The sequence below is a fragment of the Mixophyes fleayi genome, chromosome 6 (assembly GCF_038048845.1).
Source record: "Mixophyes fleayi isolate aMixFle1 chromosome 6, aMixFle1.hap1, whole genome shotgun sequence".
Lineage (NCBI taxonomy): Eukaryota > Metazoa > Chordata > Amphibia > Anura > Limnodynastidae > Mixophyes > Mixophyes fleayi.
Genome location: NC_134407.1, coordinates 116,431,460 through 116,575,638, shown reverse-complemented (window position 1 = coordinate 116,575,638; position 144,179 = coordinate 116,431,460).

Sequence of the window (144,179 nt, the reverse complement as noted above, 5' to 3'; positions counted from 1 at the left end):
TGCACAAAACCTTTGGACTTGTGTCAAATCTCTCCACTGCTATAAACATCATCTACCCCAGGAGATGCCCCCATATATATATATATATATATATATATATATATATATATAGGGGATTAGTGCTGAATAGCAGCGGTATGTGTAACAGGCTTTCTGACTTGTGTACATAAAACACCAGGGAAGTTGTTTAGATGTGTGGGAAAAGCTTCCCAAAATGTGTTCCCCAGTTGTAGCAAAGTATGGGAAGGGTAACTGGTTTTAATGATGAAGAGAGAGGGCAGGTTCTGTCCATTAGGCCTATAGATAGGGTCTTCCAGGTTACCTGTGAACCTGCTTTCAATCAGGAGTTGATTCTGAATGGTGTTGGCAAAAGGCTGCTGCTCAGCTCAGCCTCTCTCTCATTCTTGGGGAAGAGGTTGGATGCCTCCTGAGAGACTCTGCAAGTGGTGAGCAATTATCCCTATGTTTTGGTATGTGTGTGGGACACAAAACCCTTCAAAGGACAAAGGGTCTTCTTTTATGTTTAGTTAATGCTGGACAGGTAAGGCCTTTTATTTATGTTTTGTTTGTTTTGAATATGTGTAATAAAACTGTCTGAGGTCAGTTGTACCGAAAACCCTGGACTTGTGTGACTTCATTGCTGCTGTTCACTATTATCTACTCCAGGAGATGGCACCTATTCCTTTCAAGCAGTCACAATATATGCACATTTTCTTTAATGTGAAAATAAATTAAAGCATAGAAAAGAACAAGGTACTTGCAACCAGCTTGGGAGAACAAAACACTTTAGCCTGAAAAATTATGCTGTGAACAAATAATGGACTATTTTCAGGTAAAAGTGGCTATGCGCTCAATTTATGACAATTGATGACGATGATGATGAAAACCTAATAAGTATATTCAGAAGAGAAATGAGGGGGATCTTGCTATGTAGAAATAATGATATGTAGGAATGATAAAAAAGGATAGAGGCTTTAAACTCACAAAGAAACATAAAATACATTAAAAGAAAGTACATAAAAACATTATATATGAAAGTGTATAAATGCAAAACAGAAAGTATCTTCTAAAACAATGTGAACCATAAAAAATATTGTAGCTAAACACACTCTATAATGATCTAATGCCTAAAACTATATTGATAATAACAAGAATAAGAAAATATATGAGACACAGATCACTAAAATACACAATCAGAAAGATGCAAAAATGATTAACTAACCAAAAGAACACACTCCAAATTCAAGGTACAGGTAGAGATTGTATCCTAATAACAAATATAGTGTTTATAGCAGAACGGTTCTGGTCTGTGATGTAAATGCGCTATGTGAATCCAGTCGCTTAGGGTTTTAATTAGAAATACTCAATGACCCCCATGTTTTGGTTTTGGTTTTGGATCTGGATTACCTTTGGTTTTTGGTTTTGGTTTTGGTTTAGCTTTGCTATTTTTTACAAAATTACATTTTTGGGCTAAAATCACATAATTTAGGTATTATTTTATACCTACATTATTATTAACCTCATTAACACTAAATTCCATTAATTTCCATTCAATTTTGACCACCTCACAGGTCACAATATTATTTTCATACACTTTCAAACAAAGATTGCAGCATTTCTTGTAAGTGATAAGAAAAAGGCTATTGTCATGCCTGGGCATAAGACCAAAAATTCACCTCTTATGTGTGGAATTATTTTTACACAAATCCTGACAACAGTTTTCTAGCCATTTGTAGCATTTTTTTAAGCCACACTCAGTAGAGGTAGGGACCTTAACCATCTAGGCTCCTCATCCATGTTACGGCATTTGATGCGAGTTCATGGAAAGCTGTTGGGAAAATCAGAAACTTATGTAGAAAAAATAACAAAAAGCAATCCAGCCTCATCTACCTCCCTTCTCTCATCTAGATCCCAGCACCTACAATCTACACCCCCAACACATTCATCATCAATATCCCCAGAAGTGATGGGAGTTAGTCCTGCATCCAAGTTCCTAACTCTAGATGACTCCTCCACTAACCATGATTCCTCTGAAGAATTATTGAGCATTAGTCCACTGCTGCTGCTGCTGGGGGTGGATCTTCAACCCAGAAGAAGACTACTAGTAGTTTACAACAATTGACTGTTAAACAATCTTTTGGTAGAAGAAGAAACTAAGAAAGCTGTCACCCAGTCGCAATGCGGATCACAGACACCATGGTGGCTATGCTAGTATTAGATCTGCTATCCAATATCCACTATTAATGCAGCTGGTTTTAGACAGTTACTTGAGGTCTTTTGTCCCTATTACCAAATTCCATCACAACACCATTTTGATAGAAAAGCTATTTATCACCTCTACCAGAAGGTTAATAAAAATGTAATTATTGGGCTACAAAATGCATTTCTACCCACTGTACACTTAACCACAGATATGGGGACAAGTGGAACTGGGCAATCTAAATATTATATAACTGTGACAGCCCGCTGATTCGCCTTCACCAGCAGGAACAGCAGCAGCATGTACGTCACATTTTTCAGAAGTGGGCTACTCTGTATATCAGCAGGTTCAGTAAGAGACATACAGCTGACAATCTTACAAAAAGTAAGGGATGCGATTGCAACATGGCTAATCCTGCTTGGACTCTCCTGAGGATATGTGGTTTCTGATAACGACACCAATATTGTTAGAGCATTACAGCGGGGGGGGGGGGGGGGGGGGAATTCCATCACATTTCCTATTTTGCTCACACAATCAACTTTTAAAAAATGACAATGACATGCAGGAGATGCTGTTTGTGTCCCGAAAAATTTAGGGCCATTTTCGGGATTCTGCAACAGCATGTAGGAGACTGCAGCAGCTGCAAGAAGACTAGCATTTGAGGGGAATGTACTTTAGTCCAGCAAAGTAGTCACCTGTGCAGGGCAGGTGCTAGGGTTCTAGGCGCCCTAGGCAAAATTTCAACGCCCCCACCTCCCTGCCCCGCCCCCCCCCCCCGACGAAAACACTTGATAAATAAACAATTAGATTTTATTTACCTCGCTCTTTTTTCTCCTAAAGCCTCATCAGTAGATGCAGGGGGACTCTTCAAACCTCTTTTCTTTTCTTTTCTTTTCTTCTCTTTTCTTCACTTCTCTTCTTTTCTCTTTTCTTTTCTTTCTTTCCTATGGCTGCTCCTAGCCTTCTTCACACAGGAGGCGGAGCTATGCATGCTGGGAGGGGAGGGGGAAAGAACTTTATTCACACTGTCTCTCACTGACAGACAGTGTGATAATGCAGCACAGCACAGGCGCCGCCAGGTAAAGACCTGTCACCTGATTACTGACGTCAGTGATCAGGTGTGCGATGCGCCGGGCAGCCCGGGCGCATCGGAATTATTTGACAGTGGCGGCGGACGCTGAAAAAAGAGCGGCGGCACCCCGCCACCGCTGCACCTCTCTCCCACTTCTCTCCGCTGACTAGATTTTCAAATCTAGTCAGCAGCAGCGGCGCCCTGCAGGTCCCAGCACCCTAGGCAACTGCCTAAGGTTGCCTAATGGGAGCGCCGGGCCTGCACCTGTGAAGAGAGTGCAGACATGGTTAGCTTAAGTTAAGTGATTGCCTTAATTTTACTTTTTGAGAAGCAGCTAGAAAAAATTTACGGATTAAATAAAACTAAGCAAATCTGCTAACTATATTCTAATTGTACATCTAGGATTTAATTTGCATCGCCAGGATCCAAGAGCTATCAACATCTTGTAATGATGTCTACTCCTTCAGTTTATCTGGCAACTGCTTCTCGGAAAAAACTTAGCTTTCCCAAGACACCCAGTGATGATGCAGATGAGTCAACACAACATTTTGACATTTGCGCTGCTGTAAAAGAATTGCCCAAAAATTGTGACAGCTCTGCCATAAAATGATCTACAAATTCCATGAAGAAGGCCATTATCGGCAATTAGATTAAAGTACACAGACTTCTATGATGGTGGATTCCAGTGGTGTTGAATTAGTATTGTTTGAGCTTGATGTACACAATGAGGAGGATCAATATGATGGCAGTGTAGATTGCAGCAGGTGCTGAAATCTAGCTAAGAGTTGGGAGCTACCTGATGCTGGTATGCCTGGTAATATTTTGGGTAGAATGGTATTTTGGCAATTTTATGTTTTTCTACAGTAAACTTTCACTTGTTTTAGAGAGGGTTTTTTTCTTTAAAAAGATACAAGCTTTTTATTTACATTTTTATTTCCCTGACTTAAAAACACTATGCACTTGAACATAGGCTTTAGCACATGAGGTAGAGGGATTAGTATCATCGTGACTGAGACTGGAGAGTGACAACAACAATGTCACCCCTCCTGTTTCTGTATAAGCTACGGCACAGTACAATGTCACTGGAGACTTTCAAGAACACTGACAGTCCTATTATTACAATTTATGTTTCAGCACTGAACCCTGCCACCTCTCCTGTTTCTGAGTGAGCTATGGTACAATAAAATGTAACTGCAGATTTAGACCAAGCCAGGCAGGCTTATAATTTCTATTTCAGCAATTACAATTAGCAATGGAGCACTCTTCTTTGGGTGTTATCTATATAACGCAGTAGAATTTACCTGCAAATTCTACAGACAAGCCTGCTTGTCTTCCTCTTCATCAATGACTCTTAGCAATGGAGCACTCATCTTTGGGTGTATATTAGACCCTACACTTATTAGTGCAAATTCAGAAAAAAAGCTTGCAAGGACTTGTAGATTACTATTTCAGCAATGACCAAATGACCAAAGCAACTCTTCAATTTGGGTGTATATTAGACCTTACACTTATTAGTATAAATTCAGAAAAAAAAGTGCAATGACTGGTATATTAGGATTTCAGCAATGACCAAAGGACCAATGCAGCTCTTCTATAAGGGTGTATATCAGACCCTACACCTTGTAGTGCAAATTCCAAAAAAAAGCCTGCAAGGACTTATATATTTATAATTTGTATTTCAGCAATGACAAATTCAGCAATGGAGCTTTCTCTAACACTGCTACCACCCTCCTCTTTCTCTTCTATCACTTTGTCTGGCAAACTGCTCTATACTCTGTCCTACCCCTTCTCCGTCTCTCTTTCAAATGGCACTAGATCACGGTGGAGGGCGGTATTTATAGATTCCAAAACTCGCAAGATCCGACATCCGACGACGTCACAATGATGTTTTGCCTCGTTTTGGAATCTGAATAGGCACGAGTCGGCTCGGTACTCGGAACACCAAAGTTCGGGTGGGTTTGGTTTTCACGAAACCGAGCCCGCCCATCTCTAGTTTAATCCAGTCACTTAGGGTTTTAATCAGACCCGTTGAAGATGATAAAGGAAACTATAAATCCCGTGATGAAGGATATATGGTATCTGTGACAGGATGGACCACCTATGCCACCCTGTCTGTTGTTGCTGGGAACCGACTGGGTTTACTTTGCCACCGTCCCCTTTTGTTATTCCCAATACGACCCTCCTGCCACAGTAGGAGGAACCTGCTGCCACCACTGGACTCCTTTATGGCATGCAGAACCACGTTCCTTCTGGGTAACTGTCGCTGCTAGTGTACTCCTGTGCTGGTACACTTGGACTGGTACCCCTGACCACTTACTATGGATCAGGGTGCTGAGATGGATCCCCCCTGGCCTATCACACTGGCCAGAGCTGCTGGATAGTGGGCAGAGCGGTGGTACTGGAGAGCTGGGTCCAAAACTCAGACAGTCGGAAACGGATTAGATTTTGGGTCTAATCTGTAGGTCACTGGATTACAGCAATATTGAAGACATTGTCAAGCAGGACCTTGAACCAGAGAGTGATGTTTATTTCATTCAAGTTTACTGACAAGGTAAGTTCCACTGATTAAAGGTATCAGTGGTCAGGTCAGATGGATCATCAGAGTGATACATTTCAGTTTGCAAGGGCTCTCTTTTTATATAGTTTTATACACAGCCTCTCAGGCTAGTTTTAGAATCAGGATCCAGTTTGTTTACCCAAACATGGATTTACATATAATGCAAAGCTAACAATATTTACGCTTATGTGTGATATCCTAAAACCTTGCTGTGCTTTCCTGCATCTTAATTTGGGCACAGTGGACATCTGATAGCAAGTCTAATTAACCCTTCCTTTCCCTTAAGGGGTATTGGACACTCACATCAAAAGGTCTGATCAACATGAGATTAGCATAGGTGCTTTCTTCCAACAGGTGCAGAATACACATTTCCTCCAAAGAAAAGAATTGCCCAAGAAAAGTTGCAAAAAACAAACAAGGCATTTCCTTACACCAATATATACAAAAGACTTTCTAAACAAAGGCTTATTATTGTATCAGATATATACACAGTAACCCCTAGCGTATGTAAATAATTAATTTCTGGACACAGTTGATATTTTGTCACCATGTGTCCTGAAAGCTGTAACTTAATTCATCTTCGTATTTTATTGGTTTTTTTTTAAGTTTCCTTATTCTTCCCTTTCTCTCCTTTCACCTCGTCACCCCAGAACCAACAACACCCATCCTTGGGAGGACTGTCCCTCGTTAATAGGTCCCAACTAGTAATCTTTGAGTGGAAACTGGCGCTTCCTACTGAAATAGGACAACTTTCGTTTATTCTTTTAATGTTAAAGGGTTGAATATCCTTACGGGCAGATAGGGTTGATATAACGTTACACACTTTAAACAAGGTCCCCACTCTCCTTCACTGAAGATACGCCATTACCCTAGTGTGTTTTATAGTAATAATTTTAAGTTGAAATTTGAGTCGAAAGGAGTATTTGCTTGACATTTCCCATTATCTGTCATGTTTACACATCAGTTTTCAATTGTTAACTTCTATGCCCTGAATCAAGGTCAACCTGCTTTCTACATTCAGAATCTCTACTCAATGGCATCACAATAGTAGGAGGTGATCTAAGTTGAACCCTTCAACTTTTCCATGAATCCTTATCTAGAGCACATAGATATTGCAACACACATTTTCAAGAACACTGGTTAGCTGACACCTGGACACACCTGTACCCCTCTGACTGTGATTACACTTTTTTCTCCCATCCACATGGAGTTTATTCTAGAATAGAATATATCTTGCTTGGTCATAGGCATCAACAGCGCTTAGAAGAGGCAGAGATAGGCTTTGTAACTTGGTGTGATCACTTCCCACTTTTGTTACAATTCAATTACCTCAATTACCCGATTAAGGGTAAATATATTCATCTGGGGGCCTTCATGAAAAAGCACAAGGATGCATAGACTGACATACTCCTGCACTAAATCAAATGGTTGGAAAGAAACCACAAGTCTTCTCTATCTAGAGATCAATACACGGAACTGGTACTAAGCGAGAATGACATTGAATACTTTATTGAATGATAAAATAAAACTCACTTATTGGAAATGCCACAATCGCTTCTTTCAGTGGGGTAATAAACTAGGTAGACCTATCAAGGATGATAAAGGCCACATGTATTTTCAAATTAGGGAAATATCCTCCACCTTTCAATCTTACTACTCTAATCTTTACAACACTGCTGGCTTCACACCATGATCTGGGGTGCGGGGTGGTGGGAGGAGATGACCAGTTATTTGTGGTTTTTCCGCAACTCTCTGTTGAGGATAGAGACTGTTTAGAACAACCTTTCATGTCTCAGGAACTGGAACAGGCTATATTTTCTTCTCCCTATTGGAAAAGTCCTGGGCCAGATGGCATTTCGAGACTTTTATGGATAAGCGTTTAAGTTTAATGAGGTTTCTGCTAAGGCAAAATTCTCTAGACACTGCTTAGAAGCCCACATTGCAATTATCCCAAAGGGGATGAAGAACCCCTCCCAGTGTGCCAGTTATAAGTCCATTTCGCTTTCAAATATAAAAGTTAGGCTCTATGTGAATTTAATTGATAATCGTTTAAAAATCCTTCTTCCCAAAATAATACATGATAGGGTCAGTTTTGTCATTTGCCTCAAGCTTGTGATAACATGACCAAGGTGATTAAATTGATCCATTTTATCCTACAGAGAGAAATCGTATCTATCATATTGTCTACTGACACCGAGAAAGTATTTGATAGGATTGTTTGGAATTTTAAGTCGGGCCTCCTGAGAAAAATGGGTATGCGTCCCAAATCCCATGCCAGAATTTTGACTCTCTATGACTCTCCCTCGGTTAGGATAAAGATCAATGGATCCTTGTCTGGGCCATTCAATATTTGTTTTATGCATGGAAGCCCTCTCGCAGGGTATTAGAGCTAACCCTAATATTGTTTTGATCAGGGTGGGGGAACAGGAATGCAAGTTGTCCCTCTTTGCCGATGATCCCTTATCCTGTGACCTTGCTTACCAGCTTGGTGGCTGAGTCCGAATGACTTGGGGACCTCTCAAATTCCAAAATGAACTATTCAAATTCCCTGGCAATTACTAGGTAGTTGAGAGTTTAAACAGATTTCCCTTTGAGTGGCCATCCTAGTTAAGAATAAGTGTCAAATTCCAGGAATGTTTCTCAACAACATTTGCTGAGTACTTATTTATTTTTAATTTTCCCCCCAGGGCCAATGTTGATACTGTGGATAAGAAGAATTTAGAAATTTCTCTGCCTCGTCAGGCTCAAGCTACCCATGCACAGTTTTCAAGGACAACTCTGGGTCCATGGGAATTAAACAAGCCTGTCTTGTTGCCAGGGATGGCCCAAAATACTCTACAGTGGCTATTAATCTTTCTTTCTAGTCCTAGAACTTCCAGAGGGTTTCACACATTTATCTTCTTTATCTATATTGTCATGATAATCCTCCTCTGTTTAGTGGCTGTTCCGCATTTAGATAAAAATTAAAAATTACTTTTATGTTCCAATATTAAGATTTTTTTTAAATAAAATTTAAATTCTGTCTAAATATGTCTGCTGTAAACCTGATGTATATGTTATTAATGACAATTTACATCTGTATGCAGATGCTCTTGGTGTAAATGTGGCTCACATGCACTTCATATGAAGCTGACCACATTTCAAGATGAGCTCAGCTCTGAATATGCCACTTTTGTATATGCTTTTTTGAAATGGAAATTATTATTATTATTATTATTACCATTTATTTATATAGCGCCACTAATTCCGCAGCGCTGAACAGAGAACTCACTCATATCAGTCCCTGCCCCATTGGGGCTTACAGTCTAAATTCCCTAACACACACACACACACACACACAAAGACTGACAGACACAGACAGAGACACGCACACAAACTAGGGTCAATTTGTTAGCAGCCAATTAACCTACCAGTATGTTTTTGGAGTGTGGGAGGAAACCGAAGCCCCCGGAGGAAACCCAAGCAAACACGAGGAGAACATACAAACTCCTCACAGATAAGGCCATGGTCGGGAATTGAACTCATGACCCCAGTGCTGTAAGGCAGAAGTGCTAACCACTTAGCCACCATTTAATTTTGTTCATATTCTGCATCAGTCCCATTGTGTATGGCCGACAATATGTAACAGGATTATGGCAAATACATCTCCACATCAATTCCCTATCAGGGCCAACTCCCATCTTCTCCTTCCCCCCGATACCCACAGAACCTTCACTGCTCTGGGAACTATCACAGCATACTGCAGACTCAGTAAGCAGGGGCTGACAATTTTTGGCCTGGGGGCAAATACAAGCAGTTGGTCCAAGCTCTTCTACCAATGTGCTGCAACAACAACAAAAAGGTGTGATTTGTTATTTGTCTTAAGCCGGTTTGGTTTTATATAACCAATAAAATGTATAAAACATTGTTATGTCAAAGAGTTAAAAACAATTACAACACAGCTTCATCTGACTAGCATTCAATGCCAAGACTATTTAGGTGACCGCCATAAAATACAAAGAGTATCTGTATTGCCTCATCACTCATGTTCAAATCTATTGAAGTACATGCTATCTGGATTTTTAATCCATTCTCTATGCATGGGTGCAGTATCTATTAACGTACTGACTACCCCGACACAGAACAGAACGACATGAGGATTCCGAATGAAGACTACACCGACCTGTGAAAAAAGTAAGTACTCTTTTAGGGGCTCGGGGTGTTGAGGATATTAGGGTAGGCGTTAGGGTTAACCCTAATCCTAACCCTAACCCTAACCTTAACCCCTAAAATAGTACTTACATTACATATATGACAGACGGGTCCGTCCATCGCCGCTTTAAGCCCAGTCGCGTTTGCTCATGACGTAATTTTCTCCAGGCGGCAAGAGAGGGAGTCGTGATGTGAAGTCATCTGCATTCCAGTAAGTAGGCTTTTTCACAGGTCGGTGTAGTCTTCATTCAGAATCCTTGTGTCTTTTTCTTCTGTTTCACGATACTGACTACCACCGCTATGCATATTGCTGTGATCTATCACTCCTCTGGACCACACCAACAATTTATTGAACATTCTCTCTGCGTGGCTCCCTCATTTTTTATCTTCTGACATCAACACCATCATCATGAGTGATTTTAATATCCTCATTGCTAATCTATGTTCCAATTCTGCTTCCAAACTACTTTCTCTAATCTCCTCCCTCCCTGCCTAGGTGTCACCATTGACTCAGGAATAGCCATTGTTCACCACATTGACTCTATATTTAAATCATGTTACATACATCTAAAATCATTTCCAGAATACACAAATATCTCACACAAGACACAGCAAAAACTATAATTCATGCACTCATCAACTCCCGCAAATCATTCTTCCTCTGCTGAGCCACTCTGTCAGTCTCTACATTAGTTGCCTGTTTTTCCAATAAAAAATACTTCTACTAACATAAAAGGCCATCAACAAAACTGCAGAAACATACATCTCACTTGTCTCAAAGTATCTACCGACTGGACACCACCATTCTGTACAAGATCTGTGTCACTCAGTCACCTTATTACATGCCCCATTCCCACTTTGTGGAGTCCCCCCACCCGGGCACGATTAGACTTTCATCTGGTCTTCGAAACTTTCAAGCATTTTGTGAAAACCCACCTCTTCATGCAAGCATATAATGTTCCTCAACCACCCTCTTAACCTCTATTACCACCCTTTACACAGTTCTTACAAGACAACAACTCTCTGACCCCTGATCAACATTGCTGTGTGACTGTATCATATCGCCCATTAACCACTTTTTACCTTTGCATTCCTTCTAAACCAATATGCAATATGTAGCACTTAACTTCATGTATCAAACTTCCAGTGTCCCATACAGGGCCTGAGTAAGGGTCACAGCCGCCCTAGGCTACTGCACTGGTTACCGCCCCCCCCCCCCCGCACCAATGTGTGGGTAAATTAAAAAAAAATATATCTATATAGATATATGTAAACAAAATTGTAAAACATTAATTAATACATAAAACACACTTCATTATGCACTTCCTCTCTTACCTGATCTTGCAGCGTAGACTACCAGGTGTTCTCTTTTGCTTGTTCTTGAAACGTTGTCCGTTGCCTGGCTTCTGAAAGCTTGGGAGTCCTGTATTTAAAATGTGCAAAAACTGTATTATAGTGCCAAATTTTAACAAACCCTGAATGATACAAAACAATCCCCTAGTACAGACATAGACAATAAAATATATGAAATTTATTTACACTCATATAGTAACATTTACCAGCCCTGTCTATCTAGTATTTAGTATTCTAGTGACCGCTGAAACCACAGTCAGCATCCACATCACCGCCACACAATACAGAGATCCTTCCCCCACAAGCTAATTCATCCCCTCCGCCACCAGCTAATTCATCCCCCCTATCGACCCGCAATAGACAGTGTATGACCCCCCTATCCAATTCATTAACCCCCCCTTGTAGCCAGTTCATTACCTCCCTATTGCCATTTCTTTAATCCCCCCCTATCCAATTCATTAACCCCCTCTAGCCAGTTCATTACCTCCCCATTTTCACTTCATTAATCCCCTCCCCTAGCCATTTCATTAACCCGCTCCATCCAATTCATAAGCACCCCCTATCCAATTCATAAGCACCCCCTCTAGCCAGTTCATTAATCCCCATTTGCACTTCATTAATCCCCCCTAGCCATTCCATTAATCCCCCCATCCAATTCATAAGCCCCCCTCTAACCAGTTCATTACCTCCCCATTTTCACTTCATTAATCCCCCCTATCCAATCCATACTAGCCAGTTCATTAATCCCTCCCATATCCAATATATAATACCCCCCTCGTTAGCCACATTAGCCAGTTCATTAGTCCCCCCAGTCATCTCCCCCCCTCCACATCCGATGTGTCCCCCCCCCTGATATTTACCTTGCTGTCTTCTGTTCCTCCTCTCACTAGCCGGCGCTTCTGTCATCTTCACATGCAGCTAACAGCATCCGACGCTGTTAGCTGCACTGTCACTGCGGGCGCGCTCTCTGTGATTAGTGTGGTCACGTGAGATGTGAGATCTCACGTGACCACACTAAGCAATACACTGACTAACAGCAGCAGCTAACAGCATCAGATGCTGTTAGCTGCGTGATTGGGTATAGGAACATGCGGGACCGCCCCCTTGTGGACAGGGACGGCCCCATCAGAGGAGAAAGAAGCCGATCGCCGGCATTTAAATAAAAAAACATGAAATAAAAAAAAAACAGCTTGCTAGTGTGCCGCGCTGCGCCCCCCAGGACTCAGCGCCCCAGGCTGCAGCCTGGTCAGCCTGGTGGTTGATCAGGCCCTGGTCCCATAGATTGTAAGCTATCACCCAGCATTGTTTAATTACTGTGTTCGTTCCCAATTGTAACATAGTAACATAGTAACATAGTAACATAGTTGATGAGGTTGAAAAAAGACACCAGTCCATCAAGTTCAACCTATTTTGGATCTCCTGCGATCCTGCACTTATATATAAAAATTAATCCAGAGTAGGCAACCGCCCATCTGTTTCAATTTTTAAAATCCCCCCAGACTCAATATTGCAATCCAATTTTTACCCTATATCCACTACTATCCTTTATTTTAAATTAACGGTCGTATCCCTGGATACACTTTTCCGCTAAAAATTTGTCTAACCCTTTCTTAAACATATCTATTGAATCTGCCATCACAACCTTCCCTGGCAATGAATTCCATATCTTGACTGCCCTTACTGTAAAAAACCCCTTCCTTTGCTGGTTGTGAAATTTCCTCTCCTCTAACCTTAGGGGATGACCACGTGTCCTGTGTATGGTCCTTGGGGTAAAAAGTTCCCATGAAAGCTCTCTGTATTGACCCCTAATGTATTTGTACATAGTAATCATATCTCCCCTTAGACGCCTCTTTTCTAAAGTAAACATGCCTAAACTGGCTTACCTTTCCTCATAACTTAATGACTCCATACCCTTTATCAATTTTGTCGCCCTTCTCTGAACCCTTTCTAGTTCCAAGTTATCTTTTTTATAGAGTGGTGCCCAGAACTGTACTGCATATTCAAGATGAGGTCTTACCAATGATTTATACAGTGGAAAAATTACACTGTCTTCCCTTGCATCTATGCCCCTTTTTATGCATGACAATACTTTGTTTGCCCTTGCAGCTGCTGCTTGACATTGAGCACTATTGCTAAGTCTACTGTCTACGAGCACTCCCAAATCCTTTTCCATTATAGATTCTCCCAAATTAATTCCATTTAATTTATAGATCGCGTTCTTGTTTTTGATCCCTGAATGCATAACCTTACATTTATCTGTGTTAAACCTCATATTCCATTTAGCCACCCAATCCTCCAGTTTATTTAAGTCCCTCTGTAGAGAAGCTACATCTTGCTCTGATTTTATTACCTTACAGAGTTTAGTGTCATCTGCAAAAATAGAAACTTTACTCTCTAAACCATCACCAAGGTCATTAATAAATATACTAAAAAGGAGTGGTCCCAGCACGGAACCTTGAGGAACTCCACTTAAGACCTTTGACCAATTAGAAAATGTTCCATTTATCACAACTCTCTGTTCCCTATTCTCTAACCAGTTTTCGATCCAAGTACAAATTTTGATTTCTAGACCCAGTTCCCTTATTTTGTAAACCAAACTCTTGTGTGGCACTGTATCAAAGGCCTTTGCAAGATCTAAGTAGACCACATCTACTGTCCTGCCCTGGTCTAAGTTCCCACTAACTTCCTCGTAGAAACTAATTAGATTAGTTTGACATGACCTCTCCCTCACAAATCCATGTTGATTCCCACTAATAATTTTATTGCGTACCAAGTAATCCTGAATACTGTCCCTTAAAATACCTTCCAGTAGTTTCCCCACTATTGATGTCAGGCTTACAGGTCTATAATTCTCTGGTTGTGATCTTGTCCCCTTTTTAAACAACGGCACCACATCTGCTATTCGCCAATCCCTTGGTACTGAGCCTGATGAGATTGAATCTCTGAAAATTAAGAATAGCGGTCTAGCTATTTACGAGTTTAATTCCATAAGGACCCTTGGGTGTATGCCATCTGGACCTGGAGCTTTATTTATCTTAATATTCTTCAGTCGCCTTTGGACTTCTTCCTCTGACAACCAAGTATTAATTAATGGCATGGTTTCATTTCCATTTTTATGTATTACTCCTGCCATTTGTTCCTCTCTGGTAAATACTGAAGAAAAGAACGTGTTTAATATCTCTGCTTTTTCCTTAGTATCATTTATCAATTCACCCATCTCACTTCTTAGGGGTCCTATATTATCTTTTTTAATCCTTTTGCCATTTATATACTTAAAAAACTTTTTGGGGTTTGTCTTACTTTCCTTTCGTGCCTTTCATTTTCTAATTTAGCCAATCTAATTTCCTTTTTGCATGTTTTATTACATTCCTTGTACCTATGGAAGGACTCCTCTGACCCTTCAGACTTAAACAATTTAAATGCACGCTTCTTCCTTTGCATTTCTTCCCTTACCTTTTTATTTAGCCACATTGGTTTAGACTTAATTCTTTTACATTTATTTCCCATAGGAATGAACTTATACGTGTATGTTTCCAACAACATTTTAAAGACAGCCCACATTTCTTCCGTATTTTTTCCTTCAAAGGCTTTGTCCCAGTCTATGCTCTTTATAGACTCCTTTAGCATATTAAAATTTGCCTTTTTAAAGTTTAAAGTCCTAGTTGATCCCTTATACTGTTGTTTCTGGAAACTAATTTCAAATGAGACCATATTATGATCACTGTTTCCCAAGTGCTCCTTTACTTGAATATTTGATATTATGTCTACATTGTTTGTTATTACTAGGTCCAGTATAGTCCGGTTCCTAGTTGGTTCCTCAACTAATTGGGACATGTAATGGTCTTTTAGCGTGCTCAGAAACCTATTTCCCCTAGCTGCACCGCAGGTCTCAGTACTCCAATCAATGTCCGGATAATTAAAATCCCCCATAATTAAAATTTGACCTAGTTGTGTAGCCTTTTCAATTTGCTGTAGAAGTTGGGCTTCCTCAATCGTACTAATATCTGGCGGTTTATAGCATATCCCTAACAGAAACTTCTCTGAACTTTTTCCTCCGCTGGATATTTCCACCCACAATGCCTCTATATTATCACCAATATTCTCGTATATAACTTCCTGAATACTTGGTTTTAATTCTGGCTTAATATAAAGACATACTCCTCCTCCCCTTTTATTTACCCTATCCCTCCTGAAGAGAGAATAGCCTTCCAAGTTGACTGCCCAGTCATGTGTATCATCCCACCAGGTCTCAGTAATACCTATAATATCATACTGCTCATTCATTGCTACTAGTTCTAACTCCCCCATTTTACCTGTCAGGCTTCTTGCATTTGCAAGCATACACTTAAGTCTATTGCCTCCCTTAGGTATTTCTTTTTGCTTTAAAAAGGGCCGCTCCTTATCGGCTATGCTTCCCTTTCCCCCCTCTTCACCCCCTTTACTCTTGTTAAATTCCTCCTTACTACTCTCAATGTCTATCCCATAAATACTTGCTTGCCCCTCCCCCCCGGAGCCTAGTTTAAAATCTCCTCCAATCTTCTAATCATCCTCTCCACCTAGCACTGCAGCCCCCTCCTCATTCAGGTGCAATCCATCATGACAATAAAGATGGCAACTGACCGAGAAATCAGCCCAGTGCTCTAAGAATCCAAAACCCTCCTTCCTACACCAATCTTTTAGCCACGCATTAACCTCCCTGATCTTCCGCTGCCTCCCTGGACTAGCGCGTGGCACAGGTATTTCCGAAAATACTACCTTGGATGTCCTTGCCTTAAGTTTGCGACCTATAACTCTGAAATCATTCTTTAGGACACCCCTTCTTCCTCTAACTCGGTCATTGGTGCCAACATGCACCAAAACCGCTGGGTCATTCCCAGCCCCTCCCAACAATCTGTCCACCCGATCCGCAATATGCCGAGCCCGAGCACCCGGGAGACAACACACTGTTCGGCATGCACGGTCCCGGTAACAGATTACCCTATCTACCTTCCTAATAATTGAATCCCCTACCACCACAATCTGCCTGGGTCCCTGAGTAACTTTGGTCCCCTCTGTGCTGGAGAGACCATTCCCCTGGTTGCTAGAGGAAGCAGTGTCATCCAACTCTACCAGTTCTGAACTGCATTCCACAGTATCTTCATCCAATCTGGCAAATCTGCTGGGATTGCCTAGATCAGAACTGGCCTGCCTCTTCCTCCCTCTGCTACCCCTAGTAACTGTTACCCAGCTGCCTACCTGTGCATCCTCCTCTGTCTCTGCTCCACCCTGCTCAGATAACGCATCAACGGTGAGCTGTAAACTCTGCTCCAGGTTGGCAATGTCTCTCAATGTTGCAATGGTCTGCTTTAGATCAGTTACCTGGGCTTCCAAAGAGACCAATTGCTCACATTTCTCACAGAGGTATAAACCTTGGAACACTTGCTCCAAGTGTGCATACATATGACAAGATATGCATTGAGTGAGATCATCAAGCCTGCTACTACTCATCTTATTATGGCTAACCTAACTTCTTATAGCCTACAGTGAACTTTAGTACTAGCCTTTTCTAGCCACTTACCAGATTAAACCCCTTCCTGGATTCAACTCCTTACTGGAACCAACTCCACACTTTAAACAAAAACAGCACTTGAAATAAAAAAAGCAGTGAAATCACAAGCTCAATGAAATCGCTTGCTACCTCCTGTTAAATAGAGCTTGCACTAACCAGCTGTATCAACTATGCAATTAAACCACACCCACTAGCTCTAACAGAGACTGAATTTTATGGCGCTATAGAAATAAATGTTAATGATGATGATGATGTCAGTGAGCTCCATAAAATACAGTGAGAGGCTTAGTGATCTATGTACAATACAGAGAGCATTCTAGTGATCTCAATACAATACGGAGAACATTCCTAGTGACTGATATTCCTATAACCGGGAATGCAAGGATGTGATGAGACTGGAAGATCTTCAACAGAACGGAGGTGTCTAGCTGGGAGATATTTTGAGACAACTGAGGAGAATATTATATCATATATCACAAAATAGCATAAATTTTCATTTGAATTTATTAAAAGGAGTTTAAGCATGTGTAGCAACTGCCGCTGAGTGAAGATTAAAAATAAATATAAAAGCCGACACTGACTGGGACTAAATATTCCAGGCGGCTGGAAAGATATTATGCAAGAACAGATATGGGAGTGTGTCAGTTAAAGTGGACAGGGGCGGAATAACGGTTTTATTGGATACCAAGGTGAGGGAGAGAGGAGACAGACCTATGTAAGGAGGAGAAAACTAATTGAGACAGATCTGTGAGAAGTAAGATATATATTAATGAGATTGATCTGTTAAGATACGTATATGTAAGAGGCTGTATTTGGGAAGATCAACATTAATGAGAAAATGCATTTGATGATAGAAATATAAATAAAGAAAATTATCTATGAAGCCAATGTGTCTGTAAGGAGAAACTTCATTTTGAAAAAAACAATTCTCTGGGAATATAAACAGTGAGAAAAGTGGTATTGGTATAATGAATCCCTGGTTCTTGTGAGTAAACGTGCAAAACTATCATATGCTGATATTACATAATTATGAACTGAAAGGAAAATATAGATTTAATACATGCATCCATATAAATATTTATTTCAGAAACTGTGATATAGATCCATTCAACATTACATCTGCATAAGTTTAAATTTTTATTTCAGAGAATGTGAAAGAGGTCTATTCAAAATATTAGTCGTTAGAAATACTTAATCTGAAGACAGAAATATATATGATTTTATTATATCATCTGCATTGTTAGTAATATGGAATTCAAATACATATCTTGAGAAAATAAAATGTACATATAACTATGATGAGTGAGGCATATAAAGCCAAACAACCTTAAACTCATATGCATGTTCATGAGTCAGGCACTTACCTACTAAGGGTTAAGTTGTTAATCACTCTAGTCAATAGTGTACCTGGGGGAAGTACTGGATCCTGTTCCATATATTCCTCCACCAGAGGCTGCTGGGTCTCTTTTGCTGCACAAATCCCCTCCCTCCTGCCTTATGTTTATATTTACTATTAGAGATGAGCGCACTCGGATTTCTGAAATCCGAGCCCACCCGAACGTTGCCGATCCGAGCCGGATCCGAGACAGATCCGGGTATTCCCGCCAATTGCAAAACTGAAACCGAGGCTCTGAGTCATAATCCCGCTGTCGGATCTCGCGATACTCGGATCCTATAAATTCCCCGCTAGTCGCCGCCATCTTCACTCGGGCATTGATCAGGGTAGAGGCAGGGTGTGTTAGGTGGTCCTCTGTCCTGCTATATCTCGTGCTGTTCAGTTCTGTGCTGTGCTGTGCTGTGCTCTGTGTTCTGCTCAGTCCAGTGGTGCTGTGTCCTGTGCTCTGTCCTTCTGAGTTCAGTGGTGCTGCTGGGTCCTGTGCTGTGTCTTGTTCATTCCAGTGGTGCTGTGTCCTGTGCTCTGTCCTTCTGAGTTCAGTGGTGCTGCTGGGTCCTGTGCTGTGTCCTGTTCAGTCCAGTGGTGCTGTGTCCTGTGCTCTGTCCTTCTAAGGGCATTGTTATTTCCCCATTATTCCCAAATTATAAAAAATTTCAAAAAAAGTTATAAAAAATTTTACCAAAAAAGTAATTATAAAAAAAAATAAAAAAAAAATATATATCCCAAAACAATCCGGCAGTATAAGTCCATTGGTACTGCTATATTACAAAGTTCACTGATTCAGCAGTATAAGTCTAGTGGTACTGCTATATTACAAAGTTCACTGATTTTGCAGTATAAGTCCATTGGTACTGCAACATTACAAAGTTCACTCATTCTGCAGTATAAGTCCAGTGGTACTGCAATATTACAAAGTTCACTCATTCTGCAGTATAAGTCCATTTTTACTGCAATATTACAAAGTTAACTCATTCTGCAGTATTAGTCCATTGGTACTGCAATATTACAAAGTTCACTCATTCTGCAGTATAAGTCCAGTGGTACTGCAATATTACAAAGCTCACTCATTCTGCAGTATAAGTGTCACGCTGTAGGCCTATGAAGGCTGAAGATAATTAGACACTAACCGGTATTGGTGCAACTGGTCAAACAGGCGCGGAGTCTAACGTACCCCTGGTGTTCACCAGGGACCCCCGCAAGGAGGTTTGGACTTCGCAGCAGAGAGCACGCAGGTCGCGGTCCTATTAGCCAATTACCAGTGTAGCATAGAGAGGTCAGACGGTTCCGGGTCACAGCAATCAGGAATATCAGGTACAAAAGGGTAATCCAAAGGAATAGTCGCCAAGCCGAAGTCACAGTACAGAATGGGTCACACAGAAGAGTAGAATGCTCGCCAAGCCGGGGTCACAACAGGTAATTAGGAATCAGAATACTCAGGAGTATGGAGAATAAGGAAGCCAGGAACACTGGTGGTGAACCTTTTACTCTGGCACCCTAATGGGGAATCAGTGGTTTCAGCAATGAAATATGAAATGTGTTATGGATTCTAAGAGACGGAGGTAATGCAAGTTTGAAGGAAACAGGATTAATGATTTGTGCTATGGAAAAGGGACCAATGAACTTAGGAGCCAATTTCATGGATGGGACCTGAAGTCGAAGGTTGCGCGTAGACAACCAAACACAGTCTCCTACCCTCAGGATTGGAGCAACTCTTCTATGAAGATCAGCCGCTCTCTTCTGTCTCTGTACTGAAGTAGACAGTGCTTCTTTGGTTTGAGACCAGATTTGAGAGAAGTCATGGATGAGAGTACCAACAGCTGGTACTAGAGAAGAAGGAGCTTCGGATAAGAGAGGAGGAGTGGGATGTCTGCCGTAGATAATGAAAAATGGAGAACGCCCAGAGGAGGAATGTAGAAGATTGTTGTGGGCGAATTCGGCCCAATATAGAAGATCATTCCATGTTGTTTGATGATCAGAAGCAAAACACCGTAGGAAACACTCCAAGTCTTGATTCACTTGTTCTGTTTGTCCGTTACTCTGGGGTGATATCCGGAAGAAAATTTGAGACTGACTCCAATCTTATTACAAAAAGCTCTCCAGAACTTAGCGACAAATTGTACTCCTCTGTCAGAGATGATCTCTCGAGGACATCCATGAAGACGGAAGATGTTCTTTAGAAACAAATCTGCGAGCTTAGGGGCTGAAGGAAGACCTTTACAAGGAGTGAAGTGTGACATTTTTGAAAAGCGGTCTACCACGACCCAGATGGTATTGTAGCCATTGCTCAAAGGGAGGTTGGGGATGAAGTCCATAGTAATGCTGGTCCAGGGAGAATCCGGAATACGCAGAGGAAGGAGAAGACCAGGAGGGCTCTGTCTTGGCACCTTGTGGCGAGCACAAACCGAACATGCAGATACGAATTTTTGAACATCTAAAGCCAGTTTAGGCCACCAATAATATCTGGAGAGGAATTCTTTGTTTCTCTTGTAACCGGCATGGCCGGCAATTTGGACTCGTGAGCCCAAGATAGTAGTTTAGAGTGGAGATGAGGTTCCACAAATGAACGCCCTGGAGGGGGAGAGGTCACTTAAGAATTGGTAATGGCCACTGTTTGTATTGGGTTTAGAATCATTTTGTTGTCTAAACAAGTGAGAATACCATCATTATCAAAGGACCTGGAGAGAGCATTGGCCTTGGAGTTTTTGGAACCGGGACGAAAGGTGAGAATAAGTTGGAACCTGGCAAAGAAAAGAGACCAGCGAGCTTGACGGGGGTTAAGACATTGTGCCTCCTGGAGATAAGTAAGATTTTTATTATCTGTCATGACCGTGACGGGATGTAAGGCACCCTCTAGTAAGTGACGCCACTCCTCAAGGGCAATCTTGATGGCTAATAATTCCTTGTCACCGATTCCATAATTTAGTTCAGTGCTAGAGAATTTCTTAGACAGGAATCCACAAGTCTCTAATGTTCCTGAAGCAGATTTCTGGGAAAGTATTGCTCCAATCCCGACTGAAGAAGCGTCCACTTCAATAAAAAACGGTCTCCCCTGGTCTGGCTGTTTGAGTATAGGGGCCGAAAGAAATGCTTCTTTAAGAGTTTTGAAAGCCAATATGGCTTCGACAGGCCATGGTTTGCTGCAGGCGCCTTTTCGAGTTAAAGCTGTAATAGGACAGATAATGAATGAAAAGCCTTTAATGAACTGCCAGTAATAATTGGCAAAGCCGATAAAGTGTTGGGTAGCTTTGAGACCAATAGGTAATGGCCAGTTGTCAATGGCCTACACTTTCTGCGGATCCATCAGCAGGCCGGTGCCTGAAACTATGTATCCTAGAAATGCAACTTGTAAACGCTCAAAAAGGCATTTCTCCAGTTTGCAATATAAGGAATGTTTCCGGAGACGAGAAAGAACAGTCTTGACATGGAGACGATGAACATGCAAGTCAGATGAAAATATCAAAATATCGTCCAGGTAGACAATCACAAATTGATACAGAAGATCCCTGAAGATCTCGTTGACAAAATTTTGAAACACTGCTGGGGCATTGCAAAGTCCAAACGGCATGACTAAGTACTCATAGTGCCCATCACGGGTGTTAAATGCCGTTTTCCACTCATCGCCCTTTCGAATGTGGATTAAGTTGTAGGCCCCTCTGAGATCTAATTTAGAGAAGATTTTGGCTCCTCTAATCCGGTCAAACAGTTCTGTGATCAATGGGAGCGGATAGCGGTTCTTGATGGTAATATCATTAAGACGGTGGTAGTCTATGCACGGTCTTAATGAGCCGTCTTTTTTTTTTTACAAAAAAGAATCCAGCTCCTGCTGGCGAGGTAGACTTTCTGATAAATCCTCTTTGAAGGTTGTCTGATATATATAAAGACATCGCCTTTGTCTCAGGGAGAGCCAGAGGATAGACTCTACCTTTGGGAATAGTTTTGCCGGGAATTAGCTCAATGGGACAATCCCATGCTCGATGTGGAGAGAGAGTCTCTGCAGCGGTCTTGCTAAACACATCAATGAAGCCTAAATATGGCTCTGGTAGTTTGAGGTGGGAGTCCAGAGAGAGACAAGGAAGTTGATTAGGAGGAAGTATTTTCGAGAGACATTGATTGAAGCATGAGGAGCCCCAGGAGGTAACTTGAGCGTGAGCTCAATCGAATTGTGGTGAATGTTTTCTGAGCCATGGTAGCCCTAAAATGATGGAGTTAACGGACTGTGGGATAACCAGGAACTGAATCCACTCTTGATGGAGAACCCCTACCTGCAACTGAACTGGAGCAGTAGTGTCAGTGATGGAACTGTTGCTGACACGGTTACCGTCAACTGCAGTAAGAACCAGAGGTTGCGGCAATGGAGTGCAGGGTATGTGAAGCTTCGACACCAGAGTGGCAGAGATGAAGTTTCCTGCAGATCCGGAATCCACAAAAGCAGAACAATTTAGGGAAGAGTCTGAAAATGTGAGGGTGACAGGCATCAGAAAACTGTTATCTTTGGAAGGAGAGGGAGAATGGAGACATGAACCTATAACAACCTCCCTGGTGTTGCCTAGGCGGTGAAGTTTTCCGGCCTCTTGGGACAGGAAGATAGCAGATGGCCGGATTCTCCACAGTACAAACACAGACGATTCTTGATCCTGCGTTCTCTCTCATCCCGTGACAGGCGAGAGCATCCAATTTGCATCGGCTCTTCCGCTGGGAGAGCTGGGGATTGAAAATGAGGAGCCAAACGCACAGTGCGACGACCTTGGACCCTCTCCTGAGAGCGCTCTTGAAGGCGAATGTCTACCTTGACACACAGAGAGACCAAGTCGTCAAGCTTGGATGGAAGCTCTTGCGAAGGCAGTGCGTCCTTGATAGGATCTGACAGGCCTTGCCAATAAGTGGCGGAGAGAGCTTCATCATTCCAGCCTAATTCTGAGGCTAAGGTACGAAACTGAACAGCGTATTGACCTGCAGTTAAGGAACTGGTGAAGAGCTAACAAACTGGATGCAGCCGAAGACCAGGTTCATCAAATACCCTCCGGAAGATCTCAATGAAAGTATCAGAATGAAGGAGGGATCCATCTCTTCGTTCCCACAGTGGCGAGGCCCAAGCTAGGGCTTGTCCCGTCAGGAGGGAAATAATATAGGCTACCTTAGCTCTCTCAGATGCGAAGTTTTCCGGTGAATGTTCAAACTGGATGGAACACTGATTTAGGAATCCACGGCATCCTTTGGGATTACCGTCGTATTTCTCTGGGGTTGGAATCCGTAGTGTTCTAGAGGTAGCAAGTACTGCGCTTGGTGGTGCAGCGGCCGGAGCAGGATCAGGAACTGGGGCTGCTGCCTGAGAAGTGCTCAGGGCATCCAAGCGGGAAATCACTCCTTGTAAACACTGCAAGAGTTGTGCTTGGTTGGCCTCCTTGCGTTCTACCCATACTCCTAAATGGATGAGGAGGTCTCGGGATGAGGGTTCTCCGGTACCGTCAGTCATGGCCAGAGTAAACTGTCACGCTGTAGGCCTATGAAGGCTGAAGATAATTAGACACGAACCGGTATTGGTGCAACTGGTTAAACAGGCGCGGAGTCTAACGTACCCCTGGTGTTCACCAGGGACCCCCGCAAGGAGGTTTGGACTTCGCAGCAGAGAGCACGCAGTCCTATTAGCCAGTTACCAGTGTAGCGTAGAGAGGTCAGACGGTTCCGGGTCACAGCAATCAGGAATATCAGGTACAAAAGGGTAATCCAAAGGAATAGTCGCCAAGCCGAAGTCACAGTACAGAATGGGTCACACAGAAGAGTAATACTCAGGAGTATGGAGAATAAGGAAGCCAGGAACACTGGTGGTGAACCTGTTACTCTGGCACCCTAATGGCGCCAGAGACAGGTTTAAATAGAGGGCTGACTGTAGTGATTGGCGGAGAGGAGGAAGCGGAACTGGTAGGAGAAGCGGCGTCCCGTTGCCTAGCAACGGGACTGAGAACAGGGCGCATACGCCCGAGTACCCGGAAGCGGAGTCCCGCTGCAGCTGACAGGGAAGTCAGACGTCCGTTCCCCGTCTGACAGGCTATCAGCGGGGACGACATCTGACAATAAGTCCATTGTTGTCACTGCCATATTACAAATTTCACTGATTCTGCAGTATAAGTCCAGTGGTACTGCTGTATAACTCCAGTCCAGTGGTACTCTCCTGTGCCGCATATAATTTTTAAAGGCTTTGCCGAGTGTGTGTGGCTTCGGGGTACACTCTCTTGTGCTACATATAATGCAGAACAAAAATTTGGAGGATAAAGTAGGGAAAGATCAAGACCCACTTCCTCCTAATGCTGAAGCTGCTGCCACTAGCCATGACATAGACGATGAAATGCCATCAACGTCGTCTGGCTACCTCGGTGAAACGTTTTGGACTAAAAACAATATTGTGAGGTATGAGGGTGTTCAGAATAGACTGGAAATTAGTGGAAATGATTGTTATTGAATGTTATTGAGGTTAATAATAGCGTAGGAGTGAAAATAAGCCCAAAAACTTGATTTTGGAACTTTTTATGCTTTTTTCAAAATAAATCCGAATCCAAAACCTTAAATCCGAACCAAAACCTTTCGACAGGTGTTTTGCAAAACAAATCCGAACCCAAAACATCAAGCAAATCCGAACCCAAAACACAAAACACGAGACACCAAAAGTGGCCGGTGCACATCCCTATTTACTATGCTAACAATTTTTCTTTTTCACGGTTCCAGAGGAGGCACAATTTGGCAGGATAGCTCTTGGAGTCAGCGACTAATTTATAAGGTGTTATCACTGATTAGCCGCAGGTCACTGCTCCTTTCGAATCACCTTGGCTCTTCGTCCCTTTGTGTGGGGAACCCCTTGACCTGTGTGGGCACGTCCTTGTGAGCCCAGTTGGGAAGTAGTCAAACTAGGAAGCTATCCATGTCTTTATTTCACTAAAGATATTAGATTTAAGAATATACATTATGAGAGTATTTTTTCAGGGAAGAAGTATGTATGCAGTTTAAGTGAGAAGTAGCTACCAACCGTATTATAAGTGATAAACACACAACGATTTTACATATACAACCCTTAGCAGGAGTAAAGGGGTGTTACATATACTTTATGTAAGAGAGCAAAACAGTTGTCTGTTGAATAAATTTGTGATACAGAATCCTTTTCAAACTCCTCACCACCACTTACAAGGTTCTCTCCCACTCTACTGCCCCTTATATCTCTAACCTCCTCTCCATTCACACTCCCACTCACTCCCTGCGCTCGGCCAATGACCGCCGCATCTCCTCCACTCTGATCACCTCTTCCCATTCCAGAATCCAGGACTTTTCCCGTGCAGCCCCCCTTCACTGGAATGACCTCACTCGCTCTATCCGCCTCTCTCCTACTCTGTGCTCCTTCAAACGTGCACTCAAAACTCACCTCTTTCTCAAAGCCTACCAACCATCCACTTAACCCCCATCTCCTCCACTCATTCTCCCCTCTCTCCCATTCCCTCAACTGGCTCCTCTTGTGCCTGGTCTGTTTAACCCTCCCTTAGGATGTAAGCTCGCTTGAGCAGGGCCCTCTTCCCTCCTGTCTCCTTACCCGTTCTTCTGCTACGTATTTATTGCATCAGCCTGCCTGGAGTTTCTGAAGTATTGGTACTTTTGTTTATTGTTCTGTACTGTTATACCCTGTATAGTCTACTGTTTGTACTATGTGCGGCGCTGCGGAAACCTTGTGGTGCCTAACAAATAAATGATAATAATAATAATAATAATAAACTCTAAAGAAAATTTATGAGCTGCAAAAACTACGAACCCACAATGATTATTAATTTGCACAAATGTGACTTCTTGTTTGCATTGCAGATTTCAAGGTAGGATACATCTGAAAATCCCCATGTGAAAAGCATAAAATATTACGTTAAACTGCTACCTGCTGTACTACCACTCTAACACTACCCTCTTATTCGTTTCAACCATTTTCTTTTGTTCCCCTATGTGATGTTAAATACTTTTGTGTCAAAAAAGACAAAAGTATTATAGGAGTGGTACCTTTATTGGCTAACTTTTTTTTTTGTTAGCCAATAAAGGTATCACTCCTATAATACTTTTGTCTTTTTTAACACAAAAGTATTTAACATCACATAGATTTTCTGGCTAACACGGTGCAGCAATAATAATAATAATAAAAACATTTTTTCTGCTACACTTTTTTCCCCTAAAATACTGTTCAGTTTGCTCTGATTAATTATGAGAGTGAGGAGACATTGAGACTATATCATCATCATCCTCACCATTTATTTATATTTATTACATTTATTCCTTTTGTGTATTTGAAGCTTTTTATTGCATTGCTGCCTGTTGAATCACAACCCTGCAGTCTGTAGAAGTACAACTGAAAGGGGCTAAATGATCCTTATTAAAAGTGTAGCATAAGATCAGATATCTACCACTTCAGAGGTGCTAGAAAGATCAAATCCTTTCCATGCTGTCTGTAGATCCATGTGAATTATATCTGCAATCTTGCAAGGATAATAGGAACTGAAGTAAATAATGTAAAAATACTCACAGTATAGCAATAAAGCTTGGTGTGCAATTTTGTAAACATGATTTTAACAGAAGTGGTTGTGTTATACACAGACATGTGTTTCTGATTAGTGCTCTACCATTTTTGTGGATATGTATGCAGAGTATAATTCATTAAAACTCACTGTATGATGGAAAAGAAACTTATGCACTAAATTATGATTACCTTAAGATGAACCATATTAATCTCCTTTCCTTTGTTTTTGACATCAATAATTAGCCCCTTAGATTTATACCACCTGAAATTTGGCAGATATTTTGCAGTAAACCGGCAGTAAAATGTATACATCAGTTTCTGAAAGACTCTCTAATTGATAGTCCTGCATTGATCCAGTGGAACATGATAAATTTAAGTCATACATGGGTTCATGTACTGAACTGAAAGAGAAAAATGGCTGCTTCAGAAATAAATTAATTTAATTTAAAAGTTGGCAATTTGTATATATCAAATGGTTCTAAAGCTAAGAAAGATCAAAAGATAAATTGCTAAAATGTCTTTTGAATACTTGAACCATGTTGTCTTTCATATGTTTAGTGCTAGCCTCCGTAAGCAAGATATATATATATATATATATATATATATATATATATATATATATATAGACAGTACTGTAGATATAATTACACCAGAATGTGACCTACAGGATTTACTATGTGTGGGATGATACAGACCTCTTTGGTCAGTGCTTGTGCAGGTCAGGATGGGAGCTCCAAAGTGATCCACAAGACAGGCATGTTTTGATCACACTGTTGTTTGTTTTCTTGCCCCCCATGAACTAGACAGGGTTAAACTGTATAACTTTAGAGATGTTTATCATCCAACCAAATGTCCTGAGGCTGTTCCTCTTGGATGGAGATAAGTTCTGTGAGCCATTGGAGGATAGTGATTATTACAAAATGAAATGACATGTAAAGCCTGGAAGAAACAGCAAAGTAATCCATTCTGTGCAGGAACTTTCTGAATAGATGATACAAAAGCGGGGACAGCGGGGAAGCAGAGGGGGGCAGCGTGCAGCAGAGAGGGGCAGCGGAGTGACAGATGGCTGCAGAGGGGGGCAGCGTGACAGAGGGCTGCAGAGGGGGCAGAGTGCCTGGATGCAGAGGGGGCAGAGTGACTGGATGCAGAGGGGGAAGTCTAAAAGAGGGCAGAGGAGGGAGAAAGTGTGACAGAGGAGGGGGACAGTGTGACAGAGGACAGAGGAGGTGGACAGAGGGCAGATGAGGGGTACAGCGTGACAGAGGGCAGAGGAGGAGGACAGCGTGACAGAGGAAGGGGACAGCGTGACAGAGGAGGGGGACAGCGTGACAGAGGGCAGTGAGAGGGGACAGCGTGAGAGATGGCAGAGGGGGCAGCATCAGAGGGGGCAGAGTGACTGGATGCAGAGGGGGCAGTGTGTCTGGATGTAGAGGGGGCATTTTTGCATACAACTAAATAAGTATTTCTGTCCTGACCTAAATACTTATTACATTTTTTTGACCCAACTACTCCTAAAACAGGACTGCTCAGTAATTATTTTGGAGGGGTGCCTTGAAAAAATTTGGAGACTCTAAGGGTGCCGTGAACTGCAAAAGTTTGGGAACCACTGGACTAGGTATTAACAAGCAGACAAAGAAGTAAGTGGGCCCAGCTCGCAAGCTTACAATAGGAATAGTGTCAGTTGTTATCTGATTTTTCTGGACACATAAGGACCATGTGAAAGATACAGTACAACATAGTAAACATAACTTCTGAATGTTCAGAGTTTTACATGCACAGCATAAAAGCTTATTTTATTTTATTTGGTGATATAATGCATCTATTTTTGTATGATTGTGCCTGTTTATACAGTCAAGCATATGGCTTATCAAGATCTTTGCAACTGTGGGAGAGCAACATTTATGTGTCAAGTTAATTATTTGTATGTACAAGAATGGCTTTTGTTTCCCTATCTTTGTGAAAACTGATATCTTTCTGTACTAATGTGTGTATATCACGCTATATTCATGTCAGTTACCAGCCACATTACACAGATCACATTATCAACCACACTATTGCACAAACCACACTACACAGATCCTTCCTATTGCCAGGGCCGGACTGGCCATCTGGCACTTCTGGCAAATGCCAGAAGGGCCGATGGTCAGATGGGCCAGTTCCAGCAGTCAGTGCACTGACACTTCCAGGCCACATGTGCCGCGCGCAGCGCTGCATTCGGCACATTTGACCAGTACTGGTCAGCTGACGAAGAGCGGGCAGAAGACAGAAACAGAGAAGAAGCTGAGAAGGGAATGTGCCACACAGAAAACGGGGGGGAATTTTGGGAGAGAAAAGGTACCACACAGAAAATGGGGGATAATATGATTTGGGCCACTAATGTGTGGCATAATATCAACTGGAGCACTATTGTGGCTTAATATCAACTTGGGGCACTACTGTGTGGTATAATATGATTCGGGGCACTACTGTGTGGTATAATATTATTTTGGGGCACAAATGTGTGGTATAATATGATTTTGGGGCACTACTGTGTGGTAAAATATGATTTTGGGGTACTACTGTGTGGCATATTATGATTTTGGGGCACTACTGTGTGGTAAAATATGATTTTGGGGCACTACTGTGTGGCATATTATGATTGTGGGACACAACTGTGTGGTAGAATATGATTTTGGGCCACTACTGTGTGGCATAATATGATTTTGGGGCTCTACTGTGTGGTAAAATATGATTTTGGGGCACTACTGTGTGGCATAATATCAATTGGGGGCATGTACTCAGGCATAAGGGAAGGAAGAGAATGTTAATATAATGTGGGAGGTAGGCTTTTAATTTAATGGGGGAGTTTAGGTGGGGGCTAATTATTTAATTTGTGGGGTGATGTGGGTTAAATATAATATTAGGGCCGAGCAATTAATTGAAAGTGGGGCTTTTTGGGGAAAAAATGTGATTAGGAATTATTTAATGGCAGTGATGGTTGCGGGAAATAGGTATATTTATTAAACATAATGTTAGGAACCCCTCCAGCCGGCACAACACAACCCGGAATCTACTCTGCCAATCAGGTGTTCACTGGAGCCCCTGATGGTGGGGACAGACTGGGCCGCAGACTGACAGAGGGTCGTGAAGTGTGTACCGGCTGGGGAGAACCCAGGCAAGCGGAGTGAGGTCCACGCAGAGGTCAAGGGCCGGCAGCAGACAACAGTACCAGTAAACAAGCCGAGGTCAGGGGTCACAAGCGGATAGCAGAAACGGTAAACAGGCCAGAGATCAGGGTCACAGAATACACAAGCGAAATCCAATTTAAAGCCAAGGGTCATACACGGAAAGTCAGTAGTGATTCAGAAGACAGAAATGGGAACAAGCAGGTCAGCAGACTGGAGTGCAGAAGCTATAACCGGCAATGAGGCAGCAGACATCATTGCCTTAAATACACAGTTGGCCCAATCAAAACTTAGATGCACCCCTGCAGACTAATGAGAAACATAGCACCAGACCAATCAGGGCTAGTCCCTGATAGGTGCACACAGATGCAGGCTAATGCCTGTAACTAGTCCCTTTTAATTAGCCCACAGGCTGTGTCCTCTTTTGCGCATGCGCCCGGCTACCAACACTGCCGGGACATGGCGCTATATGACAGGCGTCCGGCTGTTGCCTTGGCGACGGCCGGGTAGGAAGGGGAAGTGATGTCCCGGTCGTCATGGTGACGGCCGGGACGCTGGGGCAGGCAGGAAGCGAGCCGCGGCGGCTGTGAGTACCGATGCGGCTCGTGACCCATAAATGCTATTTAATTTATTGCTGGCATTGTTTGGAGGGAGGGAAACAGGTTTATTTATCATCATCAGCAGCTATTTATATTACATGTGAATACTAGTATTTTAATGTTGGGTCTAGAGGGAGGCCTAATTTTAAAACATGGGTTGTATTGATTAAACACCAGGGCTGGTTGGAGTTTTCTAAATACATGTACCCATTTTTGTTCCAAATAGGTCGTCAAACGTTCCAATATCCAGACAAGCAGCAACTGAACTAAAGACACCAGCAGCCACAGGTGGTGAAAGTAACAAGACAGGTAGGAGAGAGCAGGACAGTCTGCCAACTGCCCTGAATCTGGTGGGGAAGTCCTGAATTTTGGTGACTGTCTCGTTTAGTGAGATTTGGTCCAACTACAAGGACAGTTGGGAGGTATGTCCAGCTTCACACTGTACTGCTTGTGAAGGCAGAGCTGTGTAACTAACAGTATTGCACACAATATTGCCTGTGTATTTGTCTAACATTTGTCTAAAATTATAGCCATGTTACATAATAGGGTCTCCCTGTCTCAAATACCCCAGGCCCCCCAAGCGTTAATTCAGCTCTGGTTAGCAGGAGGGAGCAGATAGCTGCTCCAAGTCTCTGGATAGGACACAGACTGCAGAGCAAGCCGAGGAGCTCTAATTCCCACAAGATTTGGTAATCTCATGAGACTAAGAGCTTCCCTGCTCACTCTACAGAAAGTTCCCACCCTGATGGATGTCAGCAGCACCAGAAGCATAGATAAGTACAGTGAGCTGGGGGTGTCATAATGTGCCTCAGGGGATAGCATGATAAATGTAATGTTTTACTTTAATGTATGTATTATTGCCCCATGTTGGCCACACCACAACACAATGTGGTCACGCCTTTTTCGTTGCCGCCGTGCGGTGGTGCAAAGTTTCTTTCCTGCAAGAACTGAGGTGGGCCTGTGTACTTTAAATGACAGGGCTGATTTTTAGTCACAGTCCGGCCCTGCCTATTGCACAAACCCCACTGCACATATGTGATTGTCAAACCCATTGCATATACTCCATTGTCAGTCACATAGCACACATCCCATTTCAACCTCAAGACACAGTTTCCATTGTGAGCCACTTGGTACAGACTGTAGTGTATGTCTTATTGCACAGATCATAGTGCCACCCCATTGCACAGACACCATGGCATCAACAATGCACATATGTAGAGTTGCTCGGGCTCGGTTTTCTGAAAAACAAACCCACCCAAACTTAAGGGATCCGAGTAGGTTTGAGAGCCGGTTTGGTACTTTTGTGCATCTGAATCGAGGCAAAACGTCATTGTTGCATTGTCGGATCTTGTGGGTTTCATAAGTACCTCCTTCCCCAGGAGATCCAGCGCCACTGCTCACACAGAAACAGGGGTAACAGTGTTCTTGTCACTCTCCAGTCTCCAGTGCCATTGCTTATACAGAAACAGGAGGGGTAGCAGTGTTCTTGTCACTTGACAAAAATTTACTGGAAATGACTGGAAATTAATGTTATTGAGGTTAATAATAATGTAGGAACAAAAAAAGAGCCAATTTATGTGATTTTAGCAAAATACATAGGGATTTTAGAAAAAAATAGGGATCCAAAACCAAACCAAAACCAAAACACGCAGGGCAATTTTGCCAAAACCAAAACACGAAGTTAATCCAATTCCAAAACCAAAACCAAAATATGGGGATCAGTGAACATCTCTACACATATGTCATGGTCAGTCACATTGATCCATTCACATTGCTAGGCAAAAAGTACAATCCGAGTTGCCAGCCTCTTTACAAATTTCCAATTTTCAAGCTCATTGCATAAATCTCAATTCCAACCATTTGTGAAGGGGCAATTAGTATTGATAAAGTTATTAGGGACACATTTTGAGGGACATGTATACGTTTGGTAGAAAAATAGATAAATTAGTGCATAACTTTTTTTACGGTGCCTTGACATTTTTCCAAAGCTTCATAATTCCCTAGCTAGGCATGCCTACTGGCTCTAACTATACATCTTCAAAAAGAACAATTACCTGGCACTAACTCTTACTCATGCTTAATCTGCTTGGTTACCAGTCCCAGAAGAAACATCTGAAGGGACAAGTATACCCCAAATTGATTAGAGCATTTATGTCAGCATTTGCCTAAAGGTGCAGGCCAGTGAACACTTAATGTACAAATTAGTACTTAGTGCCCCACATTCTCAAAAACAACCTGGATCTAAAATTGATGTAAAGATCATATGAAAAACTAATTTAAATGCACTTATATAAGCAAGTATCCCACAATTGCCAGAGTTTGTATAAGAGAGTGTAACTAATTGTATTGATTTGCCTCTCAGATGGCTTCATTTGAAACAATGGGGAAGTTCCATGATAACCAGTGATAGCTCCTTCATTGTTCATATATGGCATCAAATTTACACATTGTACACTTCCCTGAAGTGTGCAATGTGTCATTAGCTGCAATCGGGCATTTTTTTTATTACATTTTCTGCAAATGCTTGAATGCAGATTTTAATATGTAAATAGGAAATGAGTAGAACAAATACATAATCCCTGACAGAAATATAATTTTAAACGACATTACCTTGACAAGCCATAAAATGTTGCAAGTGCTCCAAGCCTTCTTTAATTAGGCTATAAGAGGGTTATTTTCAGTCATATGTGGGTTTAAGACATATTCCTAAATATGCTATTATGTAAGTATCCCACCCATAGCTAAAATCAAACTTCAAGAGAACAATAACCTTTTTGAGTAGTATTATATTCAAAGTTTTAGGTTTTGAACTGTTGATAAAAGAACTTTGAGGTGTTGATAGAAAAAAGTAATTAGAGTAAGGAGGCACTACGGAGAGGGGAGGATAGGTGACAAAAGTGCAGCATTGCTGTCTCACTGAACTGGGGTCATGGCTTTGATTCTTACCATGACTCTATCGGTGTGGGTCTTGAATGTTCTCCCTGTGCTTGCATGGGTTTCCTCCTACACAGTCCAAAAACATACTGGACAATTGGGCTGAGTGCATCAAAATGGCCGCTTCTCCCTCTGTAACAATGTGAAATGCTTTGAGACCTATTGGGAAAAAAAGTGCTATATCAATAACAAATTATAATTATTACAATAATCTGTTATTGTAAAGCCAGAAGACAAATAGCTATAGATAAAAAAGGTTAAAATCTACCCTGGACCATATTCACCTCATTCCCCATATGGCTGCATAATTTAATTTTGTTGCACAGTCCTACCTCAGTCACACCACAGAATCAATTCATCCCAGCTCTATTCTTATATTCAGTGAAATGCAAATATATAAATACTGTTCAGAATGACATTCCATGTAATGGTGAAATGATTGAGGTTTGGTCTAAGTTTGCTGGCTTAACGAGTTTATAAAAATATTACTTTATATGCAAACTCTTGATCTTCACACCTCTGTACAATGGCCTGTTCCACCACAAAACTCAATTTACACAAAACTTTTCAGCGTCTTGCTCATTTCTACAAAAAGCTGAAGGCTGCATTCAGAGTTGGGTCTGGAATATTGTGACATAAGTATAAAACAAAAGTCATGTTTGTTTGCACGGTCACATCAATTAATTGTTTAACACTTCTGGCAGCTTGATAACCAGGTATAAACCAGTGGTCTTTGGGAATTACAGATGGTAGCATTTGAGCTAGTTGCTTTACAAATATTCTGATGAAGATTTTTTTGTCTGTATTTATCAAATAACTCATTCTGTAGCTTTACAGTTAAGATCTTTAATTTCATTTGGTATTACTAATATGTGAGCTGTTACCATATATCATGTAGATACAGTACCTTCAAAATAGGGGTTAAATAAATTTATCAAGAATATAGTCAAGATTCTGAAAGCTTGACTATATGCTCGAAAATAGTAGTTGGAAAAACCGTCCAATCCTAGTGGTTTGTTTGTAGGACTAAATGAATCTCCTTCCCTGTAATGAGGGCTGACAGTACTCAACATTATGCATTTGATAAGCAGGGTTTTGAGCTTCTTTCCAAAAAGTTGCAGCCATGCATGATAAAGCATCAATTGGTTTTTGCCACCATCTGTAAAAGTCATCAAAATGGCCAAGAGTCTTTCTTGAATCAGGAGTCTGATCTTTCCCACAAATAGTTTGAATGGATTTGAAATTCTGATTTGGTCTAAGTTTTGTCGCTAAAAGAGTGGTAGGGTTTATGAAAATATTACCTTGTATGTCTTTGCTTTGAGAAATGTAGACAGTTTACTACTGAAGTTGCTCTGCATGTTTTAGTGCTAAGTTGCAAAGTTCTTACAACTGCTTTATGTGCATCCCAGCTAGGAGAAATAAATAAATCAGTTAAATTAAAAGTAATAATTTATTACATGTTTGAGAAAATAACAAGGTCTTATAGCTAAGATTCAGAGTCGTCAGGAGCCTCTGCTAGAAATGAGCAAAATTTCATGTGAGTTGTGTTTCATGGCATAACAGACAATATTACGTCTTCAAGGTCCACATTTGCTTTACCATTCCACATGTACAGTGGTGTGTAATTTAAATAAATACATATCTAAAAATTGGGTTATGTGCTCCTCCAAATCCTAAATCAGCCTGAGTGAACCAAATGGGGAAAAATACCCCATAAAAAAATCCACTGCAAACACTGAAAAAACACTGCAAACATATCATAATCAACCACAAGCAGCTAGCAATTGGCTGGTTGTGAAGGGGTATTCCAGGTTTGGTCAATTTGCTTCAGTCATCCGTAGTGTGCCAGTGGGTCATTTTTATTAGAATTTTCCACATTGTTTTGTAGGGCTGGGAATTCCAGGAAGAACAAAAATGAAGGGTCCTTGAAATTTCGCAACCAAATGCATAATGTGACAAATATTCTGTTTTGAAAACCCTCTCATAAATAATATTACGCTAATTTAAGTAGGTAATATAAACTGAGGAATGATCACACTGAGCAGCTTCCCAATTTATAGCATCTGATCTCATCTGTAAACTGTGTCCGCAAACATGAAATCTATTCTTAAATACGTCTGATGAGGATCTGAGAAAAAGGTAAAGTCATTGTCCAAAGGATGTAGGTTGTATGCAATGACTATAACAGAGCCACAAGCTTTATTATAGTCTATGGGATTTTCCCACGCTGTCATGGGAAAATAAATAGAGCTTGTGGCTCTGTTACAGTCATTGCGTATCGGAGCTTGTACTGTGTACAAGCTGTTTAGTGTCGTGTCTGATCATTTTGTTTTTTTACCCAAGCATGTTCCGGTTTGGATTCTGTATTCTGAACGTTGTTTGAGCCACTCTGGCTTCCGTACTACCAGGAAGCAGTTTGTGTTCCATGTGCGTTCCAAGAACCTCCAGACAGAGGAGGAAGCAGTGAAGATTAGAGCGGACACTGGAAAATTCATCTCTTAGAAGAGCTCCATTCACAGGCAATTCCGCCGGGAACGATCAGGAGGACTAATCATCACGCTTACTCAGGGAGACACTATGGTAAGATTTCCTTCCTTGTTCCTACTGTCGAGTGCTCAATGCCTACCATTATTCACTAGAAGAGCATAAACATTTGCGAAATATATGTCTCTGTTTCATTGTGTGCAATGATCCAGTACTATGAACAACTGTCCCATGCGTTGAATTAAGAGACTAGTTGCAAAAATGATATATCCTGAGGAGAGTCCAAAAAGTATAAGCCATGTAGCAATGACATCCTTAAGTTTTTGTAACAGATTGTCAGCTGTATGCCTCTTAGTGAAGCCGGTGATAGAGTAGCCTGCCATTGAAAAATATGATGAAGTTGCTGTTCCTGCTTCTGAAGGTGAATCACCAAACCAGTGGGCTGTCACAGTCATATAATCTTTAGTTTGCCCACTTCTGCTTGTCCACATATCTGTGGTTAAGTGTACAGAGGGTAGAATGGCCATTTGTTGCCCAATAATTACATTTTTACGAACTTTCTGGTAGAGGTGAGGAATAGCTTTTCTAGTAACATAGCAACATAATAACATAGTTGATGAGGTTGAAAAAAGACACCAGTCCATCAAGTTCAACCTATTTTGGATCTCCTGCGATCCCTTACTATTATTTAAAATTGAGCCAGAGTAAGCAACCACCAATCTGTTTCAATTGTGAAATCCCCCCAGACCCAATACTGCAGTCCTATTTTTACCCTATATCCACTACTGTCCTTCATTTTTAATTAATGGTCGTATCCCTGGATACACTTTTCCGCTAAAAATTTGTCTAACTCTTTCTTAAACATATCTATTAAAACTGCCATCACAACCTTCCATGGCAGTGAATTCCATATCTTGACTGCCCTTACTGAAAAGAACCCCTTCCTTTGCTGGTTGTGAAATTTAATCTCCTCTAACCTTAGGGGGTGACCACATGTCCTGTGTATTGTCCTTGGGGTAAAAAGTTACCAAGAAAGCTCTCTGTATTGACCCTTAATGTATTTGTACATAGTAATCATATCTCCTCTTAGATGCCTCTTTTCTAAAGTAAACATGCTTAAACTGACTAACCTTTCCTCATAACTTAATGACTCCATACCTTTCTAGTTCCAAATTATCTTTTTTATAGAATGGTGCCCAGAACTGTACTGCATATTCAACATGAGGTCTTACCAACGATTTATACAGTGGCAAAATTACACTGTCTTCCCTTGCATCTATACCCCTTTTTATGCATGCCAATACTTTATTTGCCCTTACAGCTGCTGCTTGACATTGAGCACTATTGCTAAGTTTACTGTCTACGAGCACTCCCAAATCCTTTTCCATTATAGACTCTCCTAAATTAATTCCAATTAATTTATAGATTGCATTCTTGTTTTTGATCCCTAAATGCATAACCTTACATTTGTCTATGTTAAAAAAAATAGAAACTTTACTCTGTAAACCATCACCAAGGTCATTAATAAATATATTAAAAAGGAGTGGCCCCAGCACGGAACCTTGAGGTACTCCACTTAAAACTTTTGACCAGTTACAAAATGTTTCATTTATCACAACTCTCTGTTCCCTATTCTCTATCCAGTTTTTGATCCAAGTACAAATGTTGTTTCCTAGACCCAGTTCCCTTATTTTGTAAACCAACCTCTTGTGTGGTACTGTATCAAAGGCCTTTGCAAAATCTAAGTAGATCCCATCTATTGTGCTGTGCTGGTCTAAGTTCCCACTAACTTCCTCGTAGAAACTAATTAGATTAGTTTGACATGACCTATCCCTCACAAATCCATTCTGATTCCCACTAATAATCTTATTGCGCACCAGGTAATCCTGAATATTATCCCTTAATATACCTTCCAGTAGTTTCCCCACTATTGATGTCAGGCTTACAGGTCTATAATTCCCTGGTTGTGATCTCGTCCTTTTTTGAAACAATGGCACCACATCTGCTATTCGCCAATCCCTTGGTACTGAGCCTGATGAGATTGAATCTATGAAAATTAAGATTAGCGGTCTAGCTTTTTCTGAGTTTAGATCCATAAGAACCCTTGGGTGTATGCCATCTGGACCTGGAGCTTTATTTATCTTAATATTCTTCAGTGGCCTTTGGATTTCTTCCTCTGTCAACCAAGTATTAATTAATGGCACGGATTAATTTCCATTTTTATGTATTATTCTTACCATTTGTTCCTCTCTAGTAAATACTGAAGAAAAGAAAGTGTTTAATACCTCTACTTTTTCCTCAATTCACCCATGATGAAATTTGGTAACGGGGACACAAGACCTTAATTACTTGTCTAAAACCAGTTACATTAATAGTGGTTATTGGACGCAGATGTCACAACTGTATTGCGTACCTGCTATTGTTGGCGCAACTCAGAGGAAGATGCGGAATCTAACGTGTCCCTGGTATTCACCAGGGACCCCTGCAAGGAGGTATGGACTCCACTGCAGGAAAAAGCAGATTGCGGTTCTTCCACGAGTCAACAGCAAGATACAAGAGAGGTGCCAGACAGACCGGGTCGGTGAAGTTCTGGTAATAGGAAGTACACAAGGATATCTGGAGGGATGGTGAGGGTGGTCAAACGGTCCGGATCAGAAAGGTCACAGGCAAACGAGGAAAGTCAGGAACAATACTGAAACTGGTTACACAGAAAACGCTGGAGGCAGGAAGACATGATACTCTGGCACAGGTGTAGTGACAGGAAGTGCCTTTTAAAGTTTAGGGAGCCAAAAGAAATGTAGTGGGCGGCAGCGCTGTTCTCAGCTGCCGCCGCGATTATACAGTAGGGTCCCGTTGCCTAGTAACAAAACAGGAATGCGCAGAAGGCTGCACCGGGCGGCCGGACGGTCTGCCTGGCAACCAGACATGCTGGGCAGTGACGCAGGCGGGCGTCCCGAGGAGACAGCGGGATGGCGCCTGACAGCAGATCAACTAGCATAGTCGCCATGGCGTCATTGAGCCATTTTGCGACTGGGTGACAGCTTTCATACTTGCTTCATCTTGAAAATTGTTGTTTAACAGTCAATTGTTGTAAACTACTGTAGTCTTCTACCTGGTCTAATTCTAGGATGAAAATCCACTCTCAGCAGCAGCAGCATGGGCACTAACATTAAAGAATTATTTTGAGGAACTCTGGATAGTGGAGGAATCATCTAGCCATAGCAACTTGGATGCAGGACTAACTCCGATCACTAGTGAGGATATTGATGAGGACGTTTTGTGGGTGTAGATTACAGGTGCCGAGATCTAGGTGAGAGAAGGGAGGTAGCTGATGCTGGACTGCTTGTTGTTTTTTTCAGCATAAAAGATTTTCTCAAAAGCTTCCCATGAACTCTCTTCAAATGGTGTAACATGTATGAGGTTCCTAGATGGTTAAGGTCCCCATCTCTATTGACTGTGTCATGATCTGCATGCTACAGCTCCTGTCTGCCAGGAATTATGTTGGACCTTTTCATATATGTGCATCCTGCCTGTAGTACCACCGTTCCACCAAAGGGGCCACTGTGGTACTCAGACTGCTCTCTTACCTGCCAGAGCTGGCTCGTTACTCCGGGATGCTTAACACCTGCCTCTGGTCTATAAAAGCCTGCTTGTCTTAGCAGTCTTTGACAGATAATCTGTTGCAAATACCTGTGTTGCTGTTCCTGTGTCCTATCCAAATTATCTCCTGGTATTGACATCTGCTCGTCTCTCTGTTTTGGCACCTCTGACTGTGACCCCTGACTCGGCTTGTCTGTGACTCTATACCTGCTTTCAGCTCCCCAGTGTTTCTGCATTATCCTTGCTGCAGAGTATTACCAACAATACCTGCTTTCAGCTCTCCAGTGTTACAGAGGACTAACCTGTTGCAGATTGTTACTAGCAGTCTCCACTACCTCGTTGTAAAGTCCTGCAGATCATCGCATCCTGTTACCTTCTGTGCCTTGCTCCACAGACCATCACACCTTGTGTGTCATCTCTACTACTTCGTGGTAAAGTCCTGCAGACATTCAGCATCTGTTGTTTACTGAGTACTTTTGCTATTTCTGCCATACCCTACCGTACCGCATCCTGAAACATGTGTAACCGGTGTTTAATAACAACCACTTCATTCACTACGCTCTCTCTGTGGTCTACTATTGGGAATCCTGACACTGTGGATTTGCAAATGGCTAGACACCTGTTGTCAGTATTTGGGTAAAAATAATTCCACACATAAGAGGTGGATTTTTTGGTCTTATTCCCAAGCATGACAATGGCCTTATTCTTATCACTGGCAAGAACTGCTTCCACTGGTACACAAACAAAATCATCGTCATCAACATCCTCATTAGAGCCAACGTCAGATATACAAATATCCCCCCCATCCTGTTGCAATTCCAAGTGGCATTCCCAATTTTTGTATCACCGACTACACTTGGGCTGCTCATCCACACCTTTGCAGAAATGCTGAAAGGAGGCTTCTTTATGAGTTCAGTATCAGAAAGGTCAGGTTTACACATAACACTCGTGGATAGACTCTCCTCAGGGAATTGTGTCATTTTTGAATCTGAACATAGTTTTTTCTGCCTTACTGTTTTTTTTTCCAGCTTGGCTTTTAAATGTAAAAGTATTTGGGCACCACTTTTTAAGTCTGAATGACAAGGTCTTGCATCATCATGACTAACCTTACAAGAAGATGCCTTACTGATAGTTGCCAAACTAGCACTCATACAGAAAGGCGAAGGCTTGATACTTTCCTTGCCACTGTATGTTTTTCTGCAGTTAACTTTGCCTTGATTACAGGTGTTCTATTTTCTACCAAGGTAAAAGGTGTTTTTTTATATTTTTGTTTCCCTGACTTAAAAACACTATGCACTTTAACATAGTCTTTAGCAGATAAAGTAGAGGGATTACTATCATCATATCTGGTGCCAGCAACTGCTTGGTGCTCCTGGTCTTCTGTGGACTGATGTGAATCCATTTCGATGGCACAGAGCAATGTGACTGGAGACTTTTAAGAACACTGCCAGCCCTATTATTTCTGTTTCAGCACTGACAATGAGCAGTAGCATGTACACTGTAGACTGAAAAGAACATTGTCATTTCACCTGTTTCTGTGTGACCTTTGGCACAGTACAATGTGACTGGAGACTTTCATGAACACTGTCAGACCTATTATTTCTCTTTTTTTGATGCAACGATGATGTTTTGCCTCGTTTTCAGTTCTGAGGGTCAGATAAAGTACCAAGCTGTCTTGGCTCGCTACTCGGATCTGCAATGTGTGGATGGGCTCGGTTTTCTGAAAACCGAAGCCGAGCATCTCTAATGATAATAAAGGAACTTTCTTGCGCATATTGGGATTAAGAAATTTGGAATGCATGTCAAAATCTATATATTTATTCAGAGGCATCATTTTTGGCTTTGTTGTCTCAGCTGGATAAATAAACTTGTAGGTAATGTCTGGATTAGGGATGTGCACCGGCCACTTTTCGGGTTTTGGGTTCTGATTACCTTAAGGTTTTGGGTTCTAATGGGTTTTGCCAAAACACCCCCCTCAAGGTTTTGGGTTTTGGGTTTTGGATTTTGAGTTCTGATTTTTTTTAAAAAAAGTATAAAAACTGATAAAATCCTGTTTTTTTGTTTGTTTTCACTCCTACGCTATTATTAACCTCAATAACATTCATTTTCACTCATTTCCAGTCTATTCTGAACACCTCACAATATTATTTTTAGGCCAAAAGGTTGCACCGAGGTAGCTGGATGACTAAGCCAAGCGACACAAGTGGGCGGCACAAACACGTGGCCCATCTAGGAGTGGCACTGCAGTGGCAGACAGGATGGCAGTTTTAAAAACTAGGCCCCAAAGAGCACATAATGCCAAAAAAAGAGGTGCAAGATGGAATTGTCCTTGGGCCCTCCTACCCACCCTTATGTTGGTGAAATAGGACATGCGCACTTTAACAAACCAATACTTTCAGCGACAGAGCCTACAAAACTGTGTCTGAAATGATTGGTTCATATGGACCCCCACAAAACGAGCTGGCAAAGAAAAAAAAGAGATGCAAGATGGAATTGTCCTTGGGCCCTCCCACCCACCCTTATGTTGCGGAAAAAGGACATGCACATTTTAACAAACCAATCATTTCAGCGACAGGGCCGACCAAACTGCTGTGGCTGAAATGATTGGTTTGTTTGGGCCCACACACAAAAAAAGCAATTCATCTCTCCCTGTACAAAGTAAACTGGCTCTACTGAGGCAAGATGTCGTCCTCATCCTCATCCTCTGATTCCTCGCCCCCTTCAGTGTGTACTTCCTCATCCTCACACATTATCAATTCGTCCCCGCTGGACTCCACAATCACAGGTCCCTCTGTAGTCTCTGGAGGCCATTGCTAGTCTTCATTGAAGAACTGATAATTCATTTTGATGAACATCATCTTCTCAACATTTTGCGGAAGTAACCTCCTTCGCCGCTCACTGACCAGGTTCCCCGCTGCACTAAAAACTCTTTCGGAGTACACACTGGAGGGGGGACAACTCAGGTAAAATAGAGCCAGTTTGTACAGGGGCTTCCAAACTGCCTTTTTTCCCTGCCAGTACAAGTAAGGACTGTTTGACATGTCTACTTGGATGGTGTCAGCAAAGTAATCCTCCACCATTTTTCAATGGTGACAGCATCCAATGCAGCGACAGTAGACATGTCAGCAATGGTTGGCAGGTCCTTCAGTCCGGACCAGATGTTCTCTGCATCCCCGCCAGCGGGTCGTTTATGAAATCTCAGCTGTTTCCTCGCAGCCACAGGTGTGGAAGAAAATGGAGTAGGAGCTGTTGCCATGTCACGGTCCTCTTCAGATGACAATCTCCTGATCAGCAGGTCTTTGCACCGCTGTAGACTTGTGTCCGCCGGAAACAGAGACACAACATACGCTTTAAACCGAGAATCGAGCACGGTGGCCAGAATGTATTCCTCTGACTTCAAAAGACTGACCACCCTCAGATCCTGGCAAAGCGTACGAAGGGCTTCATCCACAAGAGCTACATGCTTTGTGGAATCGCAATGCTTTACCAGCTCCTCCCTCACTTTCTCCAGCTGCTTCTGCAACAGCCTGATCAGGGGAATCACCTGACTCAAGCTGGCAGTGTCGGAACTGACTTCTCGTGTGGCAAGTTCAAACGGCTGGAGAACCTTGCACAACACGGAAATCAGTCTCCACTGCGCTTGACTCAGGCGCATCCCCACTCCTTTGCCTATGTCGTAGGTGGCTGTGTAGGCTTGAATGGCCTTTTGCTGCTGTTTCGGAGATGCTGCTACTGATGCTGCTGCTGCTGCTGTTGCTGAGGATGGCGATGCATCTACCCAGTGGGCTGTCACAGTCATATAGTCCTTAGTTTGCCCTGAACCACTTGTCCACATGTCCATGGTTAAGTGTATAGTGGGTACAACAGCATTTTTCAGAGCACTGAGGACACTTTTTTGTACTTCTCTGTACATCCTGGGTATCGCCTGCCTAGTGAAGTGGTATCTAGACGGGATTTAGTACCGGGGACACAATCCCTCCATCAACTTCTAAATCCCACTCCACTGATGGCGGACACCGGACGCACGTCTAACACCAACATAGCTGTCAAGGCTGCAGTTATCCGCTTTGCTATAGGATGACTGCTGTCGTACTTCGTGCTCATGGCAAACGACTGTTGTACGGTCAATTGCTTAGTGAAAGATGTAGCGGTCTTACGACTTCCCCTCTGGGAAGATGACCGACTACCAGCAGCAACAGCAGCAGCGGCAGTAGTAGGCATACCGCTGCAGGATCCTCCGGAAGAATCCCGGATTGAAGATGATTCAGTCATGCCGGTGACATGGCCTGCAGGACTATCTCCCATCCAGATCGAGGAGAAAATTGACGAGGAGGGTGTTGCTGGTGTGGATACAACAGCACCAAGGGATTTAGGTGTCCCTGGACTGCTGACGGCCCTAGCCACAGTTCCTGAAGCTTTTTGGATTTTACATGCCCTCTACTATCACATTGGGCATCGGCCTTGGCAGACGACGTTGATGGCATTTCATCGTGTATGTCATGACTAGTGGCAGCAGCTTCAGCATTAGGAGGAAGTGGTTCTTGATCTTTCCCTACTTTATCCTCCAAATTTTTGTACTCCATTATATGCAGCACAAGAGAGCGTACCCCTAAACCACACACACCCGGCAAAGGCTTTAAAAATTATATGTGGCACAGGACAGTACCACTGGACTGGAGTTATACAGCAGTACCACTGGACTTATACTGCAGGATCAGTGAACTTTGTTATATAGTAGTACCAATGGACTTATACTGCAGGATCAGTGAACTTTGTTATATAGCAGTACCAATGGACTTATACTGCAGGATCAGTGAACTTTTGTCAAACGGCGTTTATTCGGCTTCCATAAACAAAGACTAAGACACTCACCTGTGCCTCATTAGCAGCCTCAAACCCTTAGTCTGATCTGCACATGTGCAGACTGAGCACCTGTCTGTTTCTGGCAAGATTCCTATTGGTCTCAGGTTCTGGCTCTAAACTTGAAAAGGCACCTCCTCCCATTCCTCTGGGCCTGTTCATCAAGTTACCTGGCTGTTTAGGTTCCTACCTATTCTGTGTGCTCTCATCTGGATCGTCAGTGCCTCTGCTGTGTTGCTGTTCAAAGGCTATACTACTCACCTGGATCGTCAGTACCTCTGCTGTGTTGCTGTTCAAAGTCTATACTGCTCAGACTGCACTTACCTCTGCTGTGTGCTGTTCAAAGGCTATACTGCTCAAACTACATCTCCATGGACTGCACCACGCAAGATCATCTACTCCACATTTGTCTCGGTGGCTCAGTGGTTATTACAGGTCATATCATCTGAGCTGCTTGCTCTTACCCACTCCACTTTGTTGCTGGACTGTTACTTGTACCTCCTGTATCGTGCTGCCTCATTGTGGTCTCATATACCTGCTGCATTACCATCTCCACTTTGTTGCTGGACTGTTCCTGCTATCGCTATATTGGAATACACTGATTATACTGCCATATTGTATGCACTCATACTGCATTGCTGGTGGTACTGCTCACCTTGTTCCTATGTTCCTTGTGCTTAATTACCAAGACTTTCTGTGATCATTCAAGCATCATTAAATCGCTAATTGTACCTTATCCTGCATCTGTTGTCTATTCGCTGTCTGGGTATAGAACTGACATTACCAGTGTGCCTACTTCACACCAGTTACTATCACTCCCCCAAGAGTCCAGAATACCAAACTGTGACAACTTTGTTATATAGCAGTACCAATGGACTTATACTGCAGGATCAGTGAACTTTGTTATAAAGCAGTACCAATGGACTTATACTGCAGGATCAGTGAACTTTGTTATAAAGCAGCACCACTGGACTTATACTGCAGGATCAGTGAACTTTGTTATATAGCAGTACCAATGGATTATGCTGCAGGATCAGTGAACTTTGTTATATAGCAGTACCAATGGACTTATACTGCAGGATCAGTGAACTTTGTTATATAGCATTACCAATGGACTTATACTGCAGGATCAGTAAACTTTGTTGTATAGCAGTACCAATGGACTTATACTGCAGGATTAGTGAACTTTGTTATATAGCAGTACCACTGGACTTATACTGCAGGATCAGTGAACTTTGTTATATAGCAGTACCACTGGACTTATACTGCAGGATCAGTGAACTTTGTTATATAGCAGTACCAATGGACTTATACTACAGGATCAGCGAACTTTGTTATATAGCAGTACCACTGGACTTATACTGCAGGATCAGTGAACTTTGTTATATAGCAGTACCAATGGACTTATACTGCAGGATCAGTGAACTTTGTTATATAGCAGTACCAATGGATTTATACTGCAGGATCAGTGAACTTTGTTATATAGCAGTACCAATGGACTTATACTGCAGGATCAGTGAACTTTGTTATATAGCAGTACCACTGGACTTATACTGCAGGATCAGTGAACTTTGTTATATAGCAGTACCAATGGACTTATACTGCAGGATCAGTGAACTTTGTTATATAGCAGTACCAATGGACTTATACTGCAGGATCAGTGAACTTTGTTATAAAGCAGTACCAATGGACTTATACTGCAGGATCAGTGAACTTTGTTATAAAGCAGTACCACTGGACTTATACTGCAGGATCAGTGAACTTTGTTATATAGCAGTACCAATGGATTATGCTGCAGGATCAGTGAACTTTGTTATATAGCAGTACCAATGGACTTATACTGCAGGATCAGTGAACTTTGTTATAAAGCAGTACCAATGGACTTATACTGCAGGATCAGTGAACTTTGTTATAAAGCAGTACCACTGGACTTATACTGCAGGATCAGTGAACTTTGTTATATAGCAGTACCAATGGATTATGCTGCAGGATCAGTGAACTTTGTTATATAGCAGTACCAATGGACTTATACTGCAGAATCTGTGAACTTTGTTATATAGCAGTACCAATGGACTTATACTGCAGGATCAGTGAACTTTGTTATATAGCATTACCAATGGACTTATACTGCAGGATCAGTGAACTTTGTTGTATAGCAGTACCAATGGACTTATACTGCAGGATTAGTGAACTTTGTTATATAGCAGTACCACTGGACTTATACTGCAGGATCAGTGAACTTTGTTATATAGCAGTACCACTGGACTTATACTGCAGGATCAGTGAACTTTGTTATATAGCAGTACCAATGGACTTATACTGCAGGATCAGCGAACTTTGTTATATAGCAGTACCACTGGACTTATACTGCAGGATCAGTGAACTTTGTTATATAGCAGTACCAATGGATTTATACTGCAGGATCAGTGAACTTTGTTATATAGCTGTACCAATGGACTTATACTGCAGGATCAGTGAACTTTGTTATATAGCAGTACCACTGGACTTATACTGCAGGATCAGTGAACTTTGTTATATAGTAGTACCACTGGACTTATACTGCAGGATCAGTGAACTTTGTTATATAGCAGTACCACTGGCGGGCAGCGGGGAATAATATATTCATCCGGATCTCGCGAGATCCGACGGCGGGATTATATGGTTTTGCCTCGTTTTCAGTTTTGCGATTGGCGGGAATACCCGAACAGTACTCGGATTAGGCTCGGATCGGCACTGTTCGGGGGTGTTCTGACTTCTTCAATCCGAGCCCGCTCACTCCTAGTTTGGATATATATTTTGGATACTATTTGAAGAAGTGTGTTTCCTGCAAAGACAGAATATCCACTTTGTGTGCATAATAGTAATCAGTTGAGCAATCAGTTTGTATTGGTCAGTACCGTCCCCTCCTCCTTCAAACATGCCCTCATCTCTCCTATTCCACAAAAACCTAATCTCGATCCCACCACACTCGCCAACTCCCGCCCCATTTCTCTTCTCCCCTACGCCTCTAAACTTCTCGAGCGAATTGTTTGCAACCGCCTCACCTGTCACCTCTCTGACAATTCCCTCCTTGACCCTCTCCAATCTGGCTTCCGCCCCCTCCACTCTACTGAAACTGCCCCGACCAATGTAACTAATGATCTCCTCTCTGCTAAATCCAAGGGTAACTTCTCCCTGCTCATCCTCCTCGACCTATCCGCAGCCTTTGACACCGTGGACCACCCCCTCCTCTTGCAGACACTTCACTCTCTCGGTCTCTCTGGCTCTGTCCTTACATGGTTCACCTCCTATCTCGTCAACCGCTCTTTCTCTGTATCTATGTCCGGTTCATCCTCCCCCCCCTCTGCCCTCCCTGTAGGAGTCCCTCAGGGCTCTGTTCTTGGCCCTCTACTCTTCTCACTCTATATTTCCTCCCTTGGTGCACTCATTACCTCATTCGGCCTTTAGTATCACCTATACGCCGATGATATTCAACTTTACATCTCTTCGCCTGATCTTTCCCCTCCCCTCCTCTCTCGTGTATCTGACTGCCTCTCTGCCATCTCCTCTTGGATGTCCTCTCGCTTTCTCAAAATGAACATTGAAAAAACAGAACTTATTGTTTTCCCTCCGACTAAGTCCTTATCCCATCTGGATCACTCCATCACTATTAACAACTCCACCATTTCCTCTGTCCCCCAACTACGCTGCCTGGGCATCACCCTCAACTCCTCCCTGTCTTTTACCCCCCACATTCAATCTCTTGCGCATTCCTGTTGCTTTCAACTTCGTAACATTGCCCGCATCCGGCCCTTCCTATCTAATGAAGCAACCAAAATTATTATCCACGCTCTCATCATTTCCCGGCTGTACTACTGCAATCTTCTCCTTACCGGCCTCCCCCGCTCTCGCCTTGCCCCCCTTCATTCTATACTCAATGCGGCGGCGAGGCTTATCTTCCTTTCTCGCCACTCCTCTTCTGCCTCCCCTCTCTGCCTTGCCCTTCACTGGCTCCCCTTTCCCTATCGAATTCTTTTCAAACTTCTTACCCTCACCTGCAAGGCCCTCTCCCAGTCTACTGCCCCCTATATCTCCAATCTCCTCTCCATCCACACTCCCGCCCGGTCCCTGCGCTCGGCCAATGACCGTCACCTCTCCTCCACTCTAATAACCTCAACCCACTCCAGAATTCAAGACTTCTCCTGAGCTGCCCCCTTGCACTGGAATGACCTCCCTCGCTCCATCCGTCTATCCCCTAACTTGTGCTCCTTCAAATGGCCACTCAAAACTCATCTCTTCCTCAAAGCTTACCAGATTCCACTTAACCCTCTTTCCATGCTCGCTCTCATCTCCTGGATCCTCCTTTGAAATGGGTGCGCTTGCTCCCCTCCTCTGACTCCCTCTGAGCTGATTGTCTGTTGCCCTCCCTTTAGGATGTAAGCTCTAATGAGCAGGGCCCTTCTCCCTCCTGTCTCTCTACCTTCTGTTCTGCTCCAACCTCAATATTTTTGCTTTTCCTGGAGCATCTGAAGTCTTGGCATTACTCGTTTATTGTTCTGTACTGTTATTCCCTGTACTGTCCATTGTTTGTACTGTGTTCTGTGCTGCGGAAACCTTGTGGCGCCTTATAAATAATAATAATAATAATATTGTAGGGACATTAAGACCCTGTGTGTCGTATTTTGCGTTCAATTGCATTGCGCATGTCCAGAAATGGACAGTACACCAGTGAATGCAACCACCTACGTTTTCATGGGCGGAAAACGGAGGGGAAGGGGAGTATGCACTTACTTAGTTTACAGTAAGGGAGTGCCAAGCTTGAGCATATGCTGCAGCATCCGATTCAAATCTTGGACATCGAAAGAAAGCACGTGTTTTTCAGTCATATAACTTGCACCAGCTGCAGGTCAGGTGTAAGTGCTGAGTGATTGTGATGATGGTCACGTACGTATGCTAGAACATGTGTTTGCAATCAAGAGCAAACTGTAAAAATACACTTTATTTACAGTACACTTTAATAACAGCATAATAAATGAATTTAATGGAAAAAATAAACATTTTAGTTTTTGGTTTTCATTAATTGCTGTATTATTAACAGGTGGTTCTGCTGGGACTTTATATTTATCATTATCATCATTTATTTATATAGCGCCAACATATTCCGTGGCGCTTTACAATAGGGGACAAACATAGTAAACTAATAAACAAACTGGGTAAAACGGACAAAGCACATTTGTATTGTTCATTTCCAGCTGTGTGCTGTGTATGTCTGCATACGGCAGATGCAGTCTAGGCAGAGCGTACCTACACCCGTATTCATTTTGAGTCTCAAATTAAAAATCGCTGTAGATCTTGCGCTATTTACAGCGCTTTTTCCAAAACAAGAAAAGACTCAAATTGCAAGTATTTGGTGTTAAAACGCCACCAACTGACCTCTCACACCCAAACAAGAGAACGAAAAATCTGCTTAACAAAATACGATACTCCCTCATCTGCCCTATAGAACTATATGAAATGGGCCTTGATTTCAGGATAACTGATAACTTCACCACTGAGATCCATGAATATTTTCCTCACTGCTCTATTAACTTTTGACTGAGCCTTTTCAATACGAGCTGGTTAATCAGTTACTCTCCAATAAATTCTAGGGATGATATCTGACCAAATTAAGTGTACTGCTGGCCAATACGATTGAATGACCTCCCCATCCGCTTTAATATGGGTAATGAGGTCTAAACCTTTCAACTTACCCAAGTCTTTTCCCCACAAATGAATTATCAGAATGTCTGGGTGGCCAATCTTAGCCTTGCTATCAAAAACAATCTTTAAAAATGATGCCCAGCATAGTCCTCTAAAGCCTAACCATATATCTGAATTAGCACAGGAAAAAATGCCCGAGTCCCGAGCGGGGCCACTTTTACTGACCTAAAATACAAATGAATGGCCAACAATCCAAACCATCTTGACATCCTGCTGAGGACCTGTAACATGGAGTGAGATTAGACATAAAACAAAAACGAATAGAAAAACATATAAACAGATAGCTAATACAGCACTATACGCGCGCAACGCAGGATGACCCATACAGAGGTAAAACAGAAAACCTCGGGGTGCTACCAGCCATTCAAGCCCCAATTAGAGGAAAAATAATGGAAATTCCCTCTGTGCCTCATTTCAAAAGACAAGAGATGCATGCCATGGGTCAGCCTCACAATTAGCATTACAAGTAAGCTTAGAGCGCTATAGATGGCCTAATATACCTTTTGAAACACTTTGACTTACATCCGCCCAAAGCCATAATATTTTGCTTGGAAACTCCCTCCTCAGCTGCTACTGTAGGCACCAATTCTAAAAGAATGAGTCCCATAATTCCCACTACTCAGACCAAGCTTAGATACACAACTCTTAAAAACAGCGAAAAACTGAAACTTTGTCAGATGAGAGCCATCATGGTTCCTAAGCCAATTACTACCAGGGGCCGGACCCATATCCCGATACAACATAGCTAATTGCACAGTGCAAACTGAAAAATTCTGACTGCGTTGCAAATTGATCTACCGCACTTTACCGAGTCTTAGACCTATGAATCTTACAAAGTATGCTATCACCCTTGACAATAACATTTTTATGAAGTAACCCTGAACCAATAGCCAATTTAGAAGATGCCATTAGCTCACTAGTGGCTTCTACTAAAACCAAGTATGCTTCAAACACATCAGTAGCGACTTCTGAAATGACACCCAACAAATGGACCAACATCCCCATATCAATAAGCCTCCTTCTATCCACTACAGTTGGAGAAAATCTAGCCCAATACTCTAACCCCTTGCGAACTAGAAAAATCTTAGTAATATCACGAAAACCGTTAAGCTGCAGGAAAAAGGAGATGCCTGACAGGGCTGTCACCATATATTCTTTAGATTTACCCACAGTAAAACAATGCCAAACAAAGGACAGAATGTGCTGTTCATCAGGCTTACCTCTGACCTTCCTTGACGAACAAATCCCTTCCCAAGCTGACCAGGCCTCCTTATATTTCTTCAAAGTAACAGGAGCTACCGCATTTTTTGCAAGCTATTCTATGCCGCATTTATAATCTGTCAGACAAAATTCAGGGCATGAAACACCCACATCGTTAGCATAAAGGACTAGATGACGAAACTTCCGGCAATTAAATCTTGACAAAGCATCCGCAATCCCATCTGAAGACCCAGGCACATGTGTTGCCTTAAACAAAATGTTAAAAGTTAAACATTTATAAATCAAATATCTTAGTAACCTCAAAGCTGGTTGGGGAGGTGGCTTTTGATTATTGATAGCATGTACAACCCCTAAATTATTCCACCAGAAATTTATGTTCCTATCCCTAAGGCGATGACCCCACAATTCCACTTCAACAATAATTGCAAACAATTCCAGCAACAAAAGGTTCTTTGTGATGCCCTCCTGCTGCCAAGAAAGAGGCCAAGGGGCAGAGCGCCGCTCACCATCAAAATAAGTCTCAAACCCAGAAGAGCTTGCAGCACCAGTAAAAGGCTGAAGCTCAACATTATTGGGGGGAATGAGAAGTCAACAAACAAACCCCGCTGAAATTTTCCAGAAAAAGGCGCCATATAGCCAAATCATCCATAATTTCCTTAGACAGCATTGCCAAATGATGGGTCTTAATCACCCCAGCTGTAGCCCTCTCAGCTTACGACAAAAACCCCTTCCCATTGGAATCACACGACAGGCAAAATTAAGAAGGCCAAGCAGTGATTGAACTTGATTTAAACACTGCAAACTTCATGAAATAAATCCAGAATACCTTGCAATTTAGCCACTTTCTCATTTAGTAGCCTACCACACCCAGCCTGGGTGTCAATCTCAATACCTAAATACGATAATTGAATTGCCGGGCCCTCCGACTTGTTTGCTGCAACGGGAAATCCCATGACCCCAAACCATGATTGGGCAGAAAAAAACATATCCTGACAGATCGAATCAATAAATAGAAAATGGTCTAAATCAGGCCTGTCCAACCTGCGGCCCTCCAGGTGTTGTGAAACTACAAGCCCCAGCATGCTTTCTCAGTAGACAACCTGTTGATAGCTGGAAGGGCATGCTGGGACTTGTAGTTTCACAACATCTGGAGGGCCACAGGTTGGACAGGCCTGGTCTATATAATGGGCTTCACCTGATGCCCAAAAATGGTGATACTATACCAATGAAGAAAACTACTTAAGACACTCCAAGAATTAACATGACACCGAACATCACATAAGCAAAACATTTGTCCATATAATAACTGCCCAGTAACCGAAACCCCATATATTAAATGAAGATGGATGCATTGGCAAAAGTCTAAGCGCTGACTCAATATCAAGTTTCGCCAGCAATGCACCAGACCCACACCATTGCACTAGCATCAAAGCACCCTAGAATGATTGATACACCACCGAGCATTCGGATTCTGAAATTGCATCATTCACAGACATTCTAGGCGGACATTCTAGGCGAATTGTTGGATTAGCCTGAATTTGCCTTTGTTTGGAACCACGCCCACAGGTGAAAGAATCAGACCTCGTATAGGGGGGGAAGGAAAAAAGGACTGCACATTCTACACCTTCTTATCCACTTTCTCCTGCACAATTAACAGCATATCCATAGCTGATTTCAAATTTGTAGGTGAACCAACATGCACTTTCCCACTAACTGGCAATTTAAACCCATTACAAAGCGATTCCATAAAAATGCTGAGGCCGTCCTATTGGGTTACCAATCCAACCATTTACCCAATTCAGACAAAATTATAGGTGAAAAGGCCTTAACGAGCAGGAGAGCCTGCGTTGGGTCATTCGGTGGTCTTATTGCACTCACTCCTAGGATGTCCTCCCCCACACGTGCAACAGGGATGCTTATATCTACAGACTACCCCTCTGTCACAGTGACCACCGTTATAGGTGAAACATCTGCCCTGAAAGGATGGCCCATATCTATTGGGGTTTTGCCTCTGTCTCGTCACACCCACATCATGCACTCCTGTTCCAGGTTGCGTTACCTCAAGCCTCACTTCCACATCCTTGCTGCCAAAATCCATAACAAGCAACTCATTCTGTTTTCTGCGGAATGCCTCAGATTAATTTCTCCACATGTTACCTCCAGATCTAGTGTACATCTCTTAAATCAAGTAAATTTATTTTATGACACACATATGTTCCTCCGGCCTGCTCTCCAAATAACACACAGCAAATACAAGGCTGCCATCTAACCAATTTAAAAAAACTCCAATAGGATTCCTCACCGATAGCAAAGCGTGACTTTACTGCAGCCAAAGTGTTCTTTGCCTTACTTGTGATGGCAAACATAGCCACAAAATGACTCATGCAGATCTGACTACGCACCTTACTTTCAATGTCCCTGAGGACAGCTGTATTAGTACAGCGCACCACATCATCACCCGCTATTCTGATTAGGGAGCTTTCACTTGCATCCTTAGCACGGCGGCAGGCACCGCTCAACTTTCTCTCCAGCAACCTTATTAACTTCTCTTTATTATTTCTCTATTTCCTGGGAACCTCACTCCCAGAGGAAGAAGAGCCCGACTCCGAGCTAACACTATAAACATTGCTTCTATGCTCACCAGCTGCAACAGACCCTCTGCTACTCTGCTACTATCGTCAACCATTTGCGATGATGATCCCTGAGCAGTTGTGGATGCGCCTTCTGCATTAGAAGCGCGTCTGGTCTCGCGTCTGGGTGCCATATGCCCAGTTGAACCTGCAGAGCAGTAAACAGAAACAAAGCTCCCAGGACAAGGAGCAGCACTCCAAAAACCACTGGGCGTACTGAGTTAACCAATAACGGATTGGACTTTAACAAGTTCAACCCAGCAACTGCCGGCTGAGCCAGTTGCAGGACCGTACTAGGTAAATTTGAAGCAACCATGCAGGAAGTAACCAGCGGAGCCGCCAGGGTGGACGCATACCACAGCCCATGACCTCCGCAGCAGCCAACTACACGTAGCTATTGGCCCATGATACTGATGTGGTGAAAGCAACTGCCTGCATTACATTTGACCCCATTAACACTAAAGGGCATATAGCTGTTGAAGAAGAAGCACTTGTGTTATATAACGAATTGCTTTGACATGTAGGAACAGCAAAATATGGGCCATAGGAAAAGAGAGGGTGATAGCTCGGAAATGGGCAAGATAAAGAGGGCACACTCTGATTAAACAGCAACCAGTCCAAACTAACACTCTACCAGGGAAAAGCAGGCTATGAGAACGATGGATAAGATGCGCTGCTAGATGCCTGGCCAGTGGACCATGGTGAAATGATGTAAGAGAGGGGGAAGATTGAAAAGAAGAGCTCTGCTGGAGCGCGGGACTGCTATATAGTGTTAAGGCATAAACAGGAGGGGGACTATACATTCAGCTATGCAAGACATTGTAGATGATGAAGGAGTAAGACAAAGAGTGGAGGGAGGGAGACGGAGAGGGCGAAAGAAGTTGGAAATTGCAAAGAGGACAGAGTGGGGTTATGGACCGGATGTGGAGGGAGTATGAAAAAGTGTGCGGGGGGCTGAGGCTGAGGAGCAAAGATGTGAAAAGAGCATTTAGAGAGCCTTGCTCTAGCAGTGGCGGGATGGAAACGGAGGTTAGAGAAGAAATATGTGTGGAATCTAATTGAAAAGAGACTGTTGCGTAAACAGGAGGGATAGGAACAGAACACATTTTATTTATATTTTGGGGAACAAAATTTGGGGAAGAGGTGGGAAGGGAGGCAGAAACACTGCCACCAATGCAGGTAGAAAAAACCTGACTGTGACTCCTGTCAGTAACTTTGGAAGTGCTGTTTTAATCATGTTATTTTCACCTCCCTCCTGTACAGTATCAGAGTGGCAAATAACAGGGAGGGTTAAGGTAAACTGATGACTCTCCCCTCTCAGCGATAATCTCTGCCAACCGCTCAGGGGGGAAGAGAAATCAAATCTTGGCTTACATTGGTGACAGTGGAGCCAGCTGTCGAAGAGACCGGAGCCGTCTGTGCATGAGCAACGGCCCGAACTCTTGCATGCGTACACATGACGTTGTGCATGCGCAGTAGCCTTTTTAGCCACAGCATGAACAAAGGACCTTTCTCGCTTGTCTGGTTCCCGGCAAGCGAGGGGGGCATTCTGAAGAATTTGTGGCGAGTCCTGCAGCTGGACTCGTGGAATGGCGACCGAGGAGGTGACTCTGGGAAGCCTCTATGCATGATGTGGTGCAACCCGGGGACTCTTAGAACACAACATCACAGGGACAAAGGGGGGGGGCGAGAGGCAGGTAATACTGACAGAAAGTATAGGGGGAAAGGAAAGGAAAAACAAAAATTATAGGGTATAAAGCAATTAAATAAAAATTAAAGAAAATATATATGCAAAGAGAATGAGTGAAGAAAGAATAAAATGACTAAGGAATGAGTAAAGATAATTAATAGAATAGGCAATATGGAAATTAAAGAGAAAGACAGGAATAAAAATTGTCCTTATAATTCTTCCCTAGCTATAGCTTCTCCTTAAGACCTAACACTTACTGACCGAGCCTCAACCTGCTAAGTTAACTCTTGCTAAGCTCAATATTTTTCTCTGCTTAGACAACCTCAGCGTTTATGCTACTTCGGGCCAATTCCTGCTCTCTGTTGTCCTTCTGATTGGTTGCTATAAAAACCAGTCTACTTCCTTATTTGAGTTTATAGGAGTTTAAAGAGTATAGAGAGAGTATTGTAAAGAGCAGGAGAGTGTTGATTGTAGCTAAAAGATTGTTGTAAGTCATAATTTGTGTACTTTTTTTTCCTAATTTTGTTGATCTTTCCTTGATTGTCTCATAGTCAGTGTCTTAAGAGCATGTGTTTTCTTTGTGTCTTTTTGTCCTATCTCTGTGTTTTGTTTGTGAGCGTATACTTTTTTCTTTGTCTTACTCCTGTGTTTTGATTAGTAAATATGAGGTTGAGAGGAAGGAAAGTTGAGGAGTCTAGGGACTGTGGGGAGGTAGAGAGAGAGAGAGAGAGGAGCAAGTAGGTGAGGAGGAGCAGGAGCTTCAAGAAGAGGGTCTTCGCCATCTTTTGGAAAGCAAAATCTGGCCACAATGTTAGATTCAGTTTTGAGGAGAACTGTGTCCTTGCACATAACATTGTGCCAGTTTATAAACAGCTTTTTGGCAGTCAAGCTGCCAAAACAACTGTGATGCTGTGAATGCAGTTGGACCTATAAAAAGAACAATTAAAAATTGCCTCAAATGTGTATCTGACATTGAACGCCGAGTCAAAGAGTTGTCTGAGGAGAGGAGTGCAGCTGCATGGATTGGCTACGACCAGGGTTCCCCTGCTATACTGCCACCAGTGCCAGCTGACAAAGCCTAGTGCTGGCTCTAGCAACTGTAAGAATGCATTTTATGTACATTAGTCAACAATAACATCAGGATAAATGTATTTCATTGAAAACATTTTTGTTTTTACATTTTTTTAATAATGACTATAGTTTTTAACAGGTAACGATAATTAATTGATAATATTAGCAGGTGAAATGAATTGATTTTTTTTTCTGTGCGTTCAGCTGGAACTTTATATTCCACATATGTATTGGACATATTTTGCAGTATATTGTGTCTGTCAGAGCAGAGTGTAACTAGACCAGTATTGTACAAGAGACATTTCTTCAGATCCGCCTGTACTTCAATACGAATGTGCGTATATGCTCAAATTAAATGCGTTTTAATAAAAGCTTTCCATCTTGCGTGTCTTAATGAATAAGGCCCAATGTATACAGTAGTTATTCTATGCAGATGCTCCCTACTGTTTCTCAACAACTATCAGTCAGCACTTACACCTGACCTGTAGCTGGTGCAAGTGATACAGCTGAAAATCACTTACCTGAGAGATATCCAAAGCTTGAAACAGAACCTGCTATGTGCGCTTGAGCTTCCCTTCCCCATTCCACCTATGAAATCATAGGCTGTCGCAAGTGTCCTTTACTCTCAAAAATGAATTGGATGTTTTTGCGTTCACTGGCTTATAGTCCATTTCTGGGTATGCACAGTGCGATTTTATGCAAAATATGGCACATATCGGCATTTATCTTCAGTAATGAATCATGCCCATTAACATCAACATTATCCAATGCCTCCACTCTCAGGTCTTTTGTAATGGAGAGAAGCTGGGGGTGTTTCAGAAGAGTATATGGCACCACATTTGTGAAATGTTGAGGTGTGAAGAGTTCAAATTCAAATTGAACATCTCTGACATTTCTGACAGTTTGCAAGCATTTTTCTTTAATTGAGAAGTAATGTAGCCTAACAATTTGCTACAAATTTTTGGATCCTCATGGGCTTTTTGAAGCTGGAGAATTTGAGTTTTCAAACTAGCATTCTCAGTTTCAGTTGTAGTCATATTAGAAGTAGTAGAATTCCCTAACTCCTCCACAGCATCAATTTGTGTTGTTAAAGCAGAAATATTCTATTTGCATTAATTAATGAACTGTCCAATCCTCTCTATAGTTTGTTTTTTATTATTTATTGCCATAGCTCAATGAGATCTTTGTTGGGAGCAGATGGGCAATGCGCTGTCTCCAGGTCCCTAGTGGTCTAGCATGGTGGAAGAGGGGCACCACCAGGTGCCAACCTCTGTGCCCCACAGTTCCTGCACCCTATACTGAAAATTTCTGTGTTTAAAGCGGAGTTAGAAGGCGGTCATCATCCTCTGCATCCAATGCACCCTCCATGTGTCTTATATGTTTTATAGATCACACTACTAGTTTTGAGGTCTCTGTAATGTCTTCATTAACCAGATCCACACTGTTTGTGTAAACAATCGATTTACTGCAGTCACTTTTTAATCAGGACCTTCTTTTCTTCTTGGAAATATGAAGTGCAATGAAAGTAAATTCATACTTTTGCATTTACATTTACATCTAGTATTGATTGACAGTGAAAACGGTCTTTCTTTGAGATTTCTTGGAAACAGTTTTGAAGAATTTCCGCCCACACTGTTCTCCAAGTCTGGCTCAAGATTACCGTTGTGTACGGTCTTAAAGGCATTGGTCACATGGTGCTTTACATGGTCTATAGATTGTAAGCAGGGCCCTCTTACCTCTCTGCCAGTACTAACTGGTATTGTTTTATTACTGTGCTTGTTCCCAATTGTAATGTGCTACAAAATATGCTGGCTCTCTATAAATAAATAATGATGATGATAATGGCCTAAGGGAAAGTGTACACAATAGTAAGATATAAAGATTTACTTACCAACAACCTATTGTCTCAAACTGTTTCCATGTTCTTCTTGGTTTGTACTGCAACACAACCCCTGCTTCAGAACTTACATCATCAATATAGTGTCACTAATTCAGAAGCACTGTTCAGGGAATATTTGTCACTCACATCAGTTGCTGCCCCATTGGAGTTTATAGTCTAAATTCCCTAACACACACACACACACACACACACACACACATACTTGTTTTTATCACATCGTGAATACCCATGTCTGGAACATGGCATATAGGGACACCCCTTTCCTAATGCCCTGTCAACAGAACAATCATAGGGGTATGTGTAGGTCTGGTTTATCACCAGAGTTACCACATGAGATTTACACTTTGACTTTGCATAAAGTACTGACACAGACTGCAAGATGGGGAAAGTGTCATATATTTTTGACTGTCTGAGGACATCCACATTCCCGCATAAATAAATTAATAAACAATAACAATGGTAGGGAATGTTTTGTGTATCCTGGCTGTCTGAGGACATCTGCATGCCCGCTTACACGACACCTAGCCATGGAGGTTACAGCCCTGTTCAACCACTGTGCATCATTTCAACAAGTTTGATCCTTTTCTAAAGCTTGTTATGTGGTTCTTTATATAGAATTTCAACCCGACCAGTTCAGATCTTTAAGTATGGGAGGTTCAGCCTTGAGGGAAGCAACACAGCCACGCTTTCTTGGCCCCGACATGTCTTTATAAACTTCATCAGGTGTTTCTCCACAACCTTGACCTCCTCTCTGTCCCAGGTGTTCCTCCGCACTTCTTTGCAACCTGAAAGGAAGTAGAGTGGTCCATTACGGCTCTGAAAATTACAGAGAAAGCAAAGTTCTTTTGCCTAGCGAAATTGTGTGCTACTCCTACCTGTGGGTGCCATGGCTGTGCACTGGTCTCGTGTTGCCATATCCATACATCGCCTCTCTTCTGACATTGAAGTGTCAACCGAACACTTAACCACTTGTGCCTCTATTATGAGGGATTGCTTATCATCCAACATGTCGCTCAGTAGCTGGAGCGGTTCTGAAAATAAACAGATATGTAAATGACAGAGGAAAAATTCAAAAGCATGCATCAAACACCAGATTTCTTACTTACCGTCCAGATCAATGTGCATCTCATCCAAATTCTTATCTTTGAATTCGGCCAGTCTGCCACTCTGGAGAGCCATTAACAGTTTGCTGATCTTGACGAGTTGGAGGGTGCCTTCTGTGAGGCGGTAATAATGCCTGTGCATCCTGATGTCATGCCCAAGGAAGTCTGCCAACTATCCAGTTCTGAGTCATTTAGGTTGAGGACCTTCAAAAGAGTTGCAATGTGCTTTTGAAGCTTTGTGGCAGACAATGTGTGGGAATGTTTTGCCTCACACTCTAGGGCAAACAGTCTTATGCAATTGAAGCCTCTAAAGTGTGACAAGGCAGCTGGTCTGGCAAACATGTAGATATTTTGGCTATCCACTCCACATTCTTCACACTTCTCTGTGAGAAGTTCCATTGCAGCTTGCCTGGCTGGTGTCAGCAAGAGATGGACTTTTCTCCGTCGTTTTCCTCGGATTTCAATGCCAGTGAAGTGCCGGCAGAGCTTCCTCTCAACCTCGGTAAATGCTAGGGCCACATCTTCGTGAATATCTGAAGTGTCTCTTGAGGAGAAGGTAGTCAGCAACATTTTGGAAATTTCCCCTTCCCTTCTTCGACTTGAACAACATCACCTGTGCCAGGGTGACTTTTGCAAGCAGTGCCCAGTGGTTAGCTGTAGGCACGGTGGATAGTCCACTTCGGTATTCCTGCTGCTTCTCATTGAGGTACAAGTGCATCTTTTCCATATCTTCTGTGAAAGGTAAGAGCTGAGGCATGTTCAACTTGGAGTCCTTAAGAGTTTTCAAGGCAGCAGATGAGAACTCTTCCATCCCATCTCGTATATCCTTCCAAAGTTTCAAGTGTTTTCAACCGCAGCAGGGCAGCCCTCCATAATGGCTCGACACACCACAATCCTTGCTATTTTTTGCAGGCCGTGCCCGACCATGAGTGGGCATCTTAAATGTTCCTGTCTCATCATAGCCAGCTACCAGCTTCACAGTGTCTACTATGGGCATAAAGTTCGATGGGGTGGTAAAGTCTTCCATTCTCTCCAAAGGGGCAGCTCTTCTGGCCTGCATTTCTCTAAGTTTCTTACAGATGTACTCGTGCCTGTCAACATCTGAATTGACCCGCTTGAAGAGTTGCTGCCCCATCTGCATGATGCATCTGCCATTTTTGACTGTGAGTAAGACTTCATCCTAGTACATGTGGCTCAAGAGCTTCCAAAATTCACCACTGTTGTCAGGTGGAACAGGCTGAGCAAAGGCGCACAGTTTTTGCCAGGTATGGACTTGTTGCCCTCTTGGTTTAGCTTACATCTCTTCAAGTGTTACCACATGCATTTCCTTGCAAACAAGCCTTGGCAGGCTGCACAATGCATGAAACCTTCGACATCCATCTCTTAGTCTGGAAGTTTGCACTGGACCAGAATGCCATGTCCTGTACTCAGTATCTCAGCGTTGTATGCTAAATAGCCCCTATTGTGAAGAAGTGCCAATCGCATGCACCTTTCTTTCGAGTGCTTGGGGAATTGCATGGCCTGGGCTACTTAAGTCTCATTGCGGTGAACACGCTCCATGTGCCTGGCTATTTTTTAGAGGGTTTTATCACAGTACAGACAGTACTGCTTTTTGTTATACACCCTGGAGCCATCACTGTTTCTTGACACCGTTTGGACAGACACCACATTGTCTCTCTGACCCTCTGTGCTTAAAACGCTGCTGCCAATGGACCTGCGTAGAACAAATCGCTGGTTACCTGCACTTTGCTCCACTGGCGGGCAATGGGAAATCACTACTGGTGTCTGAACCACTCTCCTCTGAAGCCTCAGGGGCATACTCATCTCCACTGCTCTCCAGGCTATAATCTGAGTCTCCGGTGAGCTCTGTCATGCTCCACTGTCCCCACTTTTCTTTCAGCAGCAGAGGGAGACGATCGTTTCTTTATCCCCGTCTAGTGTAAAATGCACAGGGGCGCTGCATGTGGTGCGCGCACCCGCACTCTCCCCTCTACAACGAACACACTCACACTGTTGTTTTGTTGTTCCGACAAAAGTGACTAGCGGGGACATGCCAAATTTTTATGCCAAGCATATCAGCAAGGTCCCCTACATTGATTACCCTTGGGAAGTTTTGTGGGGACCTCAATTTTTGTCCCCACTACGACTCAGGATCAAACAGGTCAATGTCCCCACAAGCATATGAATGAAAGTACAAACACACACACACACACACACGGGTCATTTTGATGGCAGACAATTAAACTACTAGTTTGTTTTTTTGGGGGTGTATGAGGAAACCCACACAATCACGGGGAGAATATACAAACTCTGCACAGAGAAGACCTTGGTCGGGAGTCGAACACATCTAGTAGACTATGACAAAAAACATTATTTTGATAAGTAATACATTGTTAAATGATTGAATCTTTTATTGCCCAGCTTATCATGGCCTAGGGAGCAACACTTTCACAGCAGGTCACATATCATAAATGTATGTTCAGCCCTATAAAGTCTACATAAGCACCGCTCTGCAACAAGGTATGCAAGAATTACCTGGATTTTCTAGGCATAACATACCTTGCAAGTGGAATCACATAGCTGAATCTTAGAGTACAACAGATGCATTGTGTGTATGCAGCAAAAATGTAGCAAAAGAAACATTAATTTCCATACAATTTTTATGAAAAGTCAATTAATATTTATTAAATGATGAAGGATGTTTCCTTTATTAAATATAAATATGCAGCCTGCTGTGCTGTCTGACCTTGCAGTTTTATAGCTTGGTAGCCTGTCTGATGATACCAGTACACTTTGTGCTTCTGTGCTTGTGGGATACAGAGTGCTATGGAAAGTCCCAGCACTGATTCTCATTGCTCTGACAGTTTCCTGACAGCTGGCACTGAGCTGGAATCCACCAAAGTAAAGTAGACCCATCTGGAACTAATCCCTACAAGGACTTCCAGATGAAATGTTAATTGGTTGGGTTTAATCTGGGTACGAATCTGAGGTTTTACAGAGTGCTGCCAAGACTATATTATTTTGTCTAAATGCAAACATAAGACACATTTATAAACAATTGCAAACATTAACTACCACTCTAAGGAATTCATGATACATGGTAACAAATAAGAAAAAAAATTAAAACAAATTTATTTACTTTGGGATGATTGCATGCCTTATAATAACTAAGCACAGCACAAATGCTTTGTTCAGAAATTGGGTGGTTTGGTCTATTAGGGTTTTGGATCAGGCTTGGCTTAGTTTGTCTCAATTTTGCCAGGATAAATGTTGGGAAGAATAGAAACAAGGAACTGCAGGATTCCATAGCATGGGAAGCCAAGGACTATGCCAGTTGCTAGAAGGGGGTGCATTTCTAAAAAAATAAAACAATTTAACTGGCGTTTAGGCTGAAACACAGAATATTACTTACAGAAGTTTCAGGGTTCTTACAAACTGGTGGGTGCCCTGATGCCTCTAACAGTCCAAGCTACCATGAATGGGCAGTTGACAGGAATTACTCAACCAGTAAACTAAAAATGATATCTTTACTATTGGCTGGTGCACATCTAGGGCTATATTTACTATCAGGCGGGATGCTCGGCGTGTTTAATCCGCCATGCATCGCCACGTTTTTTCGGCGGGTTTGCATGGCAAACAGCCGGATTTACGAATGGGCGAGTTTCAGCTTCAAGTTGAAGCCGCTGACGATGTCACAGCGGGATGTAATGCTCAAAGCCGCAGGCGGCTTTGAATGGAACATGGCGCTTTTGCTTGAAATGACAGTGCTTTCGTGTGCTGGCGGGTTTTTTGAAAAATACACCTGTACACCTTTTACTATTGGCTACTTTCAATGTCAGGAGATTTGACATCACAAGCCCTATATAAAGCACTGGCCTGCCACTTTTTCTTTGATAGGGTTTTGAGGAGAAAAGAGATAGGAGCTTGGAGGATTGTTGAGAGTTGGTTTAGAGGGGTCTTGTGCGGCGAATTCTGATTGAAGTGTGAGTAGTCCTATGTTCTTTTACAGTCTTGTGCCTTTATTTTCTGATTTAATTCATGTCTTGTATTTATTGTATTTGTCTAGTCCTTTGTCTCTGTTACTTGTGTGTTAGTGTGTTGTGAGTGTTTCTGTAGTTAGTCTAGTTTGTCCTTTGTGTTTGCCAGTTCTTCAGTGTTTCTTGTTTTTGTGTATTAATTGTGATTATGGCCAAAGATAGGAGGGGGGCAGAGGTTGAGGAGAGGAAGATGAAGCTGGAAGGGACAGAGGAAGGTGAGGAAGGGTTAGAGGAGACAGGACAGGGCAGGAAGACCAAGCAGGAAGACCAAGTCAGGGAGGAATTTCAGATTCTCTCATGACGAAAATTGTGTGCTGGTGCAAAATATAGTTCCCTGCTACGAATTAATATTAGGGAACCTTGCAGCCCGTACTCCGCTCAGGCGGCATCATCAGTTATGGGGCCAAATATGTGAGGCTGTGAACGCGGTGGGGCCATTAAAGCGGTCAGTGGCTCACTGCCGCAAAAGATTTTCGGATATTAAAAGGAGGCTTAAGGGGAAATTGGCTGATGAAAGGTAGGCTGCAAGACAAACAGGTGGTGGACCCCCACTTTGTGTGGAATATACCACATACAAGGAGGAGCTGCGGCAGATACTGCCCCAGGAGATTGTAGAGGGGGTCAATGTACAGGATACAGATGCACCCTTGTTTGGCCAAGCAGTTGGTGAGTGTTTTGCATTTTTTACTCTAACAGTATTGCACATACACATGACTTTTTTTAAAAATGTATTTATTTTTTCCAAACACATTTTTCAAATACACTGTATGTATTTTAAAAGATGCAAATACATTCTATGCTTTTTCTAATACATCCAGATTCGCCTGTAAGAGACTCCACTCCGAGTCCAAGGTCTACACCTCCACCTTCTGTGAGGGATTCTGCCCCTGAAGAACAAGCAGGTGCGTGTACTCTGTTTGGGGGAGAAACAATGGAGTTAGATGTTTTTATGTGCAAATGTTGGTGTACATGTTATATATCTTGATTTTATATGGTTTACAATGAAAACATGTACTACACAGAGGGAGAACTAAAATAGTATTAGCTTACCCAAAAGCACAGTCTTGCAGCATTTTGCTGCCTGCACCATCATATTTGTTGTTCAAAAAAATTTGCTTTTCTATCCTCCTCACCCATACATAGTCCAAATGAGAATGTGTATTCAAAAGATAAAAATTGCATCCTTAAGCAGGTTGCAAAGGACAAGTAATCAGGAATGCAAACATTGTTAAACAATCTGTAGTTGAAAAAAAATATTTTCTATCCAGTGTCCAGAATGCAATACACAAACATATTATATCCTATATACTTACCATGCATTTTTAAAAACAGGTCCTTCTTCCTATCAGGCATCTCAGCGCGAGTCCTTGGAGAAGTGGTTGATACCCCAGTGTCTACCCTCCAGGAGCAGTAACCTGGACCTGCAGAACACACCGAACAGCAGCAAACTGCACCTCCTACATTGGATACAGGGAGAGAAATGGCACAATCAATTGCCAAATTCCAACTACTGCAATCCCAGTTTATGGACACACAAACCAGGCACATGTCGCATATTGTGGGGCATTTGAGGCGGGCACACCGCAGTAATAGCCAGATTCCTGCTGCGTTAAATAGAATTGCTACAGCTATAGAGCAATCTAATGTTACGATGGTCCAAATGACTGGTGCTGTGGAGGCATTACACTCAACTGTAAGGGAGGTAATTGCTAATGTTAATCGGATGGCAGGGCAAATTCATCATGAAATTATGGCCCGTTTCCCAGCACTAATCTCATCTGCCACAACCAGTACCACTAGCACGCCTAGTAGATCAGTCCAGAGTACACCAGGGGTGGCCAAGGGAGAGGAGAGAGTGTCTCCAGAGGTGCAGATGTACCTGGTAAAAGGCGTAGGTAGCCTAATGCTTGTGGTTTCTGTTTATATATTTTTATGCATGTGTATGCAGTGTTAATTTTCAGTTTATGCTTTATACTGCAATAAATGCAGTTACATTTCAATGCTATCAGTCTTTCTTTTCTGGCAATTAAACAAAAGTATACTGCTTACTGAAACAATGCACTAATTCAACTTACACATTGACATCTGACTGTAACTTTCCAGGGAGGTTCAAATTTACCACGTGAGGAGTACACACTATCCTCTGTTTAAAGGTTCCAAACTCTAAACAAAAATAAAAAAAATATTCATTGCTCTCACATCAAACACATTTTATAGCAATAAATGTTTTTTCTAGTATGCACTTACATGTAAAGTAGTTTGCAATGAGACGGTCTCTAATCTGCCTCCCCCCTCTGTGCTCTGCACATCACCAGATGGGACATGGACCCTTACTTGTTCACTGTCTACTGCAATAATCGGTGGGGTAAGTTGAAAGCTAGATTAGGTAGCAGACAGCAAGCCAGCACAATATCAGACACCTTTTCAGGTGCATACATAAGCACCCCACCAGATATATCAAAGCACCTGAACCTGGTTTTCAAGAGTCCAAAGGTACACTCTATCACACCTCTAGTGGTTATGTGTGCCTCATTGTATTTGTGCTGTGCAGGAGTCTGAGGATACAGCAGAGGAGTCATCAGCCAGGAGCGACACCCTTATCCTGAATCTCCTGTAATAAAACAAAAATGTTAGCTACCATTTTAATTGAGCATGTTGTACAGCAGTTAGCACATGTGAGGCAAATTGAACAATGATAAGGGATATATAAAACATGGTAAGTACATACCCAAAAGCCATCCCGGCATTTCACCACTTTCATATTTGGCATAAAGGGTAGACTGTCTCAGGATAAAGGTGTCATGATATGAACCAGGATAGCCTGCCACAACACTCATTATACGCAGGTTAGCATCACACACAACCTGCACATTCAGGGAGTGGTAATGATGGCGATTAGCGAAAACCTCTGCCCTGTGGTCAAAGTTGGTCTCAGGCCAATATGAGTGCAATCTATTGCTCCCATTACATTTGGGATACCTACGACCCTATAGAAAGCGACCTTTAGCTCATGCCACTGTGACTCCTGGCTGGGGAAGCAGATATATCTAGGGCACACTCTTTTAAGGGCACCTAGGACCTGACCAAAATGTCTTGAAAATGTAGGCTGCATTATGCCAATCACTCTGGAGGACACAGATTGAAATGAACCTGTGGCCAAAAAGTGTAGTCCTGACACTGCATTAGAGTGCCTGGTTGTAGGCTCCAAATCATCCTTCACTTGCTCATAAAGTCTCATCAGGTTAGTACTATTGAGCCAAAACATTTATACTACGTCCACATCAGCCAAAGAATCCAGATTCGAACGCACTGTAAATGCACGTGGAGTGCGTACTCTGCGCAGGCTCCGTGGAACAGATGCCAACTGCAGTCCATCCTCCTCCTCCTCCCGCCTTTCTGCCTCCATCACATAAGAAGCTGCAAACATACAATGGCAAGAATGCACCACATTCCCTGCAAAAGCCATTCTCCAACAAATCCACACCTGAAAAAAAAAGGGCCCCTTTTTATAAGCATCAGGGGGTAAATGTATCATAGTGCGGGTTGTACAAGTCGCCAGAAATCGCGAGATGACAGCTTAAATTTAAAGCGGCGCTGCCTTGTAAAGGGAAGTTTCCCTTTACAAGGCAGTGCCGCTTTAAATTTAAGCTGTCATATCGCCGATTTACGGCGACTTGTACAACCCGCACTATGATACATTTACCCCCACGAGTAACTGCTGGCCAATAGACTGTGATTGACAGTGATTTCTTCAGCCAGAAACACCTTTTTGTTTTTGTCAGATTTGGATTGCATTAACATTCAATTAAGGGTTCACTATGTAATGACACATTGTGCATCCTGATTATTTGTAAGCACCATAATTATTGTTGATTTTTTTTAAACAAAAACAGTATATGTAAAAATATGTTGATTTCAGAAAATAAGATGCAATCATACAGGGGAATTTTTTTTTTTTAAAACAACCCTGAAATTACATTACACTTTGCCCATTTCCCATATATATTCCTAATGGAGTAATCATTGGACATGAAATGGTGCTCTCTTTTTTGTTCTGAATGGCAAAATAGCTCAAACAGCATGCTGTTTGAGCAATGTCGCCGCTCACAAGCAGCTCTTTTATTTTGGTCGTTTGAATGGCGCTTTTCCGGCGGTTTAACAAACCCCTCAATAGTAAATACGGCTATTTGTATGTTCAACGTTGTTCAAATCGTCATGGTGTTTTCTAAAGTGGTGGTTTTGGAAAAAGTTGTTTCTGGCCGTTTGGACGGCAGTTTTACCGTTAGTAAATCCGGCGATGGCTAAACCGCCGGCAAACTCGCCGAAAATCGGCGGCTTTACAAACACGCCTGTTAGTAAATCTAGCCCCTAGTGTCTCGTGACTGCTCCCCTTCTAGACTCGACATTGCCGTGCAGCTCAAAGCACAACAAGGGGCCCTCCACGCAGAAGGGTCAAGAATCATGGTACTTCGAAAAGAGATAGTGACGACCGGCCAATCAGGGTAGCACCTTCTATTAGTCGCTGACTGCACAGCTCTCCTACCAACTGCGCCTCCCCTGTTAGATAGCATAAATTTAAACTAAAGTAGGGTGGCTGGGTGGTATCGATGACGATCAGCAACTGGAAGGACCCAGCATCCACAGCAGAATTTATATGGACAAACCACGCCTCCCAGTGGATACCCTATTGGACTGCATTGTAAATATCAAAACATTAACCCTGGCTGTTAAATGCATCTCAGAGACTCTTGCCATATACCAACGTGTAATGTGTGTGTAACCTTGCAAACCAAAAAATAAGACACGGACACTCGTAATTTTTGGAAATTAAAAGGTCACAGTTTATTTAAAATGATTAAACTTCTGTGGCGGAGAGAGCATAGCAGTCAGTTAAACAACCAATCTATCAACCAAGAACCGTGGTTGACATTCGCTCAACCACTAAACCAAGTATGATATCTTTACTATTGGCCTATTGCAAATCTAGCGTCATGTGATTGCTCTCCTTCTGGACTCGACATTGCTTTGCAAAGCACAACAAGGGGCCCTCCACGCAGAAGGGTCAATAGTCATGGTACTTCGAAAAGGGGCAGTGACGAGCGGCCAATCAGGGTGGCACCTTTGATTAGTCGTTGACTGCACAGCTCACCTACCTGCAGCTGGGATCCTTTAACGGACACTTAGTCCACCACCATAACTGCTTTTTAACAACAGCACCAAATGGCTATATAATCAACCAATAAAAAGCTTAACACCTTCTTCAGTTAGGTGAACACCATCTGTGCAATACAACTGCTCTTGTTGAGAGCTAATATGACAATGGGGTAAAACCAAACCTCATAGTAAATTGATAACCTTCTCCGTAGCTCTATTAATTTTTTTGAGTACATTCCTCAATCTTGTTGGATGAAAAGGAATTCTCAATTGGAAGCGAGGAATTATATTGGACCAACATTAAGTCAACTCAGTCCAGCGCATACGCATAGCCTTTAGATCTTCCCGTACTGATATTATTACGGCCAAATATTTTATGGAACCCATGTCATTTCCTCCAGCGTGAATTACTAATATGTCTTTGACCGCAGAATTTCTTATTTTGTCTTCCAGCAAGGGTATGATGTAAGGCATTCTAAGGCCACGTTTACCAACCCACCTTATCTCTACTGGGCAGGGGAATGATGATAGGTCAAAGGCCAGGTAAAGCTTTTCTTCCCAAAATATATAGGAATGGCCAATGATCCATATAGAACAGAGAACATGCTGTATTAGCTTTCAATTTTGTATAACCTAACAAAAAACAAAATGTAACACTATGAACAATGACCATCAATTACCTCTGTGGAAGGTCAAAGCCATACAAAAATCAAAGAGCAATGAAGCAAGAGTTCTACACATTGTTACTCTAATTTAACCATAACTGTGTCCAAATGCATATTAGACTGATTGCTATGTACTAATATATAATATACTGAAATGAAGGGCCTCAAACAAAGCACAATTACTGCATCCGAGTCCCTTCAAATGTAGAAAATATTTGCTGCCGTACAAGCAAGCAAATGCATATTTTGCGGGCTATAAGTGATGGGATGGTGTGGGAGGAGGGGTGGAGCGGTAACCCATATGAAGGACAAGATAACCTGAAAATCCTGGAGGCCAATAACCAGTCCTGGGTTACTGAGGGGTTTGGTTGTGTGCTTTAGCACATACATAACTTAAAATGTTCTAAACTTATATTTTTGGCCTAATGTAACTTTTACATGCTCCTGATTTCCACCTGCCTAAAGTCTGTATGTCTATGATCGACGCGCCATTTCCGGCTGCGGCAGTAGCCACCTCAATCCTGAAAGAGTGGGTGTCGTATTAAGACGGATCAAGTCCTATCTGAGTGAGTACACATTTTAATAAGGCATAAAATGAAAACTCAGATAAAGGGGAACCATATACATGTACTAGTCACAAATTGCTAATTTGTTGATGAACACCTGCAAATTTTTTGGGCATATATCCATATCCTCTTGTGTGGGTGTAGTCAATCATTGACCTTTTCTAAATTGATCCGTTTTTGAACACAGTAATTTACATGTTATGTGCATGTCTGAGATCATGACATATTTAGCAAGGAGAGCACAGCCTTTGTCTTTTTGCGAATGTGCGACTAACTCACTCCCCTTAAAGGCCCCATAAAAAACAAGAGATGAAGCTGTGCTAAACATGAGAGTCTCGTAGGGACTAGAAGCAACTACTTTAATGGTAACAAGGCCTGCTTTAGTATAGCTACTGTAATGGGGCGTCTATGATCAGCTTCTCTAGGAGGAGCCTTAGCCCAACCCCTCAAAGCTTTAGATATAACAAAGCCTTTAGTTGGGTCAGCTACGCTGCGCAAGCACGCTATAAAAGAAATGGTTGCTAGGACAGTATGCATGGATGTTTTCGATGCCCGATTCTGGTACCTGTCCCACATTAAATTTACCATCACTTCGAGCTGGTTTTGGAAGTCCGAGGCTGCAGAATCCTGAAACAATTCCCATTGTGTCCAAGAATGCTGGTATGCCCTCTTTGTGGACTGATTTAGTATGGATTCAGCTAAACCCATCATACAGACTCGACTATCTGCCAAGCGGAGCATGTTCTCTAAAGTGGCACCATTGTAAACGTGACAGAGCATCTGCGATACAGTTTGTGACATCTGGTACGTGCCATGCTTGAAAAATTATATTAATTTACAAGCACCTCAATATCAATCTGCGCAACAAATTGACTGTGGGCAAAGATGAAACACTTTGGCGATTTATTGCCTGCACTACACCGAGGTTGCAACACCAGAATGTAACATTTTGGCCTGTGACGGAACTGGACCACAATTCCATGGCCAACACTATAGGAAAGAGTTCTAGCACCAATAAATTCCTAACAAGGCCATTTCTATGCCATTGATCAGGCCAAGGTGCAACACACCAATTACCTTGAAAAAGGCTCCAAAGCCATGGGCACCTGAAGTATCTATATGGAGAGCAGGACTAGAAACCTTATCACTAGGCCAAATACATAGACAATTGAATTCTTGCAGGAAAACGGCCCACATTCTAAGATCCCTTCAAATGTTGTCGGATAAACGTACCCTGGCATGAGGACGCAAAAAACGGCTATGACCAATTTTAATTTCTGCAGAAAATCCGGCACATTGGAATGACCCGGCACGCAAATTTAAATGATCCTAATAAAGATTTAACCCGACGCAGGGAATGTGAGGAGGAACTTAACATTTCAAATATATCAGCTTCCAATTTAGAAACTTTATCCATGGGAAGCCTACAGCAACCAGCTATAGTATCAATTTCAATTCCCAGAAAGGAGATACATGCTGTGGGTCCTCTATCTTATCACTAGATAATGAAACCCCCATCTTGACAAACAAAGCTTGCGCAGAGAAAAAAGTGTCCGCGCATACCGAAGATGATGGTGGCCCGATAATTAGAAAATCATCTAGGTAGTGTGCAATGCCAGAGTGGCCCATTCCTGCTTATATACACCAATGCAGAAAGGAGCTAAAACTCTCAAAGAAAGTGTAAGACACAAGACACAGAGCAGCCCACTGGGAGGCACAGATCAATGTAGAATCCGCTACCTAGTCTGAAACCTATAAAGCGAAAAGGACTCAGGGTGCAGCAGTAACATACGAAAAGTAGACTCCACATCGAGCTTATCCATTAGGGCCCCTCTACCAAATGTCCTGACCAGCGCCAACGCCTCCTCGAAGGACTGGTACACTACCGAACTGTGACTTGTAGGAATTGCATCGTTCACAGAGGAACCCGGGGGATGAGACAAATGTTGAATTAGGCGGTTTTTCTCCGCCAATTTTTTAGGCACTACACCTACTGGGGAAATAATCAAATTTGACAAAGGGGGCTTCGCATAAGGACCAATCATGCGCTCAAAAAGCACCTCTTTTTAACTATATCCACTACAATCTCTGGGAGTAAGGATGTTGATCTCAGATTCCAAGTATTGCTTGATAGTACTGTTGAAGTCGTATAATTGGATGAACGAAAGTATATTGGTTTAATATTGGTTTGCCGTGCGTATTGCGAAGCATACGCCAGGTAACACGTGGCGTGATGCGATCACACGGTAAAATACGCACGCACACACTCGCATTACAACATTTAGTTATTTATACAATTCATACTGGTTCCGTTACACTGTAATTTATGAGCAGATAGCATTTGGTTTATTATTAGTTTATATAATATGATTATATGTGCATTCTAGTATTATTAAAGGTTTAGGTTATAGGAAAGGTGTCATGCCTGATATCATATTGAAGCCCTAATCATCAGCAGCTGCCCGGTGCAGTCGGCGAAGTGATCGCACATTGCATACTTTAGTTATTGATATTAGGGAATATACCTTTTGTATGATGCTGGCTATGAAAGGAGCAGACCCCCTGGAGAGACGACCCCCTCCTTTGGATTCCTTAGATTGAATCAGCCTATGAACTGTTTGCCCTGGAGATACCCTTTGTCTGGACCTATGGAAGCAAGCTACGTCATTTGCATTGTTCTCTGTAACACTGAATGAATATATATGATCACAGCTGCAGCTGCTAGCTCAGTCTACTCTGACCACAGTTATCTAACAGATACACTGTTCCATTGGGACCCATGGAAGCGCAGCGATTGCAGCGGTATGTATGTATTTATCTTTTGGTATTGGCTGTGCTGTACTGTACTGTATTATAATATGTTAACGTATTGAATTGTTGACTATTTACATCTGCTAAAATAAACCACCATGTGCTTTGGACACACATACAATTGATTGAGCAATGCTTATTTTAAAACGATATAATTACTTTAATAGTACCTTCCCTGAAATGGCAGACGAAAGCCGTATAAAAAAAAAAAAAAAAAGATCTCAAGAAATTGACCCTGGGCCGAATAAGGGTACAAACTGATCCATTTTTGTAGGGTGTTCAAATTTATATGGGATGGCGCTTTAAGCAGAAGTTCCTGCGGGTCCCTGACCTCTTCCAGAGACCGCTGTGGACCTGGTACACTTCCGAGCTGGGTGGGGACCATGACATTTGGAGCAGACATGGCAAAATTTACATGCTTCTCAAACTGTTAAATGCATAGCAAAGATTGTGGTTTCTATAGGGAGTACTACACCTACCCGGGCATTGAAACCTGCTTGCAGCCGTGGCTGAAGGAACATCTCCTTGCGGTGCCATGAGGACTATCCAGGTCTCTACATCCTTGCACTCAAATGGAATTCTCTCCATACCGTTCGCTTTTTACTTAAAGCTTACATCATATATACACCAAACATTACTACCAATATTAATAACCATTCCCATTATCATATGAAGGTAATGCCAAACATCTATAAAGGCACCTGGACGAGTTTCTAGTTAGCACATAGAAAAAACACAATATTCCTTTAGCAAATTCGGGAATGACGTATATGCTTCCTCCCCTATGCCTCCTCTACTCGTAGCCTTGATCAGGCCTTGTTTCGCTGCGTCTGTAAGGGCGAACATGTCCACATATATCCTTTTTTTGATCCGGCCTCTAATGCAAGGTCTAACCCCCGTAAGAAGAGCTGTGTTCTCGCATTGAACCATGGAGCCTGAGCATAGACGCGACGTCACTTGGTAGGTTTAACTAAGTGATCCTGAATTAGTTTAATCAATGTGCGCAGCCCTTGTTCCTCACTAGAAGAGTTCTCATCTGTTGATGGCATGGGTGGACTATGTGAGAGCGTTACAGGTGTATTTGTAGCGTAAATATGCTTACCACTGCCATCTTGGTGCCCAGGCCCTACAATCGATCCTCCTTCGTCTGCTGGTCTATCACTCATATCAGCTTGACTGCTGGTCGCAGCAATATAAGCCGTATATTCTAAAGGCTGAGTAGGATTAACCTCTGTTACTTGTTGCGCCTGTGATACTGTTTAAAGAGACATATTAGCATCAGATACCAGAGGAACAGAAAGTGCAATTCTGGTGGGAGGGTTGTTGACCTGTACCCACTGCAGCGGAATACTCTATTTTAAATTGATGAAAAATCTGCTGGGGGTGGCGTGCCTTGAGAGTTATTGATGAATTGTGGTGGAGGCTTAGTGGGCCAGCATGGAGAAGGCATGGGCATCGGTCACTAGGGGAGGGGGGAAGCTTCTTTCTCGAGTCAAATCAAGCGGAGAGGGTGGGTAATCCATTTCCTCCAAATTTGAAAAGGGATAAGGCAAAGGCCAATCCAGAGGTCCACTATTAGGGGGAACTGCTTGAAAAACTGGTGGGAAGGAAGGCCGAGATGCTGTAGTATTGTGAGGCCACTGCCTGTGAGGAAAATACTCGCTCTGCTGTGTTTGTATATCCACACCTTGTGGTGCAGACCTAAGAGGGGAAAATTGTGTATTTTGATGGCCATAACTTGCAAAATTACTGCCATTTCATGGGTATTGCAACATATTACCACCAGATGCTGGTGACTGAGAAAAAAGCAGGGGAGAAATGGGAGAGGTAACCGTATGCCAGGTCATGGAGTTATTCCTTACCAACCTGGCTAGAGAAGATTGCCTAACCCAATCAAGGGACATAAGAGGGAGCAGATTGTGTGTGGATTAATTTTATGGCGTGCCCTGTGGCGAGGAAGTGGGGTATATTGACTATTTTGTGCAGTTAAAGACTCTGAGTCCCTAGTATTTGCTACACTATGAGCATTATCAGAATGTAAATCTGTCATAATATTTATGCCTGTATCCCCATCATGATGTACTAAAGCCTGTGTCACAATTAAATTGCCAACATGCGCCCTGTTTGTGGGAGGGGTGTGTCAAGGATCATGTCTCTACTTCCCCTCTCTAATGCTGCTGGCCGGGCTGTTGAAACTGATTGACCTCCCCTGCCCATCTTCTGATGCGAGCGTGTGACGAGCCTGCTCAGGAGCATGAACTCTCCTTCTTCTAACAGCCCACAGCGGTCTGTTGACAGCCGCCATGGACTGCGCCTACGCTCTACGCCCAGAGCCCGCACTGAGCTCCGGTGCTGCAGCTCCAACTACACTCGCTGCTTCTGCAACGTGTGAATCAGCTCTATGCCCGGCGACCTCCACTCTCTCACCTTCATTTAAAATGGTCACGGGCGGGCTAGCAGGGGGCATGGCTTGTTCCCGGCTGACAGAACGGACAGGGGAACTATCGATCAGATGGGCAGGGGGATTTGAAATGACGTGTGGACAAGGCATGATATCTAAAAGGGTGACAGGAAAATGGACACTTGAATAAGAAAAGAAGATGATAGCTGATGCAAAGAGAAGAAAGGGAGTGGCCGGAGGGAAGAACAAAGAAGGAAATGAAATGGGAAAAGAACCCTGGGAAGCACAGAGAAAGTAATAGAATAAGAGATGGGAAAGTCATAAAAGATAAAACGACAATTATACAAAATAAATAAATGGAAGGACCCAGCATCCACTGGGAGCAGAATTTATTTGGACAAACCACGCCTCCCAGTGGAAACCCTATTTGACTGCATTGTAAACATCAAAACATTAACCCTGGCTGGTAAGTGCATCTCACAGACTCAAACACATAATTTTAAAAGCCCTCGGCTTATTGCCTCACTTATCATTTTTGTTGAACTTCTTAAATATCTATAGTGAGGCAAGTTGTTAGTTTTAGATTTCATTTATATGATGTAAGCTGAAGTATCCATGTGTGGAACACACAGGGTCAGCTCAGGGGTAAGGTAAATAATTGTCTCACACCCCAATGTATTAAGAGCTTTCAATTAATGTATAAATGACTGGTTTAAAAATATCACCCAACTTGTTGTCCAAAAAAACAATAGGTTTGCCGCTTTAAATTAACTACGCTAAATGTCAGTGTGTTTTCTGACGTAAAACTAACTTTACTGGATGTTCGGAATTTATAGCAGCCTACATAGCCAGGGTCAGACTGGACTGGGGAGTTGGGGTATTCCCCGGTAGGCCCCGATGCTGATAACTCCGCCCCCTTCGTTGGTGGGGGAAGCAGGTACTTAAAAAAAAAATACTTACCTCATCACAGCGCGGGCCGCCCTTTCTTCCTCCTCCCTGTTCTGTTCACATTGAATGTTGGGTGTGACGTCATCACGTCACGCCCGATATTCAGTGAGGAACATCGCAGAGAGGAGAGCACACAAGAAGAAGTCAGGAGACAGAAGGCAAAAAGAGAAGAAAAGAGATGAAAGAAGCCCATATGGAGGTAAGTAAAGGAATGGAGGCAAGGGGAGGAAACCAGAAAGAGAGAGAGTGATGAAGAAGGTGCCGAACAGAAAGGCACATAGTGATGAAGAAAGGGGGACAGAATGGCACATAGTAATGAAGAGGGGAGGAAGCAGCATGGCACAAAGTAATGAAGGGGTGGCAGAAAGGCACAGAGTGATGAAGAGGGGAGTTGAGTCGCATGGCACATAGTGATAAACAGACGGGGCGGGCAGAAAGGCACATAGTGATGAAAAGGGGATGAGAGCAGCATGGCATATAGTGATAAAGAGGGGGGGAAAAAAGGCACATAGTGGTGAAATAGGGAAAGCAGAAAGGCACATAGTGATGAAAACGGGGGCAGAAGGGCACATAGTGATGAAGAGGGGGGCAGAAAGGCACATAGTGATGAAGAAGGGGGGCACAGAGTGATGCAGAACGGAAGGGCAGAAAGGCACATAGTTATGAAGAAGGGGGGGAAGACACAGAGTGATGAAGAAGGGGGGACAGAAAGGCACAAAGTTATGTAGGGGGGGAGAGCAGCATTGCCCAGTGTGATGAAGGGGGGCCAGGTTAAGGAGGATGGCATATAGTGATAAAGAGGGTGGGGGCAGAAAGGCACAGAGTGATGAAGAAGGGAGGAGAGCAGCATGGAACATAGTGATAAAGGGGGGGCAGAAAGACATATAATGATTAAGAGGGGGCTGAAAGGCACATAGTGATGAAGAATGGGATGGGCAAAAAGGCACGGAGTGATGAAGGAGGGTGGAAGGCACAGAGTGATGAAGGGGGGGAAGCAGTATAACACAGAGTGATAAAGGGGGCCAGGTGAAGGAGGGAAAGCAACATGGCACATAGTGATAAAGAAGGGGGGAAGGCACATAGTAATGAAGAGGGAAGGAAGCAGCATGGCACATAGTAAAGAAGGGGGGCTAGATAGGCACAGAGTGATGAAGAAGGGGGGGTAGAAAGGCACAGAGTGATGAAGAGGGGAGGAGATCAGCATGGCACATAGTGATAAAGAGGGGGAGTGGAATGGCACATAGTGATGAAGAGTGGGGCAGAATGGCACATAGTGATGAAGAGGTGGAGCAGAAAGGCACATAATGATGAAGAGGTGGAGCAGAAAGGCACATAATGATGAAGAAGGGGGGAAGACACAGAGTGAAGAAGGGGGGCAGAAAGGCACAGAGTGAGGAAGGGGGGAAGCAGCATGACATACAGTGAGGAAGGGGGGGGGGAGAGCAGCATTGCCCAGTGTGATGAAGGGGGTCCAGGTGAAGGAGGGAAAAACAACATGGCACATAGTGATAAAGAGGGGGGGGGCAGAAAGGCACAGAGTGATGAAGAAGCGAGGAGAGCAGCATGGCACTGTCAGGCTTCAGCCGTAGACTAGAGATCAGAGGCCATTAACCGGTATTAGTGTTACTAAACTAGCATGTGCGGAGTCTAACGTGCCCCTGGTTCACCAGGACACCGGCAAGGAGGTTTGGACTTCACTGCTCGAGGCACGCAGGTCGCAGTCCTACCAGCCAGTTGCCAGTGTAGCGGTCAGAAGGGTCAGACGGTCCGGATCAGAAGCCAATCAGGAATGCGAGTTACCAGTAGGAAGATCCAAACGGGTAGTCAAAACAGGCCAAGACTGCAGGAACAATATGGGGCAGAATGCAGGAGAATGGTCAACAAGCCGGGATACAACAGGAAAGCACACTCCAGGAGAATAGTCGGCAACGTCAGGTCAGAATCCAATATACACACTGAGACTAATGCTGGAGACAGGAACCTGTTACTCTGGCACCCTAATGGCGCCAGAGCCAGGTTTAAATAGTAGGAGGATGCCATGGATTGCCTAGCAATGGGACGCGCCAGGGCACATGCACCCCACAGCCCCGGCCGAGAACTACCAGGCATCCATCCCCGCATAGCGGAGGAACATCAGGGACAGTGCCTGACAGGCACATAATGATAAAGGGGGAGCAGAAAGCCACATAGTGATGAAAAGGGGAGGAGAGCGGCATGGCACATAGTGATAAAGAGGGGGGCAGAAAGACAGATAATGAGGAAGAGGGGAGCTGAAAGGCACATAGTGATAAAGAGGGGGGTAGAATGGCACATAGTGATGAAGAGGGGGGGCAGAAAGGAACATAGTGATGAAGAAGAGGTGGGGGAGAAAGGCACAGTGATGAAGAAGGGGGTAGAAAGGCATGCAGTGGAAGAAGAAGAAGAAGAAGAAGAAGGCACAGAGGGATGAAGGGGGGAACCGGTATGAAACAGAGTGATGAAGGGGGGGAGATCAGCATTGCTCAGAGTGAGGAAGGGAGGCCAGGTGAAGGATGGAATATCAGCATGGCACATAGTGATAAAGAGGAGGGGGCAGAAAGGCACAGAGTGATGAAGAAAGGGGGCAGAAAGGCACAGAGTGATGAAGAAGGGAAGACAGCGGCATGGCACATAATGATAAAGAGGGGGGCAGAAAAAGCACATAGTGATGAAGAGGGGAGGAGAGCAGCATGGCACATAGTGATAAAGAGGGAGAGGCAGAAAGACAGATTATGAGAAAGAGGGGGACTGAAAGGCACATAGTGATGAAGAAGGGGGGAAGGCACAGAGTGATGAAGGGGAGGGAAGAAAGGCACATAGTGATGAAGAAGGGGGTAGAAAGGCACGCAGTGATGAAGAAGGGGAGGAAGGCACAGAGTGATAAAGGGGGAAGCAGCATGAAACAGAGTGATGAGGGGGGGGGATCAGCATTGCTCAGTGTGATGAAGGGAGGCCAGGTGAAGGATGGAATAGCAGCATGGCACATAGTGATAAAGAGGGGGGCAGAAAAGGCAAATAGTGATGAAGAGGGGAGGAGAGCAGCATGGCACATAGTGATAAAGAGGGAGAGGCAGAAAGACAGATTATGAGGAAGAGGCCGACTGAAAGGCACATAGTGATGAAGAAGGGGGGGAAGGCACAGAGTGATGAAGGGGAGGGCAGAAAGGCACATAGTGATGAAGAAGGGGTAGAAAGGCACGCAGTGATGAAGAAGGGGAGGAAGGCACAGAGTGATAAAGGGGGGCCAGGTGAAGGATGGAATAGCAGCATGGCACATAGTGATAAAGTGGAGGGGGAAGAAAGGCACAGAGTGATGAAGAAAGTGGGGCAGAAAGGCACAGAGTGATGAAGAAGGGAAGAGAGCAGCATGGCACATAGTGATAAAGAGGGGTGGCAGAAAGACATATAGTGCTGAAGAGGGGAGCTGAAAGGCACATAGTGATGAAGAGGGGGGGCAGAAAGGTACATAGTGATGAAGAGGGGGGGCAGAAAAGCATATAGTGATGAAGAAGGGGAGGGGCAGAAAGGCACATAGTGATGAAGAAGGGGACAGAAAGGCACAGAGTGATGAAGAAGAGGAGGAAGGCACAGTGCTGAAGGGGGGAAGCAGCATGACACAGAGTGATGAAGGGGGGGAGAGCAGCATTGCCCAATGTGATGAAGGGGGGCCAGGTGAATGAGGGAGAAGCAGTATGGGACTTGTGGCAATGTAGTGTGTGTGATGGTAAAGGAGGCTTGTGGCAATATAGTGTGTGTGTTAGGTGGTGGCTAATTAATGGGTGCTCTTTTGTTTGTGGGGGTGATGGTGGGGCATTTTAATTTAATAGTGGGGACTTAATTTAAGATAGGGTGGTTTTGGGGCTATTAATTGAATGTGGGGGTGAGTTTGAGGAGAATGAGGTCTATTTATTAAATGTAAATATGAATTATTTAATGGCAAGCGATGGTTGCAGGAAAAAGGTATATTTATTAAATGTAAATACTATTAATTTATTGCTGTGGTTGTTTAGAGGGAGGAAAATCGGTTTATTTATTAAATGGGAATACTATTACTTTAATGTTGGGTTTGGTTGGAGAGATATAAATCTACTTATTAAATGGGAATACTATTATTTTAATGTTGGAGATGAAGGAAGGCCTAATTATTAATCGTGGGTGCAATTGATTTAACGCTGGGGTTGGTTGGCATTTTCTAAATGTGGCCATTTTATTTCGCAACATTCCAGGATCCAGACAAGTCACAACTAAAGAAACCAACAGCCACAGTCTGCCAACTGTTCTGATTCTAGTGGGACAATCCCGATTTTTGATGACTGTTCTGCCCAATTTAAGGGGCAGGCCAAGACTGTGTACTCTTTATATGCATACTACATTCTTTATATGCTACACTATGGTGCTAGCTGTCCTTTGTGTGCTTGCCTCACTCCCTCTAGTAGATTGGTTACACCTCTCTAGTGGCTGGCCATACCCCCTCTGGTGAGCCCCTTCCATTGTATACCTTGGTGGGCCCTTCATGTCCCAGTCCGACACTGTTCATAGCAGTCCCTTTGGAACTCTTATCTGTCTGTGTTAATGTAAGTGGACAGAGCATTTCGCTCTTTTAGTAATCTGTATTTTTTGTCTATCTACTCCTTGTCAGTTATATGTTAGTTAGTGTAACGTACCCAACCCGTCTCTTTCTGTGAATATATGTCTTGTTTTAACTTATTACTAGAGATGTTAACTGACCCCCGTGTTTTGGTTTTGGATCTGAATTAAGTTCTTGTTTTGGTTTTGGTAAACCCATCCTTGCATGTCTTGGTTTTGGTTTTGGATCTGTATCTGTATTTTTAGAAAAATAGCTAAAATATGCTAAAAGCACATAATTTTGCTTTTTTTTGTTCCTACATTCTTATTGACCTCAATAACACTAATTTTCAGACATTTGCAGTCAATATTGACAACCTCATAGGTCACAATATTATTTTCATACACTTTTGAACAAAGACTGCTGTGAGTTGGCTGGATGCTAAGCGACAGAGCAACAACACAAACACATGGCATTTCATAGCACATCTAGGAAACATTGTCACACAGCAGTGGCAGAAAAGAAAAGTGGTGCAAGATGGAATTTTCCTTCCGTGGAATTATGTAAGATATTAAAAAAGACAGTTTTACAATGCAAGCACTCCAGCAGTTCTACTTTTTTGGCTGAAGTGCTTGGTTTGTTTGGCCCTCACAAAACAAGCTACCAGTATCATAGTTGCCTTGAGCTCAATATTGCTGTCAATGAACTCTACATTATTAAACCATGTCTGCTTGTGATGCATCTTTAATTTCCTTCTCCTCTTTGGATACCTCCCTCTCATCCCTGAAGAAATGTCAAATTTATGTAGACACAGGAATGAATATTACAACTGGAGTGGCATTACATCTGCTTCAGACAGACTGTGACACGGAACATGTGGGCAGCATGGAATACATTATGTTGGAATATGCTGGATTGAACAGAGATTTAAACTAATATATATATGCAGTTGAGGAGACCGTACTTAAATTAAAACGTGACCCACCGTATGAGATCCCAGATTTAAGAGAGCTTGTACCCGAGAGATACACTGCGCTTCAGAAGAATAATACAGAGGAGGCCCTGAGGTAGAATGATAAATATGTCCAGTTTAAAGAACAGCTAAGAGACCTGAGAAAAACAAATGGGTGTGTCCAGAGCCGGACTGGGACTAAAAATCAGCCCTGGCATTTGAAGCATACAGGCCTACCTCTGTTGATGAGCAGGTAAAAACTGTGTCCGCTGTGCAGAGACGGCACCGCCAACGGCGTGACCACATTATGTTGGGGGCGTGGTCAACATGGGGTATTGATACATACATTATAATAAAACATTACCTTTATCAGGCCCTCCCCATCACGTCACCCCCACTCTAGAAACACAATACAACATTCCCAGTCCACTATACTTATCTATGCTTCTAATGCTGCTGACATCCTTCAGGGCGAGAACTTCCTGTAGAGTGAGCAGGGAAGCTCTTAGTCTCAAAAGATTAATAAATCTCATGAGACTTAGAGCTCCTCAGTTTGCTCTGCAGGCTGTGTCCTATACAGGGACTGGGAGCAGCTATCCACTCCCTCCTACTAACCAGAGCTGGATTAAGGCTCGTGGGCCCTAGGCACTTAAGATAGGGGGGCTCCTATGATGTAATATGGTTATTAGAAACATTTTCAACAATTACACAGACAATACTATGAGCACTACTTTTAGGTGTACACAGTTCTGCCTTCACAAGCAGTACAATGTAAAGCAGGATATACCTCCCAACTGTACTTGCAGTCAGACCAAATCCTGACTAAGCGGGACAGTCACCCACCAAATTCAGGACAGTTGGCAGACTGTCCTGATCTCTCCTACCTGTCTTGTCATTTTCACCACTTGTAGCTGCTGGTGTCTTTAGATCTGTTGCTGCATGTCTGGATCCTGGAATGTTGGGGGCCCTATTTGGAAAAAAAAATGGGTGCATGAAATTTAGAAAACTCCAACCAGCACCAGTGTTAAATCAATATAGCAACCACGTTTTAAAATTAGGCCACACTCCAGCCCAAACATTAAAATAATAGTATTCACATTTGATAAATACATCTATTTACCTCCAACTAGCCCTGACATTAAATAGTATATACATTTAATAAATAGGCCTATTTCCCTACAACCAGCCTCAACATTAAATTAATAGTATTCCCATTTAATAAAAAAACCTATTTACCTCCCTCCAAACAACCCCAGCAAGAAATTAAATGCATTTACGTTTAATAGAAATAATCATTTCCCACAACCATCCCAGGCATTAAATAATTCATAATCACATTTAATAAATAGACCTCATTTTCCCTAAACAGCCCCACATTCACTTGATAGCACACATTATAGTCATATACTGTCCCCCACACACATTAGCCATTTTTATTTCCCCCATCCTACAGCCATTGCCCCCCCTGCAGACATTTTTACTCACTCGTACAAACCCCCCTGCAGTCATTTTCACCCCTCTCCCCACCCCCGCAGTCATTTTCACTTTGTTTACCCCTGCAGACGAAGATTTGGAAGATGAAGACGAGGAGATCGCTGTCACCCAGAGCACTCCAATAAAACAGTTGAAGATGGTGAACCTAGTGAAAAAAAAGTATGTGGTGACACGTACAAGTGAAAAGCAATTGAAAGGAGGATTGAAAACAATCTTCAGCACTTATAGCACATGTAGGTAACATTAGCACACAGCGGTAGCTGAAAGGAAAAGTGGTACAAGATGGAATTGTACTTGGTACTCTCCCACCCACCCTTATAATGGATCTTAAAATGTACATGTACACTTTAACAAACCAAACACTTCATCGACAAGGAGTGCACTTTTGTGGCTGAAGTGCTTGGTTTGTTTGAGACCCCCACAAAACAATCTAACAATTGGCTTAAGGCAGCTAAGGTAACAGTTCTGTCAATGAACACAACAATGACAAGATGTTGTTGTCATCATCTTCATCCTCATCCTCACCCTCATCAGTGTGTACATCATCCTAACACAATATTAACCACTATTACGGAGGTCTCTGTAGCATAAGTGTCAAAAACAAAAATGTAAAAAAAAACTTTTACCTTTTTAAAGAAGAAAACACATCCTTAATAAAGGTGAAACTTTACTGTAGAAAAACATAAAATTATCAACATGTCATTTTACCCAAATATTAATAAGCATTCCAGCATCAGCTAGCGTCCTTCTTTTAGCTAGATCCCAGCACCTGCAATCTACACTGTCATCATCCTCACCCTCATCAGTGTGTACATCACCCTCACTCAATACTAATTCATCCCCGCGGGAATCCACCATTACAGTGTTATGGTTCTGTTCAAAACCAATTCCTTGATTACAGCCATGGAGCCAGACACATGAAATAAACGTTTAAACTGTTTATTGCAGTAAAGTATAGTCCAGCTAAGGCAAAAATAAACAGTAACAGTTCAGGCTGAATGGAACAATGGATTTCCAGATCTTGGCAAACAAGCAGTAAATAATAAAGAAATGCAGCAGATGACTTAACTGAAACCAGTTTGTAGTAGCAGCCACAAACATGCAGGTAATCCAGGAACAGAGAGACACATGAGCAGGCTAGGAACATCAATGACCAGCAAAGGCTTCTGGAACAAGCAGGCATAAATAGGCCACAGACAGGTGTGGCTGATTAACTAGCAGTGGTAGTTAACCCCTGATAGTAGGAAAAGGCCGAACAGCAGCACCTCTGGAGGATCACAGGTACTGCAGGGTAATATACACACAGGGAAACAAGGCAAATCATAACACAGGGTAAAATGCACACAAAGATATAAGGCAGATCATATCATTATCCCCCCCTTACAGGAGCGGATTCCAGACGCTCCATAAAAAGTCTCTTTTAGGCTTTTTTCTTCCTCTGCTTACCCCTCTTGCGGGATTTTCTAGGCAACATAATTGAGTCCTTCTGCAATGGAGCGCAGGCAAAGCCCAATTCTTCGAAAGCACAGAAAGAATTGTCAAGTTCGTCCACTAACTCTCTAGTATCCTCCAAAAATTCGCTTTCAGAGTCTGAGTCCCAGCCTAGAGTCGGAACAGGACTGTTAATTTTATGAGAAGATGGTGAAATGCCCATGAAGCCGGTAACCAAGGTTTGTTGTTTGTGATTGTTCTTTTTATTTTTTGAAGATATAGGCTGACCTATGGAAGCAACGGACATCGATGATTTGTGAATAAGCAGAGGAGCTGAAGCACAGGCCGGAATGGAAACAGAAGGACTATGACCAGGAAAATCAACTGTTGATGGAGAGTACTTCTTGCACACATCGTTAACGAAGTCCATGGTGTTATGGATAATGGGGTTATCAGAATTTAGAAGGGAGAAGGCCTAGGTCTGTGGCTCCCCTCTAAAACTCATGATAATGGAACCCACTTGGTTAAATTGGTTGGCGAAGTAATCTGGAGAGTCTTGAAACTGTTTCATGGAAATCTGAAGAAGTGAAATAAACTGTTTGATGTCTCCTTCAAAGAAGACTGGAGGAGAATCTGATGACTTGGAAGAGGCATCTGGGCATTCTGGCTCACTAGGAAACTCTTATGAGTCCTCAACTTGAACAGCAATCTCTGGAGAATCCCTCACTGGGACGGCAGAGCATAAGTCCCCGACTGGGATGGCAGAGCAGGAGTCCCCGACTGGGACGGCAGAGCAGGAGTCCCTGACTGGGATGGCAAGCTGGGCACATCTGATGGATAGCCCAGACTGAGCACACCACTCGGACTGTACAGCACTGTGAGAAGCCGCAGAGGAGACAGCACTGTGAGGAGCCGCAGAGCAGACAGCACTGTGAGGAGCCGCAGAGCAGACAGCACTGTGAGGAGCCGCATAGCAGACAGCACTGTGAGGAGCCGCAGAGCAGACAGCACTGTGAGGAGCCGCAGAGCAGACAGTACCAAGTGGTAACTCGGGCTGAACCGCAAAGAGTGGCAACTCGGGCTGAACCGCATGAACTGGCAACTCGGGCTGAACCACATGGACTGGCAACTCGGGCTGAACCGCATGGACTGGCAACTCGGGCTGAACCACATGGACTGGCAACTCGGGCTGAACCGCATGGATTGGCAACTCGGGCTGAACCGCATGGACTGGCAACTCGGGCTGAACCGGATGGACTGGCAACTCGAGCTGAACCGCATGGACAGGCACCTCGGGCTGAACCGCATGGACTGGCAACTCGGGCTGAACCACATGGGACAGGGCCCCCTCTGGAGCGGACTGGAGGGACAGGGCCCCCTCTGGAGCGGACTGTAAGGGCAGCGCCCCCTCTGGAGCAGACTTTAGCTCAGGAACAACGACAGCAGCTTGTGACTCGGAACTGGAGGCAGCGGCTGAAGACTCGGAATCGGGCAGCACAGTGGCAGGAGACTCGGGTGCAATGGCTGCAGCAGGAGACTCGGGACCGGACACAGTGGCAGCAGGCTCAGGACCAGACACAGTGGACAGGAGACAGAGGCTGGCACCTCGGGACAGAAGACAGAGGCTGGCACCTCGGGACAGGAGACAGAGGCTGGCACCTCGGGACAGGAGACAGAGGCTGGCACCTCAGGACAGGAGACAGAGGCTGGCACCTCGGGACAGGAGACAGAGGCTGGCACCTCGGAACAGGAGACAGAGGAACGGCACATCGGAACAGGAGACAGGGGCTGGCACCTCGGGACAGGCGGCTGGAGCTGGCACCTCAGGACAGGCAGCTGGATCTGGCACCTCAGGACAGGCGGCTGGAGCTGGCACCTCAGAGCTGGTAACTGGGGTTGGCAGATTGGGTCTCATGCCAGGGAGCAGAATAGGTGAAGTGTAAACAAATCCAGAATGCGGAGAAGTAACAACAGAAGATGGTTTGGTAGGCTGTCGTGGTCTGCGGAGAGGACAGGCTTGTAAGAAGTGTATATTACTTGCACAGTAGAGACACAGTTTGTTGGTTATTCTGTGCCGTTGCTCCGCTTCGGTCAGATGGGGGCGTGGACCACCTGTGAACCGGGCATTTGTTACACTGTGGTTGTTAGTTAAATGCAAATTTGTCATAGTACTATTAAGAGGTGCTGGCAGCACAGTTTCAGCAGCAGACAGAGTTGGCTGAAGCAAATCAACAGTATTGTATTTCAGAGAAACAGATTCTGATAGTCTCCTGAGTGGGTCTAAAAGTATAGCAGAAAATTGAGCCAGCTGAGAGCGTAACAGAATTATGTCAGTTTGTAGACACTGAAGCAGAGGCTGTTCAGCCATTTGTAGAGCAGACATGTTTGCAGGGAGAAAACAAATGAAATCAATTGCAATGAGAGTTCCAGGTGAAATCTAAAGCAGGGTTTTTCCACATGACTCCAAGGCTTTCCTTTTGGGCTGGTCATTCTGTTAACATACAGAAGTCTAAAGGCCTTCCTCGTGGCATTTGGGTAGAATGGCATGTTGGCAATTTTATGATTTTTCTACAGTAAACTTTTACCTTTATTAGACAGGTGTTTTTTTTCTTTAAAAATGTACAAGCTTTTTATTACATTTTTGTTTCCCTGAATTAAAACCACTATGCACTTGAACATAGGCTTTAGGACATGACATAGAGAAACTAGTATCATCTTGACTGAAACTGGAGAGTGACAAGAACAATGTTACTGAAAACTGGAGAGTGACAAGAACAATGTTACTGAAAACTGGAAAGTGACAAGAACAATGTTACTGAAAACTGGAAAGTGACAAGGACATTGTCACCCCTCCTATTTCTGTATGAGCTATGACACAGTAGAAAGTCACTGGAGACTTTTAAGAACACTGACAGCCCTATTATTACAATTTCGGTTTCAGCACTGAACCCTGCCACCTCTCCTGTTTCTCGGTGAGCTATTGCACAGTAGAATGTCACTGCAGACTTTTAACAACACTGCCAACCCTATTATTGGAATCTCTGTTTCAACACTAAACATTGCCACCTCTCCTGTTTCACTTTCTGGGTGAACTATGGCACAGTGGAATGTCACTGGAGACTTTTAACAACACTGATAGCCCTATTATTAGAATTTCTGTTTCAGCAGTCAAACCTGCCACCTCTCCTTTTTCTGGGTGAGCTTCGGCACAGTAGAATGTAACTGGAGCCTTTGAAGAACACTGCCAGCCCTATAATTTGTCTTTAAGCACAGAAAACTGCCACCTCTCCTGTTTCAGTGTGAGCTATAACTCTGTAGAATGTCACTGGAGACTTTGAAGAACACTGCCACTCCTCCTCTTTATGTTCAAGCTATGACGCTATCCAAACGCACTGGAGACAGCCAACAACCCTGCTACCACTTCTGTGTCTCTCTGTGAAATGGCGCAGGATCTCTGTGGAGGGCAGTATTTATAGAATACAAAACTCTCGAGATCTGTCAACGCGACAATTAAGTTTTTGCACGTTTTCACTTTTGAGGGCACGTGAAAATACCAAGTTGACTCGGCTCGGTACTCGGATTGGCTATTTTTGGGTGGGCTCAGTTATGAAAACCGAGCCCGAGCATCTCTACTTATTACCTAAAATAAGGTTAATGTGCAGCCTTTTAGAAGAATAAATATTTGAAGGTTAATGAGCAGCACCCTGTATTGTTGTAGGTTGCCTATCAATGATATACAGTATTCACATATATTTTATAGAAAAATGTTTTTACAGGAGAGTGCATAAAATAGCATGAATATGTTTAAAATACAGATTAATTGAATGGTGACCACAGCACACAGTGAGAGCTATTGTAATACTAAAAAACAAACAAAGTATGCTTTTCATTGGAGCATCTCATATAGCTTAAAGATTTAGCAGGAAACATCCAAGAACTACAGCCATAAGAACTGCTGGTGCTATTACTATCTTTCAGTGCAAGATGTGATCCTATATCTCTATCCAGCAATCACTCAGAAATGATTACTGTATTCACATTGCATATCAGTGCAAAATTTGCACTGTCCCACAAAAACCATCAGAAATTAGCTTTTATCCGTCTAGTGCAAATTAGACAATGAAAGCAAGTGTCTTGATAGTTGCTTTGATATAGTGCAAATGTTTTCAGCTAAATGCTATTTCAGTAACTGAGTCTTATTTATTGTTCCTTGCTCCCCCTCAAACATGGAAACATATGAGGTTAATATTTAAATTATGTCAAGGGACGGCAATAAACAAAAACTACATATATATATATATATATATATATATATATATATATATATATATATATATATTTGTGAATGTTGCTAAAGTATTGCTCACTTATAAATTTAAACAAAAATTTTAAATAACTTATGGATAACTCTGGTTAGAATGCATATTAAGCGGAAATGGAAAGCATGTCTAATCCAAAAATTTATGTCCACACAAGAGGCCAGTTAATTAATTTAGGATTATGAGGAATGTAGAACATTAAGAGTTTGGTAATCCAACGCACGGAAGCTTTATGGGATATCAAATTTGTATATTATAATTTGATTATATATGTCCTCATAAAATTAGATAATTCAATTATATTTAGAACTATGATTTATTGAAGCTCTCATTTTGGCTCACGCTCAAACACAAATGCAAATAGGTCAAGTCAATCCATCTTCAGTTTAAATGAATGTAAAGAAAATTAATCCTAAAATACTGTTTGGTTTGTTTACAGGTCGAATAATGACATTTATAACTATATATGTCAAAATTTTGGAAAAGAGTCAGCACGGAAGATATTTGACATAGCCTGTGGTTTATCGAGGGAGGACATTTCCATTGTACACCTGAGTAACTAAGTGACATATTAATTCCTTTTGACAGTTGTAGCAACTTGACCAAATATTACTAACAAGAATTATATCATACAAAAGAATCAACTAGGGAACATGTAGGCCAAAGAAATACCTTAGATGGCTGTGGGTTGTCTGTTGAACAATTTTGATATAGAGGCCTGTTTCACACACATATATCATATTGGAGAATATAATAATCAAATTGGATAATGTGGAATATATATAATATAGTAATGCTCCCTGAGGAATCAATGAATAACATGCTCCTTGTGAAAAGTATGCATGTTTAGAAGGTATGGTGAATCCGAAGGAGTAAAAAAATGACTCAGGGATCTGAAGGACCTGTGTATGAGCGATTCCAGTTCAAGTCTAAGCTTGAAACCCCTTGGATTATTACCTGGTCAGGTGGTGCAGAGTGAAACTAAATGCTGTATTAATCTGAGTCTAGTATATCTTGATAGCTGCTTGATTATATGTTGTTGTATAAAACTGGGATACAAAGTAGAGGCGTGTTGGTGTGAACGTAACTGTAAAGGTAGAGAAGTGAGAAAAAAGAGTTACACTCTCACAACACTAGAGTATCAGCACTTTTATCATGTGATTCCAGTGGCAAATGCAGAATCTCTACAGGACAGTTTCCAACCCTATTGTGGGGCAGAAGTATATACACTTGTTGCTCCTGATGTAGGGCTACTGTTTTTGAGATGTGTCTGAACATATGCATTTAAACCTGCTTTTTTTTTACATGTGTAGCACCTGCGGGAAACAGCCAGATACACAGAAAGTTATTACCTGATCATGATCGTTCCACCTAACATTCACACCATACCTTCAGCACAGTTCTCCAGGCACCACTTCAGCCTAGGAGAATTGCAACAACAATTATTCAAGGGAAGTACTGTGTAGAAGGAAAGAGGGAGTGTCCAAATTGATGGGCAGAAGTAGAGAAATTGCACTCTATCCCAATTGCCGACACCTCAATTTTGGTCTGGAGCTGGACGTGGGGCTGCAGATATTTGTGACAGGGAAGACTCCTGCCCGAATAACATACTCATCAATTGACTGGTGAGAACTTCTTCAAGAGAAACACAGAACAGGAAACACTCAATATATAGGCACTATCTCCTCTTGATGGTTGTCTGAGACTCCCAGGAATGGCATCTAGGAAAAAGAGCAAAACATAACAATCCTCCCACAGAGCTGTCTTTACTAGGATCTAACACCCACTCTAGTGTTAACTACAAAAACAACAGCAGTGCCATGGTCCTAACAGGTCTATGTGACCACCTGTCAAATGGACGCTCTGGATGAGGGTGGAAAAAGGGGTACCAGATCCTATATAATGCCAGGACAAATGCCTAAATTTCCCCATGTTCAATGCTTGATTCTTTTGTACCCCACAGGCTTTTAAGCCTGAATAACTGCACACAAACATTGATTGGGACTAACAATAAGCCTACGGAGCCACATACTTTGTTTCCACTAACTGCTCCACGGGTCTAGTGCCTGAAAAAATATGGCCATGAGCCTAGTGCCCAAAAAATGTATCAGAGAATAGAGTCCAGGCGGAGGCCAGTAAGAGGGTAGCCCAAAGGCCTTACTTTTCTTTGGCAGCATTCGTCAGCAGCAGAGGGGAACCATGATAGCTCAGTGCCTACCCCCTCCTGCTTCTCCTGTGGATTGCCCCCAGCAGTCTTCTTTGTTGATCTTTCTGCTGCCTTTTGCCATATTCTATCTTCCACTGGAACGCCTCTGACTTTTCCCACCATCTTTTTGCTTGATTTGGCACCGCTGCTTCACCACACCTCTTCTTGCTTGAGCTCAACAACTGATACGAAGTTCCTCTTTTGCCTCTCTCCGCTGTCGGTCTGACTGTGCCACTCTCAATAGTTGTATACTAGCCGCTGTGAGGGCACAAGGTGACACAGTAAGCATCGATTGGCTCGCCACAGCACGCCCAAATACAAATAGCCGGAGGTGAATCCTGAGTGGCTGACAGTGAATCATTTTAGATTTGCAGTCATCAATTGCTTGGAAATGCTTAAAAGAAAACAGACTGAATCGATAGTCCGGTAAGTTGTTTGTTGTTTTTGCCCTCTTTACGGGCTCCACTATAGGTAAGCTCCAGGGCACTCTGCTACACATGCGTTTTTTCCCTATGAATATTCTGATGCCCTATAGGCTCAACATTTTTTTATTTCATAGTTTCTTTAATTTATACAGACTTTGCGCTTATAACATTCTACAGTTGGGGAAATATTTATGGCAGTTTTGTTCCTTGCAAAAAAACAAAAACAAATGTTCAGCAAAGCTAAATTAGTCAATAATTTGGGATAGCATGGATTCACTGCAATAAACTACTTCATCCGTATTTTGTAAGTGGATACACAGCCAGGGCCACCACCTGATATAGGAGGTACCAACAGGGACTGGCTGGGCTGGGAGGCAGGGGTGCATTAGCCCCCCGGGCCAGACCCATAGTGGGCTCCCTTGGGCTGGGTCACTGGGCCACCTACATTTTTTTCCTTTAAAATGTTTCTCATAGAGTTGAGTCTTGCCCTCCAGGTTAAAATTTGCCAGCCCTCCCCTGAGTACCAATGTACGGCACCCACACTGACCAGTGGGTCTGCCATCCAAGGTCAGCATTGATCTGTTAAGGGCCTAGGTTTAAACATAATTCGGGGGGGCTGTGCAGAATTATTGGGACCAGCTGTATCCCAAAGAGGACAGGCCTTGTCATTGCTGTACTTCCAAGTGACTGGCTCCTCCCCCACGACCAGTAATCAATAAGCTGCCTCCCTTTCTTGTCCTGCTCCTCCCCCCTGTCTAACGTACTCCACCTCTCTTTTCCTATGCCAGTCATCCCCTCTCCTACTACTTCCCCTTATCTAGCCTGCCTGCTCCACCCCTCCCCTCTCCACACTACATGTGGTTATGTGCAATCTACCTGCCTCCATCTGCTTTCATCTGCTTTCAAAAATAGGTGAGTTATGTTATATGAAGTGGGGTGGGTTGTTTTTTATAATATAGGCTAGGTATTATTGTTAAGGTTGGAGTATTATTTATAATATGTGGGTGTCACAAATCCGATGGATATTTAGTGGATCCTTGGTAACTGCCAGAATATTATGGCTCATTCATGGGCACGGAGTCTAATGGGTAGGTGGTGTTCACCAGTATCATGTATGTTCGTCAGTGCATGCTTCTCATTCCCTACACATCCATGTGTCCACGTTTTGAAGTGGGCAAGGCTAGAAAAACCTGTAGTGATAACTTTGTGTCTATGATACTGTGTGATGTTGTAAGTAATGAGCAAAGTTTACCATAATTGTTGCTAAAATGTAAAGAAATAGGGCCGTGAGTTTATAATGGAACAGTCTATTCCACAACTAAATTCCATTTGTGTGAAATGTTACCGCAACTTCACTCATCTGTACACCAACCCAGGTTTTTCTACTTTGTTTCGGACTAGTGCTATTAACACAGTTCATATCACCCCTTTGGCTAGTCTAGAGATGACGGAATAAGTGAAAAATTACTTTTCTCTAACTTTAATTTGGATCCTCCTGTTTAATCAATATAGTGTCCCCATTGGCATGTAGCAGTGTTAGCATTTGCAGCGGTGCCTGCGGCTGCCACGACTCTCTGGGCTCCCCTGCTGGCGGCCCTGCGTCGCTATGACGACCGGGACGTCACTTCTGGTTTCTGCTCCCCGGTTGCCTGGGCAACAACTGGGACGCTCTGGGCTCTCTGTCGCCGCGCCCGGCCAGCTGGTCGATAGGCGCGCGCGCTTAGGAGAACTTAGGGGAAGAGCAATTAGGGCTTGATGGTATTATGGGAGGTGCTCTAGGTTGGGGCTAGTGATTATGCAGCTGACCTCTGCATTTACTGTTGGCCACCTGTACTAGCATTTATTAGGCTGCTCCTGGGGTTACTTGTAGGTTTGATTCTGATTGGTTCCTTGTACTATTTAAGGCAGTGAGGACTGAGCCTCACTGCCGGTTATAGAGTCCTGTTTCAGTACTGCTGCCTGCTTCCTTGTCCCTGTGTTTGGTGTTTAACCTAAGATTGATTTCCCGTGTATGACCCTTGCCTGTCCCTGGATTCTGAACCTGTGCTTCTGACCCTGATCTATTGCCTGAACCCGGATTCTGATTCTCTGCTAGTGACCCTGATCTTACGCCTGTCCCTGGATTCCGAACCTGTGCCTGTGACCCCTGATCTTGGATTGCTCTCTGGTTACGTTGTCTGCTGCCGGCACCGATTCTGGCCTGAACCCCACGCCGCTGTCTGTCATAACACTCTATTCCTGGGTTCTCCTTAGCCGGTACACATCTCTCGACCCTCTGTTTGTCTGCAGCCAAGTCTGTCCCCACCACTAGGGGCAACATTGAACACCAGACTTCAGAGCAGACTCCGGGTTTTGCTATACCGGCTGGAGGGGTTCCTAACAAGCAGTACTGAAAAAGCTGTTGTTTTGTGCTTAAGTGGATAAATAGTCCCTTAATATTTGGTGATAAGTGCTATACAAAACAAACTAAAAGATTACCCATATCTGCTGAATTCTGATAGAATGTTAGTCTAAACTATTCAAAAAACGCCTTCAGCTAAAATCAACAAAAATAAATAACATCTTAAGGTGTAGAAGAATGTAACCTGATGACTGACATTTTTAAATTAACTGTTGTGCAGTTTACTAAACTACTTACAACGCCCAGAACTTTGATGGGTGAATTGACTAATAATATATCTAGGTTAAAATTACCTCTAAATTTCACTATACCCTTATTTTGATCCACAGGTAGAGAACTGCTGACATCTCCAATAATACCTCTGGCATTCTTTGGGGCCCATGTTTTAACCATGCTGTTCTAACTCTGTGGGACTCTGACTTGTGTTCCAAAATCTGCTATCTGGAAATCTTTAAAAACAGACTCAAGACTTATGTTTTCACCAAGGCATTTGATTAATGTGCTACAAGTCAGGCATGTAACAATAGTCTTTCCATTCTGTATCTTATTATGTCTTATATACGCATCCTGTAGCTGGTTCTTTTTATGGATATAAATGTGTTATGGTTCATTATTGAAAAGTTTCATTACAATAAAATTGCTTAATAAACATGTTTATGCAACAGGCATGCTAAAGTAAGTGCAGCTAAATATACATTTATTATGCTGTATTAATTAGCACAGAATAAAATAATTAAATTAAGTTACTGAGTTATCTTAACTGAACATTTATAGGAAATAAGTATATCAAACTGTATTTGAAAGGGTTTATAGACAGAAACTTCACAAATGTTTGCCTTATGGGAGGGGAAAAAAATAAACATAATCCAGATATCCAGAAAGCAGGGTCGTACTGGAACTAAAAATCAGCCCTGGCATTTAAAGGACACAGGCCCACCTCTGTTACAGATAATAATAATAGCAATAATAATAATTACAGTACTTTTTGCAAAGCTCCATGTGTCGTAATCAGAGAATCTATGAAAACCTGTTGCTGTCAAACAGAAGTATGCTTAAGGAACAGCCCCCTCACGCCTTCTGTGGCTCTCAAGTTTACGTGGACCAACAAATCTTACCATGCCCCACAATAGACTATCAGGTATACTGAGACGTCTAGTTCCACAGCAGCTGTAGAGCTATAGGATGTTGGGTTATGTTACTATAGTCCTCTGTGGATCAGCTGGTTGCTGTCTATGTTACCTGCCCTGCGCTGGCCTTCTCCCGGTATCACTGCAGTTGTCACTATGGAAACGAAGCCTGTTATATGGTGCCCTGTGAGATACTAGGGTATTATGCGCAGCTTGACTCTCTATTTGTAGCATAATATCAGACAATTGTATGTACTGGACCGCCAAGAGAGATTTGGGGCCCAGGTACAGTGAACTTTTGGGGCCTCATCCATAGATGAGTAGGAATCAAACTTTGTGCGCTGCGCAGCGGCGGCGCTGAAAAGGGCATGACCACAATGTGTTGGGGATGTTTGATACACATTGATACATACATTATAATAAAACATTACATTTATCATGCCCTCCCAGCCACATCACGACAACTCCCCACATTATAACACCCAAAGCCCACTGTACTTATCTATGCTTCTGGTGCTGCTGATATCCATCGGGGTGGGAACTTCAAGAAGAGTGAGCAGGAAAGCTCTTAGTCTCACGACATTTCAAAAGATTACGAAATCTTATGAGATTTAGAGCTCCTTGGCTTTCTGCAGGCTGTGTCGTGACCAGGGGACTGGCAGCAGCTATCAGCTCCCTTCCCCTAACCAGAGCTGGATTAAGGCTCGAGGGGCCCCTATATATTATACCACACTGTAGTGCCACCCAGTTCACATTATGCGACACCATAGTGCCCCCAGTTAAAATTATTCCATGCCGTAGTACCCCCAGTTCACATTATGCCACAACATAATGCCTCCAGTTCACATTATGCCACACCATAGTGCCCCCAGTTCACATTATACCACACTGTAGTGCCTCCAGTTCACATTATGCCACACCGTAGTGCCCCCAGTTCACATTATGCAACAACATAGTGCCTTCAGTTCACATTATACCACAACATAAGGCCCCCAGATCACATTATGCCACAACATAGTGTCCGCAGTTCACATTATACCACACCGTAGTGCCCCCAATTCAGATTATGCCACACAGTAGTGCCCCCAGTGCACATTATGCCACAATGTAGTGCACCCAGTGCACATTATGCCACAACGTAGTGCCCCCAGTGCACATTATGCAACACCATAGTGCCCCCAGTGCACATTATGCCACAACATAGTGCCCCCAGTACACATTATGCCACACTGTAGTGCCCCCAGTTCACATTATACCACATTGTAGTGCCCCCAGTTCACATTATGCCACAACATAATGCCCCTAGTTCACATTATGCCACAACATAATGCCCCCAGTTAACATTATACCACAACATAGTGAACCAGTACACATTATGCCACACCGTAGTGCCCCCAGTTCACATTATACCACATCGTAATTCCCCCAGTTCACATTATACCACACAGTAATGCACCCAGTTCACATTATGCCACAATGTAGTGCCCCCAGTACACTCACACTATGCCACAACATAGTGTCCCAAGTTCACATTATGCCACACTGTAGTGCCCCCAGTGGCACAGACTGCTATGCCCGTAGCCAGCATGGCAAATATAATATAACAGAAATTGATAGCCAATTCGTGTAGGGACCGGCCCATCTAGCCTTCGGCCCTTCTGGCATTTGCCAGAAGTGCCAGATGGCCAGTCCGGCCAAGTCAGAAAGCATATGGGAGAATTCAGACCTATTCTAAGCTCTTATGAGGCCAAGATTGAAATTTTGTCCTCGGAGATAGGCACTAAGTCTGGCATAAGTCTAACATTGCAGATCACCACAATACCATTATTTTTACCATGACACATGGTTGTGGGAGCATAAAACTATGATAATACTTCTCTGCTTTAGGGACTGGAAAACTTCTCAAAAGAGCGGATGCCATGGGTGAAGCAAGATATAGATCTTGTTTCTCCCACCACTGTGCGATCTCCAATGTTTCCAACTAAATCTTCTCGCTCTCTAACCACAACCTTCTTTTCTTAATCCTCTCCCCTCAACATGTACTGCTCTTATCATCTAAATCCATACACACTAAACATCATCTTGACATCCTTGACCCTGTCATCTTTTCGTCCTCACTTGGACCACTGTTCTCCCTTATTACTACTCTGTTATGTCTAATATGACAGAGTCCCAGTAAAACCGCACTCCCACCTCATCCCTTGACTGAGCTGAACCTGCCCTTACTCAAAGCCTCTGATGATATAAACCCCAAGATTGTTGCTCTAATCAGACTGATTACTTGTAAAAATACTTCTGCATCGCTGAATGACACTGATTGAAATGCTGCTTTAACATTGTCTTCCTCCACTTCAAATTCTTTCTTTTGTATTAGAGCTCTGCCCTCTCTTTTACCAAACAAATCTGCCTTAAGCATCTTATTTACATTCAGGTATTCCAGCCCTTTTTTGTAACCTTCTCCTCCTCTCCCCTTCTCCCTTACAGCCCTACACATTGCTACCTACAAAATTGACACCATCCATCAGGAAATCTCTTCTTGTCAGACCTCACCCACTTTACCCACATCTACCCTCTCTACCCTATCTACCATTTGTTCTCTCCCCACCATCACTGGGGATGAGGTCCATGCTGTTCTGTCATCTTCTTCTCTACCTGCCCCCTTAATCCCATTCCCCCTCACCAACTTAGCTACTTCTCTCCCAATGCCTGCCTGCACCTAGCTCACCTCTTCAACTTGTCTCTTGCCCTAGCATCTTCCCCTTTCCTTTAAACATACTCTTGGCCCATCCTCAAAAAACCTTCTCTTCACCCTGCCTCTCTAACTACTGCACAATTTCTCTTCTCCCATTCACCTCAAAATTACTCAAGAGGCTTGTCTATAACAGTCTCAAAAGCTTCCTGTCCTCTCATTCCCTCCTTGACCTGCTGCGATCTGGCTTCCATTCCTTTCACTCCGCAGAGACTGGCATAATTTGTAGCCAAGTCACCAAGTCTAAGGGTCTCTTCTCCTTGCTCATTCCCCTGGACCTCTCTGCCACATTTGACACTGTGGATCACCTTCTCCTTCTGTACACTCTCCCCTTCCCTACCTCTACCCATTGGGGTCCCTTTATTGTCCTACAAGGCTCCATGTTGGACCCTCTGTTCTTCTCTTACCCATGGTATACTAGTAAAATCCTTCAGTGACATGTTAATGCTGAAGACGCCTAAATCGGCATCTGTTCTCCTGCCCATTCCTTTTTTCACCTCTGTGCAGTTGTTTCTCTGCTATCTCTTCATGGATGGACAAACATTCTCTAAAGCTCAGAAGTCAAAACCAGAGCTCTTATTCCCTCCATCTATAATCTCCAAACCTTCCCACAACTCTCTCTATGGACAAAACTATGCTTTATGTTCCACATATCCGCTGTTAGGTGTCATACTTGACTCCTTTCTTTAATTCCCACCCAACATCTAGTTCCTCTCCCAAGCCTGTTGCTTCCACCTCTGAAACATTGCCAGGATTGATCGTTCTTCAGCCATAACTAGTTTCATAGATTCAATCTCATCAGGCTCAGTACCAAAGGATTGGCCAATGGCGGTGATGAACAAGATTGATAAAAAAGAATGCAATGTAAAAATATAATAAATTTATTAAAATTAAATAGCACAGTAGTAACTCACATGAGGTAACCACAATAGCGCTGGTAGATGTCACCGCTCAGAGCTATTGTGGTTACCTCATGTGAGTTACTACTGTGCTATTCAATTTTAATAAATTGATTATATTTTTACATTGCATTCTTTTTTATCAATCTTGCTCATCACCGCCATTGGATGAGGTTGTGACAGAGGAATTGCCTGATCTCTTATGTATGGTCTGAGAAAGTCTACGGTCTTCTGACTATTTGGTACGCAGATAATATATATTTAGGGATGCACTCTGCACCTGTGTGCTACATTATTCACCTTTGGGTTCACTACCTGATTTAGCACTCTTTCTCCTGGTGGAGGACTATTTCCAGATTTGGTGCAGTTTAGCATATAACAATACTACACTATGTTAGTTTTTGTTCTGTTTTTTTCTGCATTGTCGTTACATCCGATGGAGATTGAGAGGAACTTCCATATGACCATTTACTTCTTGATTACATCTTTACGGTACGCAGTTATTACATCTTCCCAAATTTCATATTTGATAATACACATTGGGGCGCCCTACTTGTTTTTCTGTTGCAGTACTATCGTTATCCGGACTAACCATCTGGTCACAAGTTCTCTGAGGCTGCCGCTCTCAACCGAGCTAAGTCTTGTTCTGGGACTGATTCCTCAAAACTGGACTTTATATATTATTCATACCAGTTGTCTATTCAAATTGTATCTACGTTGTGGTAATTAGCGCCATTATATATATCTTTTTTGTTTGCTAACATATATATATATATATATATATATATATATATATATTACCTTAAAAGGTAACTGACTCGTATTGGATTGATAAATCATGTGAGACATCAGGTGGCAGCATAACAGTATTTCAGAGGTTTCCTGAAATTTTGAATCACAGATCCAATCACTCTCATAAACAACTGTCTCTGAGGGGGTCTGCTGCCTTGGTACTAGAAACAAATCACTACCTAAAATCATTGTCTGCAAATGAATAGCTCCTCCTGGTGACACTGCTGTGAACTGGGCTGGTTTGGGATGAAAGTGAATGAGTGCTAATGAAAAGTGAATCAGTGCTCATGTACTCAATGGATATTTTCATTATTGCGTTTTTGATAAATATTTGTCTAATATTTCATTCAGATGTTTTAGATGTGTCCCTAGAATTATTAAAACTCTAAATATAGAATAATAATGGTGAAATGAGACAGTCTTTCAGTTACTAACAGATGATTAACTTGATGTCTTTCTTTCTATAAACCCTGGGGAGACCTCTGAGGTACATTACAGTTGAGGAGCAGAACAGAGATGAGCCAGGTTGTATGTTACTGTGCTAGGATTAAGCTCTGTTCTCTGTTAATACATTAATACAGACACACTAAATTCCCTTGTTGTGGAATCCAACACATCACATGCCTGTCTGGAATTGAGTGGGTCATGTCTCCCGTCTTTTTAGAATTTAACAAAACTAATGACAATTCTCCATAAATTAAAGCCAGATTTTTTTCATCCACAAGGGACATATTATGTTGACCAAACTCCATTTAACCATAAATCTTTCATTGCGCAATAGATACTTTATAGAAGCACACTAATTGACTCTTGGACTTTTGGACCCGCTGTTGTACATGGCAGGACTGGGACTTTAATTCTCTGCTTCCAATCTAAAATGATTTTGAGTAAAACAATCATGAAGCAAACAGTTAAGGAGATTTTTTTACTTTATGGAGGGATCCAGCAAGGAATTGTGATTACCGCACAATGGGCCTGATTCAGATTCGGACACAACTTGCACACAAAAGAAAGAGCACTGAACATAAGCGTAGTTCTGCTGTATTCAAATCCAAGCAGTTCACAAGATATGTTTCAATTTAAATCATACTTACCTACTTTCTGTATTCTGTTTCCGGGAGATGGGCGTGACTGGAGGGCGGGAGGGGGCGGAACATGGCAAATCGGATCATTTTAGCCCCGTCCCCGCGACAAAAATGCCGTTTTGTCACGTGGGGCGGGGCCAAAATGACGCGATTCGGGGTGAATCGCGTCATTTAGCGGTGGTTGCAGCGGAATGCGGGATGCGGGAGATTTGCCAGCTCTTCCGGGGGCCCGGGAGACTGACCCGAATTTCGGGAGTCTCCCGGACATTCCGGGAAAGTTGGCAAATATGATTTAAATTTGGGTGGAAGTATGCTCTTGTATACTAAAGAAACAAAAAGTTGTGTTTTATGAGATGCACAACAACTTCCTTGAGTTATAGGATATACATAAACTTTAGGTACTCCAAATTTAAACTTAAATTAATCAAATAAAAATGAAATAGTGAAAATAAAGTGTAAATATGTGCAAAAGTGTAAAGTGAAATAAAAATGTGCTGGAAGCACTCTTCTTCCAAAAGGTATGATTAGTGTTAGGAACTCCCAAGTCAGTACAGTGAAACTCGGGAACTACTCTGAAGGCCAGGTGTTCGCTGGAGCCCCTAGTGGTGGGGACAGACTGGGCTGCGGGCCGGCCGAGGGTCGAGTAACGTATACTGACTTAAAGGAGTTCCCAGAAGTGGAGTGATTGGTGGACAGTAGTATAAGAAGAATCCTAGGTCAAAAGGTCACAGGCACAGATGCAATATCCAAGGGCAAGCGAAGGGTCAAACTCACAGGCAGAGAAGCAAAATCCGAATTCCAGGTAAAAGGTCAAGGTCAGAAGAGAAGAGTCACAGGTCCAATAACAAGCAGGGGTCAAAACACGGGTAGTCAAATCCAAGGTAGCAGGAACCAAAATGGATAGCACAAGCAGGCAGCAGGACTGAGGACAGAACGCTATAACCGGCAGTGAGGCTGCAGACCTCACTGCCTTAAATACCAGTAGTGGCCAATCAGAGCCTAGCTCTGACATCACATGGGCAGGCTCAATCCTGCCATATTAATCAGCCCACAGGCTTGTGGGCACTTCTGCTCATGCGCCCGGCTGTTCCCAGCTGCCGGGATGCAGAGCCCCTGAAAATAGCATCCGACCGTTGCCCTGGCAACGGTCGGGTAAAAGCAGGAAGTAACGTCCCGGTTGCCATAGCGACGACCGGGACACCTGCAGGAAATAGGTGAGAGTCGCGGCGGTGCCCGCGGCCACCGCGACTGCTAACAATTAGTCATAGAAATAGATGAAGATCCCCATATTATAGTGGGTTTCACATCATTATATATTAGAATAGTAACAACTCAGAATCTGTAAGGCACAACAATATATAAATAGCACATAATAGGTAGATGTCTGTCCTCTAGGGTTTCAATCAAATCTAAGGTATAGATTAAATGGTAGTGATATTTTCCTCTAATGTCTGACATTCATGTCCCTCAGATCAAAATGATGATCGGATGGTGATGGTATTACCTCATCTCTGCAATAACCTAAGATTCTGATCTCACTATCTGAGAAGGTTGACAGAGCCATTAGTTTCTATGTTATGAGCAGAACTCCGCAGCTAACCTCCTCCCCACATGCTGTCTATTCTAAAATAGCACTTGAGAAAAGGTGGGAGAACTATATATAAAAAAGGAGGAGATCCAAAGCTATATATCTATCTATCTATCTATATACAAATGTCTATGTATATCTGTATATCTATGTATATATATATATATATATATATATATATATATATAATTATTGGAAAAAAACTGCACTTACATCTTCAAGTAGATCCTCTTTGGGGTGCTCCACAATAGCTCCCATTTTCATAGCAGCTAGCACATGTTCAAAAAATAGAGAGGGCACTCACCATTTAAAACAGATAGATTATTCTTCATTTTTAATCCAGTTCCTTTATATTATAGTCGACGTTTCGGTCTTACATACAGACCTTTTTCAAGACAGTTTTCATTGAACAGCAAACAAGACAAGCATAGATAATACAACATTATAATTGCCTGACTATATAAAGTGACAAAGGTTTGTCAGCTGTAGCTCATTTTAGGAAATTCTCAATTCTAGTGCATGTGTCCACCTCCCACAGTGTTACAAACAATATGTGTTCCACCCTGGAACGCATATGAAAGTCACATGGTTTCAGAAATAGATATATATATATATATATATATATATATATATATATAGATATATATATATATATATATATATATATATATATATATATATATATACACACACATTATATATCTATAAATGAAGGAGATTGTTTGTTTGTTTGTTGGCGAATATCTTCAACACCCCTGCACTGTTTGGGATGAAACCTATGCAAGGTGGTTCAGTTGGATCCTGGCCACGTTTTCGGGGGGTTAATTTCCCGGTTGGACCTCCTCTTGGGCAGAACTTCGAACTGGGGTGTCTGTATTGGGTCTTCCACTGGATTGATTTAGACGAAAACATCACAGCCTGGTAACATTGGATCCCTGAAGACATACTAGGGGGTTAAGGTGCCGTATTGACCTCCCGCTTGTGTACACTGGCCAGAACTTTAACCAGGGAGCCTGTCCTGGGCCTTTCACTGGATGGATTTGGAAGACATTTAACATAAGAACAAAAATGACACTGGGCAGCCACCTCATGGGTATGTATATAACTATATATATATCTAAAAACAAAAAGATATGTATGGCGCTAAACACCACTGCGTATGTTATAAAGTCCCAAATGTGAGTTCCACTTTAAACAACACTTGACTCCTGTATGAGTGGCAGCCTCAAAAGCCTGGAACCAGATGGTCAGTCCGGACAGCGGGGATAACTATAACAGAAAACAGGCAGGGCGCCTCATAGTGTATTATCAAGATGTACAAGTTGAAGAGGGTAATAATATGCATACAGTGAGGTAAGCAACAGTGAATATCACAGCGGAGATGGGGATAACCTCTGTTCTGGTCTGATTCCTCCAAATCTCCAAAGAATCAGCACAGCGATATGAAGAGAACAAACATAGTATAACACCGCTATAGATAATATTCCTAATGAGGGTAACACACCTCAAATCACCGATGTACTATGGGGTGTGTGGGACCTAGATCCCAAAGACACATAGAAGGGAACACCCTTTAAAGTGCAAAAATAAATGAGCAATCTGCGTACCAGACAACAAAGTAGATCTCACATATCAAACAGTTTGTTTATAGCAGGTTTTCACATATGCTTAACCATGAGACTCCCAGTTTCAATCTCATTCAATAGGCGGACATGAACCAGATAGAGAAAAAGGAAGACCAATTTGGTGTATGTACAAAAATTTTAATAAAAATGTATAAAAAGCACTCACATGAGGTATGCAGCGTAGCGCTGTATAAAAGAAGTACAGCTCAACGCGTTTCATCTGGGAACAACTAAAACTTCATCAGGAGCAATAACATATCCAATACATACATTGTGGCTACTTATAAAGAAGCCGCGCCATATATATATATATATATATATATATATATATATATATATATATACATATATATATATATATATATACACACACATAGATATAAATATATATATATATATATATATATATATATATATATATATATATGTATATATATATATATATATATATATATATAGATAGATATATACACATATAGATATAAATATATTTAAAAAAAATATATATATATATATATATATATATATATATATATAATATATATATATATATATATATTGTCGAATTCAGCAAATTGGATAAAGTCATTTCAATTAAAGTCTTGCAAACTTGGTTGTCTTTGTCTGAAAAGATGCGTACGGTACGCTACGACGTACAAGGGCACGCTACGGCGTGAAAGGGCATACGCATCCACTACACGTGGCAGCAACAGTAATTGGTCTTTTACCATACATTCGCACAAACACGCATACTTATAAAATAGCACACATTAATGGTAGTTGCAACACATAGTCAGTTATGTCGAAATATAGTAGTATTTATATGTTATATCAGAGTTACATGCATATTAGTAAAATACACGGAATAGGTTGAAGGAATTACATCATGAGTGGTGTCATAATGAACCTCGTTACATATCCTACTGTTTGGTTCACTCTGCGAGGGAATCGCAGAGTGCATACACAAGTTATGAATGATAGGGAATTATGAACTACTTAAGACTAAGGAATCTTAGCGGGAAGAGCCGAGTATACCCCCTGGAGAGGTGACCCCCTCCTTTGGATTCCTTAGGATGAACCAGCCAATGATTGACAACCCCTTGGACCTTCCTGAGACCCGGACCAATAGATGCAAGCTATACCATCTTCATTGTGTTATTATATTTCTGTGTGTATATAAGCAGCAGCTTCACATCTAGTGTTCAGACATCTTGTCCCCAGACTTCAGGATTGAATGACTGCACACTGGATCCAGAGCGCCTGCGATAAGTAACGGCTGTATTTGTTATCACTTCGCTTGAGCATATTATTCTACTATTTGCAAATAAATCTTTGTGCGTTTGAAACACAAATCGAGGTTCGACAATCGTTATTGGTTAGCGACAATACACACATAACAATTTGGGGGCTCGTGAGCTTTGGAGGTTTCGTTGCCAATGATACACAAGACCAACGGATTTCGGTTCCTCAACAAAGGGTGTAGACGCGTCATAAACGGGTAAGAACGCAATGTGTTCAAAACCTGAATTTTACTCTGTGTTGTGAAACTGAATGTCCGTTTTGCATTATCTAGGGCACGCTAACTAGAACCTAGGGACAAAAGAGAAAACTGTTTCTTTTTACTGTCATTGTGCGTTTTAACTATATTACATTGCTTAGCGTATGTGTATTTCCTGCTGTGCATACGCAAACTTCTGCTAGATTTGCCACGTGGTTAAACAATCGATGTGATAGTTATATATGCATAGTATAAATCACTTGTGAAAGTCTCTGAAACATTATTACTAATGTTGGGAACATTGTTGATTTTCTGCACAGAAAACTAAGGTGTATGTGTTTGGTGATTGTATGATTTTGAAGTGAAAGTTGATTTACTGTCAAAAAGACAGGGATATCGGTTGCCGTTTGACGAGGCGGGCTTGCAACCGAGGTAGTATACAAGGCAGGTATACTGGCAACAAAAGCCCTGTTTGAAAAGAGAACAGCTAAAAAGCTTTTGGAAACTTTCTCCCCAAGGGCAATCGCAAGGTTTAGCGATAGTTAGTATTGCTAAGCGGTGCGATCGGATCGCATGGTTTTGCAACTGTGCTGGTGACTTGGATTGAACGGCTGGAGGAATTATGCTGATACAAACGGGTAAACTCTGGTACTACCAGTTCAGTAATACTCAACAGAATTTTATGGAGAGCCAGGATATCGAGGAGCTGATATTTCTGTTGTCCAAAGTGATATTTCTGTGTTAGGAGGTGTGTGGGCGTAGTCTGTGAAACCGTCCACGGATAAAAATCTCTAGTAAGTTCTGTTTGAAAGGAGAACAGGTAAAAAGTCTTTTTGCATAGCGTTGAGAAATAGGTTGTTTTCACAATGGGTGCGAAGCAAACGCTAGAGATGGTTTATGTTGTGCTGCTTAAGGAAGGGCCGCTGGGGTCAGCTAGGTACCTTATGTTTAAGAAATATGGTGCATACGCAACTGTGTATTGCGACACGTGGGTCAAGATGACTAAAGATTGTGATAGGCCTTTCCCAACAATAGGAAGTTTTTATTCAGAGGTACTAAATAATGTAAAAGATAAAGTATGGTTGATTAAATCAACAAAAGTGAAAAATAGACATAATGATTGTTTAAAATTGTCGCAAATGGAAGGTAACACGTGGCAGAGCAGTGAATGCACAGCGGAAGTAGGTGTGGCAAAAAGCGTGCGCACGGCTGAAGTAGCCGTTAAGAAGCGCGGTGAACTCAGCACAAGCGCGCCCCCGCCACCTTATGTGGTGGGAGCGGTAAGTACAGCTGTTATTAAAACTGAAAAAAGGAAAATTGCTAAGTTGTATCCTGTTTTAAGCCAGTTTAAAACAAGTGTATCAGAAGATGAAGATGAACCCACTGTGATTTCGGCCCTTGCCCATGCTGTTAGTGTACTAGAAGCTCAGCGCAAGTATGAAAAAATGGCTGAGATAGGTGAGAGTAGCGTGATCACTAGGAGTGAAAGCGTTCTAAATCTTGAACCAGCAAATCCTGTAGTGTCCCCTGAAGTCAGTGAACCAGAGGGTGCGTACCCAGTCCGCACAATATCAGTTCCCAATGGGAAACTGGACAAGGGTGGTGTAGTTCCTTTAAGAAATGTTACAATGCATTGTCCCTGGACTAGATCAGAATTACGTTCCATTATGACTGAATTCCCAGACCCTAGAAAGGTGTTAGCTAAATGTCAGAAATTAAAGACTTAGGAAATGCCCACGAACCAACCAATAAGGATTGGCGTGTAGTATTGAGAGCGTGTCTTCCTCCCAATACTAACATACAAAAATGTATTGAAGATTGTTTGTTGTAGGAAGATGACACCTTGACTGATGAGATTAACCAAAAAAATATAGCACAAATTGTCAAACACTTAGCCATCTATTTTCCAGTAGTGGTAAGTTGGAGTAAGATTTTCACTTTTAAGCAAAAGGATAGTGAAACAGCAGCAGACTATTTTTCTAGGGCACTAGCATCAATGACACACTTTACCGGAGTAACTGACATAAGAGAGGATCCACATCACAGGGAAGTAGCTGTAGGAGTGTTAATGGATGGTCTTAGGGAAAATTTAAAAACCAGAGTACAGACCTCATTACCTAATTGGAGAGGTATCACAGTAGACTCTCTAAGGGAGTCTGCTGTGGAACATGACAAAAATATCTTTAGAAAGAAAGAAGAGAAAGGTGATAGGTTGATGACGGTGAGTATTCAGACTTTAGAAGGAATACACACACAACCACAAACATATCAAGCATACAACTCAAGTAAAAAGGTAATGGTATGTTTTCGCTGTAAGAAAAAGGGACACATAAGGAGATTCTGTCCAGAAGCAAGGAAAGAAACATCAAGGGGGGAATCATATAGGTATCCTCCACGGAGAAACACACATAGGCAAGAGAACACACAGCTACCCGCGCATATTATAGCAGCAAATGCTGCGTGAGAAAATGATAGTCAGCACTAGGGGTAAGGTCATACCTCTAGTCTACAGCCAGTGAGGTTAACTGAGAGTCAGAGTGAAGAACCAAAAATGATAGTTGACATAGCTGGTAGGAAGCAAACTTTTCTTGTAGATACAGGGGCGGCCCGATCTGTGATAACCTCTCCTTTCAATCTACAGGTGACCAGTAAAACTATTCCAGCTATGGGGGAACGGGAAAAGTGTTACATTATCCTCTAACTAAACTCGCTGAAGTTACTATCGGGCCTCTGCATACTAAGCATTCATTTCTCTTGGCTGCAGCGGCTCCTACTAACTTGCTAGGGAGAGACTTGCTATGTAAAATGGGATGTGTCATATACTGTACTTCAGATGGTGTGTTCTTAGATATACCCGAGAAGGTCACACATGAGGTACAGGATATATTGGACACCCCTCAAAGGTTAATGTTACACTCTACTGTTATAGAACACAGTCCATCTCAAGTAAAGGGGATGTTGCTGGAAATACCAGGTTCCCTATGGACCAGAGATGGACAGGACACTGGACTGATGGCAAACGTAGCCCCTGTCATGGTCAATTTAAAAAGTGGTAGCTCCAAAAATCCCACAGTATCCATTAAAACCGGAGGTGGAACTAGGGGTATATCCTGTTATTGAGAGGCTGTTACAACAAGGGATTTTAATTCGTACAGCCAGTACAGCAAATAGTCCCATTTTCCCTGTGAAGAAGAATGGGGGGAGGGGCTATAGATTAGTCCAGGACTTAAGGGGAATTAATAAAGTTGTTGAAAGCCAATTCCCCGTAGTGCCGAATCCAGCTGTCACCCTCATGCAGATTCCACCGTCTGCCAGTCATTTTACTGTCATTGATCTATGTTCTGCTTTCTTCTCAGTCCCTCTTCACCCTGACTGCCAATACCTTTTTGCATTCTCCTACAGGAGAGTGCAATACACATGGACCAGACTACCCCAGGGGTTCATTGGCAGCCCCAGTATTTTCTCCTAAGCCTTACATGACTGTTTGCAATCCTTTCAACCCCACAATGGGTCTGTTCTAATTCAATATGTGGACGATTTGTTGTTGTGCTCAGATTCTTTTATGTCATACTTACATGATACTAAATTATTGTTGCTTCATCTTTCACAAACAGGGCACAAGGTGGCAAAGGATAAATTACAGCCATGTCAGACTAAGGTCAAATACTTAGGACATTGCCTCACTAAGGGGCTAAGACACCTGACAACCGACAGAATTGAGGCCATACAACACATGACTCTGCCGCAGAGCCAGAAGCAGATTTGTACTTTCTTGGGGATGTGTGGATACTGTAGATCCTGGATCCCAGGTTTTTCTATTCTGGCATTACCATTGCAGGAGCTAGTCTCATCCTCAAAACCAGAACGTGTTGTACACACAGAAGAGTCAGAGCAAGTGTTCTTTAATCTTAAAGATAGTCTGACTAGAGCACCTGCATTGGGAATACCTGATTATGAAAAGCCTTTTGAGCTATTTTGTACAGAAGCTGATGGTTGTGCAGCAGGTGTCCTCGCACAGAAACATGGTGACGCTAGCAGAACGGTAGCATACTACAGTGCACAATTAGACAATGTGGCAAGATCACTCCCAACATGTCTCAGAAGTGTAGCAGCAACGGCTCTTCTGGTGAGTAAGAGCGAGGACGTAGTATTAGGACATAATTCAACTATCTATACACCCCATGCTGTATCAGCTCTGTTAAATTCAGCCCAAACCAGACATGTTTCTTCAGCTAGATTCACCAAGTGGGAACTAGCCCTGATGGCACCCTCAAACATCACCATCAAACGATGTAGCACCTTAAATCCAGCTACATACCTTCCGTATGTGTCTCTAGAGACACAAAGGGTGGGAGGTGAGGAGACCCTGGTTGATGATGAGTTAGGCAAGAATACTGACACACATGACTGTATGGAACACCTGAATCAGACCTTTACTGCAAGGCCCGACATACGTGACACCCCCTTAGAAAATGTAGATTTTACGTTTTATACAGATGAAAGTTGCCATAGACAGACAGAGACAGGAGAGCTATGTACTTGTTACGCTGTTGTAGACGATCAGGATGTGGTAGAAGCTGAACCCCTTGGCCCACCTCACTCAGCACAGGTGGCGGAACTAGTAGCACTAAGGAGAGCGTGTGAATTGGCAGAGGGTAAATCAGCCAATATATATACTGACTCTAGGTACGCCTTCGGGGTAGTGCACGATTTTGGGGCCCTTTGGCGTTTTAGAAACTTTACAACAGCAGCAGGTACACCAGTGGCACACTCACAACACATAAAAGGACTTCTGACAGCGATACAGTTACCCAGAACAGTAGCCGTCATAAAGTGCAAAGCCCATACCTTTGAAGAAGACCCAGTGTCATTGGGCAACAACAGGGCAGATGAAGCTGCTAAATGGGCAGCAGGGCAAACTATGACTGTATCGACCGAGACTATGATGGTTTTTCAGACATTAGACATGCAGAAATTAATTGAAATGCAAGATTTGTGTTCCCTGCAGGAAAAGGCGGTCTGGAAGGCGAAGGGATGTGGTCAAGAGTCCTCAGGACTCTGGAGGGATGAACAAGGTAAGCCTGTAGCTCCCCGAACATACTATTCAAGCCTGGCTGAAGCAGCACACGGTCTGACTCACCTGGGTAAAGAAGGTATGTGCAAACTGGTGAGAGCACACTGGTGTGCTCCCGGATTATCCCCTCAGGCTCGTAAGAAAGCAATGCCATGTCTTACTTGTTTAAGGAAAAATGTTGGGAAAACTATTCCAACTGAGCCATCCCACATCCCTCCTACAGACGGAGCTTTTCAGGTAATCTAAATTGACTATATCCAAAAACCACCGTGCAGGAATTTAAAGTATGTGTTAGTGTGTATTGATGTGTTTTCCAGTTGGGTAGAAGCATATCCGGCAGCCACTAATACTGCTGTGTTCACTGAAATGAAAATTGTACAAGACTTTGTGTGTAGGTTCGGTATCCCTAAAATCATTGAAAGTGATAGGGGTACCCATTTTACTGGTGATATCTTCCAAAATATGTGTAAACTCATGGGAATCGGTAGCAGACATCACACCCCTTACCGACCGCAAGCCAGTGGTAAGGTGGAGAGAGTAAACGGTACTATAAAGAACAAGCTTGGTAAGATAATGGCTGAAACTGGGTTGGCATGGCCTGAGGCTTTGCCATTGGTCCTCCATAGCATTCGAACCACTCCTAGACCTCCTCTTAATCTGTCCCCCTTTGAGATACTGTTCGGACGACAACCTCATTTGATCGTGAGTCCACAAGACGACTTGAAGTGTAATAATGAAGTGACTGTACAATATCTTATAAGAATGAGTAGACAGCTAAAACAACAACAACAAAAACTAAAAATGCTGTCACCTGGTATGCCAGAGACGAACTGTTATGATGTTGAACCTGGAGACTATGTTATGATCCGCAATTTCTTACGTTCAGGTTGTTTAACAGACCGTTGGGAAGGCCCGTACCAAGTGCTGCTGACCAGTACTACATCACTGAAGGTTGCAGAGAGAGACACTTGGGTTCATTCCACCCACTGCAGGAGAGTCCATAATCCGGAGAAAGTGCAAGATAAAACTAAGACTAACGACATAGAGCTGTCACTTGTGAGCCTGTTCCGGGAGACCTAAAGCCTGCAGTGGAGACACCTGAACCAGAGACGTTGCCTCAGAATTATCTTTCCAGCGATGGAGTGGCGGTTTATGTTTTTCTTTTGTTCCAGGATTTTCCTTGTTTTTACTCTTTCTAGGACATTCTATTTTTGTGAAGGAGGATGGAGGACGGAGAAGAGTTCTGGGAGTGATACAGATGAAATGGAGGCAGAAGAAAAGTTAATAGGATACTTAGAGCAGACCATTATCAAACTTGGTCCAGGGGTTATGAAAAGGTCTGCTAGCTCAGGAACTCGGAGGCAGTGTGAGGGGCTATTGTCTGATGAGTATTGTATCTGCAAGTTCTGCGACTCCATAGTTGAAGGGAGATGCATCCAACGATGCCAGTCCCCCAGTACTCTGAATATAGGCGGGCATCCTTTGGAGGATTATCGCTCCCTGGTGGGTAAGGTGCTAAACCAAACCGAGTGTTGGGTGTGCTCTCACGTGCCGCAAGGGCAGCACAATATAGGACTAGTGCCATTCCCTCTAAACATATCTGAAGTACTCGAATTGAGGGGTGGGAGGCCCATAGACGGGAGGTACAATAACACTAGGTCCCCTAGTCTGACGCTTCGACAATACTCCATAGGCAGATCTTTGCTGTGCCTAAACATATCTCATGCAAAGCGCCTGGAGAATTGGGAGGCTGACCTATCAGATCAGACAATGGCTCGCCACACTCATTCCTACTAGGCAGGAATGTTGATGGAAGTCACAGATTAGGGCGTATAACCAAACATAAGAAGGTATCCATTGGAAAAGTCTCTACAGATAAATGTAAAAATGTCATTAATGCCGACACGTTTCTAGAACAAATGGAGACACTGGGCATGGGTAGTTTTATCAAAACTCTGTGTGATATAATTCATGGGCATACTGTTCCTTATGTTCTCCCTGATGATGTGTATTTTGTTTGTGGGAGGAAAGCTTATTCCTGGGTGACTCCGAGTTCCAAGGGTTTGTGTTTCTTAGCTAAACTGGTTCCTGAAATCATGACTATTACTCATGAAGAAATGGTTGGTATTCACAAGACTACATCACCACCATACATACACACACAGTATGAACACCGTGGCAAGAGAAATATGATTCCTGGTGAGGAACCCATAGCTACAAAATTGATTAGTGAAACTGCTGGTTTCCAAGTTATGGTTGCTCTAGAGCTCACCAGGACCGCTCGGGGAACATTAAACTTTAAATATATCCAAGAACTAGCTAAATTAATAGATAATATCACCGAGATGTATGATGACACTTTCAGGTATACTGGAAGGGAGCTACAAGCGTACAAGAAGGAGTTGGTGCAACATAGACTGGTACTAAATTATCTCACCTCTATTACTGGTGGGTACTGTGTGACACTGGCCACCCAGTTCGGTGTCAAATGTTGCACGTACATTACTAATAATACGGATGACCCTAAAGAGGTTATAGACCGAAAGATGGATGAAATTTTGCAGCTGAAATGGGAATTCCGAAAGAGTCATAATTCTTCGTTATATTAGGTCGGGGAAAAGGTGGCGCATTGGTTCTCGTGGTTGAACCCTGTGAAATGGTTCTCCGGTCTGGGGGAGTGGGTACAGGAAATGGTTGCTAGTGTAGGTAAGCTCCTTCTCCTTATACAGGGTGTCATCTTAGCAATTGGGTTAGTTGTCAAATGTGTTCCTACTGTGTTGAAGTGTGGAAAATGGTCTCAAAGGAGTAACACTGAGAAAGAGACTGAAAGGGTGGTACCAGATACCGAGATCATGGTCTGTGAAGAAGTGTTGTATAATACTGAACTTGAAACGGTGATTGGGTGATAGTTTAGTACACTATGAAAGGGTGGAGCTGTCGAAGTCAGCAAATTAGATAAAGTCATTTCAATTAAAGTCTAGCAAACTTGGTTGTCTTTGTCTGAAAAGATGCGTATGGTACGCTACGACGTACAAGGGCACGCTGCGGCGTGAAAGGGCATACGCATCCACTACACGTGGCAGCAACAGTAATCGGTCTTTTACCATACATTCGCAGAAACACGCATACTTATAAAATAGTACACATTAATGGTAGTTGCAACACATAGTCAGTTATGTCATATGTTATATCAGAGTTACATGCATATTAGTAAAATACACGGAACAGGTTGAAGGAATTACATCATGAGTGGTATCATAATGAACCTCGTTACATATCCTACTGTTTGGTTTACTCTGCGAGGGAATCGCAGAGTGCATACACAAGTTATGAATAATAGGGAATTATGAACTACTTAAGACTAAGGAATCTTGGCGGGAAGAGCCGAGTATACCCCCTGGAGAGGTGACCCCCTCCTTTGGATTCCTTAGGATGAACCAGCCAATGATTGACAACCCCTTGGACCTTCCTGAGACCTGGACCAATAGATGCAAGGTATACCATCTGCATTGTATTACTGTATTTGATTGTGTATATAAGCAGCAGCTTGTGATCCAGTGTGCAGACATCTTGTCCCCAGACTTCAGGATTGAATGACTGCACTGGATCCAGAGCGCCTGCGATAAGTAACGACTGTATTTATTATTACTTCACTTGAACATATTATTCTACTATTTGCGAATAAATCTTTGTGCGTTGGAAACACAACTCGAGGTTCGACAATCGTTATTGGTTAGCGACAATACGCACATAACAATATACACATATAGATATAATTATATTTATATATATATATATATATATATATATATATATATATAGATACAGATATATTATATATATAGATACAGATATTATATATATATATATATATATATATATATATATATATATTAGCTGAAGTAGCAGTTGCTCTAACTATAAGAACATAGTATAGCAAAAAACAGAAAAAAACCCTGATATGGCGCCAATGCAATACCAATAAGGGTAAATGAGATGATGGAAAAAATAATAAATATGTACAATTTCCAGTAATATATGGACAGAAGACAAGCTGCTGCACAAACTAAGTGGCTGCGCCCACCAACATACGGAAATATAGAGCAAAAAACGGTATGCAGCGCTCAAATCTAACTGTCTCCAATATAGGCTAATAAAAATAATGAGTGGCAGATCACGAGTGGTCAAGTATATAAAATCAACATGTTTATTGTGTATATTAAAAATCATGCATGTAAATACCTATATGCTTACAAAGGTATATTGTGAGGAAAAATTACAAAAACTACATCACAGTGCACTATGACGTATATGAACCACACGCTACTGATGAGAGAAAAATATAACAGCTGTATATAATGTAGCCAATTGTGTGGTCAAAGATGTTGATTAAAAAACATGAGCAATGCTCTACGATTTCCCCACAAAAAGATATATAATGCTGATAGTTGTTGTTATCATCAATCCACACATAGTGGTAAGTTTCTTCCTATGAATGATAATGTCTATATGGCCATATATATAACTCCGTATTGGGCCGAGATGAACTAGAGCCTCAGTTCAAACAAGCTTTACAGTATAAGTTCCACATATAAATGTATATTCCGCTTCTTGCTCCATAGATGGAAAGGACACATATGTGAGTAGAATATACTGTAGTACTCACTGTCTCTGATGGTAGATATGATGCGTTTTTCCACATACCCGTATAGATTACACCTTTGCAGACTCGTCTCTTTGAGGTTACTGTGTGTCCGATGGTTGTGTATAGTGATCACACACCTTCTTAGTACGGACTGGAATCATAGGTGAATGAAGATGAAACCTATTTAGGCTTTAGCTGGATGCTGAAAAAAGTGCCTTGAAGCGCTACATCGAATGGATAATACTTGTATGATCCGCGGATAACAGTGATGTCTGTGACCGCCTCACACACGGCTCTCTGATGAGAATGCTCCACGGAGAAAAGAGGATGGTAAAAGCAATTGTTTGTCCGATTTCAGATGAATCCAATAGTACAACTCCTGGGTGGGTTGAACCAAGTGCAACGGCAATTACAGCATATAGCCAAGTGAAAATAAAAATAGCACAATAGGTAAAAAAAGTATACAGAGACCAACTAAATTGTTGATTCTATGCCCCTAACGCGTTTCATTACAGAACGTAACTTCTTCAGAGGGAAAGACCAGAATCATTAGAGGCTTATGGTAGCCTTTATATACACTGCAGTTTCAATCAACTCACTGATTAGACTTTATGTAACACACATTTGTGACAACTCGTGATCAGATCTAGCAGCACACATATGTAATTGTATGTGTCTGCTCCAAACGGAGGCAAGTTCTACCAAGGATGATTTTGATTTTAACAATTATATACCATTATAATAATAAATAATATAAATATAAGACAACAATAAACTAGTGTCTCTGTATTATTTTCCTTAATGGTAAAGTATATATCATATATTACTCATGAATAAAAGTGAAAAGTAGTAAAGGAAAAAGAAAATAAAAGAAAAAGAAAAGGAAAAAATTATATATAAAAAAAAAATTAAAAATTAAAATAAGAATGAAAATGGAAATAAAAATAAATAAAGATAAAAATAATGATAAAAATAATATTATAAAATAAATATAAACGATACTTAAAAAAAGAAAAATGAAAAAATATATAAAAATATATATAATAAATGAAAATGAATAAAAAATGGATGAAAAATAAATGGTGTGTGGAATGACCAGAAAAAAAGGGGGGAGGGGAGAGGGGGAAGGGGGGAAGGGAAGAAAGGATACAATGGTGAAAAGACAGTAATGGCCCACTCTTTGAAAATGGCCATAACATTATAACCATATATTCAAGTAACAATAAACAAATAGTGATCATATTAATAATCAAGGACAAGATGTAGTATACAATATTTTGTCGATTAAATAGACCAGAAAAAGATATTATTATACAAAAATAAATTCCCATTCAATCATAAAAAACAGTTTAATTCCATGGTTTCATTGAGACCATCTGGATGGATAGAATTAAGTTTATGCATCCAAACAACTTCCTGTTTACAAAGTTTATTGTATCTATCTCCCCCTCTCTCAGTGGTTTTAACATGTTCTAAACCCAATACAGTGAGACAGGAGGGATCACTATCGTGAACTGTTGCAAAATGCCTTGATACTCCATGATTATGAAATTTATTCAGAATATTACGTCTATGTTCCACTATTCTTCTTTTAAAAGGTCTCATTGTCCTTCCAACATATTGAAGGTTAAAACTGCATTGTAGAAGATATATAACATATTCAGTATTACAATTCACAAATCCTATAGTCTTAAAACTGTTTTTTGTAATAGGAGAGAAAACTTCCTTAACACCATGTTGTATATATCTACATGTGATGCAGTTCATTTTAGCACTTCTATATGAACCATTTGGTGGTTGTGGTAACCATGTTGAAGGTGAATCAATGTTACCTTTTGCTGTGTAGACCTTTTTTGGGAAACTTGGGGCTAATATGCTTTTAAGATTGTGATTCCTCTTAAATACCACTTTCGGCTTATCTGGAAGAATTGATCCCAAAGTGGGGTCTTGTAATAAAATGGGATAGTGTGTTGAGATAATCTTTTTGATTTTATAAGATAGATTGTTGTATTTGGATATAAAAGCTATCTCCATAGACTCTAATCTCTTAGAAGGTTTTGCTTCCTCATATGCAAGTAGAGAAGTTCTATTTTTTTGTCTAACTTCTTCCAAAGCTGTATATAAGTTTTGAAGCGGATATCCTCTATCTTTGAAAGAAGTGAGCATAGCTTGGGATTGTTGTTCGAAATCTTCAATAGAAGAACAATTGCGTCTTAACCGCAAAAATTGACTCTTGGGAATATTTTTGTTCCATGGTTTATAGTGTGCGCTATCAAAATGTAGAAAATTGTTCGTATCTACTTGTTTCTTATAATTACGTGAAGCAATCTTAGTTCCATCTATATACAATGTAAGATCCAAAAAATCTATGGACACTCTACTAAGAGTATGGGTGAATTTTAAATTAAAAGTGTTTAAATTAAGTTGTGAAACAAAATCAATAGCTGACTGATCAGTCCCTTGCCAGACGATAAAGAGATCATCAATATAATGACCATAGAAAACCAGGCTCGCCCCAAGGTCGCCCCCCCAGATGCGCTCCTTCTCGAACGCACCCATATATAGGTTGGTGTAGCTCGGGGCGAACCTGGTTCCCATGGCCGTCCCCATCAGCTGGAGGTATTAAACCCTTTAGTGCAAAAAAATAATTGTGAGTTAAAATATAAGTGATTGCATCAACGATGAAACCTTGATGACCATCTGTCAAGGTCCCATCATCATTCAATATCCTACGGATAGTCTCAATTCCCAAAGTATGTGGTATATTCGTATATAAGGCCTGGACGTCCATCGTGAGGAAGCAATAGTCCTCCTGCCATATAATGTCTTTAATTAAGTGAAGAAGGTGCGAGGAATCCCGTGTAAATGAGTCCAAAGAACATACTAAAGGTTGTAAAAAATAATCTATGTAGAATGATAAATTCGAAGTAAGACACCCAATACCTGAGATGATGGGTCTCCCGGGGGGTGACACCAGTGACTTGTGAATCTTTGGTAGGTGGTAATAGATGGGGATAATGGGAAACGGAATATAGAGAAACCTCCAAATATCTTTGGTAATGATATTGTGTTTAAGAGCATTGTCCAATATAGATTTTAATAAAGTCTGATAATCAAGAGAGGGATTTCTTGCTAAGATAGTATAAAACTCTTTATCTAAAAGTTGCCGATGCGCTTCTTTTCTGTAATCTATAATGTTCTGGATAACTACACTGCCCCCCTTGTCTGCTGACTTAATAATGATGGAAGAATCTTCCATCAAATCTTTAAGAGCTTTCTTTTCTCCTCTTGATAAATTAGAGTTTCTTTTGTTAGGAAAGGAGCATAATTGCTTAAAACTATTGTATGTCAGTTTATAAAAGCAATCAATATTGGGTCCCCTCACCTGTGTAGGGTAAAATTCAGACTTGTTTTTAAATCTTCCTAGACCCGTTTTGTTTAATGAGGAGTTTGCCGAATTGTTGATATCGAAAAATAAATTACTTGTGTCTTCAGACACCTGGTTCTCATCCCATAGGTTTTCCAAAATAGACAGTGCTCTATCATCTTCTTGATCTAATAAAATAGTAGTATGGAAATCTCTCTTTTTCTTTTGTTCTTTATATGCAAAATACTTTTTGCGACACAATGTTCTTGTAAATCTATTTAGTTCTACAAAAAGTTCAAAAATATATACATTTATATGTGGAACTTATACTATAAAGCTTGTTTGAACTGAGGCTCTAGTTCATCTCGGCCCAATACGGAGTTATATATATGGCCATATAGACATTATCATTCATAGGAAGAAACTTACCACTATGTGTGGATTGATGATAACGACAACTATCAGCATTATATATCTTTTTGTGGGGAAATCGTAGAGCATTGCTCATGTTTTTTAATCAACATCTTTGACCACACAATTGGCTACATTATATACAGCTGTTATATTTTTCTCTCATCAGTAGCGTGTGGTTCATATACGTCATAGTGCACTGTGATGTAGTTTTTGTAATTTTTCCTCACAATATACCTTTGTAAGCATATAGGTATTTACATGCATGATTTTTAATATACACAATAAACATGTTGATTTTATATACTTGACCACTCGTGATCTGCCACTCATTATTTTTATTAGCCTATATTGGAGACAGTTAGATTTGAGCGCTGCATACCGTTTTTTGAACTATAAGAACATAAAGCATACAAGTACATTTGGATGTTAAGTAGAGGTATTTTGGGTAATGCAGTCTCTATACAGTGGCAGTTTAAACACAGTTCACTTCTTCACTTTCCCAGTTCAGACAAACATTCAGGGGCAAATAACATAGAGCAACGTCACAGCTCCCTGTATTCCTTAATTTAAATTTTGCACTGATAATACCACACAGTAGCACTTTGCAATATTACTCTCCTCCAATGAACAGTTACTTTTTACTAGGCAATTTGACAAAGCACGCTTCCTTGTCTGTTGTTATCCCGAATCCATACGATTTATTGCAAAGCATAATGTACAACCCCACTGTGTTCTCTATTCCTCTTAGGCGTAAGCCATACTTGCCTACTCTCCCGAAATTCTCGGAGACTCCCAGAAGAGTAGGCAAATCTTACGGATTCGCCCAAAATCACAGCATTGAATGGCGGGAGCGGGGCTTAACTGCATCAATTTGCCCTGCCTCCGCTGTTCAATGCCATAAGTTTTGGCATTTTATAGTGGGGGCAGGGCTATGGTGATGCGACAACATTACCAGACCCCTCCTACCCCCTGTCACGACTTCTCCCCGGGATCTTCCATGGAGAAGTTTTGAAACTTTACATGTATGGCGTAAGCATAAAGTCACTTTAACAAAAGCTGGCTCCTCACCATGAAGTTATGTGGCTTTTTCACAGGTAGCATATAATAAGAAAAGTAGTGCAGTTTCTCATGGTTTAAACTCAGTCTCTTTCCCCTAGCGGGCTGTCCCTGCACCTCACCCTTATTAATATATCTCAGTCCAGCAAAAAGTCATAATACAATATTCTTCAGGCTTCCCCACTTGTTCCCTACCTGACTAATAACATGGCTCAGCGCAATTATATGAACAATATAAGAAACATTGGTACTTATTAGACTATTTCTCTCTTTGCTCCTCTGTTCAGATCTCTTACAGAAGTCCAGCTTATAGTGTTTCCTGTTATGGTACTCCCCTTTGTCTATACAGCACTGGTCTCTCACATCACCACTGTAGCCCTTGCTCAATTTCAATTCTTTTCTTCTCCTCCATGCTCCTTCTCCTCTTCTTCCAACTGTTGCTCTCCTGGAAACTCTAACTGCTGTTTTCATTAACTGCTTCTTCACAAGCTCCTCTTCCCCACTGCATGCTGGGAGATGCTGTTCTCTGCCTGCAGTAGAGGTATGTAAAGGGCATGTGTTCACCTGCTCAGGTCGCCAGTGCTACCCTCCCCCCCTGAGGGTCTAGCACTCCACTGACCAGTTGATGAGCCTGTTCTACACTCTGAAACGGAATATGAGTTAAAACATTCTGTCTATTAACACCTCCACACTGACTCTGACCTGGGACAATGCTAACAGTAGGAGGCCCAAAGTATTGCCATGGGTAAGCCCAATATGGGTGTACTACACGGGGCACTTTAGTGGCTTTTTCTAATTAGTCATATGTTAGCATCAAGGGGGTCCTGGTGTTTTGCTTGAGTCAATTAGGGGCTAACATGGGTTTCTGGTCTCCCCCTGATACCCCTCCTGGATGTTCAAAGTTTTCACCAGCCTCATTCTCATTTGGTAAATCTGGTGATTGCCTGCTTGGCTCTTTCACCCCTGGACTCATCTTCTCAGTTCTTCCTGCAATTTCGTCCACTGTCCTTCCCAAAGCCCTCTCAGCAGACTTGGGTTGCCGAACCGATTCCCGATCAGGAACAATAGCTTCAACTTCCCTAACAGGAGGGTCATACCTCCATTCATTTTCATCAATCTCCCTCTCTTCATCAGTTAGACATTTCACTTCCTTTTCCTGTGTCCTTAGTATACCTAGTTGTCTCCGCCGGTGGTAATAATTGAACACCTTTTTATACCTGTTCATTCTGCTGGGATTTTATAGTGCACATATGTATTGTTCATATCATGCAGTCTGTTGTGTCTGTCTCAATAAGGCAAGTGCCCTATATGCAGAAACCTTTCTTCAAGAGACGTTTCATCAGATCCACCTGTGGTTAAATATGGTTGTGCATATTCCCAATTTCCATGCCAAGGTAAGACCACAGAGAGAGGATAAGTGTATGAAGTGGTTTATTAGAAACACGGATAATACTGGTTCAATATACCAAACTGGTAAGACAGTAATGTAACTACAGTTCATAACAGTGGAATAAGCAACATAGTCAGTGATGCAGGTTGATTGGATGACAGGTGTAGCGTTTACCATGAGTAGCGGAACAAGTGTGCAGAGATGACGGGAATCCAATGAACAGCAGTGATGAACACACAGCAGAGATGAATAACCAGAAATCAAGGATTGCTTCTCATCAGAAGTGCCCTGATGATCTGGCAAAGGTTGCTTGAACCAGACAGGCTTATATAGGCCAGAAGCAGGTGTAAAGCTCCCAGCAATAATGAGGCAGGTAAGTACAAGCAGCACAGTAACTCTTTTGGTGGGAAGTGGTACTACAGGCAGGACAAATATATTCAAAAGATGCAATAAGGTACCTGCAGACAGGAGCTGCAGAATGCAATTTGTGACATGTACATTATAGTCGTTTTGCGTGCCTGAATGAATCAGACCCTATATGTTCAAACTCATTCTTTCAAAAACTGAATTAATAATATTCCCACCCAAGAACAGAAGCTTCCTGCCTGACATTTCTATTTCTGTCGATAACATGACCATAAATCCCACCCCGCAAGCTCGTTGCCTAGGTGTAATCCTTGATTCACAACTGTCGTTTATTCCCCACATCAACTCTATATCTAAATCATGTTACATACACCTAAAGAACATTTGCAGAATACGCACATATCTGACACAAGACACCGCAAAAACATTAATTTATGCACTCATCATCTCCCACATCGACTATTGCAATTCCCTCCTTACTGGTCTTCCCAAAGTCAGACTTGAACCCCTACAATCTATTTTTCACACAGCTGCTAGACTGATTTTCCTTACAAACCGTTATTTCTCTGCTGAGCCACTCTGTCAGTCTCTACATTGGCTGCCTGTATTTCAACGAATCCAATATAAAATTCTTCTACTAACATACAAGGCCATCAATAAAATTGCACCGACATACATTTCCTCACTTGTCTCAAAATATCTCCCTACTCGACACCTCCGTTCTGCACAAGATCTACGTCTCTCCTCCACTCTCATCACATCCTCCCATTCTCGGTTACAGGATTTTTTCCGGGCTGCACCTACTTTGTGGAATTCCCTCCCACTCACAGTAAGACTTTCCTCTAGTCTTCAAACCTTCAAGCGTTCACTGAAAACCCACCTCTTCAGACAAGGTTATGATATTCCTCAACCATCATCTTAATTTCCCTAGATTACCCTATTGCCATCCTCTACACTGCTAACGCAAGACAACAACCTTCTGACCAACATTGCAACACACACAGCCCACTCAGTACTTTTACCTTTGCAGTCTGGCTGGTCCATTGTGCAATATGATGTAGCACATGCCCTTGTGTTTCTAACTCCCATTGTCCTATAGGTTGAAAGCTTTCGAGCAGGGTTCTCTTACCTCTCTGTCTGTATGTATTACCCAGTATTGTCTTACTAATGTTTGTTCCCAATTGTAAAGCGCTACGGAATTTGCTGGCGCTATATAAATAAATGTTGATGATGATGTTGATGATATGTTCACCACAGGGCAACCAAAAGAAGATTAAGTTCACGCTTTCTCATGCTGCTGCCAGAGGTTAGTTGCTATAGTATTGTACAATGTTGCAATCACATCCGATTTATTAATATTATTATATAATATTATTATATCTAGTACGCTTATGTATCTCTTTAATGGCGGGAGCCTGATTGGTAATACTTGTGTAACTAGGATCTAGTGGGTGACTGAAGGGAGGAGCAGTTGGTCACATAAACAGTTATCATGGAGAAAGATCTAAGCCTCAAGAACAAAGAACTGCATAGCTGACCAACAGTGAACCGTGTTTTTGGATTATTCCTGGCTTTTGACCTATAGGAAGTGACCAGTGTAACTGTGACTGAAATTCCTGGTATATAATTGACCCCCTTACATCCTCCTGTGCATAAACAACTCAGCTCTGCCCTTTGGACAACAGAGTGGTCATTATTGAAGTTTGGTGTTTGTACAATCTGTACGTGCACTTTACCCTTAGGTTTATTCACCTTAAATAAGTCGAGGCATCTGAACGTAAGGACTTCCTCATTTCTCTTCTGCGGACCTTTGGATTTTGATTTACCAATAAAAGGGTGAAAGATGCATCATTAAAAGATAATAATAATTTGTTCTTTATTTTTATTTATTTATTTGTTGCTATCTAATTTTGGTAAATCAAATATCCTGCTTTGTTAGTTGATAAGATTCTGGAAGGAATCTGGGAGTAAGGTACAAGCTTGGTTTGTGCTGATTGCATTTGTTGTTTAGAAACACGTGTTCACAACTATAATCTTTTGTTTGTGTTCAAATATTATGTTCCTTTGTTGTCACATTGTCATAGATCTAAACACTATAGTGATAGCATACTGAATTGATTGCTTAATATTTATTTATATATATATATATATATATATATATATATATATATATATATGTTGAAAGCATTAGCAAGGAAAAGATAACTAACAAGCTGTGTGACTGTTGTGAATTGAGTATTCATTGTGTAGTTATTATCGCTGTTTGTAGATATTTTGTTATTGAATTGTGTACTGGAGAAACTTCGCACTGAATTGTGAATTTTTGGCATTCATGCAGTTAGAATAGGGATAGATATAGTGATATAAGGACTAATATATAGTGACTAAGGAACATATTCTGACTTTGCATAAGGTTTTGGGAGTGGAAGTCGCCTAGGGTGCGACAGACTAGGTTATTTGAGAATATCATGAACAAGCGCATATATGTGAGACTGTTGTGCCTGATGTTTTGGAGGAGGTTAGGTATATCATTGTGCTCAACGTTCAGTGCCAGGAATTGTGCCGTTGTGCCTGAGATCTTTGGGAGTGGTTAGATATCGTCTGGCCAGGTTTAAGGGGCGAGCTGTCTGAACCTGAGAGTTCAGCAGACGGGTGTCCCGCGGATGGGCAGACGGGGATAGATCTATATTGGACGATAATTAAAGGGTACTGGATGAAGATTTGCTATATCCTTACCTACTCAGTGGGCACATAGCAACTGAGCCCCAGTGAGAGAGAATGACAGCCTTGGGATCATATTATGGGACACATGTTGTAGCACTTGAAGAGGTCAACATGGTTCAGAAGTGTGTGAGTCTAAGTGGTAAATGTATCAAGCTGATTTTCTTCAGTGATTTAAAATCGCTGCAAATCGAGGGAGATAACCGGTGACCTAAGGTTCAAAATCACCATATGTATTAATCAGTAACTTGACTTTCCTAAATCCAATCGCTGGCGATTTGTGTCGATTTTAAAACACCTATCTCTCCCATGTTATAGTCAAACTCGCGGGAGATTAAACACAAACTTGCGCTAGATTGAATTCAAAATTGTCAGATACAACACACTGCTTTCTATAGGCGAGATTGGCAAACACATCACTGTTACACTGTTGTAGAGGGGCAAAAATGATTACGATTTTTCTTATGGGGGACAATTAATCTTATGAATACATTAGTGGGCCAAATGTAATTACAGATTAAATGTTGATCCTCTACAACAAAAAAGATGGATTATTTAAACTTCCATTGTGACTCTTGTTATATTAACATTGCCCTGCAGTGTAACAGTGATGTGTTTGCCAATCTCACCCATAGAAAGCAACGTGTTGTATCTGGTGATTTTGAATTCAAACTTGGGCAGTTTACAAAATTGCAGTTTCATACATGTGGCGATTTGTATATCTAGAGTGGCAAAAAATTGGGAGCGCAATTTGGAGCGATTTTGAAAGAAACACATCTCTGGAGGTTTTCTATCAAATTGCTGATTAATAAATTGGTGATTTTTAAACTCGCCCAAGAAAATCGCTGGAAATTCAAAATCGCAGCTTGATACATTTCCCCTCCAAGTGTTAAAGTGTATGCAATTAGCTCACGCAAAATGCATCTTAGGCATATTGAATATTTTGAACTATGGCACCGTGAGAGTGAGGAATGGTAAATATTGAAAAATGCAAACCTGTAATTGTACATGTCAATAATGTTCTTTGTGCACCACCCCCTCATTATGTAAAGCAAAATGATACCAAAGGTTCAAAATTACATCATGTGTTACCTGTTCCTGTTAACGATAATAGTGAGGGTGAAGATGACTGTACACTTTTGTCTGTCATTGCCCATGTGTACACACACAATATGGCTGAACCGGTCTTTGGGGAGGGGCCAGTAACTCCGTCCGTTCCACCACTCAGAAGTGAGCACCTCTGGGCATGTTGCAAACCAAGTAATGATATATAGCGGGGTCTATAAACCTTTAAAGGCTCCTGAACTAGAGTCCCTGCAAAATGCAGGGTTACATCCTGTGCATACCATTATTGCCCCTGCTGGTGATGATTAGGTAGAATCAGTCAGAAATGTCATCATGTATTGTCCATGGAGTAGGGCTGAATTATGCTCAATTATTTCCGATTTCCCTGATCCTATAAATAATTTAACTAAAAGTCAGAAGTTTATTAAGGACTTGGGAAAGCTCATGAGCCCACTAATCATTGGCAAATATTGCTCAGAGTGTGACTTCCTCAAGGTATAGATGTTGCAAAGCTTATTAAGGACACAACACTTGATGGGTACACTGTTCTACCAATCAAACAAAATAATACTGCTAACATTGCATCTCAATTGGCTGTTGCTTTTCCTGTTAAGCTGCATTGGAATACATTTTTTACGATAAAACAGAAAGAAAATGACGGGGCTATTGAATACTTTTCTAGGGCTTAATCTGAGATAGCTAAATATTCTGGGGCTGCAGAGATTGGAACTAATATAAATCACAGAGAAATGGATGGACTCAAAGAGGCTATAAAAATAAGAGTCTAAACATCAATACTTATTTGAAGAAAGATTAATATGCACTACCTTAAAGAATTCGCAATTAATCACAACCAAAATATAGGTAAAAAGAAAGAGCTACAGAGTGCCAAACTTATGAATGTAAGTATGCAAGCTTTGCAACCGCAGGCTCCATGACATAACACATGTTATAGTACCCATAAACCCTCACACATAGATGCATGCTACTATTGCGGAAACCAGGACATACATCTTGCAACTGTCTATCAGTGCATCCCTCCAAAGGAAGAGAAAGGGATCGAGACATGTACACAACACATATAGAGGGGAAGAGAGGAAAGTACAGCATAACAATTTTAATGGGAACACATATGGATCAAATTATAATAGCAACAAGTATGCACATTCCATGTGGCAGCAACAGGTCTGCAGGCCTGATGATTTCCGTACTTGTGCAGTTGATGCTGTGAGCATGCACACTGCATTAGAATCTTCGGACGACCACAATGGCTACAGACAAGAGCAAGGGAGATGTTCACAGTGAGATCTAAGCCACACCCATAGACTACTACCTGTACAATTAATTGCCAATTCACTCAAAGAACCAAATGTGATAATTGATATTGCGGGAATTAAATAATCTTTTCTTGTTGTGAAGATACCGGGTATATCTGGCCCAGTGCTACCAGTACCTTCTAGGATTCGTATGGTCACTCAGGCAAAATGCAGTTATAAAAATACAACAGTATATTTATTGTCATACAAACAACACTAGAATATCATATACACACAGTAAATAAATGCCAGGCAGATTTACCGCATCATCAGTCCCTTACCCCACTAACTTAAGGAGATATAGTCACCTGCTGTCCAGACTTCATGACCCATGGATCCCTCTTAGCTGCATATATAGACTCGAGTTAGAAAACGACAATTAAAAACTCCATCTTGCACCTTCCTGAATGAAATCCAAGCATGAACCCCCTCCCCCCTGGAGTTGTTCCTTATATATCACAGGTCTAATTTCCACAGTCTTTCTCCTCCCTGGGCAAACCCCTGCGTCTATTCTACTCAACCATTGGTCAGTGCTGGGCTAGGGGGGGGGTTGGACAGGGGAGTGAAGATGAGCTGTCCTTTCAGAGAACCTCCCTTGTTAGATGGCCTGTCTGGACTAGCCTGGTGAGAACAATGGACACTAATTAGTTTTCCTACTCAGGCACATGGCAACCTGATACCTACCCATAATCCCCCTGGCTTCACTTTAAGGACAATGAATAGCAACCTTACTTCAAGTTATCAATATACAATAAACAATATACATATGTACACTGAACTACAATGTCCCCTTAGCCACATGTTATTGGACAATGCAGTTGTAGTCTGGTGAGCTGGGGAACAAACAGCATGGGCTATAAAAAGTACTATAATCCACATTATGTGAGAAATGAGACATGCTCACAGGGTTATTAAAACTCATTTCGTCACACTTGTAGATATGGGGGCAGCCGGATCTGTACTAACATCTCCTTTGAACTTGTCTCTTACTAGGGAAATGATTTCGGCTGCTGAAGTAACAGGAGATATGAAAAAAATACCCTAGACTAAACTGGCAAAGGTTACTATTTGGCTACTTCAAACCAAGCACTCTGTCTTGCTGTTAGTGGTGGACACTACAAATCTTCTTTGCCGGGGACCTTTTATGCAATATAGAACGCATTATCTATTGTACACATGATGGTGTGTTTTTAGATATTCCATAATGACCAGGAAGTACAGGATGGATTGACAATCCTGCAGTGGCAAATCGTACATCACCCTTTTATAGACCAGGGTAGAACGAATGTATCTCAGGGACCCAATTCCTTATGGACTGTGGATTGAAAAGACATTGGATTAATGGTAAATGTACCTCTAGTTATGGTTTATCTAAAAAGATGTAGGCAAACACAAAAAATACCACGATACCCATTAAAACCTAAAGCTAAATTTGGGACTTTTCTGGTTAGTACAAGATATTTTAATACGTACATCCAGCACTGCCAATAATCCCATTTATTCAGTCTAGAAGAGTGGTTGGAGGCGATACACACTTGTACAGGATTTAAGAGCAATAAATGAAATAGTTGAGAGCCAATTCACTGTAGTACTTAATCCATAAAAAGCATAAATAGTGCACTCCTATCAGATAGTGTCATAGATATAGAGTCTTCGTTAATGGAACATGAACAAACTAGCATATATATAGAGACTAAAATAGGCATATTTTCGTCTCCTATTGGAAACGAAATGCGTTGGTCACACCCCTTCAATGACGTCACTGAAACAGGAAGTGCAGCCGGTGAGTACGTCCCACAGTGGAACGCACGCGTGAATCGACGGCTGAAAGCCTTCAGTATTCAACACTCTGGGTACCCAGCACTGCCTTCTATACACCTCAGCAAGTATATTTCGTTCACACGGATTGAATCACTACTGATATATGGTTCTATATGAGGTTTGAGACTGTAATACCTTCTTATTTTGGACTGGACAACATTATTCAATACTTTAGAGCTATTACCTTTCGTCAATACTTCTTCTATTACCTGAACATTTATGTCTTGGATCTCACACATTATTAGAGACATTGTCAATTTGTACTCTGCTTTATTTTAAAATTTTTGAATTGATTTATTTACAATTTTATATGCCTATTTAATCTATATATATATGCTAATTTTTTCATGTTCCATTAATTAGGACTCTATATCTATGACACTATCTGATATGAGCGCACTATTTGTGCTTTTTATTGTCTAATACTAATCAAGGAGGGATACCTTGATATTTAGTTGCAGCTCTATTGTATTTAGCTTATGAGGATTTTGAGCGCAGTGGTTCGCCTTTTTTGTTCTTAGTACTTAATTCAGCTGTCATCCTGATGCAAATTCTTCCTTCCGCCACTCACTTCACTGTAATCGATCTGTGTGCTGCTTTCTTTTCTATACCACTGCACCCTAATTGTCAGTACTTCTTTGCTTTTATCTTTCAGGGGGGTACAATACACTTGGACTCGATTGTCACAGGGGTTGAATGACAGTCATAACATATTCTCTCAAGCCTTGCAGGACTGTTTACAATCTTTTCAACCTACATGTGTATCTGTCCTGATAGAATATGTTGATGATTTGTTGTGATCAGACTCATTAGAGTCTTCTCTAACATCCCTAAACAATTGTTTTTTCCTCACTCAGAACCAGGACACCAGGTTGCTAAGGACAAACTACAGCCACGTCAGATGAAAGTGAAGTACTTGGGACATTGTCTAAACCAGGGACTGCGGCACTTGACACCGGACAGAGAACAGGGCATATTACACATGACGCTGCCTCAAAATCAAGAACAAGTATGCATATCCCATGGAATGTGTGGGTACTGTATTGTATGCCAGGTTTCTCTATTCTGGCATTACCTTTGCAGGAATTAAAGTTGTCTAGCAATCCAGATAGAGTGCAATATACTGAGCAACCGGAACAAGCTTTACTAGCACACAAGGAAAGTTTGACACAATCAATTGCATTGGACACCCCAGACTATGACAAACTATTTGATTTATATTGTACAGAGAGTGTTGGTTGTGCGGCAGGAGTCTTGACACAATAACATTGGCAGGCTAACTGACCAGTACCATATTACAGTGCACAATTAGTTACTGTAGCCAGATCCCTCCCTACATGTGAGTGGAAATTTAGAGGAAAGATTTAATACTTATGTGGATACATGATTGTTTGGAGCATTAAAATCAGACTATCACGGCGAGCTCTGATATTAGTGACATCCCTTTAGTAGATGCTGATTTTATCTTTTACACCAACGGGAGCTGTCATAGATAGACAGGAGAATTGTTAAATTAAATATTATTAACCCAGAGTGCTTCAATATATAACAGCAGCCCAAATCACATCAACAGAAAACCACACTCCTAAATACACAATTAGCAAAAAGATGGATCAACAGGCGCTAGAATATGTCATATAGAAAAATAGCCCAAATAATCATCAAAGTCCACCTAAATATCTTCTCTGTTCTCTTCCTTTTCTCTTCACCGTATGTTTTCCATTATTATGAACCGATAAGAGACGAAAATAAAAATAGTGCAGTATATCACAACATGAGGCTCTCTGTAACACCTCAAAATGGATTCCTCACCACGTGGGGGAATAAACACCCAAAAATTAAATCCAATCACCGTAAATGGTAATAACCTCCAATGGTAATGAGCTTACATTAATCACAAAAAATACAGGCCTTATGACATTACTTTTTGTCAAAACTTTAGACGTAGAGTATCTGCTAACATTGGCACAACTCGTGAGGAAGTTGCCTCTGGTTTTCACCAAGAACCTCCGCTGCAGGAGGCACTCAGGTCTCGGTCCTTTCCTGAGTCGTATTGTGAGGCACAGGACGAGGGTAGTCTGGTAAGCCGGGTTGCTAACGTGCTGGCAACGCAGTACAAGGGGGAATCCAGAAGAGAGGTTAGACAAGCCAGGTCAGTAACAGTCTGGAGCAACAATGCACAGGGGGTAAACCAAAGAGAAGTAAAACAATCTGGGTCATAGGGGCACAGGAATATCAGAGGTTGTCAGACAAGTCAAATCACCGGAACGCTGGAGCAGTGAGGAAGACCTGATACTCTGGCACAGATGGGAGGAGGGAACTGCCTTATATATTATGAGCAGCCAATGAGAGGGAGAGAGGTGGCGGCACTGTCATCGGTCGCCGCAGGAGGTTCAAAATAGCGTCCCATTGCCGGAAGTTCCACGTCTGGTTGCGCACCGAGGTTGGAGACTGGCGACCGTCCAAAGGTGGCAGCAGGACGGTGCCTGGCACTTATGGACGGAATCACTACAGCAGATCTTCTCAAAATCCCTCTTGCCGGGACAAGTCCCACTCAAAAAAAATAACTAGATCTAGGTGCATTACCTTAAAATATATTTATTATACATAAAACAAATTAAAACAAATGTTGCAATTGCTCCTAAAAGATAGTGTCTTGAGTACAGCATATATACAGGGAGACAGAAATGTCCCACACTCCAACATGTGCAACTCCCACGGTAATCCAATGGCAAGAACACAGCAATTCTCCGACGCGTTTTAATCCCTTCACTTGGATCTTTTTCAAGTGGCCATTTATAGTGTTCAACCCCAAATCATAAGACCAGTGTATTAACACATATTCATAGGATGGAAAAGTTAAAACAAATATCCATTTACTCCTAATAGATAGTAAGATGTCAATTTAAACATTCATATGCAAAATTATACATATTGACCACTTTTTGAAATTGGGTTGTCATGGCAACCGTTTAAACTACAATGTTCAACCCCCCAGTCATAAGTCTAGTACAATAACAAATAATCATAGGATAGGAAAGTTAAATATCCATACAATCCTAATAGGTAATAGTATTGTCACGGATCAATGAAGAAATACAGCTAAGGAGCCATGGATAAGGTGAAAAAACAACAATGTTTATTGCTGGAGAGTATGAACAGGTGATCAAATAATGAAATTGCAGAAATTACCAGATGTACAGCAGTTGCAGGTAAATGGGAGGTGAGGATAGATTTCAGGCAGCATGAATCCAGGAGGAAGTGTCCACAGAGTATACCATCAGGATATGACAACAATAGGTTTAAGAAGGGACATACCCAGGTGCAAGAAATAATTACAGGGCAGGTTAACCCCCAATACAACCAAGTAAGGCACAATAGCAGCACCTCTGGTGATCAGAGGTACTGCTGCAACATATAAAATGAACACAAATACTGCACAGTTCAAAACAAACAGGGGCTGTGGGATGCAAGCAGCATTCAAAAGGGAGATGTTTCAAAGCAGACGGAGGCAGACGGTGACAGTACCCCCCCCCCTTAAAGGGCGGATTCCAGACGCCCAATTACCAAAAATGTGAGTTCATCTGAATCATAGTCCAGAATTGGGGCCCCAGCAGAAAAGCCCTCGTCCATGGGCGGAGAGGCATAGGAGACCATGTCAGAAGAGAGCTGAGATCCAGAAGACCCTTTTTTCTTCTTCTTCTTTGCTTTCTTTTTATGAGTCTTTTCAAGGTTACAGGGTTGTTCAAATCGAAAAGAACATGAAGGCAACTTCAAAGCTTGGGCAACTGGAGACAAAGAAGATGGCACAGAAGGCATGCAGGGAGTACGGCTAACAAGTGTTGGAGCAAATTCTTTGAACACTGCTTCACAAAAAAGCTGTAAATCAGAAAGGATGGGATCTCTGATCTCAATAAAGGGGCTGGCCCATTCCAAAGCTTTTCCTGTAAAGTTGGATAACAGGTAATATACTTGCTTCCATTGGTTATCTAAGAGGTCAGGTACTGATGGTAAATAGGATATAAAAAATTTAATCAGAGCATTAAATTGCTGTATATCCCCATTGAAGGTAAGTGGTAGCTCAGACTTGGCACCCTCGGCAATGGATGGTTCAGACTTGGCAGCAGACTCGGACTGGGCGGCAGGCTTGGCAGCATGCCCGGACTCGGTGGCAGGCTTGGCAGCAGGCCCGGACTGGGCGGCAGGCTTGGCAGCAGGCCTGCACCGGGTGGCAGGCTTGGCCGCAGGCCCGGACTGGGCGGCAGGCTTGGCAGCAGGCCTGGACTGGGCGGCTGGCTTGGCAGCAGGCCCGGACTGGGCGGCTGGCTTGGCAGTAGGCGCGGACTGGGCGGCTGACTTGGCAGGGACAGCACCGAGAGAAGCCTCGGGGCAGACAGCACTGTGAGAAGCCTCGGGGCAGACAGCACTGTGAGAAGCCTCGGGGCAGACAGCACTGTGAGAAGCCTCGGGGCAGACAGCACTGTGAGAAGCCTCAGGGCAGACAGCGCTGTGAGAAGCCTCAAAGCAGACAGCACCAAGTGGTATCTCGGGCTGAACCGCATAGAGTGGTAACTCGGGCTGAACCGCATAGAGTGGCAACTCGGGCTGAACCGCATAGAGTGGCAACTCGGGCTGAACCGCATGGACAGGCAACTCGGGCTGAACCGCATGGACAGGCAACTCGGGCTGAACCGCATGGACAGGCAACTCGGGCTGAACCGCATGGACAGGCAACTCGGGCTGAACCGCATGGACTGGAAACTGTTCTGGAGCAGGCTTTAAGGGCAGTGCCCCCTCTGGAGCAGGCTTCAAGGGTGGCGCCCCCACTGGAGCAGACTGTAGCTCAGGAACAGAGACAGCGGCTGAAGACTTGGAACTGGAGACAGCGGCTGAAGACTCGGAACTGGAGACAGCGGGTGAAGACTCGGAACTGGAGACAGCAGGTGAAGACTCGGAACTGGAGACAGCGGCTGAAGACTTGGAACTGGAGACAGTGGCTGAAGACTCGGAACTGCAGACAGCGGGTGAAGACTCGGAACTGGAGAAAGCGGCTGAAGACTCGGAACTGCAGACAGCAGCTGAAGACTCAGGACCAGGCAGCACGGTGGCAGGAGACTCGGGTGCAGAGGCAGCGGCAGGAGACCCCGGACCGGACACCGTGGCAGCAGACTCAGAACCGGACACAGTGGCAGCAGACTCAGGACCGGACACAGTGGCAGCAGACTCAGGACCGGACACAGTGGCAGCAGACTCAGGACCGGACACAGTGGCAGCAGACTCAGGACCGGACACAGTGGCAGCAGACTCAGAGTGGGAGGCAGATGATGACTCCTCAGAGCAAGGGGCAGAGGCTGGGACCTCGCAACAGGAGACCGAGGCTGGGACCTCGCAACAGGAGACAGAGGCTGGGACCTCGCAACAGGAGACAGAGGCTGGGACCTCGCAACAGGAGACAGAGGCTGGGACCTCGCAACAGGAGACAGAGGCTGGGACCTCGCAACAGGAGACAGAGGCTGGGACCTCACAACAGGAGACAGAGGCTGGGACCTCAGGACAGGCGGCTGGAGCTGGCGCCTCAGGACAGGTGGCTGGAGCTGGCGCCTCAGGACAGGCGGCTGGAGCTGGCGCCTCAGGACAGGCGGCTGGAGCTGGCACCACAGGACAGGTGGCAACTGGAGCTGGCACCACAGGACAGGTGGCAACTGGAGCTGGTGCCTCAGGACAGGCGGCTGGAGCTGGCGCCTCAGAACAGGCGGCTGGAGTTGGCAGATTGGGTCTCTTCCCAGAGAACAGAAATGGTGGAGCATAAACAATTTTGGAATGCAGAGAGGAAGCAATAGGGGATGTATCAGTAGGCTGACGTGGTCTTTGTATAGGACAGTCCTGTAAGAAGTGCTCACTGCTGGCATAGTACAGACACAATTCATTTGTTATTCTGCGCCGTCGCTCCTCTTTGGTCAGATGGGGGCGTGGACCACCTGTGAACTGAGAATTAGTTATCCCATAGTTCTTACTAAACAGCAAATTTGTAGAAGCACAATTAAGAGGTGCTGTTTGCACAGGTTCAGCAGCAGTAAAGATGGATTGAGACAGACCAGCAGCTTCTGTATTAGGAGAGACATAATCAGACAGTCTCCTGAGAGGGTCCACAAGTAAAGAGGAAAATCTAGCAAGCTGAGAACGTAGCAAGATAATGTCCATCTGTAAAGTTTGTAGCAGTGGCAATTCCAAGATTGGTGAAACAGACATGTTGCAAAAACCAATTGAAAAAAAATTGCAGAAAAAGGTCCAAGAAAGAATAAAACTTTCACCTGACTTCTAAGCTGTTTTGTGGGCTGGTTATACTGTCACGGATCAATGAAGAAATACAGCTAAGGAGCCATGGATAAGGTGAAAAAAACAACAATGTTTATTGCTGGAGAGTATGAACAGGTGATCAAATAATGAAATTGCAGAAATTACCAGATGTACAGCAGTTGCAGGTAAATGGGAGGTGAGGAAAGATTCCAGGCAGCATGAATCCAGGAGGAAGTGTCCACAGAGTATAACATCAGGATATGACAACAATAACCAGCAATGACTGCTGGGAGAGACAGGTTTAAGAAGGGACACACCCAGGTGCAAGAAAAAATTACAGGGCAGGTTAACCCCTGATACAACCAAGTAAGGCACAATAGCAGCACCTCTGGTGATCAGAGGTCACACCCAGGTGCAAGAAATAATTACAGGGCAGGTTAACCCCTGATGCAACATATAAAATGTACACAAATACTGCACAGTTCAAAACAAACAGGGGCTGAGGAATGCAAGCAGCATTCAAAAGGGAGATGTTGCAAAGCAGACGGAGGCAGACCATGACAAGTATATACCTTTGAACATTCATAAGCATAATACACATATTGACCACTTATTAAAACACGGGTTGTCATGGTAACCATTTTACTTATTGTTTCCCTCACAACATCCTAAATTAAAACCCAAAACTGATGTGTTCTCCTTACTTTCCTTCTATTGCTTGTCCTTCTTTTGTTACGTGGAATTCAATCCTCACGATATCGTTAACCACATATCTGATGTTCATATAAAGGGCAGCGTAGTTTCCTCGACAATGGGCATAAACATCAGTGTCCAACTAGTAAAAAGGAAGGCTGTACCATAAAATCAATCTCTAAAGTACCGATCTTATAAATCAGCTTTCTCATTCACTAACACTTTTTTTTCCCATCCATACCCAGGATATAATAACCTCAATAGCTCCTGTTTTAATTTGTTTTATGTATAACAAATATATTTTAAGGTAATGCAGCTAGATCTAGTTATATTTTTTTGAGTGGGACAAGAGGGATTCTGAGAAGATCTGCCGTGATGAACCCATCCATAAGTGATGTCATAAGACCTGTATTACTCGTGATTGATGTAAGCTCATCACCATTGGGGGTTATTACCACTCACGGTGATTGGAGTTCATTTTTGGGTGTTTATTCCCCCACGTGGTGAGGAATCTATTTTTGGGGTGTTACAGAGAGCCTCATGTTTTGATATTCTTCACTATCTTTATTTCCTTCTCTTATCGGTTCATACTAATGGAAAACATACAGTGAAGAGAAAAGGAAGAGAACATAGAAGATATTTAGGTGGACTTTGATGTTTATTTGGACTATTTTTCTATATGACATATTCTAGCGCCTGTTGATCTATCTTTTTGCTATATATAGACAGGAGAATTGTGCATTGATACTCAATACCATACATCCTCCCTGATGACTTTTACTATATCTATGGATGAAAAACTTATGAATTCTACAATTCTCAATTTTATTGTAAAGGTAATAATAACCTTCACATGACAAATGACCAACATACACACATCAACACCACCTGTCTACATACACACAGCATATAAATACCGTACCAAGAGAAGTATGTCATCTAGTGAAGAGTACTTAGCAACAAATTTAACCTTGGAATCCAAAGCCTATCAGTTCTTGGTATCTTTGAGTATATCAAGGGTTGCCAGAGGAACTATTAATTACAATTACATTCAGGCTTTAGCTAAATTAATTGATACTATTACAAAAATGTATGATTATACTTTTAGGTACACGGGTCATGAGTTACAAGCATAAAAGAAGAACTAGTGCAGCACTGGATGGTAATCAATTATTTGACAGCTGTCACTGGTCGGTATTGTGTCACTTTAGCCACTCAGTTTGTTGTTAAATGTTGTACCTTAATAACCAACTAGCTGAAGTACCTGGAATTGCTCAGGTTTAAATCTTCAAGTTGATAAGTTATCAATGAGTTGGATGTAACTGTCAACACTTTCAAAATAGGTAGCAGCTTAGCAGCTCTTCCAACATACCCATGAGGTGGCTGCCCAGTGTCATATTTGTTTTTATATTAAATGTCATTCAAATCCATCCAGTGAAAGGCCTAGGGCAAGCTCCCGAGTCAAAGTTCTGGCCAGTATACACCAGTGGGAGGTCCGTTTGAGACCTCAACCTGCTAGTATGTCTTCTGGGTTCCAATGTTACCAGACTGTGAAGTTTTTGTCTAAATCAATCCTGTGGAAGACCCAATACAGACACCCAGTTCAAAGTTCTGCCCAAGAGGAGGTCCAACCGGGAAATTAAACCCCGAAAACCTGGCCAGGATCCAACTGAACCACCTTGCATTGGTTTCATCCCAATCAGTGCAGGGGTGCCAAAGATATTTGCCAAAACACAAACAAACAAACAAACAAACTTCTTCATTTATATATATATATATAGTGTATATATATAGTTTTGGATCGTCATCTTTTGTATATATAGTACTCCCTACTATTTTCAAGTGCTATTTTAGAATAGACAGCATGTAAGGAGGAGGTTAGCTGTGGAGCTCTGCTCATAAAATAGTGTTCAAGGTGAACCAGGACATAGGAAAGCAAAGGCCCAGGAAAGGCTCCTCGGCTCAAATTTCTGGTCATCGTACACCAACTGGAGGTCTGACCGGGACCTCAAGCCCCTAGTATGTCTTCTGTGATCTAATGTTACCAGTCTGTGAAGTTTTCATCCAAATTAATCCAGTGCAAGGCTCAGGACAGACCACATAAGTCCTGCCCAATGGGAGGTCCGACCGGAACCTTTACCCCCAAAAAACCTGGCCAGGATCCAACTGGACCACTTCATGTTGGTTTCATCCCAAACGGTGCAGGGGTGTCCAAATGCATAACTGGACAGACAAACAAACCAAATCCATCCAGTGGAAGGCCCAGAACAGGCTCCCCGTCACAAATTCTGCCCAGAGTACACAAACAGGAGGTCCGTCCAGGACCTCAACCCCAATAAAACCTGGCCAGGATCCAACTGAACCACCATGCGTTGGTTTCACAATCAGTGCAGAGGCGTTGAAGATTTTCATCAGCAAACAAACAAACTTCTTCTTTTATATATAGATATAGATAACCCTGGCAATTAAAAGGAAATTGTTGAGCATAAGATCCTTCAATTGAAAAGGGATTTAAGAAAATACATAATGCCTCTCTGACCAAAGTTGGGGAGTAATTAGCGGGATGGGTCTTATGGTTGAATCCAGTAAATTGCATTTCAGGACTTGGGTAAAAGAACTGATGTCTGCACTAGGAAAGCTCTTGATCCTAATCTTAGGTATTTTACTAAGCATCTACATTTTCTGTAAATGTGTTCCTCTGGTAATGAAGTGTGGTAAAGGGGTAATGCAAAATGAGTCTGAACCAGTAAATATTAAAATGGTTTTAATATAAAGCATACAACATAGAACTAGATGATCTGCAATATGATACCACTTGGGAAAGGGTATTATGATAGTGTCATTCACTATCAAAGGGTGCACTGTTAAAGTCAAGTTATTAAGATTGTATGAAAGCTCAGTCTGAATCAATGTATATTTATAATTATGTTGTTTATGATGTAATCACAATTAAACATACACATTTTCGGTTGGTTGCTATTGTATGGTATACTGTTGCGATTCCATCCAATTTATTAATATTGTTGCTTTATTATGTCTACAATCAGACTCAAGTACACTTATGACGGAGCCTGATGGAAATACTTCTGTAAACAGTATCTGATTGGTGGCTGGGAGGATGAGCAGTTAATCATATACATAGTTACCATGGAGAAAGACCCAAGCCTCAAGAACAAAAACCTGACCTGTAGTGAACCATGTTATTGGACTGTCCCTGGCCTTTAACTTATAGGAAAGTGACCAGTGTAATTTTGACTGAAACTTCTGTTATATAATTGATCCCCTTGCATCCTCTTGGACATAACTCAGCTCTGCCCTTTGGAAAACAGAGTCGTCATTATTGAAGCTTGATGCTGGAGCTTTACCCTCAGGATTTTGGTGGTATTTTTTAATGTTATTACTGTACTTAACTTCTGAACACAACTCTGATCGGACATCCATTCATTTCCCTTTAATAGGCCACAGAAGGATAAGGGCAAGGCCATCACGTCATGGCCAAGAGGTCCACTGCCTAATTCTGTCTCCATCCTCTTAACTTGGAAAATCCTTGTGTTCCCGTGTTAGTTTGTCAAATAATTTCTTCATCACATCCCTTACATTTGCCATTTATTTATCTTTCACCACCTTCCCCTACCTCTGTAATTCATTTTTCCCTCACAGCCTTCTCACTCTGTAATTCCTTTAATCCTCCATTGCAATTTATATTCCCTTCTCTTAGCCTCCCTGGGTAATTATTCCCCCATTTACCATCCTCTGCAATTTATGTTCCCCATTCTCCCTGATAATTAATTTCCCACTCATTTATCCCCATCCATTTCATCACCCACTCTGTAATTCATTTACCCCCTAACTGTAATTCTATTTTCCCCTCCTCTACCATTTTTTACTGTTACTTACACTCTCCGGCTTCCTTGCCTCTAAGCTGCTCCACCTCTCCAATGTATATTAATGGACGCACGTCTGTCTTAAAATTTTATCTTCTTCATAAAGTTGTGGTCCTGTGATGTAGAATTGTTTGAATATCCAGTCTGGCTTACAAAACGGAGTATGACATAGAAAATGGAGTCTGGATTACAAAATGAAGTCTAGCAGCCATGATTATATTTATACAGCTACAGCTTTAATGAAATTCAATTTTGCAAGAAATTGAAATGTTTATAGCTTTCATGATTCATGGAATGTACGCTTTGCAAGGACTGTACTGTTTTTGTGTTTATTTTGAAAAACAGTGATAAGAGAATCAATGTTTCCAAACCTCTGAGGCAATTGCAGTTAAGGAGGCACATTCTTTGAATAAAGGTGTACATACTTAATAGCTATCCAATCAGTGTGAATGCCAAACAAAACGTCCCTCTGCCTAAGGGTGCCAAGATTATAGCTTAAAACATATGGACAGATGTTTTATAGCTACTATTCTGATCGACTCAGTCAGATGGTCTGTGATCAAGTAACTTAATAAACCTGACTCTATTTAAAAATATCAGACCCCTTGACTACTTCATTTTAACAGCTATGACACCTGTAACCACTGACATCATCAGCGAGTCAAATTCAAAGTAGGTGCTTGTATTTAAAGATCACTCTGTGTGCTTCTCAGTATCTGAGTATAGGCTTCCTCCTTGCACTGTTTTTGAGTTGTGCGCTCCAGTGTTACAGATCTCGTTTGTCTTCACCACTCTTCTACTTTTTGATTGTGCAACAGTTGTGCTTGCCTGTGTTACAGACCTTGACTTCTGAGTGTACTTTATGCTTAGCTAACAATCTGGCCTGTCACGCTTAGAGATAGATCTGAGGACTTCGGACTTTCTGCAGCTAAGTCCAAACTTCCTTGTAGGGATTCCTGATGAATACCAGGGGGTTCATTAAACACTGCGCTTCTATTCTGCCAGAGCTAATCTCGGTTGTCATTAAGAATCCACCACTTCCTGACTTCAGTGCATGACAGCTTGTAAATCTGGTGGACAAAGGAGGGGAATGGGGGAATGTCAGTCTCTGTGGTGATGTGAATATGCACTTAACGCTGATGGTTTCTGCTCCTTGTCAGTAACAGGAAATATTGTGCTGTGTGGTAATATCCCAGGGCAGTGATAGGCTCCCAACTTATCACTGACATGGAGAATCAATATTCAATTGATTATCAACATTCTGCTTGTTCCTCCAGACTGACTTCTGTAACATTTTTCCTTGGCCTCTTTCAGTAGACCGATGCTTCTAGTCATCATGGCCAATGCCTTGATATTTTTATTTAGACTTTGTTCTGTTTCTGATTTCTTAAACACTCCTTACCCTCTGTCAGGCTATTAGCTGGTCACCTGCAAATTCCTCACAACATCTTTACACTCAAACTCAGCCAAGCATCCTCATGTCCACAGAAAACTCAGTTCTGTTTTCATAAACTCTCTACTTCGCATCAACAGCTTATCTCCCCAATTTTAGCATTTGCCTGTCATGATTACCTTGATTACCACATGGTAATCATATCATAGATATATCCCTTAATCAAATGGCTCAACAACTCTTTCTACCATTTCATCTTGTATCTCCTCTCTGCCCCTCCTCAAACTCAATATTTAAAAAATTGAACTTTTCACCAGTGAACAGAAGCAGACTACCCGACATCCCTATAAACCATCCCCTTTAAGCTCAATGCCTAGGTGTCATCCTGGACTTGAAATTATCCTTTCTTCCCCACATCAAACTTGCACATCTCATCCTTCTGTATTACTTGCTCCCATACCCGGTTACATCACTTTCTTGGGCTGCATCCACTCTGTGGAATATCTCTCTTTTCTACCTCTTACAAAAATTGTTTCCCAAAACCTGCAAACATTCCCTTAAAACTCACCTCCTTAAATAAGATGATCAAATTCTGGATCCATATTCTCAGTGTCGGAACACTACATCACTAGTCCCCATATCAAAATTGCTGGAGGAGCCCTACAGTCTGTTCCCCTGCAGCTCACTACTGTGCTCTTCTATACAAGGGAGGACACTTGTATATGCACAGTGAAGGCCCATTATGCATGCTCTAAAATAATAATGGGTGCAATGGTGGAATGGTGGAACTGCCTGCACACACTATTAATGCACACTATTAATGCTCGCACCAACTAGTATTAACTACCAACATTTTAAGGCATGCAGAAGCAACAAGCCCCCCTTTACCTCCGTTCCCCATAGCTACTGCACCCCTTGTTACTGCGGTATTTCCACCACTGCAACTTCTTAATCCCCTATTACTATTTTGCCCGATTTCCATATTCAAAATTTACATTTATATGCCTTCTATACTCAAACAAATATTGTTATGTGCATGGATTACATAGCCCCACTAAGCACTGTTTCCCATTGTAATCTGGCTGGACCAGTATTCAATATGTGACACATCATGTATCAAACTCCTATAGATTGTAAGCTTTGTTTTATTAATTTGCTTCCAATCAAATGTGCTGCGGAGTCTGCTGAAGCTATATAAATAAATGTTAATAATAAGATCAAACTTGGCATTACTTTGGATGTGTTTGAAGAGTTGAGAGAAAATAAAATAAAATGAGTTAATAGATAACAATCAAATTGACATGAGAATTTTAATTCAAACATTACACCAATCACTGTTGTGAAGGGTTTCACCTCTTCAAGATAAATATCAATGCAGGTGGAACCCCAGACAATGATTTGAGTGCCCAATCTATGGAGGGAAGAGGTTGCTAAAGCCACAAAAGACCAGAAATAAGGATTTGCTTTAGAAACAACAAATAGAGAAATCATCTCCTGATCCAACTGATGTGCAAGGTGAGAGGAATCATTTAAAATCACCCAAGTGGCATGGGTTCTGGGTTCTTCAGAAGATGAGACCAAATATTTTTGAAACTTAGGAGCCTTAGGGGTAAATGTATCAAGGTGCGATTTTGCAAATCAAGCTATTTTCTCGGGAGAGTTGAAACTCGCATATGTAGTAACCTGAGATTTTATGTAAAATCGAGTTGTATTTCTGTCAAAAATCGCTATTTCCAAAATCGATAGAGATCATGTTTTGCTATTAATCCTCGCCTTGTGATTCACAAACATCAAGTGTTTAGCACTTGTATATACATGCCATATGTTACGATTCCTAATAAACTCAGCAAGCAGCCACGGAAGTATAATACAAATGTCTTTATTCCAGCAAAATATATAAGCAAGGGTTCAGTTCAATGAACATGCAGGTTTTCATAAACAGGTATAACTCCCAACATAAACATGAACAGTTGTGGCAGGAAGGTACACAGAAATAACAGGTTCCACAGAATGCTAATGTAGTTTGAATGCAGGGATAAGAATGGGGAGTTACCCAGTTCCAGGATGCAAAAGTCTGTCCAGGAAGCAAACAGAGTCCAGGTAAAGTAACTGACACAAGCAAATAATCAAGGTCCAGAAGTCAGGCCAAAAGGTCAGGGCAACAGGCAAAACAGCGTGGTCCGAGGTACAGGCAAATAATTTGGGGTCTCAGGCAAGCAGGCAAGGTCCAAGGTACAGGCAGGGGTCATACACAGAAGTTCAGTCCAGCAGGTATATATCAAATAACACAGGAGCAGGTTAGCAGCAGCCAGGAACAAACGGGATGAACTGCACAGAGCACAGCTTGAGGCAGGTATTTAAAGCAGTGTGACAGGTGCAGTTCTAATTAGGCCTCAGGCAAGAAAATTAACTCCTTCAGGCATGCTGAAGAGTTTAGGAACAGAACAGCAGCACCTCTGGTAGTATAAGGTACTGCTGCTAGATACAAAACACAGGAAGAGTTGTAACACCATATTAGAGCGTTTGACTATATCTAGGTGTAGCAGGGTACTTGTTCTCTGGCCATCTAACAATCAGATTAGCTGTGGGATTTAAATCATTAACAATCTATACACTAATGCTATGTTTGAGAGCGTCTGGTCTATATACCTGGGACCAATCTGATCAAACCCAGGTCTAATAATTCTATTTAAGATCTGATCACAATAATTAGATCTGTTATGGGATACTTAAGACTTTCCAGTCATACTACTAGAGGGAGATCCACGGGTGCAATTGAATTTGGAAACAATATTTAATCCTATTAAACTATGTTTGCCCAAAGGATTATAGATGGATACAATACTATCTTAGAAACCATTTAACTAGAGGTCAACAGATGGTATTTAGAGAACAGATAGGCAATTTTCTGTGAACAATCCTGTTTTATCTACTATTTGCCTTGTTTCCCTTTTCCCCTTTGTGGGTTTATGTGGGTTATCCCTATATTTATCCTCTACCTATATTTCCATATAGGGTTACTTGCATGACATTTACTAATCAGATCCCATTTATTTCCCTTTTCACATCCC